Raw genomic sequence first — 144,179 nt, forward strand, 5'->3', positions numbered from 1 at the left:
TGAGGTCTCTGGAAAAGTTTGAATCTTGCTAAAAAAGAAAAAGTAAACGGAAATACCTAATGGGCCAAATTCCAGCGGCGGCAGTGCGCACTGGGCGGGATTTAATGGCGAGGCGCAACTGGGCCGACTAAGCGGCTCGGCCATGTGGGCGACAGGGCGACGTCGAAGGCGTCTTCGCCGAAGTGCGCCTTCGCCTGGGGGAGGTGGATCTTCCGCTGTTCGTCTCCACTTAAGAGGGCGGGTCCCGCCCGGCGGTCGCTGATGCGCGGGACCTAGCGCTCAGGCTTTCGCCTACCTCCTGCTCGAACAGAGCAGATGCAGGGGAGGCAAGGCCAAGTGGGCGTCGGCGCTCTCCCGGGCGGCACGGGCCACCTCCGGCGGCGCCTGTCGCACTGGCGGACTCAGCGTGCCGTGGCGCACCCGTCCATGTGCTGCACGCCCACGGGGGAGCCCGGGAAGAGGAGGAGCTTTGAGTGCGGCGGACCGGGGTGCTGGTGAGGATGATTTGGACACTATGACCATCGGGAATGGGATTTGGAGCATGGGGGAGCTCCATGTCGGTGGTGGAGAGGTTCTGGCATGACGAGGTGGGGAGGAGGGGGCTCAGGCAACACGAATTTAGCCCGAGCTCACTATCGGCAATGGCGGGCGTGGAGGAAGAGGAGGGCGCGGGAGGAGGTGTGGGTTGGTCAGGGGGTTCCTGGGAAGGAGTGAGAGCAAAGGGCTCCAGAGAGAAGCCTGGGGCTGCCCTATATGGCGAGGTCACGGCTCACCGTGGATGTGGCCTGCGGGCACCCGCGGAAATGGCTGTGGTGGCCACGGGAGGAGGCTTGGGGCTATCTGCGGCCCTCGTGAGGGTGGTGTTGGTGTAGGGAAGGGAGAGAGAGTGGGGAGAGCTCCTGGTGGAGCCATAGGATCGCGCACGCATAGGCCGAGCCGGGCGGCTCTGGGCACACGCTGCTGTAGGTGAGAGAGAGGGAGAGAGGAGGGGGACAACAAGGTGGTGTGTTGCAGACGTCGAGGCACCTCGATTGGCGCGAGGGTGAGGCTCGAGGTGGTGGGGAGCGCTGCACCAATGGTCGGGTGCTCTGCCAGGTGCTCCAAAGCGTGCAAATGGCCGGCATCCGCAACTTTTCCGCGCGCACTCGCGCGTCCACTTGTGTCTAGTGGCTGCAGGTGTGAGTAAACAATGTGGCAAGGGCATTGGATGCCTTGGGGAGCCACTAGAGGAGACGCGGGGTTGAGAGAGAGAGAGAGGGAAAACTATTGTCCAGGGAAAAGAAATGGGTCTCTGCACCCCTTAATCATTGCTCCTTGGGCAGAAAAGCATGCAGGGGGTAGAGGAGGACCAGATGAGGCTGTGGGAAAAGTTTTAGCTCATGGAGATTAGTTGAAGGGGTCGAAACATGCATTTCGAAATTCTGGCAGAAGGTGTTTGATGTAGGTTTGGGCAAGAAATTTAATTTCACTTGACATGAAACTTAGCAGGATAAAATGGAACATAGAAGTAGGGTGTTCAACCAAGTTTGAGATCATTTGGGCAAAGTAGCCAATGTAACTTTGGTAAACCCTAGAAATCAACAGAAATGGCTTTTCCCAGATTTATTCATGAAAATCTATTCTCCTTGATGCACCACTTGGTGTAGTGTCATCATTTGAGGATTTGAATATGTCCACAAAAAATCAGATCAAAAGGAGACACTTGGCAATGTAGAGTTGTTCAAATGTGGTTCTGGACAGGATGGGTTTTAGAACACTTTGATCATGATATCCTTCTCTCCAACTTGTGCCATTTGGTCTAGATGCATTATTACACCATTTGAGTATGTGCACCAAGTTTGAGAGCATTTGGACATGTTTGGCAGTGCAAAGTTGTTCAAACTTGGAAAAGGACAGAAATGGTTTTGAGAGGGTTTGGTGGTGCTATGTTGTTCCCCATGACATGAGACTATGTAGGATCCTCAAGTAGGTGATTTATGACATGGTAGAATTTTCTGGGATTTAATGGATAATATTTCCTATGTAAATATTTCAAAAGCTTGAAATGTCCAGGAAGGGTTTCTGAGGGATTTGACCAATATTTTGGTTATGACCATGTGTTGAAACTCATATATATATGGACCATATATGTCCACTAAGTCTCTCCAAATTTTCTCAAATATTTTTGAAATATTAAAATAATTTTAACCTTTTAAAGACCATTTCTGGCCTTAAGAAAAAGCCTTAAAATAAAATAGTAAAACAACTTTTAAAATAATATCTTTGTGTTTTCTGGGAGTCCTATATCTAATAGGATTCAAACATAATTTTTGAAAGATTTTTCACACCCTTAATTAAGTACTTGTAGTTCAAGTCTCAGTTCATGGGATTTTGGAAAAGCTATTTTAGAAAATACTTTTTAGCCAAAACAATTTTGAAAGAAAATACTATTCTGTCCTATACACATGGCATGGTCATTGGGCAAAGGTTTGGATCAAGGAGAAGGAGTATAAGAGTTGGAGGACTTATTTGATCTTTAGAGCACTTGCAACCAACACACAAAAATCAAATCAAGCAAAGACCAAAACACTCAAAAGTTTTTGTCAAACCAAATTTTATCATGATTAATTAGCTTAAGTGTTGTGGCATGAAAATCAGGGTGTGACAGACCTACCCCCTTACAATAATCTCGTCCCCGAGATTCCCAAACTAGGCGCGGAAAGGAATGCAAAAACTTGGATGTGGGGTTGTCTTCATGTCCTCATACTGCCTATGCTCCCGTGTGGTGCTCCATTACACCTTGAAGTACTGGATGGTGCGTATTCGTGTATGACGTTTTGCTTGATCCAGGTTGCTAATGGTCTCTCGGATAGGTCAGGTCAGGATGGAGGTCGGTGGCTCGGTGATCGATGTCCTTGTAGAGATCGGGCTAGTTAGGAAGTTGAAAACACTTCTGGAGTTGTGTCGCGTTGAAAACATTGTCCACAGTGGGTAACTCGGGTGGTAACTCCAGCTGGTAGCCGTCTACTCTTCGTCTTGGAGTGATCTTGGAGAGGCCAATAAATCTTGGTGTGGGTTTCCCTTTGACATGGAAATGCTTGGTTCCTTGAGAGGACTGGCTTGCATACACACATGGTCTTTGACACGGAAGTTTACTTCTTGACGATGGCGGTTGGTTTAGTTCTTCCCCCTTGACATGGCGGTCTTCAGATGTTCCTTAACCAACTGAATGGCTCTTCTTTTGTCTTCGGGTAGACAAGTATGTCATCATATAACGAAGACACCCAAAATGTCCAAGTACTCCGTGATGACTTTGTTCATGAGGTACATAAGGTTGGCTGGGGCATTGGTGGTGGTCACGGTTGATTGTTGGCCAAGGTCTTCTTGACCTAGAGCCAAAGCCCAAGGTCATGATCCGACCATGTTGTGGCTTGGTAAGGCTTAAGGGTTTCAAGGATTCTAGGGTGCGAGTGAACGTTTGTCATCCTATCCTTGATCTCAGTTTCTGAGATGCCAATAGTTCAATCTGGTCCTATAAACAAATCACTTTATACCACCGAAAGCATCATCTCGTATAGGTCAACTCCAATCATCACTCACGCTATTCATATCCTCATGACTCCCAAGAGGAGGTCTAACAAAACTATACATGTCAACTATCCCCAAAATCATATGTATGGCCACCCCTAAGAATCCATGGGTAGAGCATACAAGCTGCTAAGCTTGAATTAAGCATCACAATCTAAGTGCTCAGCCTATTCTTCCAAGGTCCAAGATAGAGCATCTCTATCCTAAGGAAACACGTCGTAAGCCACTCCAAGATCTTGTTTCCTTCCTATGAATCAACTCCACAGCCCATTAACTTCCCTCAGTCACTACATAATCCATTAACTCTACAAATCCAATATCTATGGCATTCCACATGCTCTTCTAATGTCCTATAATCCGCAAATACTTGAAAGGGCTATCTCTACTACAGTAAGTCCACCAATTTCCATTATCATTGTCGAGTAAACTCCAAGGTCAGGCTTATATAGATCCCTAAATCAACTTTGACAATTAATCCAATCTCCTAATTTATTGCCCACCGAGAAACATGGTATCATGATCGAGATCTTCAGCCTAAATCCGATTTACTCCAAACCATGTAGAATTACTCAACATCTATACTCCACTAGGATCACCTATTAATCCAAATCTCATGTCCTACGAGAATCCATACACGTTTCCCCCAAGTCATTTTCGTAATGTCAACAACCTCCTATTGATATCATCTGATCAAGTCAAAATCTTATTCCTCCAAGAATCTCAGCTTGTGATCCTAATTGTCTTACAAAATCCAGTTTACTCCAGGGTGATGAAAGTTACGCTACTCTATTAACGCGATCCCACCAAGTTCATCTACCAATATGAAAGCCTCAGAATCCACCAAAGAGTCTTAGTTAATTCCTCAAGGTCACTGATATAAACTCATCAAGTCATGTGTCCTCAGATTGGTCTTCCCTATGGCATCGTCAGTTCTCGTGCTATCTTAGGATGATAATGTTCTCGTTCACTATGTCCACTAGTTCCATAATGAACCCAGTATTGTGGAGGCTTAACTGGTTCTTTTGCAATTCTGTTGGTTAAGCACATGGTTAAGGATTCGAGCTGGGTATCTCATGAAGTATCAAAGGGTGTAGGGATGGGTTTCTAATCTTGAGGGGTAAACATAACTCCATGGGGTTACACTTTGTTGAGGAGGCTGCAACAAAAGTCTTCAGTGCCAGTTGGTTGCCGAAGTAGAATCCTTGGTGTATCTTGTCTTGTTGGTCATTAGTTGAGGAGAGATATGAGAGGGAGAAGTAGCATAGAGGAGGGGGATGCCTAAAGGGGGTTCTATAGTGCAAGTGCAGACAAATAGGTGCAAAAATGGCCAAACAGAAGAAGAAAGGTAAGGAACGTGATATAGTCGCGTACTTGTTGCTTAGGGCAAAAGTGCGACCTATATCAAAACACAAACAAATAAAATCAAGCAACACACAATCATGGTTCTATTCGAACCACCATATGGACTCGATTGCGCATAGGGGGTACATGACTCATCCTACCCTAGGGGTTCTCGGACTCACTAGTCGTGCTTGCTTCGTGTCCCGTGCAGTCTTCTGGGTTTTCCTCAGGCGTCGCTATGTCTCTTGTAGTTGTTCGATGAAACGATCCGGGTTGAGCCGGAAGAATCTTCAACAATCTCTCGCTTGATGAGCTGACGGGGTGAAGGTGGTTCCTTGTAGCTGGCATTGACTCGGTCTTCTGTTGTCTTCTTAATCATGACGATTCCCTTTTGCCTTCTAAGGCATTAAGGGTTTAACGTAAGCAATCCTTTATGCAAGGACATTAACAAAGCATAGTAGAGGTCCAACATGTCGGTTACGTTGATGACAACTGTCGGATGTGGGGCTCTAGCTAACGCTTAAGGTTCGAACACTTGGGTGCGCGTGAAGTCTTTCCCTCCTACCGATCTACGCTCTAGCTCGCTGAGATCTTGCGGACGAACTCGACGAACTCACAACACAGAAATACACGGGCTTTATACTAGTTCGGGCCACCGTTGTGGTGGTGGTGGATTGCCTCTTGGGCTGATGATGAACCATACAAGGGGAAGAACAGCCTCCTGAGGTTGAGGTGTTCTTGTGCTTTCGTACTTGTGTGTCTCTCTGGGTCTGATGAGGTCTCTGCCTTACTATGGTGGCTAGTCCTATTTATAGAGGCCCTGGTCCTCTTCCCAAATATTGAGAGGGAAGGGAGCCAACAATGGAGGGCTAATACGAAGGGGGACAGCTAGTACAAGCTATCCTGACAAAAGTGGTCTTCGCCTGCACAAAGCTCTGGTGGTGACGCCGTATTGGGCTCCACGATGACCTCCGTCTTGCAGTCCATTGTCTTGGTCTTGTTGCACCGAAATGGCAACCTTTGCCTGAGGCCTCGGTACTCCGCGGCCGCGCTTGCCTCCCTTGCACCAAAGAGGAAACAAGGACGCTGCATGCACTGGCCACCGCCTGGCGCCCGTCTGGTGTCGATCGTCATGGCTCACGTCACGAGAGCCTCATGAGGTTTGCCCCGCCTTGATATCTCCACTCCTTGCGAGCCTGCCTGACTAGGCCTCTCCAGAGGAGGTCTTGCGTCGTCCACCTCACGAGGCTTGGCCGCTCGCGAGGGTCTTGGGTGCCTTATTGATGAAGATGGGCCGTACGGCCTGCTGGCTCAGCCACACCATGGGCCGCAGGTAGGCAAGTCTGGGGACCCCCGTTCCCAGAATGCCGACAGTAGCCCCCGGGCCCAAGGTGCGTGTGGGCTTGGCTTCGCGGCGAAGCCAAGGGTCAAGTTCGGAGCGCCGCGGGCCCCAAAATGCTGCGGCCTCGGTCGACGCGTGGCGGTTGATTGGATGTGGGAGTCTCCGCTTCCCCACGCTGCCTCGACGACTGCATGACTTGACAACTCCCTGTGACATGCAAGGGAAACCATCGTTACCTGCGATCGTGGGAGACGCCGGTTGGCCTTCTCTTGCTATAAACGGGGAGGGGGGCGGAGCCCCCGTTGCCCATCTCTCCCTCGCTTGCTCGCTTCTTCTTTCCTTCATTGCTTGCTCCAATGGCGTCTATCAGAAGGTTCTCCGCCGAAGAGAAGGGGAAAGCCCCCCGGGATGTCCCGGAGCTACTCCCGCCGAAGAAGAGGTCGATCCATCGCTGTGATGAAGCGGCGATGCAGGTGGTGTCGAAGCCTCGGTGCGAGCGGCCTCCACCGGGGTACCCGCTACCCCTGTACGCCCAGGCCGAGGGCTCGGGAGGACGAAGTGACGAGCATCGCCACCCACGCCGCATCCGGGGTCGCCGCACCACGGCGACGCGTGCCGGCCACGCCGCGGACTCCTCGCGCGAGTTGGTGCTGTGGGCGCCGACGCCTCCGAGCTCCTGGATCCGCTTCCTGCGGTTCTTCTCCGACGTGATGCCGCCGAGGGGGCCTCTCAAGCTCTGGCTGCAGCACGCCTACTACAGCGCTCCAGCGACTGGAGTGAAGACCGAAGCGGTCCCCTCTGACAAGATCTTCATGACTTGCGGCTGGGGCGAGGTCGCATGGGTCTGTCATACAAGGGGCGCCTTCGCGATCCATTTTGAGTATGACGGCGCCTCCACACTCTTCTTCAAGGTTTTCGACGCCGAGGGCCGCCGCCTGGAGTGCTGATCCGGAGAGGAGCACGAGGCTGATGCATGCTCCGCTCGCGACCACTCCAGCAGCAGCAGCCCTTGGGAGTCCAGCAGCTCTCCTGAGCTCTACGAGACTCCGGAGACGAGCGACGACAGCTACGTGCCCCCGAGCTCTCGCCGCGCTTAGAGCAAGGCTGCGGCATCCGGCCACCGTCGCCGCTGATCTGGATGGGGTTGGCGCCCACCTCCCGTGTCCCACTATTGATGATGGCTTCCGCCACGGAAGGATGTAGATAGGATTCCCCTTAGCATCAACTTTTGTTTCCTGCGAAGAATCATGAATCACCCCGTGGGGGCATGTAAGGATCTGCAATGCCTTTGTACTTATTTTTCCTTGTTATGAAGATTTGGTGAACGCGTGTCCCGTTAAGGCTCGATCTCCCCTTTCCTTCCTCGCGATAGCTTGTTGCTCTACGCTGACGGTTCCTGGTCCCAAGGCGGCTACAACCGTCGCTGGTATGCCAGGTCCCGATATCGTGGTCAAGGCCAGGAGGTGCGTGGCCCGAGGTCCAGTAAGAGCCCCTGAGGCGGGATGCTCAGGAGGTCCCCCTTAGCACCAAAGCGGCTATGGTAAGGAAAGAAAGGAAGATGACTTGGCCACAACGGGGTTGCGGCATGGTGTGAGCGACTACTAGGCCTAAATATTTAGCTGATCCGAGGGCTAGACTTATCTTGCTAATTTCGCGGTGATTCCTGATGTTGCGCCAGGGCTGTGTGGCGACTTATGCGACATAGCTAGGCTGGTCTGTACGAGTTTTCCTTCTCCCGAGCTCTTCTTAATGCTCTACGTCCTCAGGTCCCGGCCCTCGAGCGAGCTCAGCCGCCACTGGTATGCCAGGTCGCAATGCCGTGGTCAAGGCCAGGGGGTGAGGGCTGGAGAGCCAGTAAGAGCTCCTGAGTCACGATGCTCAAGAGCCCCCCTTTTAACGCACAAGCGAATCGTACGAGAGAAAAGGAGACTCGCGGTGCCGTCTGCTATCCTTCCCGCGGGGTCCCTGTGGACAGGCACAAGAAGAAACATGGTTTGCCGTTACTGTCGCCTGTCTACCGCTAGTTGGTCTGGATGAAGCGAAGGCATTGAGGGCCTGGTGAGGTGACGTGCGCGGCGCGTGCCGCGAGCCAGAGCTCGACCACTCAGATTTGTTGGTCGTGGCAGGGACGGACCCATGCACCAGCGCCGTGCCTGTGTAGAGGCCCCGAGGGAGGCGATGATCGAGCAGGTGATAGCAGTTGGCTGGTTAAGCATGAAGAGCAGATCGACTTGGATAAATGCAGGAAGATACAAGACACTGGGTCTGGCCCGAGGGGCGTGGGGATGATGCAGCCCGAGGGGCGCCCCCAACAAGGTAAGCTAAAGACATAAGCAAAAGGGATACATGCCTCAGGGACGGACCCATGCGGCCTGGGAATAATGCAGCCCGAGGGGCGCTCCCAGCTTAAATGAACTTGGAAGATGTCACCTAGTCCTGTAGATGAAGTAGAGTTGGTGCAGCTGAAGCCACACGTTGAAGGAATGGCTCCTCATGATCCACCGGGCCCCTGAGCCTCGGGAGGCTCTGGGGCTCAGGAGGTTTCCTGAAGACCGCTCCCATCTCCTCCTGAACGGCATGGAACCTGGCCTCGTGAGCCGCCAGGACTTGCCGCACGTTGCGGTGATTGGCCAATGCCACGCTTGGCAAGCCGAAGGGCATGCAGACGTAGCTATGTGGTGGACCCTCACAGTGGCCCGCATGCGAAGGCCAGAAGCACTCCTGAGATGCGGCCCTATTGAGCCCTGGGATGTCGATGCAGTTGCACAGCCCGACATCCTCGCCTGGATGGGGGGGCTGCGCCTTGTGAGCGGCCGTGGTCGCGCATGACCCTTGCTTCTTGCAGTTCCTTGGTGGTCTTGGTGATGAACTCCTGAGCGGTGGGCTCTCCTTGCCCTGTGCTCTCCTGAGGAAAGCGTGCCGTGAAGCACGCTTCCAAGTGGTGCCCAAGCGCCTCCCTCATGAGGTTGGCAAGGTCTAAGGCTCTCCAGGAGAGAGCGCCCGAGTCCTCCCTGAGGAGGGCGCCGGGCGCGCTTTCCTATGCGGTGGAGGGAGGCGCCCCTGGAGCGGGTGCTGGTCCTGGCGAGGCTGCTGACACGACGCCATCTTCTTGGGGTCCTGCGCAGCGCGGTAGCTTCTTCTTGGGGGTGGTCTCCAAAGGGCCTTCACTTCTGTTGTCAGGGTTGTCAATTGCTATGGCTTGGAAGGCGCGCTCAAGGGAGCACACCACATCCCTTTCTTCACATGGGACCATGATGATTCTCCCGCTTCCTGGCATCTTGAGAACGTTGTAGCCATGGTGAGTGACTTCCATGAACTTGGCCAGGGCTGGATACCCGAGGATGGCATTGTACGACAGGTGGATGTGCGCGACGTCGAAGTCGATGAGCTCCGTGCGGTAGTTCTTGCGCTCCCCGAAGGTGACAGGTAGGTGGACTTGCCCTATCGGTGTGGTGGAACCGTCAGTCACTCCTGAGAAAGGCTTGGTTGGCTGGAGCTGCTCATAGGGCATGTGGAGGTTGTCGAACGTGTCGACGAATAGGATGTTGAGCCCTGCGCCGCCATCGATGAGAGTCTTGGTGACTTGCACATTGTTGATGACTGGGGAGCACAGCATAGGGAGTGTGCCAGTGGTGGCTGCGCACTTGAGCTGGTTGGCCGAGTCGAAGGTGATGGTGCATTGGGACCACCTGAGCGGGCACGCGGCCTCGAGCTTGGGAGCGCCGCGTTCACCTCGCGAGCGAACTGTTTGAAGATGCGCTGAGAGGCTGGGGCCTGAGCACCGCCCAAGATGCAGGCAACCCCACGCGGCTCCTGGAAGACCCCAGCCCCCTCGTCCTGGTGGTGGTCTTCGTTCCTTCTCGGTGGCGGCAATGGGGGAAGACCGGCGTTGCCCTGGGGGTGATCCTCACGAGGCAGGTCCCTCCAGGCGCCCTCGCGAGGTTGGTCCTGCCAGCGGTCCTCACGAGGCCGGTCACGCCACTCCTGGCGCGGGCCACGGTCGTCCCAGCATCCACCTCCACGTCCTCCTCCGCGACCGTAACCCCGGTCGTTGCGCTCGAGGCGTCGACCGAAGCGTCCTTCCCGAATAGCTCTGAGCTCTTGACAGTCGCTGGTGTTGTGGGTGTTCAGGTTGTGGAAGGCGCAGAACGGACGGCTGTTCTTGGATGACTCGGGTTGATCTCTGCCTTGCTTGGTGTCGGGCTCCGCTGCGAGCACCACTGCCTCTTTGCGCTTCACGTCCTTGGCCTTGGCCTTCTTCTCCTCCACTCCTGCAGCTGGCAGCTCAAGGAGAGAGAGGCGCCCCTCCTCAGCTCTTCCGCACTTGGTCGCCAGGTTGAACAGCTCCTGAGATGTGCAAAGCTCTCCGTGGATAGTCAGCTCTTCCTTCATCTTGATGTCACAGACGCCGTCTGAGAACGCGGAGATGATGGCTTCATCCGTGACCTTGGGGATCTTGAGGCGGGTGTTTTTGAAGCGTTGGATGTACTTCTGGAGGGTCTCTCCTGGCTGTTGCTTGATGCGGCATAGATTTCCCGCGGCCGGTGGGCGGTCGCGAGTGCCCTGGAAGTTGGCGATGAAGCGGTCGCGCATCTCGTCCCAGGAGGAGATCGAGCCGTGCTGCAGGTTCAGGAGCCAGGAGCGGGCCCCATCCTTGAGAGCCATGGGAAACTAGTTCGCCATGACTTTTTCATCGCCGTTGGCCGCTTCGATGCTCAGCTCATAGAGCTGCAGGAACTCCGTGGGGTCGGCGGTGCCGTCGTATCGAGGAGGTAGATCTGGCTTGAACTTGCCTGGCCAGGCAATGCTACCCAGCTCAGGAGTGAAGGCGCGGCAGTCGGCCGTGGTTGCCGGGGCCCGCTTCGGAGGTGGAGCTAGGTCTTGATGAGGTCCGCGCTGCGCCACTGCAGGAGGCACACGATCTTGACGAGGTGGCGTGGGGAGCGCTAGTGCAGCTTCTCGTGGCCACGGGATTTCTTGGCAGCTTCTTTCTTCACGCGCGGGCACTAGGCGCGGTGGATCACGCCGCAGAGGCGCGCGCCATGGCGCCAAGGCACCATCTTGGGGTCGAGGCGGTGGAGGCACGCCATGAGCCCCGTCGCACGCGGCTGGTTGAGGGGGAGGCAGAGAGTGGGACTGCGCCGGAGAGCCCCCTGTGGCACGGACGACCTCGGCGATGTGGTCGAGCCACTCCTCATAGAGGTCGTTGACGGCGCGGTAACGCAGGAGCTCGTTCACCGCGATGAGCACGGCCCATGCCTCCATGGGAGCGCGGTGCGCGTGGGACGAAGAACCAGCAGGGGTGAGTGACAGAGTAGCGGTGCGGCCGTCCTGCCAGACCGAAGGATGCTGCAAGGACGCCTGCTGCTCGTTCCCCACCAGGCCGATGGAAGCGTTGGTGGTGGGGGACGGAGAATGACGAGGTTGCCCGCCGATTTGAGCTGTCTGAGCGATGCGGGCGGTGAGGGAAGCTTGACGCTCAGCTTGGGCGCGGCGAGCGTCCAACATGGAGACGGCAGAGCGACGACTGACGGAAAGGAAGCTACGGCGCACCCCTACCTAGTGCACCAAATGTCGGATGTGGGGCTCGGGCTAACCCTTAAGGTTTGAACACTGGGGTGCGCGCGAAGTCTTTCCCTCCAACCGATCTACGCTCTAGCTCGCTGAGATCTTGCGGACGAACTCGACGAACTCACAACACAGAAAGACCCGGAGTTTATACTGGTTCAGGCCACCGTTGTGGTGTAATACCGTACTCTAGTGTGGTTGTGGTGGATTGCCTCTTGGGCTGATGATGAACCATACAAGGGGAAGAACAACCTCCTGAGGTTGAGGTGTTCTTGTGCTTTCGGATTTGTGTGTCTCTCTGGGTCTGATGAGGTCTCTGCCTTACTATGGTGGCTAGTCCTATTTATAGAGGCCCTGGTCCTCTTCCCAAATATTAAGCAGGAAGGGAGCCAATAATGGCGGGCTAATTCGAAGGGGGAAAGCTAGTACAAGCTATCCTGACAAAAGTGGTCTTCGCCTACACAAAGCTCTGGTGGTGACGCCGTCTTGGGCTCCACGATGACCTCCCTCTTGCAGTCCATTGTCTTGGTCTTGTTGCACCGAAATGGCAATCTTTGCCTGAGGCCTCGGTACTCCGCGGATGCGCTTGCCTCCCTTGCACCAAAGAGGAAACAAGGATGCTGCGCGCGCTGGCGCCCGCCTGGCGCCCGCCTGGTGTCGATCGTCATGGCTCATGTCACGAGAACCTCATGAGCTTTGCCCCGCCTTGATATCTCCGCTCCTTGCGAGCCTGCCTGACCAGGTCGCTCCAGAGGAGGTCTTGCGTTGTCCGCCTCGTGAGGCTTGGCCCCTCGCGAAGGTCTAGGGTGTCTTGCTGATGAAGATGGGTCATACGACCTGCTCGCTCAGCCACGCCATGGGCCGCAGGTAGGCAAGTCTGGGGACCCCCGTTCCCAGAACGCCGACAACAACATCGACTCCAAGAGCGGGGGATGAAGAGAACCGTTTTCTTGCTCACTATAGTGAGGTGGGCCAAATGGTGAGGTTCTCATCCACTGGTGGTTACTGATACAACAACTGTAAGGACATAGTTGCTCTATTAGCAATATATATCATGACCTTGCATGTCGTATGCTCTCATCATCGTGGGCCAAGGTTGCATCATCCTGGTAGTGTCAAGGGTGTCACCATCTTCGGAGTCTTGGTTTCCTCATTCCTCGAGAAGGTGCCTTCTGTCTTGTCGTGCTGTCGCCAAACTTGTGTTCAGAAGATGTGGGCGAATGTCTGGCAAGGCGTCTTCCTTCTAGGTTATCCACGAGGATTACAAGGAGTCCAGTGGTCAAGGGCATAAGGGTACTAGCGACCATTTGCAAAAGTTTTTGAAGGGGAAGAGATCAATAAGGAAAACATATCCTAGTTTTCGAAAAACTCAGAAGGGAAAAAGTATAGATAGTTTTGGAAATTAGTAGTAGTTTTCAAAATAGCTTTACCCTAACTAATGACCATGCTAAATAAGGATTCCTACAGTCAGGATGGCTCTGATACCAGCTCTGTGGGGACCTCGACTCATAAGTCGTGATCACCGAATGGACATGTACAGTGATCCCAGAGATCAATGCTCACTGAACACACAGAAGCCGAATAACAAGAGTCTTACATCCATACATACCGTCTTACATAAATTATGACCATTATGGTCAAGTCTTGAGTATAACTTCGCAGCGTAAATCTTCGTCAATAAATTGGACCCATGCCATCTGCCTTAACCCTACAGGCATTCTGACTGGGAAGCGTCCTAGCTCGCATGTTCGTCACCAAGGTACTCTTCATTATATCATGTTCTTTCATACCTGGCCAATAAAATAACTAGTGGCAAACCAATGAGTACTTTGAATGTACTCGCAAGCAAACCGTGTTTTGATAACAAGGTACAACAGTGCATGATATAGTACTAAGTAGGTCATTTTGCAGAAAGCTAGTTTTGAGTGCAATGACATGTTCAACAACTTGTAAGACATGCATCAGGAGAATTCAAGTAACCATGAGAACAGGTTACAGAAATCAGCATAAATAGAGTTGGAAACAATCCAACTCAATCATCATGTCAAGTCCTTTGACGGGACCCAGGTAATTCTTACCACTTATCCAAACATCAGGTTTCACAAACATTTGGACGTACCCCAAGAGCGGTTACCCAACTGTCCTTGACCCTGGACACGGCTATTCGAATAATTTGACACTCTGCAGAGGTTGCACACTTTACCCACAAGATCCGGGAAGCCTTCATGTCATCCATGACCCGCGGTACCTAAAGTACCCGGGGTAAGCACCCGATCATTACCTTTCCCTAGCCGCGACTAACAAGGAGTCCACTCGATTGGTAGCAGCGCCCGTGCCAAACATTGTCACACAATAAATTCTTTTTGTGGAGCCACGCTCCCATATTCATCACATATCACAAGCACAAGGCATCAATGGTGTGTCTGGTGTGCTGTGAAAACAGTCATGGTCGCCCTACCTGGCACAACCCCGTCCCGAGAGTGATCACGCCACTCAAGTCACTAGTAATGCGGGCATCCATGTTAGCATGAACTAGGTAATCAATAATGCCCTTTCCCATATAAGGGTAGAGTGGTTGCGCATGTAAGGTTGGAGTAACGATCGCAACTTAAACCAATCCGTTTTTGAAAACAACACACTCACTTGCCTCGGTACACCACTTCTTTATCAAGTGGTTACCTAGATCAACATATCCCTCGGGCATTAGTGGCACCCGACGGGGTTTTCAAAAAGTCTTTGAGAATACTTTTGTCTCCATCACCATGCATATACCCTGCCCCACTTGTGTAGCAACTACTTTCGCATCATATCTACTCCGACCTGCATAACCCTCATAGGAAGGTAGGGTCATGCACAATGCAAGTGTCAACACCGAAGTAATAGAGGCAACCAACCAAAGTGGTTACCATCTCATCATGATTCCGATGCAACAATAATAAAGTGCTATATGAAATGCATAAAAAGGGTTTCATACACATGGTCAAAGGGCTGCTTTCCTGGTTCACCAGAGTCTTCAAATCTTCTGGTCCATCTCCAAGTATTTCGTCTACTTCGTCAACTAATGCCGGAAACAATCATAGTAATCAACACAACAAGGCATAAAATAAAAGTGGTCTAAAAATATGAAGTTGACTTTTCTAGGACTTCTCTGGTTATATGAGAAATAACCAGAGTGGTTTCATTGGGATTGGATCAGTGATTATTTTTGAACATTTCAATATGATGGAGTCAATGGATTTAATGGATCTGCAAGTTGTCCACAGAATTCCTTTTTATGAAAATGAGTAAAAGTACCCATTAAATCAGGCATGATTTTCGAAACATTTAGAAATTGGTTTCACTGGATTTGGAGTTCAAATGAATATTCTATGGATTTTTGAAGATGGTTTAGGAGTATAAATGACCTATTTGTTAGATCCAGGTGAAACTAGGAAGTGTGAAAATGTTCACTACGGCTCATTAAATAGATATTGATTTATGGAGTCACCGAAAATTTGAATCATCAGATTTGGACTTGAAATGAGGTCTCTGGAAAAGTTTGAATCTTGGTGAAAAAGAAAAAGTAAATGGAAATACCTAATGGGCCAAATTCCAGCGGGGGCAGCGTGCACTAGGCGGGATTTAACGGCGTGGCGCAACTAGATCGGCCCAGTGGCTCGGCCAAGCGGGCGACAGGGCGACGTCGAAGGCATCTTCGCTGAAGTGCGCCTTCGCCTGGGGGAGGCGGATCTTCCGATGTCCTTCTCCACTTAAAAGGGTGGGGCCCGCTCGGCGGTCGCTGACGCGCGGGACCCAGCACTCAGGCCTTCGCCTACCACCCGCTCCAACAGAGCAGAGGCAGGGGAGGCGAGGCCGAGCGGTCACCGGTGCTCTCCCGGGCGGCACGAGCCACCTCCGACGGCGCCCGGCACACTGGCAGACTCAGCATGCCGCGGCGCACCCGTCCATGTGCTACACGCCCACGGGGGAGCCCGGGAAGAGGAGGAGCTTCGAGAGCGGTGGACCGGGGTGCCGGTGAGGATGATTTGGACGCTACGACCATCGGGAATGGGATTTGGAGCGCGGGGGAGCTCCATGTTTGTGGTGGAGATGTTCTGGCATGACGAGGTGGGGAGGAGGGGGCTCAGGCAACACGAATTTAGCCCGAGCTCGCCATCAGCAATGGTAGGCGTGGAGGAAGAGGAGGGCACGGGAGGAGGTGCAGGTTGGTAAGGGGGTTGCTGGGAAGGAGAGAAAGCAAAGGGCTCTAGAGAGAAGCCTGGGGCTGCCCAATATGGCGAGGGCACGGCTCACCATGGACGTGGCCTATGGGCACCCGCGGAAATGGCCGTGGTGGCCACGGGAGGAGGCTCGGGGCAGTCTGCGGCGCTCGTGAGGGTGGTGTTGGTGTAGGGAAGGAAGAGAGAGAGAGCAGGGAGCGCTCCTGGTGGAGCCACGGGCTCGCACACACATAGGCCGAGCCAGGCAGCTCTAGGCACGCGCTGCTCGAGGTGAGAGAGAGGGAGAGAGGTGGGGGACAGCACGGTGGCGTGTTGCGGACGTCGAGGCACCTCGACTGGCACGAGGGTGAGGCTCAAGGTGGTGGGGAGTGTGGCGTCAACGGTCGGGTGCTCTGCCAGGCGCTCCAGAGCGCGCAAATGGCCGGCATCCGCGGCTTTTCCGCGCACACTCGCGCGTCCACTTGTGTCTAGTGGCTGCGGGTGGGAGTAAACAATGTGGCAAGGGCATTGGATGCCCTGGGGAGCCACTAGAGGAGACGCGGGGTTGAGAGAGAGAGAGGGAAAACTGGTGTCCAGGGAAGAGAAATGGGTCTCTGCACCCCTTAATCATTGCTCCTTGGGAAGAAAAGCATGCAGGGGGTAGAGGAGGACCAGATGAGGCTGTGGGAAAAGTTTTAGCTCATGGAGATTAGTTGAAGGGGTCGAAACATGCATTTTGAAATTCTGGCAGAAGGTGTTTGATGTAGGTTTGGGCAAGAAATTTAATTTCACTTGACATGAAACTTAACAGGATAAAATGGAACATAGAAGTAGGGTGTTCCACCAAGTTTGAGATCATTTGGGCAAAGTAGCCAATGTAACTTTGGTAAACCCTAGAAATCAACAGAAATGGCTTTTCCCAGATTTATTCATGCAAATCTATTCTCCTTGATGCACCACTTGGTGTAGTGTCATCATTTGAGGATTTGAATATGTCCACAAAAAATCAGATCAAAAGGAGACACTTGGCAATGTAGAGTTGTTCAAATGTGGTTCTGGACAGGAAGGGTTTTAGAACACTTTGATCATGATATCCTTTTGTCCAACTTGTGCCATTTGATCTAGATGCATTATTACACCATTTTAGCACGTGCACCAAGTTTTAGAGCATTTGGACATGTTTGGCAGTGGAAAGTTGTTCAAACTTGGAAAAGGACATAAATGGTTTTGTGAGGGTATGGTGGTGCTATGTTGTTCCCCATGACATGAGACTATGTAGGATCCTCAAGTAGGTCATTTATGACATGGTATAATTTTCTAGGATTTAATGGATAATATTTCCTATGTAAATATTTCAAAAGCTTGAAATGTCCAGGAAGGGTTTCTGAGGGATTTGACCAATATTTTGGTCATGACCATGTGTTGAAACTCATATGTATGGACCATATATGTCCACTGAATCTCTCTAAATTTTCTCAAATATTTTTGAAATATTAAAATAATTTTAACCTACTAAAGACCATTTCTGGCCCTAGGAAAAAGCCTTAAAATAAAATAGTAAAACAACTTTTAGAATAATATCTTTGTGGTTTTTGGGGGTCCTATATCTAATAGGATTCAAACATATTTTTTGAAAGATTGTTCACACCCTTAATTAAGTACTTGTAGTTCAAGTCTCAGTTCAGGGGATTTTGTAAAAGCTATTTTAGAAAATACTTTTTAGTTAAAACATTTTTGTAAGAAAATACTATTCCTTCCTATACACATGGCATGATCATTGGGCAAAGGTTTGGATCAAGGAGAAGGAGTATAAGAGTTGAGGATTTATTTGATTTTTGGAGCACTTGCAACCAACACACAAAAATCAAATCAAGCAAAGACCGAAACACTCAAAAGTTTTTGTGAAACCACATTTTATCATGATTAATTAGCTTAAGTGTTGTGGCATGAAAATCAAGGTGTGACAGTGAAGGAGCTTTACACCTTGCCGGAGAAGTGTGCTCAGATGGAAGAGGGAAGGAAACTCCCTGGAGAAGAGGATTGCATCAATGTCGACTCGGAAGATGACGACAAATCCATCAGTCAGAAGAAGAGCTAGAAGCGTAGCAAGAGGCACAAGGATAAGGCGGTGATGACTGTTGAAGGATCGGGCACGCTCAGTATCGGCAAGAAGACCAGGGTTGAAGCCCCTCGGCAAGGAAGCTGCCATGTGCGTTGACTGCCGGGAGGCTGCGGCTGCCGAGAAAGCTGGGAAAGGCGATGGGCCGTACTGTAAGATTCATCAAACCAAGGGCCATGATCTTCAAGAGTGCCATCGGGTTGAGCAGCTTGTAAGAGGCAGAGAGCAGAATATGAGAAGCGTGATAAGGAAAATGGTGAGACGCGACTGGTTGGAAGGGTCGAGGCGGTGAAGCTAATCACCCCGGCAAACCCTTCCGGAACCAAGGAAAACCTGCCAGGGGTCGATAGAAGGAAACTTGAAATGATGAGAGTGATGGAGGGGATGAAGAGGAAACCGGTGAGGAGGAGTTCCAGAAGGCCACTGACGCCCTGTGCATTGACGGGGGTGCATCCCTGCACTTCTCTCACCGACAACTCAAACGGTAGGCACGTGAGGTCAATGTCGTGGAGCCGACGGCAGAGGCTCAGAAGCCACTCAAGTGGTCACGCACGCCCATCATCTTTGATGAAGAGGACGATCCTGACTGTACCACTACGGTAGGATGTCTGCCATTGTTGGTCTCTCCAACAATTCGCAACCTCAAAGTCACAAAGATGTTGGTTGACGGTGAGGCTGGGTTGAATTTGATTTCCCCAAAGGTCATCAGCAAACTTTAAATAGCAGAGGAAGAACTAAAGAACGCGGGCACATTACAAGGAGTTAATCTCGGCAGGAGTCATCCTAAGGGAAAGATCATGTTGCCCGTGACATTTGGGGGAGAATTGAACTATCGGACTGAGAAGATTGTGTTTGATGTGGTTGACCTCCCCCTTCCGTACAATGGGATCCTTGGACGCCCAACCCTGGCTAAATTCATGGAGGCATCTCACTATGCCTACAACACCCTGAAGATGCCTGGGCCGGTAGGAGTAATTTCCATCCCGTCAGATGAGGAGGACACAATCATTTGCGTGGATAAGATGTACTGGGACGCAGTCATAGCAGAAGCAGCGGCAGCAGCAGTTCCCGCCAAGGAGAATAGAGGAAAGAAGAAGGATATCAGGGACGCCAACAAGGAATCCGGGAAGCATACCTCTTTGGAGTGTACAACGCTTGTTGATGACTTACCAGAGAGTTCCAACAGTAAGAGATCCAAGGTTGCTGCACCACATGTGAATAAGGTCCCGGCAGGGCTAGCTGGCTTTGATGGTACCTTCACTATGAGCGCCCCCCTTGACGACGAATAGGAAAGCACTCTCGTTGCCTTCCTGCGGGCGAATGTCTATGTGTTTGCCTAGCAACCATCTGATATCCCCTGTTTTCCCAGGGAGGTAATCGAGCACCACCTTGCTATCTGCCCACATGCCTGACCTATCAAGCAGAATGTTGGGAAGCAGGCCTTGGAGAGGCAGTAGTTTATTGCAGAAGAGATTAAGAAGCTTGAGGCAGCTGGTTTGGTCAGAGGAGTACTGCATCCAACATGGTTAGCAAATCCGGTGGTCTTTCGCAAGGATAACGGGAAATGGAGGCTTTGCATAGATTTCACAGATCTCAACAAGGCTTGCCCGAAGGACCCATTTCCCTTACCGCGCATTGATCAGATTGTGGATTCCACTTCAGCTTGCGATTTGCTCTCCTTTTTGGATGCTTATTCTGGGTATCACCAAATCTTCATGGCCAAAGAAGACGAAGAGAAGACCTCGTTCATCACCCCATGTGGTACGTACTACTTTGTCCGCATGCCATTCGGATTAAAGAGTGCTGGGTCTACTTTTGCGAGGGCGGTCCAGATTGGTTTTGAGCCACAGCTGCATAGGAACATTGAGGCTTATATGGATGATATTGTGGTCAAGACAAAGGACATAGCCACCCTCATCCAGGATTTGGAGGAGACATTTGCTAATTTACGCAAGATCAACTTGAAGCTCAACCCAGAGAAGTGTGTGTTTGGCGTTCCCTCCGGCAAGCTGCTTGGGTTCTTTGTGTCCCATTGGGGAATCGAAGCTAACCCCAACAAGATCAAGGCTATCGAGCAAATCCAGGCACCCAGGACTGTCAAGGATGTGAGGCGTCTGACAGGGTGCGTTGCCGCTCTAGGCAGATTCATTTCAAGTCCGCCGAGCATGCCCTGCCGTCCTTCAAATTCCTGAAAAAGGCAAAGCCGATGAAGTGGACCCCAAAAGCAGATACGGTTTTGCAAGAGTTGATGGCCTACTTGTCCTTTGTGCCCACCTTGGTTGCCCCCAAACCACAGGAGCCGTTGCTGCTATACTTTGTGGCAACCAATCAAGTGGTTAGTGCAACTTTGGTGGCACAACGGGTAGTGGAAGAAGCGGAGAGTGGGCAAGGCATGACAGAGCCAGATAAGGATCCAAACAGAAGGAAGCATGACAGCGAAGGCGCCCCTAAGGACATGACAAGGAAGAAAGTGGTGCAGCGCCCAGTGTACTTCATCAGCTCCTTGCTACAAGGAGCTAGATCGAGGTACTCTGTTGTGCAAAAGTTGATCTTTGGTCTCATCATGGCATCAAGGAAAACTGCACCACTACTTCCAAGCCCTTGAGATCATGGTTGTCACTCGCTTCCCGTTGCAAAGGATACTCCGAAACCCTGAGGCTACCGATACAATAGTGGAGTGGGCTTTGGAGTTATCTAGTTTTGGCCTGAAGTTTGAGAGCACATCTACAATTCAGAGCAGGGCATTGGCAGAGTTTATTGCAGAATGGACGCCAACCCCTGATGAGGAAATACCGAAAACAGTTATCCCCGTCAAGGAAGCGCCCCAGGAATGGATCATGTATTTCGATGGTGCCTTTTACCTGCAAGGTGCAGGAGCTAGCGTGCTTCTCGTGGCCCCCTCTGGGGAACACTTGAACTACGTCATCCAGATGCACTTTGCCTGAGAAGAGGTGACCAACAATACAGCAGAATATGAAGGGTTGCCGCAGGATTGGTAATCAAGAAGCTGATCATTCGAGGAGATTCACACCTTGTGGTGAGACAAGTCAACAAGGATTACGAAAGTTCATTGATGGAGGCATACGTTGAGGAAGTAAGAAGATTGGAGGAGTGCTTTGACGGATTGCAAATAGAGCATGTACCCTGTGTGGTAAACAACATAGCCGATCATGTGTCAAAGTGTGCTGCGCAAAAGCTTCCTGTGGAACCAAGAACTTTTGTTCTCTATCTTACTCAGCCCTCCGTATCCCCATCAACAATGGCCCAGAAAAAGAGAAGGATGGAATCCGGTAAGCCTCTCCCGATAGAGCCCCCCAGGGCTCTTGGTAGGGACCCTGCCAGAAAGAACTCCCCATCACCTGCCGGACCGCACCCTCCAGCCGGGCCTACGGTCCCCGCAAACAAGGAACGTGCCCCTGTAGTTGAGGAGGTGCCGCTAGTCCTCATTGCCGAGCCCCAGGCTCCAACTTGGGCAAGGCAGATAGTCCACTTTCTCCAAACTGGAGAACTTCCCGGTGACCAAGATGAGGCTGAAAGAGTAGCCCGGAGGGCCAGTATGTATCAGTTTGTCGATGACACTCTGTACAGAAGGAGGCCTAATGGTGTGAAATTGAAGTGCATCTGTAGGGAAGAAGGAAAGGAACTGTTGGCTGAGATACACAAAGGTATGTGCGGCTCCCACATTGGATCAAGGGCATTAGTTGGGAAAGCATTCCAGCAAGGATTATATTGGCCCACAACCCTCCAAGATGCGGTTGAGCTAGTCACCAAGTGTGAATCCTGGCCGTCCCATTCCAAAAACATCCACCTGCCTGCACAAGCTCTTCAGACAATCCTTTGTCATGGTCGTTTTCGGTCTGGGGTCTCGATATCCTCAGCCCTTTCCCCCGAGCTGCCGGGGGCTTTGGATTCTTGTTCGTTGCTATCGACAACTTTACAAAGTGGCCGAAATTAGCTGCCATGAGAAAGGTGCCTACTCGGTCATCTATCAAGTTCTTAAAGGAATTGGTGTGCCATTTTGGAGTCCCGACAAGGATCATTACCGACAATGGCACCCAGTTCTCGAGCTGCGCCTTCATGCAATATGTTCATGCCCTCAGAAGAAAGATCTCATTCGCCTCTGTCGCACATCCCAGAAGAAATCGACAAGCTGAGAGGGCAAACACTAAAGTGCTACGAGGACTCAAAACAAGAACCTTTGATACGCTGCAGAAGCACGGCAGGCGGTGGATCGACGAGTTGCCGGTAGTTCTCTGGTCCCTCAGAATGACACCAAACCAAGCTACCGGGAAGACTCCCTTATCCCTAGTCTATGGGGCAGAAGCAGTTATCCCCACGGAACTCATTTACGGGTCACCTTGAGTGCTTGCCTACGATGAAGTAGCGCAAGATCAGCACCGGCGTGATGACGGTGTGCTACTCGAGGATAACCGTCTTCGGGCTGCTACACGTGCTGCACGCTATCAATAAGCCCCGTGTCGCTATCATAGCCGCAGGGTTCATGCCCGGTGTTTTGAGGAAGACGACCTTGTCCTTAGGCGCGTTCAATCCGCCAAGGGTACAAACAAGTTGGCGCTGAAGCGGGAAGGTCGTTACTGGGTAGTTCGAGTCACCAGACCTGGCGTAGTCCGTCTGGGGACCGGAGATGGCATTCAGTTGCAAAACTCGTGAAATATTGAGCATCTCTGCAAGTTCTACCTGTAAGGTGCGGCCTTCGGGCCCTGCTCGGTAGCCACCCTTTTGTACAAGCCATGCCTTAGTTGCATGTAGCCCCTTGTACAAAGCCAGGCGCAGACCCTGAGCAATAGAGAAATAAACGAAGCATTGGGGCCCCCGACAAGTTGCATGCATGCATAAGCATTTCAAGAGAATTGCACAAGCATTTCATGAGCAATTGCATATGCATATAGGTAAGTTCGCATCTTGCATCATTTCCATCTGCATGAGGTTGCAGGTTCCTGCCGTGAGCTTGTCCTCTCCCGGAAATTGGGAAGATGAACCAGCATTGCGACCTCCGGCAAGCCAAACAGATAAGTTCTATCTCCTGCCCATAAGTGTTCTATAAGCTGAAACTTGTGCATAAGAAAACCTCGCCGCTCTTTGAAACATAGGTGCTCCCATCCTTGGACTCGAACGTTGCTTTGGCCAGGATGATCGCAGTGTCCTTTGGTGAAAAGAGGTTGGTGGGGGTTGGCCCCTTTATTTATGCCTGGTAGGCTCAGTCCTCTGGCAACAAAATAAAAGGGTGCTGGCAGGATAGCCTGCCGGGAAAAACTTGTTTATTTAAATAAAGAGGCATTCCACCTCTGCGTGGGCATATACATGCACGAGTTCCCGACAAGGTTCATCTTTTTCATTAATATGCTAATTATACAAGTGCAAACCTTATAGAACATAGACATGGACTCGAGAGCTTGCATTATTTGCACTAAAATTTGGCTAGTTCCTACAGGTTTAAGGTTGCAAAAAGATAAGTGCCCCGTGATCTCCCTCTTTCCGTTTACTCTCCACCAGGTATTGCGGTGGGAAGAGGAGAAGACGAAAAGGGCGCCCAAGCAGGGGCCCATCCCGATCCCGCCGCGACCTGCCAGGCGCGGCCTGACAAGATTAGTAGTGGCGAGGCTACAAAGGAGGGGCACGGAGAATAGGGCGGCGGTCGCCCGGTCACCTCCTCCAGGACCAGCGAGAAGCCTAGGCTTGGGCACCGGTGGAGTCATCCATCAAAGCCTAGCCGAAAGTTTGCTGGAGGAGAGGCAAACATCCCTCCCCGGCTATTACCCAAAGAGGCTGGTGATGATGGTGCCGGGGAGGGAGGGGAAGATCGGGAAGATGAGGCGGCAGGTCGCCAATCGGAGGCGAAGGCATCCACACCATCATACTCCGACCTAACACCCTGCCACCCGCCTTCTTCATCTTCCCTCGTTTTCTCTCCCTCACCACTACTCCGGAGAAGTGCCAGGACCCCAGCCTGACGCCTTCTTGGAGATACAGCGATCGACCAAGACGGCCAGGGGGCTCGGGGCGCACTACTCCCCACCTTGGCGGGCAGGAAGGGGCGCATCTCGTCAACATCAGCCCCAAGGCCTCCGGGAGGGGCAGTACTGGGATTAGCAATGATCCCAAGCCCTGCCTCCAAGGTAAACACCGAAGGCACCAGAAACCTGGTCACCCAGCCAACAAGCGGCAACATCCCGTGCTGAGTACCACACTACCCGGACGGCAACCGACCGAAGCAGGGAGGCAAGCATTTTCCCACAATGGGAAAGCTTGATATCTCCCGTGCCACGGGAGGTTTGTCTGCTGTCTCTTCTCCAGGCTAGGGCCGAGCTCACTCCCCAAGCATCAGCACAAGCATTTTATGTCACCAACCTCAAGCTGGAGCCTGGGGCCTGGCCCCAGGCTCTTCTCTTCAACATAACCAGCAGGAAGCAGAAGGTGGAGGAGAATAAGTGCAGATATGGATGACTGCACTCTCCCCTCGCCCTTCCTTTTATAGGCGAGCCGAGCAGGTGAGCCGCTCCCTCAACAAGCGGCCGCCACCCTCCTTCACCAATCCGTGAAGGTCGGCCCCCTGTCTTGATGCTCTCCCGCACCACGCGCCTCCGTTACCTACCCCGCGCGATGCATGCCGCATACATGGCTGGGGATAAGGGCGTGGTGGGAAGTGTAAATTGGCAGTTTCCACCCTATGCGTTAAAGTCATTCATGGGCCATTACAAGAGTGGCCCCACCATGATTAGCTTTACACAACGCGCGGAGAAACCGGAAACTGGCCCGGACTCAAGATTAATGAAGAAGCACAGAAGACCTCAAGAGGCCAGCCTCTTCTGCACCCCTGCCTGTGCACTTATTAGGACCTACCCCGACGATGCTCGGCAGCGTGTTCGGAGTAAGCCCGGGGGCTTCCATCGGTGCAACAAACCCTGGGTCCCTTTCCCAGACTGTGCACAGGCACGGGAGCAAGTTTACAACACTAAGGACATGCCGAAGTACAAGAAATTAAGATTCTCAGAAGGCCAACATGCAGATCAAGAGATCCAAGACCAAGCCAGAGGAGTAAGAAACCACCAGGAGGAAAGCCTCCTTTGCCGGGAAGGCGAGCCTAGCAAGGATAGGGTTACTGTAACACCCCGTATGTAACCTGCCATATTTGTATTCCAACTCTTGCCATTTCCGGCACTAAGTTATGATATTTCCTCATTGTCGGGTTTTTGTCGTCATGTGTTTTTGTCTTTGTCATGCATCTCATATCATGTCATCATGTGCATCGCTTTTGCATACGTGTTCGTCTCATGCATCCGAGCATTTTCCCCTTGTCCGTTTTGCATTCCGGCGCTCCTATGTCCTCCGATGTCCCCTTTTACCTCTTTTCGTGTGCGGGTATTAAACGTTCTTGGATTGGACCGAGACTTGCCAAGCGGCCTTGGTTTACTACCAGTAGACCGCCTGTCAAGTTTCGTGCCATTTGGACTTCGTTTGATACTCCAACGGTTAACCGAGGAACCGAAAAGGTCTCGTGTGTGTTGCAGCTCAACACCTCTCCAAAGTGACCCAAAACCAACCTAAACCCTCTCCGTCATCTAGATCGTTCGATCACGATCACGTGGCCGAAAACCGTGCTCAATTTGGAGCCTCCTAGCTCCCTCTACCTATATAAATGCCCTCCCATTCCAAATCTCGGACGAAACCCTAACCTCTCCACCTCCTCACGCCGCCGGACGAAATCCCGCCGGCCGGACACGTACGTTTCCGCCATCCGCCACCACGTGGCATCGTCTGATTCGCCGCCTCGCCCGTGCCGGCCCGCCAGGCCCGCGTCCGGCCCCCGCGGGCCCAGCACCGTCACCCGCTACCCGCTTCACCCCGCCGCAGTGCCGCTTCATCGCCACCGCCACTCCTCTCGCCACCCGGCGCCACCGCCGCCATCGCCGACCGCCGCCGCCGCCGCCGCGCCACAGATGTAGATATGGTTGTGCTCTATCCATCCGTGTGTTTGTTTGCAATTATGGAGCACCCTAGCTTGACCCAATTGTGCTCTACTTTTGCTATAAAATGTTCCTGGCAGAATGTTTACATGTTAAGCATTTTGCTGAGGTTGTTGTAGTTGATCCATGCATGCTATTATGTTTTTCTTGCCATGTTTAGCTTGTCTGCCATGTCTACTTGCTGGGTGTATGCTTAGTTTGTCATGCAATGCCTTGTGCTGAGTGCATCGAGCTCGTAAACATGCCTACTTAATATCTTTTCTGCCATGTTCCAGTTTTCTTCTAAGTCTGAATCTGTTAACGAAAGTTGCTATGTTTAAATGGTTGCCATTGTATGTTCTGATCCCTTTTGCCTTATGGTCAGTAAGGGACTTTTGTTGTATGCTTTGAGTAGCTTCATGCCATGCCTTGCTTTGCCATGATATGTTCATGTAGCATGTAGTTATCTTGCTCTAAACATTGCTTCCTGATGTTAAATTCCTGACATGTTGTTATTTTCACTAAGTCTGTAACCTGATATCTTTTGCACTTTTGCCATGCTTGTTTGAACCTGCTATTGAGTGAATTAGCCGTAGCTCATTGTTCATCTTTTGTCAAGCTTCTTGAGTGGATCACTGCCATGTATTTTTTGTTATGTTAGAGTGCAGTAGCTTGTTCTTGGTGCATTTAGATGGCCTCGTGCTGTTAATCGCAGATCGGTGCCATATTTGTTTTGCTTGCCATTTGCAAACCGTGCATCCGATTCCGGTGATCTTTATATCAGTTTCGACCGAAATAAACTCCTCTTTCCAGTGGCACTCTTGGTTTTCCAAGTTGAGGCCAGGTTCAATCTTTCCTTTCCAAAACATGCATATGCACCGCATATCACATCCCGCATATCATGCCATGTTTTGCATTATGTTGCTTGTGCATTGCACGTGGTTGATTGTGTCTCCCTTTGCTTTTGTTCTTGATTTGGGTAGAGCCGGGTGATGAGTACGTGATCGAGGAGCCCGTTGAGTACGTTTACGAGGATCAAGCTAACGTCAACTCGGAGAACTTTGCAGGCAAGATGACCATACCCTCGAAATTACTTCTATCTTTGCTCGCTAGATGCTCGCTCTTTTGCTATGCCTATGCTACGATACCTACCACTTGCTTATCATGCCTCCCATATTTCCATGTCAACCCACTAACCCACCTTGTCCTAACAAACCGTTGTTTGGCTATGTTACCGCTTTGCTCAGCCCTTCTTATAGCGTTGCTAGTTGCAGGCGAAGATTGGAGTTTGTTCCTTGTTGGAACATGTTTATTGTTGGGATATCATTATTATATCTTGTCTACATTAATGCACCTATATACTTGGTAAAGGGAGGAAGGCTCGGCCTTATGCCTGGTGTTTTGTTCCACCCTTGCTACCCTAGTTTCCGTCATACCGGTGTTATGTTCCTTGATTTTGCGTTCCTTACACGGTTGGGTTATAATGGGAACCCCTTGACAGTTCGCCTTGAATAAAACTCCTCCAGCATGCCCAACATTGGTTTTACCATTTGCCTCCTAGCCTCTTTTTCCCTTGGGTTCCGCGGACTCAAGGGTCATCTTTATTTTAAACCCTCGGGCCAGTGCTCCTCTGAGTGTTGGTCCAACCTGTCAACTGTCGGTGGCCACCAGGGGCAACTCTGGGCTGGCTTACCAGAACCTTGGACAATCCGGTGTGCCCTGAGAACGAGATATGTGCAGCTCCTATCAGGATTTGTCGGCACATTCGGGTGGCTTTGCTGGTTTAGTTTTACCACTGTCGAGGATGTCTTGTAACCTGGATTCCGAGTCTGATCGGGTTGTCTTGGGAGAAGGAATATCCTTCGTTGACCGTGAGAGCTTGTGATGGGCTAAGTTGCGACACCCCTGCAGGGATTTGAAATTTAGAAAGCCGTGCCCGCGGTTATGGGCAGATGGGAATTTGTTAATGTCCGATTGTAGAAAACCTGAAACTTAACTTAATTAAAATGAATCAACAAAGTGTGTGGCCGTGACGGTCTCTTTTCGGCGGAGTCCGGGAAGAGAACACGGTCTTGAGTTATGCTTGAACGTAGGTTGTTCTAGGTTCACTTCTTGATCATAGTTCATCGATCGTGCCTTTGCCTTATCTTCTCGCTCTCATTTGCGTATGTTAGCCACCATATATGCTAGTGCTTGTTGCAGCTCCACCTCATACGTTTTACCCTTCCTATAAGCTTAAATAGTCTTGATCGCGAGCGTGTGAGATTGCTGAGTCCCCGTGACTCACAGGTTACTTCCAAAACTAGATGCAGGGACCGATGATACCGTTCTAGGAGATTTGACTGAGCTCAAGTGGGAGTTCGATGAGGACTCAGGACGATACTATGTTTCTTTTCCAGACGATCAGTAGTGGAGCCCAGTTGGGGCGATCGGGGACTTTGTTGCATTTGGGGTTGTATTTATTTTGGTTTCGTAGTCGGACCTTGATTGTATCTGGATGAATGTAATGTTATTTATGCTATCATGTGACGTGGCGAGTGTAAGCCAACTATGTACCTCTTTTCCTTATTCATTACATGGATTGTGTGAAGATTACCTCACTTGCGACATTGCTTACAGTGCGGTTATGCCTCTAAGTCATGCTTCAACACGTGGGAGATATAGCCGCATCGTGGGCGTTACAAGTTGGTAATCAGAGCCTTCCCCGACTTAGGAGCCCCCTGCTTGATCGAATCGCTGGCGTTGTTGACTCTAGAAAAATGTTTTGAGTCATTTAGGATTATATATATATCGGAGAGTAGGATTCTTTTTACTCCTCAGTCCCTTCATCGCTCTGGTGAGGCACCCTGACGTAGAGTTTTGATTCTTCTCTTCTCAAATTTCACTAAATTTTTTTTATGATCATACGGGTATCTTGGAATCGTTCCGATGGATTTGTGACGAGAACATTGTTCTTGGTGCCTCCTAAAATTTAGGGGTTGCGGCAGTGTCCCAGGGAGTTGAGCTCCGAGGTGTTGTCGTCACAATTTTGTCGTTGCAGTTCTGGAATAACTGAGTTTCGTCGACATCTAAAATCTCTTTTATGCAGTTGTTGGTGAGATAACCTCGACGCTACCCAGTACTGGGGCGGGAGTTCGGGAGTATCTCCATAACTTGTATACCGGATGCTTTTCGAAGGTTGAGGTAAATGATTTCCGAAGGTTTCTTGGTTATGTGTTGAAGGATGGATACAACTGGATGTAGGATTTGCTAGCTTTGGGTGAGATATTATGCTTCCCCTATATCCCCAACACCTGATTGCATAACCGGGAAAGGTTCGGGAGTTTCATACGTGGGAATTCATATAGCTCTAGTATTTCTTCCGCAAATATTTGGTTTGTGATTGGGTAATCCTCACCAAGTATTTGTTCTTGTTTGTACCTTGTTGTTTTATTCATCTACCTCTATCTAAGTGGCTTCTCAATTTATGGACATGTGACCATTTCAATTGGAATTCATTCATTCATTTTGTTCGGATGTTAAGGCTATATGTTGCAATTTCGATCCATTTGATTCAGCTTGAATATATGTCTGTCAAGATGCTAACGGATGTCACCCTCTTCAGGATGGCTCCTCCAACGCGTCAGAATCCAGAACCGACGCCACCACCTCCACCTCCAGAAGCATGGCAAGCTGTGATGGCCGCTACCAATGCCAACACGCTGCTGATCACGCAACTCTTGCAAGAGCGCAACCAAGGGAATCAAGGCCATGGCAACAATCAGAATCAGTTTGCTACACTCAACCAGTTCCTCGCAAACCAGCCAAAGACCTTCAGTAACTGTGTCGAGGCAATAGACGCTGATGATTGGCTCGTGGATGTCTACAAGCATTTCGAGTGCAGCAATGTCAGGCCTGAGGACTTTGTCAAGTTTGCCTCATTCCAACTCAAAGACCAAGCTGCAGAGTGGTATCAGCAATCCAAAGATTCCAGAGGAGGTCGTGCGATTACCTGGGATGAATTCGGTCAAGACTTCAAAGCTCACCACATTCCTCAGAGTGTTGTTGAGAGCAAGCGTGAGGAGTTCCGCAACCTGAAGCAAGGCAGCTTGTCTGTTTACCAGTATAACATCATGTTCCAGAAGCTCGCTCGTTTCTCTAAGCAAGACGTCCCTGACGAGAAGAGCATGATTTATCAGTTCAGAGGTGGCCTCAGAGAAGATCTCCAACTAGCTCTTGTGCTTTTCGAGCCACAGAAGTACGATGAGTTTTACAACTTGGCACTGAAACAAGAGACTGCTCAGCTCAAGTGCGATGCTTCCAAGAAATGAGCCAGGGATGCAGCTCCTTCTTCCTCAACTCAAGTGGCAACTAAGCAGCAAAAGTATTGGTTGCCTCCTCCTCCTCCGTTCCGTCAGCCTTATCAGCAGAAGAGCAAAGGTGGCAATGGATCTTCCCACCCACCCAACCCAGGCTTTCAGAACAAGACTTCATCTCATGCTCCAAGATCAAGTGCTCAGTATCACCATCCGCTTTTAGAGGTCACGTGCAACAAGTGTCAGCAGAAGGGTCACTATGCCAACAAATGCTTCAATCAGAGGCGTCTTCCTCCTCCTCCTGTGAGATCTGCCAGCACCGCAGTGGTCAAGCATAATCCCAAGCATGCCAAGGTCAACTTGTTGAACGCAGCTCAGGCAGAGGACTCGTCAGATGTGATAATGGGTAACCTTCCTGTTAACGATATTCCTGCAAAAGTTCTTTTTGACACTGGTGCATCACATTGTTTCATCTCGAGACTGTTTGCATCTAAGCATGAGTTGGCTTTTCAAGTTTTTCCTAGACCATTAGCACTTGTCTCTCCGGGTAAACGCATGAACACCAACTCCATTATTCAGGATGTTACCATCACGATGGGTGACTACAAGTTTCTGTCTTCTCCTAATGTTCTTGGTGACTCGGATATTGATCTTATTCTCGGAATGGATTGGCTTTCTAAGCACAAGGCTCAGCTTGATTGTGCTGCCAGGCAGATTCAATTGACACATTCGTCTGAGGATGTAATCGTCTTTGCCCCTCGTGATGATACCATTCGAGTGTTTTCTCTCAACGAGAAGGGCGAGTTGGATGCCATATCTCAGATTCCAGTCGTTTGTGAATATCAAGACATCTTTCCAGAAGAGCTTCCAGGAATGCCTCCGCACCGGCCAGTTGAATTCGTCATCGATCTTGAGCCTGGCACGAAACCTGTTTGCAAACGTCCTTACAAGCTTGGACCTGAAGAGTTGAAGGAGCTGAAGAAGCAACTTGATATTCAAGAGCGTATGGGTCTCATCTGACCAAGTTCTTCTCCATGGGGTTGTGGTGTTCTTTTAGTCAAGAAGAAGGATGGAATGGACCGACTTTGTGTCGACTACCGTCCATTGAACAAGAAGACCATAAAGAACAAGTACCCACTTCCCAACATCAATGAGCTTTTCGAGCAACTCAAAGGTGCTCAAGTATTCTCCATGCTTGATCTCCGTATGGGCTATCATCAGATTCGCATTCGTGAAGAAGATATCCCCAAGACAGCATTCAGAAAAAGCTATGGTTCATATGAATACACTGTCATGTCTTTCGGTCTCGTCAATGCTCCGCCAACATTCTCTCGCATGATGAACTTCATCTTCAATGCCTACACAAATGACTTTGTCTTGGTCTACCTCGATGACATTTTGTCTTTTCCAAGAACAAGGAGGATCATGCCAAGCATTTGAGATTGGTGCTGGATAAACTTAGAGAACATCAGTTCTATGCGAAGTTTTCAAAGTGCGAGTTTTGGCTCAATGAGGTTCTCTACCTTGGGCATATCATCTCCGCCAAGGGCATAGTTGTTAATCCTGAGAAGGTGTCTGCAATTGTGAATTGGGAACCGCCTCAGAATGTGAACCAACTCTGCAGCTTCCTTGGGCTCGCAAGCTATTGTCGAAGGTTCGTTGAGAACTTCTCTAAGATCGCGAAGCCTCTTTCCAACCTCCTCCAGAAGCATGTGAAGTATGTCTGGTCGCCTGAATGTGACGTCGCTTTCAACACCCTGAAAGAGAAGTTAGTCACTGCTCCAGTTTTGACTCCTCCTGATGAATCCAAACCGTTCGAAGTTTTCTATGATGCTTCCCTTCAAGGTCTCAGTGCAGTGTTGATGCAAGAGAATAAAGTTGTGGCCTATACCTCTCGCCAGTTTAAGCCCAATGAAAAGAACTACCCCACTCATGACCTTGAGTTGGCGGTAGTTGTTCATGCTCTTTTAACATGGAGACATCTCTTGTTGGGAACAAAAGTGGACATCTTCACTGATCATAAGAGCCTCAAGTATATCTTCACTCAGCCAAACCTCAACCTCAGGCAGACTTGTTGGGTCGAGATGATTCAAGAGTATAATCCAAGTATTGAATATACTCCAGGCAAGGCCAATGTAATTGCTGATGCATTGAGCAGGAAGGCTTACTGCAACAGTCTGATTATCAAGCCTTACCAACCAGAACTTTGTGAAGCTTTCCGCAAACTCAATCTTCAAGTTGTTCCTCAAGGATTCCTTGCCAACCTCCAAGTCTCTCCTACTTTGGAAGATCAGATTCGCGAGGCTCAACTTCTTGATGCTATGGTGAAGGAGGTGAAGATTGGGATTGCCAAGAGTCAACCCAAGTACAAGTGCTATCGCCTTGATGACAAGGATACTCTATTCTTCGAGGATCGCATTGTGGTGCCTAAAGGTGACCTTCGTAAAGTCATTATGAACGAGGCTCACAATTCACTCCTCTCCATTCACCCTGGAAGTACAAAGATGTACCAGGACCTCAAGCAGTCATATTGGTGGACTCGAATGAAGCGCGAGATTGCTCAGTTCGTGAATGAATGTGATGTCTGTAGAAGAGTGAAAGCAGAACACCAACGACCAGCTAGTCTCCTCCAACCTCTTGCCATTCCAGAATGGAAGTTTGACCATATTGAGATGGACTTCGTGACTGGATTTCCAAAGTCCAAGCGTGGCAATGATGCTATCTTCGTTGTCATCGACAAGCTCATTCAAGTGGCTCATTTTCTTCCTATCCAAGAATCTATCACAGCAGCTCAGTTGGCAGAGCCATATACCTCCAGGATTGTCTCTCTGCACGGCATTCTGTAGTTGATATCTTCAGATCGTGGAAGTATCTTCACCTCTAAGTTCTGGGATTCCTTTCAGAAGGCCATGGGCACCAACATTCGCTTCAGCACAGCCTTTTATCTTCAAACTAGTGGCCAAGTCGAGCGAGTCAATCAGATTCTTGAAGATATGCTCAGAGCTTGTGTCATCTCTTTCGATATGAAGTGGGAAGATTTTCTTCCATATGCCGAGTTCTCCTACAACAACAGCTTCCAAGCGAGTTCGGGCAAGGCTCCATTCGAGATTATCTATGGCAGGAAGTGTCGTACTCCCCTTAACTGGTCCGAGACTGGTGAACACCAACTTCTTGGCAATGACTTGATCACAGAGGCTGAAGAAATGTGCAAAGTCATTCGCGAAAATATCAAAGCCGCGTAATCGCGCCAGAAGAGTTCCTATGATAGCAAACACCGTGACTTGGCTTTCGAGATTGGAGACCATGTCTACCTCCGCGTCTCTCCAATGAAAGGTACTCGTCGCTTCGGTATCAAAGGGAAGCTTGCCCCTAGATACGTGGGTCCTTTCCAGATCATTTGCAAAAGAGGCGATCTAGCCTATCAACTTGAGCTTCCCTCCAACTTTGCAAACGTGCATGACGTGTTTCACGTGTCTCAACTCCGGAAGTGTTTCAAGACTCCTGACCGCACCGTCAACTTTGAAGAAATTGATCTCCAAGAAGACATGTCTTATCGTGAGCACCCAGTTGCTATTCTTGAAGAAACTGAGCGCAAGACTCGCAGCAAGTCTATCAAATTCCTGAAATTCAAGTGGTCACATCATTCCGACCATGAAGCCACCTGGGAACGTGAGGACCACCTTCGTTCTGAGTACCCGGAGTTTTTCCAGTCCTAGATCTCGGGACGAGATCCTTTCGTAGTGGTGGAGTGTTGTAACACCCCGTATGTAACCTGCCATATTTGTATTCCAACTCTTGCCATTTCCGGCACTAAGTTATGCTATTTCCTCATTGTCGGGTTTTTGTCGTCGTGTGTTTTTGTCTTTGTCATGCATCTCATATCATGTCATCATGTGCATCGCTTTTTGCATACGTGTTTGTCTCATGCATCCGAGCATTTTCCCCATTGTCCGTTTTGCATTCTCGCGCTCCTATGTCCTCCGGTCTCCCCCTTTACCTCTTTTCGTGTGCGGGTATTAAACGTTCTCAGATTGGACCGAGACTTGCCAAGCGGCCTTGGTTTACAACCGGTAGACCACCTGTCAAGTTTCGTGCCATTTGGACTTCGTTTGATACTCCAACGGTTAATTGAGGAACCGAAAAGGCCTCATGTGTGTTGCAGCTCAACACCTCTCCAAGGTGGCCCAAAACCCACCAAAACCCTCTCCATCATCTAGACCGTTCGATCACGATCGCGTGGCAGAAAGCCGTGCTCAATTTGGAGCCTCCTAGCTCCCTCTACCTATATAAAGTCCATCCCATTCCAAATCTCGGACGAAACCCTAACCTCTCCACCTCCTCGCGCCGTCGGACGAAATCCCGCTGGCCGGACACGTCCGTTTCCTCCGTACGCCGCCACGTGGCATCGTCAGATTCGCCGCCACCCTGCCGCCCCACATCGCTGCCTCGCCCGCGCCGGCCCGCCAGGCCCGCGTTCGGCCCCCGCGGGCCCAGCGCCATCGCCCGCCGCCCGCTTCGCCCCGTAGCTATGCCGCTTCATCGCCGCCGCCACTCCTCTCGCCGCCCGGCGCCGTCGCCGCGATCGCCGACCGACGCCGCCGCTAGCGCCGTTCGTCGCCTCGCGCCACCGTGCCGGATCCGCGCGGGAGGCGCTGCCTCCGCCGTCCGGTGACCTCCACCGACCTCCTCCTCGCCTCCCCCCTCGCCGGAGCAAGCTCCTGCCTCGCCGAAGACCTTGGTTCGCGGGGCCGCGAGGAACCCTAGATCTGGATCGGGTTGACTTTTTGCCTCCATTTCAGTATTTTTGCATAATTTCATCGCATCATAACTCTGCAACCGTGGCTTCGTTTCGGGCATGTAGCATATCAAATTGTTCGTCTTGACGAGTACTTCATTTCATTCCATTGCACCATGTTCTTTTGAGCTCATCTAGATGCCCTAAATGCTGTTGGAAGAGTGCTAGTTTATATTAGTTTCAGATTCTGATCAATAATTGTACATTTGTCATTTTTGCCATGATTAATGTGTGCCTCCTATGAACTTGAGCTCTACATGAGTTTTGAAGTATGCCATGCCATCTTTACACGGGTGTATGCCATGTATTTTTGTGATCTCCGTGGTGACTAGCACAAGCATGCAAAGTAGCCCTTATGATGCTGCTGATTTTAGGGACTTAGAAATCTTCTAAGTCTTTGCTCTGTTAATATTTTTATGCCATGTATTCTTGTTGATACAAAGTGATCCATGCCTCTTTTGAGTATGATCAGTAAGGATGTTTTGTAGATATGGTTGTGCTCTATCCATCCGTGTCTTTGTTTGCAATTATGGAGCACCCTAGCTTGACCCAATTGTGCTCTACTTTTTCTATAAAATGTTCCTGGCAGAATGTTTACATGTTAAGCATTTTTGCCGAGGATGTTGTAGTTGATCCATGCATGCTATGATGTTGTTCTTGCGATGTTTAGCTTGTATGCCATGTCTACTTGCTGGGTGTATGCTTAGTTTGTCGTGCAATGCCTTGTGGTGAGTGCATCGAGCTCGTAAACATGCCTACTTAATATGTGTTCTGCCATGTTCCAGTTCATTTCCAAGTCTGAATCTGTTAACGAAAGTTGCTATGTTCACATGGTTGCCATTGTATTTTCTGATCCCTTTTGGCTTATGGTCAGTAAGGGACTTTTGTTGTATGCTTTGAGTAGCTTCATGCCATGCCTTTCTTTGCCATGATATGTTCCTGTAGCATGTAGTTATCTTGCTCTAAACATTGCTTCCTGATGTTAAATTCCTGACATGTTATTTTCACTAAGTCCGTACCCTGATATCTTTTGCACTTTTGCCATGCTTGTTTGAACCTGCTATTGAGTGAATTAGCCGTAGCTCACTGTTCATCTTTTGTCAAGATTCTTGAGTGGTTCACTGCCATGTATCTTGTTGTTATGTTAGAGTGCAGTAGCTTGTTGTTCTTGATGCATTTAGATGGCCTCGTGCTGTTAATCGCAGATCGGTGCCATATTTGTTTTGCTTGCCATTTGCAAACCGTGCATCCGATTCCGGTGATGCTTATATCGGTTTCGACCGAAATCAACTCCTCTTTCCAGTGGCACTCTTGGTTTTCCAAGTTGAGGCTAGGTTCAATCTTTCCTTTCCGAAACATGCATATGCATTGCATATCACATCCCGCATATCATGCCATGTTTTGCATCATGTTGCTTGTGCATTGCACGTGGTTGACTGTGTCTCCCTTTGCTTGTGTTCTTGCTTTGGGTAGAGCCGGGAGACGAGTACGTGATCGAGGAGCCCGTTGAGTACGTTTACGAGGATCAAGCTAACGTCAACTCGGAGAACTTTGTAGGCAAGAGGACCATACCCTCGAAATCACTTCTATCTTTGCTTGCTAGATGCTCGCTCTTTTGCTATGCCTATGCTATGATACCTACCACTTTCTTATCATGCCTCCCATATTGCCATGTCAAACCACTAAACCACCTTGTCCTAGCAAACCGTTGTTTGGCTATGTTACCGCTTTGCTCAGCCCCTCTTATATCATTGCTAGTTGCAGGTGAAGATTCGAGTTTGTTCCTTGTTGGAACATGTTTATTGTTGGGATATCATTATTATATCTTGTCTACTTTAATGCACCTATATACTTGGTAAAGGGTGGAAGGCTCGGCCTTATGCCTGGTGTTTTGTTTCACTCTTGCCGCCCTAGTTTCCGTCATACCGGTGTTATGTTCCTTACACGGTTGGTTTATAATGGGAAACCCTTCACAGTTCACCTTGAATAAAACTCCTCTAGCATGGCCCAACATTCGTTTTACCATTTGCCACCTAGCCTCTTTTTCCCTTGGGTTCCGCGGACTCAAGGGTCATCTTTATTTTAAATCCTCGGGCCAGTGCTCCTCTGAGTGTTGGTCCAACCTGTCAGCTGCCGGTGGCCACCAGGGGCAACTCTGGGCTGGCCTACCGGAACCTTGGACAATCCGGTGTGCCCTGAGAACGAGATATGTGCAGCTCCTATCGGGATTTGTCGGCACATTCGGGTGGCTTTGCTGGTTTAGTTTTACCATTGTTGAGATGTCTTGTAACCGGGATTCCGAGTCTGATCGGGTTGTCTTGGGAGAAGGAATATCCTTCGTTGACCGTGAGAGCTTGTGATGGGCTAAGTTGGGACACCCATGCAGGGATTTGAACTTTAGAAAGCCGTGCCCACGGTTATGGGCAGATGGGAATTTGTTAATGTCCGGTTGTAGAAAACCTGAAACTTAACTTAATTAAAATGAATCAACATAGTGTGTGGCCGTGATGGTCTCTTTTTGGCGGAGTCCGGGAAGAGAACACGGTCTCGAGTTATGCTTGAACGTAGGTTGTTCTAGGATCACTTCTTGATCATAGTTCATCAATCGTGCATTTGCCTTCTCTTCTCACTCTCATATGCTAGTGCTTGCTGCAGCTCCACCTCATACCTTTTACCCTTCCTATAAGCTTAAATAGTCTTGATTGCGAGGGTGTGAGATTGCTGAGTCCCCGTGACTCACAGATTACTTCCAAAACCAGATGCAGGGACCGATGATACCGCTCCAGGAGATTCGACTGAGCTCAAGTGGGAGTTCGATGAGGACTTAGGACGATACTATGTTTCTTTTCCAGATGATCAGTAGTGGAGCCCAGTTGGGGCGATCGGGGGCTTTGTAGCTTTTGGGGTTGTCTTTATTTTGGTTCCGTAGTCGGACCTTGGTTGTATCTGGATGAATGTAATGTTATTTATGCTATGGTGTGACGTGGCAAGTGTAAGCCAACTATGTACCTCTTTTCCTTATTCATTACATGGATTGTGTGAAGATTACCTCACTTGTGACATTGCTTACAATGCGGTTATGCCTCTAAGTCATGCTTCAACACGTGGGAGATATAGCCGCATCGTGGGCGTTACAAGTTGGTAATCAGAGCCTTCCCCGACTTAGGAGCCCCCTGCTTGATCGAATCGCTGGCGTTGTTGACTCTAGAAAAATGTTTTGAGTCATTTAGGATTATATATATCGGAGAGTAGGATTCTTTTTGCTCCTCAGTCCCTTCGTCGCTCTGGTGAGGCATCATGACGTAGAGTTTTGACTCTTCTCTTCTCAAATTTCACTAAAAAATTTTTAGGATCACGTGGGTATCTTGGAATCTTTCCGATGGATTTGTGACGAGAACATTGTTCTTTGTGCCTCCTGACATTTAGAGGTTGTGGCAGTGTCCCGGGGAGTTGAGATCCGAGGTGTTGTCGTCACAATTTTATCGTTGCAGTTCTGGAATACCTGAGTTTCACCGACATCGAAAATCTCTTTTATGCAGTTGTTGGTGAGATAACCTCGACGCCACCCAGTACTGGGGCGGGAGTTCAGGAGTATCGCCATAACTCGTATAACAGATGCTTTTTGAAGGTTGAGGTAAATGATTTCCGAAGGTTTCTTGGTTATGTGTTGAAGGATGGATACAGCTGGATGTAGGATTTGCTAGCTTTGGGTGAGAATTCATGTAGCTCTAGTGCTTGATGAGCTGGTGAGGTGGTCAGGGTGGAATGGATTCCCTCCTCTCTATTGTGGTGGCTAGGTCCTATTTATAGTGGCCTTGGTCCTCTTCCCAAATGTAAGGCGGGAAGGGATCCCAAAATAGTCAAATTTGAAGGGAGACAACTAGTAAATGCTATCCTGACAAAAATAGTCTTCGCCTACCAAAAGCTCCTGGTCGTGACGTCGTGGTGGGATCAGCGGTGACCTCCATCCTGCCATCCTGGTGGTCTTGGTCTTGTTGCACCGGAATGGAAACCTTTAGCTGTTCCCTCGGGACTCCGCGCCTGCGCTTTCTTCCTTAGCAACAAAGAGGAAGCTTGTACACTGCGCCCACTGGCGCCCGCCTAGCCTTGGTTGTCATGGCTCATGTCATACGAACCTCACGAGGTGCACCTTGCAATGATATCTCCGCTCCTCGGGAGCCAACCTGGTGAGGATGCCCCCAGGGAGGTCTTGGTGTCGCCCGCCTGGCAAGGCTTGGCCCCTCGCGAGGGTCTTGGGTTGTTGTTGCTAAAACTGGACCGTACCAGGCCGTCAATGGAGCCACGTCATGGGCCACAGGCAGGCAAGTCTGGGTACCCCTATTCCCAGAACGCCGATAGTAGCCCCCGGGCACAAGGGGCGCTCGAACTTGGCTTCAAGGCGAACCCAAAGGGCAAGTGCGAAGCGTCGCGGGCCCTAACTGCCTACGGCCTTGGTCGACGCATGGCGACTGATGGGACGTGGGCGCCTTTGCTTCCCCACACTGCCTCGGTAACCATTCGACTTAACGAGACTCAATTGGATGCAGAGAAAAACCATCATTGCGTGGGATCATGGGGGCCGGCGGTTGGCCTCCCTCATATATGAATGAAGGGAGGGGCAGATCCCCCTTTTCTCATCTCCATCTTCTCGCTGCCTGCTTCTTCTTCCTCCTCTCTGCCTTGCCGCCTCGCTTTAGTCCTCATGGCACCGACGAGGAAGTTATCCACTGCCGACAAGGGAAAGGCCCCCAAGGAGGTACCTAGCTCGCCACCTCCCAAGAGAGGGCGAGGCCGCCCCTGCAAGCACGTCGCGACTCCTGCGATGGCTCCTCGGGGGCGCAGGCGCGCCTTGGCCAGCCGTGGTGGCATTTCTTCTCGTGGCAGGAGCCACCAAGGGCGAGGCAATCCCTGTGATGAGGGGAGGCGTGCCATGGTTGCCCGGCCTCCTCGGCCATGCTTCCAGTCGGCCGACGTGCTCTTGGAGTTCGTCGTGTGGTCAGAGAGGCTAGCTGGCACCTGGCTCCCGCTCCCCCGTTCTTCGTGGGTGAGATGCCATCCACAGGGCCTGAGGGCCTCTGGCTGCAGGCTGATGGTTGTTGCAGCAAGGCTTCGTGGGTCAGGGTCAAAGTTTCTGCCGTCGGGAAAGTGTCCTTGGCCCGCGGCTGGCAAGCATTTGCCCGCGCGCGCGGCCTGAGCGGGACGTGCACCCTCCACTTCAAGTATGATGGTGTCGCGACCCTCTACGTGAGGGTGTTTGGGGAAGACGGCCATCGCGCAGGGTGCTGCCTCGAAGACGACTGCAACGACAATGAGCTTGGCCTTGACGACAGCCGCGACAATGCCGAGGGCGAGCTTGCCCTTCGCGGCGACCGCGGCTCATTCAGCAGCGGCGGCTCCTCCAGCGAGAGCACAAGCAGCAGCGGCGAGGACCAGCCGCCATGTTGCCGGGCTCGCTTTGACGAAGGTGGCGGATCATCTCGTTGTCGCGCTCCAATGAAGCTGGAGGAACGCTCAGGCTGAGCCCGGGGGGCCTCCGGAGCCCGGCCTCGGGAGCTTCTATGGTCGCGCGGGCCACTTTTATTTAGCCTTTCCTTTCTCCTGCGTTTTGAAAAAAGTAGAGGGCCCTGCTGGGGCGTGTAATGAACCATGGTATTGATGCAACTATGCTATGCTTATTGTTCTGATGTATGTCGTGATGTTCATGTTCCGGGTAGGTGCGGTAGGATAATTTAGCTTGATACCCTCGCGGTAGCCTCGCACCTCGCGATGGCGCACCCTCCAGCATCTCATGAGGCCCCCTTGCTGCTGACTCAAGGGTCGCTGGCCTCAGGAGACATCGTGAAGCTGCAAAATTGTTAGAAAATTCTGTTGGGTGTCCTATTCTTCCTTGCTCAAGCCCTTAGGCGTGGGCTGGTCATGGCTTAGTCCATCGCGTCACGGTACCCAGGGGGCACGGACTTAAGAAGATGCACAAATCACAAGCTCGTTCGAGAGTGTCTCGTGAGGATAGAAAAAGCCATGGCCCTAGGGGGATAGGGCTGTGGCGAAGTGTATTTGTCGGATTTCGGGTTTCGGCAAAACCCTCAAGGTTCGAACACTAGGGTGCGCACGAAGATCTCTCCCTTCCCTAGCTCACCCACTCCCAACGATCCTAAGGCTTAGCACATCAAACTTGAAGAACAAGGGACACATGGTTTATACTGGTTCGGGCCACCGATGTGGTGTAATACCCTACTCTAGTGTGGTGTGGTGGATTGTGTTGTAGGGTGGAACCCTAAGTGGAGATCTTTCACGAATTGGAGGGGGAATCCCCAAGAACAAGATGAACACAAGAGGGAAAACAAGAGGAACACTCAAGAACGAGTCCAATCACACATCCACTAGACCAACAAACACACAAGGTCCACAAGGTACATGAACAATCAAAGGGAAACACGATACGTGGTAGAGTTCATCCCAAATCCTATGAAGGAGATGAGGAATTGATGATCTAGATAGATCCTTCCCTAGATGGGGGCTTTATTCACTAGGGATCTTCTCCAATGGAGGTCTTGTACTCCAATGGAGTCTTCTCTCTCAAGAGGAATCCCACAAGGGGATGTACATGAGCTAAGCTCTAATATCTAAATCTATTCTTAGCTAACTCTAAATGGAGGAGGAAGGGCGTATATATAGGTCCAAGGGATGAAGGGGTAAGTAGGGACGAGATGGGGATACAAGGGCCAAGCCCAACAGCCACGCAGAGGGGGGCCCATGTGCACGGGGTAAGTGGAGCCAGTGCTCACGGGGTATCCAGAGACTCGATGCATGAGCCCATGCACACGGGGTCCGGGAGGCCCGTGGGCACGGTACACGCCCATGCTTACTGGGTCTTCAGGACCGCCAGCCTGGGAGGCCCGTGGGCACGGGGTCGGAGGGGCCCGTGCGCACGGGGTCGCCTGGGAGCTGCTGCCTTCTTCTTGGCGCTTCCTTCTCCACTTCCAGGCTTCCCTCTTGGATGGTGTAGATATTCTCTTCTTCTTGGACTCCTCCTTGATGAATGTGTAGCTCCGCTCACACCTATGTATGCACACAAGAGAGGGGTCAAGTAGTATACCATCCTCGAAAGGTACAAGTGGACACGTGTAAAGGAGACGATTCACCTTTGTATGTATGAAGTAGATGTGGCACGTGTCACTTGCCAAATGGACTCTTGACATGGTGATGTCCATAGGATGCTCCGCATCATCCCCTCCCCCTTGGGAAAGATCCGACCTCGAATCGAAATCCAAATCACCATGGGAAAGAGATGATGTTGCCGTGTAGAAGTGGACGATCACCAAGCATTCATCATCTTGTAGTTTCAAATGGGCACTCTCCAATGTCGCACTGTCTTGTAATTCCTTCAAAAGGAGCAAAGATAACAAGCACTTGGAAGAACAAATGTGGTTGGCATAAGAGCAAAACCAAGCATTCAAGAGGTGATTCACCCAACAAGTTTTGTCATCTAGCATAGCATATGGTTTGACAAAGAAGTTTTGCATGGCATTTAAGCATATAAGTTGAGCACAATCAAGGACATCATGTAAACAAGCATGCAAATGGGAGGTGAAGATGATAATATGTGTGACAAGTGAACAAGCATCTACCTCACGGTCATAGCAAGCATGCATAAAGCACTCAACAAATGGTCTATGGTGTGCATAGGAATCATTCACAACACCAAAAATAATGAGTTGTCGAAACACATGGGGCAAGTGCAAGACAATCCAAGCATAATGTGCATATGGTAGTGAAGATATCATGGCACTCAACACAAAAGAAGGAGCAATTGTTCAATATGTGTGAGGCAATCAAGTCAATCATGTGCAAAGCATGGAAATGGATGACATCAACCGCAATAAACGAGCATGTATGAGTCATCGGTGATGGAACATAAGCAAGCATATCAATCATGTCATGCAATCTAGTGGAGCAAAGATGCAACACACTAGAGGATTTCATGGCAATCATGTCATGTGAGCGAACAATATGCATAGGCAATGCACATGACATATCGCAAGCACGAACACAAAGCGAGATCAAAGTATCATCATAGGCATGGGGCACAAATGGAACATGGCAATAACAAGCAATATCTCCACCAAGCTTGCAAATACACATACAAGTATGCGAATCAAGAAACATGTGTAATGCAAAGCATGTGTCACAAATGCATGGCAAAGGTATAGGGATGATAATATCATGCAAAGTTAACATGGCAATATGGGCATAAAGTTAGAAGTGGTAAATAACCCGTAACCATGTGAGAGCTGTGTAGAAGAGATGCGCGAAGTCTTTACACGAAGGGAGTGGTGGTAAGGACAATCCACGGGATCCCAAGTCATCATTGCTCTCTAGAGTTCATTTCATCAACTCATGGGATTGTGAGGTTGACGAGTGTTCATGGGTACATACACAAAAGAGACACAAACGAAGTGCATGGTAAATGTACACATCATCCATCATGATGTGTATGTGCACGTGAGAGTTAGTACAAGATAAGCATTGCTTGAAGAAATTGGATGCATGGTATATGAACATGTCATCCATCATGATAGAATAGTTGTTATGTATAACACGATGGGGACACAAATTGAGCAAACAAGTATATGGCACATCAATAGCATTTTTATTCATGGGGAGCATATGGTGCACACAAGTATTGGGATCATGCAATGAATGGGATGAATCAAAATCTCCTAAAATGTATGAGGAAACTATGGGGGTCTCCTCATGAGCAATATTGGAAACATCATATGGAGAAAATGGACAACATCCAAAACAATGCATATCCGAAACTAGGTGGCTATGGCATGGCATATGGGATAAATGATGCAAAGGAAGCATGTCAATATCATCACAGGAGAAACAAATGCCAATAACTATAGGCTTGTCATCTATGCCATGTGTGCAAATTGGGTTTATTTTAATATCATATGCATAGTCACTATGAAGAGATTGCAAATATGACATATGATTGATCTCATGCATAGCATATGACAAGTCAAGCGAATTGGCAAACATGATCTAACCAAGAGAATTATCACAAGTGATCATATGCAACATGGCATCACAACTAATAGACTCCACATGGGAATCATCGAACTCATCATAAATGGGTAAATCATCACATGGGGAAATCATACTAGCATGAATCATAGCAATAGGGGATCAACATCATGCAAGCAATCAATGTCATGATAGTCCACTAGTGGGACTAGAGCATCACCTTCACCTATGTTACCTTGTTCATTCCACTCAAGTGGTGTAGGTGAGGTGGCGAAGACCAAATGGTGGTCATCATCTTCATCTTGATGGAACCATGTGGGGGGTGCATCATAGTCCACCATGGCCATCGTCATGTACAAAGGAAGGACGGAGTCGTCGAGGATCGGCGTGTCATCATATATGGGACCTAGCACCAAAGGAGAAGACACAATAGAGGGAGAGGTTAAGTTGTTAGAAAGAAAAATGGCATCATATGCCTCATCAATTACCTCACTCTCTCTATGTGGTGCCTCACTCACTCCCTCAAAATAGGTGCACTCAAACTCACATATGGTGGAGTCACTCATCTCACCCAAGTGGTGGGGGTTGTGGCTCTCCTCACATGGGAGTTGTGGAAACTCATCATATATATGGGGCTAGTGGTGAAGTCACTCTCACTCTCAATATGGTGGCACAAGTCACTCAAGTCATCATATGTCGCCGTGGTCGAAGGGAAAGTCCCATGTTCAACCATCTCGTAGTCGTCGCCGTGGATGAAGGCCGAAGATGGCACATCATCACTCTCGTCGTGGATGAAGGCTGAAGATGGAACATCATCACTCTCACCGTCTTGTAGCATGGTCGGTGCAAAGTGAGCTCTGGGTCGAGTAGAGTTGGCCTTCATGAGTTCTTGCTCCGCCTTGAGAGCACCGATGTAGTTGTCGTCAAGGGACTTGTAGTTCTCAAGGAATATAGTCTTGGAGATGTCGTTGTTCAATCCCATCATGAACTAGAACTTCATCCAAATGGGGTCGTCCATGCTGGCACGTCGTAAGGCTTCTTTCATGTTCTTAAAGTACTCATCGAGGGACTTGGATCCTTGTATGGTGTTCTCCAATTGGCGTTGAAGATGTTTCGTGTAGGTGGAAGGCACAAATTGTCGCCTCATCTCTTTCTTCATCGTGGGCCACATCATAGTGAAGCTTGTTGAAGGTCTATGAAGCCACCATGTCGATGCATAGTCATGGAAGGTACTTGTGGCGCACTTCACTTGATCGTCGAAGGGTACTTGGTGCAGCTTGAGGTAGTCGTCCATCTTGCACTCCCACTCGAGGTACTCTTCGGGGTAATGAGTCCCAAAGAATGGACACTCATCGTGGTCGGTGAAGTCATAGTATCTCGTGGAGGTAGTGGACTTGAGCCCGTGGAGTAGGCGAAGATGCCGTACGTCCGAAGGCGGAGATGCCTTGAAGTCACTTAGCGAAGATGCCGAATGTGTTGAAGAAGCCGCAGCCTTGTAGTTGATGTCGCGGTTCTGTAGAGCCCGTGTGCACGGGGATGCAGGATGCCGTGTGCACGGGGTCCCGTGTGCATCGGGGTCGAGGGCCCGTGTGCACGGGGTTGGCAGAGCAGCCAACGCATGTCCTAAAGCTCGCTCTTCATGGTCATGTCAATGTCAATGCTTGTGTGTACTAGCCGGAGATGGTAGTTCGGGAGTCTTAGCACTTGAGTGTATTCTCGAAGATGAGGAAGACCACTTGCGTTTCTTGATGAGGGCCGTGAGCTCCTCCATTTTCTTGTCCATCTAGGCGTCGATGAAGTTCTTCATAGCATCGAACTCGTCGTCGTGGTGGTAGACCAGAGATGATGTGCTTTGCCTATCCATCACAAGACTCGAGCAAAGGTGAGTAGGAAATGAGATAAACAATACCAAGCTACGTTTTCCCAACGTTGAGGATGTATCTCGTATCACTCAATGTGAGATGAAAGAATAGTGGAATTGGTACCGGACTTTGTTCACTCACACCTACAAGTAAAAGCTTATCGAGTGGCTTGGTTAGGACAAGTGGCACAAATTTCATGCAAATTGAAGTCCAAGATATTGTAAATGTTGAAATAAATCCAAAGGACTCAAAATGCAAAGCAAGTGATCACAAATATAGAGGAGGGCAACAAAGAAAAACACATGATGGGATAATGGGGCTTGTGCAACTATAGGGATGAGCAATGCAAAATTGCCTAACGAAGACTAAGCTCGTGTTGCACAAACACTAGGAGAGCACTAGCTTGATTGCACACTTGGGGCACGATTCACCACTTGGCACCAACCTATATGTATGTAAGCTAAATGTTTCCTATTCCATGTATCCTCATGCACAAGTATCTCTTTTCATGCTCAACTCTCTTTTGCTTATAAGCTTATGATCATTCTTTTCTTGCTTAAAAGCTTTTTTTGGACTTTCCTCTTCCTTTACACTATGCTTAATGAGCCTCAACCAAACACATGAGATAAGTATCACAAGATATGCACGTGAGCAAGCAATTGACTATATGATATATCCAATCATGCAACAATATGATATCGTATCACTATGGTGCACAAGTTTTCGCGAAGCCCGTCAATACTCGGATAGCTAGTCTCAATAGGTATGAAGGTATTCACAAAGATGGTGGGGCTATCAAGATGTAATGACAAGGAAGGAAGAGTTTTATGACAAAATGGATACCTTCGTCACACTTAACCTTTCACGAAGTCGGGTGTAACTGGCCTTGCTTCCGGTTGAAGATGGTCTCAAAGGATGGATGGTCGTCGTCGATGTGGAAGCTCATGGTGGATGTAGTCGATGGACCGATACAAGTCACCGGTGGTGGATGAAGATGTAACCGTCCCTAAGTAGCCGAAACACCTTAGGAGACTAAAATCACAACTCAAACAACCACAAATGCACTAAGAACCAAAATGGGTTATTTTGCGGAAGTTGTATGTGGTGGTGCAAAAGTTATGGCGTAAGGCCTATGCAGAAGATGTAAAAATGGACAAAATTTTATGGATTCAAAGGGTGGTAAAACCAAGATGAGCAGCTCGGTCACTTCGCTAGCTTTTCAACGAGCCAAAGAAGACCCAAATCAGAGTTCGGGAGTGGAAGTTATGGCCGAAAACGTAAAGTGCACGCGGCTGATTCTAGGAGGGCTGTGCGCACGGGGTCCAAGGCCCGTGGACACGGGGTCCCATGCACACGGTACAAGTATCGAGGGGACGGGTTCACCTGGGACTACGCGGGGGCCTGTGGGCACGGGGTAGGCGGAATTTCACGATTTTCTTGTAAATTCGAAGGGGAAAGAAAAATTTGGGTATGGGGACGCAAGAGGGGGGTAGATCTACTTGCTATACATCAGATCCACAGATCAAAATTAACAAATACTCACAAGAAAGATCAAAATTAACAAATACTCACAAGAAACTTCAAATCACAAAAAATTTGGTAGGGCTCTTTTTGTGGGAATTTTCGAAATTGGGCAAGAACAAGAAAAATTAGGCTAGAAAGCTAAGAAGGGGGGCTCCAATTTCGTGAGAAACCATGGCTCTGCTACCAAGATGTTGTAGGGTGGAACCCTAAGTGGGGATCTTTCATGAATTGGACGGAGAATCAACAAGAATAAGATGAACACAAGAGGGAAAACAAGAGGAACACTCAAGAACAAGTCCAATCACACATCCACTAGACCAACAAACACACAAGATCCACAAGGTACATGAACAATCAAAGGGAAACAAGATACATGGTAGAGTTCATCCCAAATCCTATGAAGGAGATGAGGGCTTGATGATCTAGACAGATCCTTCCCTAGATGGGGGCTTTATCCACTAGGGATCTTTTCCAATGGAGGTCTTGTACTCCAATGGAGTCTTCTCTCTCAAGAGGAATCCCACAAGGGGAGGTACATGATCTAAGCTCTAATATCTAGATCTATTCTTAGCTAACTCTAAATGGAGGAGGAAGGGGCATATATATAGGTCCAAGGGATGAAGGGGTAAGTAGGGACGAGATGGGGACACAAGGGCCAAGCCCAACAGCCACGCATAGGGGGCCCCATGTGCACGTGGTAAGTGGAGCCCGTGCGCACGGGGTATCCAGACACCTCACGCATGAGCCCGTGCGCACGGGGTCTGGGAGGCTTTAGGCACGGGGGTCCCGTGGGCACGATACAGGCCTGTGCTTACGGCGTCTTCAGGACTGCTAGCCTGGGAGGTCCATGGGCACGGGGTCAGAGGGGCCCGTGCGCACGGGGTCGCCTGGGAGCTGCTGCCTACTTCTTGGCGCTTCCTTCTCTGCTTCCAGGCTTCCCTCTTGGATGGTGTAGATGTTCACTTCTTCTTGGACTCCTCCTCGATGAATGGGTGGCTCCGCTCACACCTATGTATGTAGACGAGAGAGGGGTCAAGTACTATACCACCCTCGAAAGGTACAAGTGGACACATGTAAAGGAGATGTGTCGGCGTTCTGGGAACGGGGGTCCCCAGACTTGCGTCCCTGCGGCCTGCGGCGTGGCTCAAAGGGGGGCCCAGCGCGGCCCATCTTCACCAACACAAACTCAAGACCCTCGCGAGGGGCCAAGCCTCGCGGGGCGGATGACGCGGAGCTTCCTCAGGCACGGCCTCGTCAGGATGGCTCACGAGGAGGCGGAGAGATCAAGGCGGGGTACCTCACGAGGTGCCCGTGACGCAAGCCATGACGACCGAGGGCGCCAGGCGGGTGCCAGCCCGCGCAGTGTCCTCCTTTCCTCTTTGGTGCAAAGGGAGCAAGCGCAGCCGCGGAGTACCGAGGCATCAGGCAAAGGTTGCCATTTCGGTGGAACGAGACCAAGACTAGGAGGACTACGAGACGGAGGTCACCGTGGAGCCCACGACGACGTCATCACCAGAGCTTTGCGCAGACAAAGACTACTTTTGTCAGGGTAGCTAGTACTAGCTGTCCCCCTTCAAATTAGCTCGCCATTGTTGGCTCCCTTCCCGCTCGATATTTGGGAAGAGGACCAGGGCCTCTATAAATAGGATCAGCCACCCGCTAGAGAAAGAGAGAGAGAAAGGTGACTGAGCTCCTCCCGGCAGTTCATCGCCCCAGCCAAGAACAAACCCTCGCGAGGCTGTTCCTCCTTGTATTGTTCATCATCGTCAGCCCAGGAGGCAATCCACCACACCACACACTGGAGTAGGGTATTACACCACAACGGTGGCCCGAACCAGTATAAACCCTGTGTCTCTTGTGTTGTTCTTGCCATAGTTTAGATCTTTGCAAGGCGGAGGGGTGCAGGTAGGCAGGAGGCGAAATCTCCGTGCGCACCCCAGTGTTCGAACCTCAAGGGTCTTCCGGAACCCGAAATCCGACATTTGGCGCACGAGGTAGGGGTGCGCCGGGATTCGTCTTCCACCGCCCAGTTCTCCTCCGACCATCACGCCCATGTCTGACGCTCGTCGGGCCCGCGCCGAGCGTCGGGCCGCACTCGCTTCCCGCATCGCCTAGACAGCCCCTGTCGGCGGGCGTCCTCGCCGTTCCCTGTCACCTGCCATCAACGCCGCCACCGGCCCGGCAGGGGACGAGCAGCAAGCATCGTCCCAGCATCTGTCCGTGTGGCAAGACGACCACGCCGCAACTCCCTCGCTCACCCCAGCTGGTTCTTCGTCCCGCGTGCTCCACGCGCCCATGGAGCCCCACAACCTCTTCCCCGCCCATCGCGCTGCACCAACACCCCCGGTCGTCGCGGCCCTCTTAGGCGGCTCGCAGGCGCTGCCTACACGTCACCACGTCAAGCCGTCCATCCGTCGGGTCAGCGCCGCTTCCACGCGGCAGGGGGCTCCCCTGGACCGGGCGGCGCCCGAGACCGGCCTGACCTTCAGCTCGGAGGACCACCCCTCCAACTCGGCCTGCTCGGGTGCGCTCCCCATGCTATGCACCCCCACCATCTGCCAGGTGGCCGTCACCAGAACCCTTATTGATGGCGGCGCGGGCCTCAGCATGCTCTCGGTCGAGGCCTTCAACCTAGTCTGCATACCCCTGGAACGGCTGCAACCCAGCCGGCCCTTCTCAGGCATTGGGGGCAAGTCATCTAGCTCCTTGGGACAAATCCGGCTCCCAGTAACCTTCGGCACCTACGACAACTTCCGCACGGAGCTGGTCGACTTCGACATCGCCCCCATCGGCCTCCCCTACAACGCCATCCTCGGCTACCCAGCGCTGGCCCAGTTCATGGCCGCGACGCATCCGGCGTACAACCTCATGAAGATGTCCGGGAGCAGCGGTGTCCTCACTGTGCATGGGGACACCGGGGACGCGTTGCGGGTGCTCAAGCTCACCTTCAAGATGGCGGCGTCGGCACAACCCGCCGACTTGGAGACCCCCGGGCCCAAGGGGGCTGCACCCGCCAAGAAGAAATAGTTGTTCACCCAAGACAAGGCAGAAACCAAGCAGATACCCGTCGATGAGGACGGGTCCACCAACGCCACTTTCACCATAGGCGCCCACCTCAAAACCGAGCAGGAGAAGGCCCTGGTCGGGTTCCTGCGCGCGAACAGGAAGGTATTCGCTTGGGAGCCTGACCAGTTGACAGGGGTCCCGAGGAGTGTAATCGAGCATCACCTCAACGTGTGCCCCAACGTGCGCCCTGTGAAGCAGAAGGCCAGCCGGCAGTCCACAGAAAAGCAGGCCTTCATTGTCCAAGAGACCCGCAAATTAGAAGCCGCTGGGGTCATTCGCGAGGTCCGATACCCGGATTGGTTGGCCAACCCTGTCGTTGTGCCAAAGAAGGGAGGGAAGGAGCACATGTGTGTCGACTTCACCAACCTCAACAAAGCATGCCTGCAAGATCCGTTCCCGCTCCCCCGCATCGACCAGATCATCGATTCCACTATGGAGTGCGACCTGTTATGCTTCTTGGATGCCTTCTCTGGGTATTACCAGATCAAGATGGCGGTATAAGACGTCGAGAAGACAGCCTTCTTAACCCCGTGTGGGGTGTACTGCTACACATGCATGCCATTCGGGCTGCGTAATGCAGGGGCGACCTTCCAGCGGCTGATGCACATCACCTTGGGCCCGCAGCTCGGGAAGACTGTTGAAGCTTACGTCGATGACATTGTGGTAAAGTCTCGGGAGGCCAGGACCTTGATACAAGACCTGGAGGAAACCTTCGCGAGCCTCAACGCAGTGAACCTACGGCTCAACCCGGAGAAGTGTGTGTTCGGAGTCCCCTCGGGCAAGCTCTTGGGTTTCCTCGTGTCCCACCGAGGCGTAGAGGCTAACCCGGAGAAGGTCAAGGCAGTGGAAGACATGAGCCCGCCAAAGACCCTCAGAGAAATGCAGAAGCTCACGGGGCGCGTGACCGCGCTAGGGCGCTTCATCTCCAAGTTGGGGGAACGAGCACTGCCCTTCTTCCAGCTAATGAAGAAAAAGGGGCCCTTCGAGTGGACTGAAGAGGCCGACAAGGAGTTCCAGGATCTCAAGAGATACCTGACCAGCCCACCGGTCATGGTGGCTCCGTGCCCTCAAGAGCCCCTGGTGCTTTACCTCGCCGCCACTCCCTACTCCGCCAGCGCAGCCTTGGTGGCTGTCAGAGAGGAGCGCCGAATCAAAACCGCGGCAGCAGCCCGGGACAAGGCAGAACAGGGACAAGGAAGGCCTACAGAAACTGCCACCGCGGCTTAGGAGGATCAGCCACCGTAGAGGAGCGCACCAGAGGCGGAAGAGGCCCCTCTTCCAGATGGCCAATCTCAGGAGGCCTCATTACCTCAAGAGGCGCCATGGTCTCCGAAGGGAGCCACCAGCACTGACGCACTCCACCTTGTCAAGCACCCAGCGTACTTCGTCAGCACGGTGTTGCGGGATGCAAGGGCACGGTACCCCATGCCTCAGAAACTCCTCCTCGCGCTACTGGTGGCCTCGCGCAAGCTGCGACACTATTTTCAGGGTCATCCCATCAAGGTCGTCTCGTCATACCCCCTGGAGAGAGTGCTCAGGAGCCCTAATTCAGCTGGAAGGGTCGCTGAGTGGAACATAGAGCTGCAAGCGTTTCAGCTCGAATTCAGCATGACCAGAGTCATCAAGGGAGCAGCGTTGGCGGATTTTGTGGCAGAATGGACGGAGGAGCCAGGCCTCAAGGCCGACGAGGATCGGTCCCTGTCCTCGGGAAGCAAGGCGCCAGAAGGCTGGGTCATGTACTTCGATGGGGCGTTCTCCAGGCATGGCGTTGGGGTTGGGGCGGTGCTTATATCACCCACTCAGGACAAGCTCTATTACGACGTGCAGCTCTGTTTCTAGCAAGGTGAAAAGGTCTCCAACAACATAGCGGAGTATGAAGGTTAATAGCGGGCTTGAAGGCCGCGGCTGCCCTGGGGGTGAAACGCCTCACCATCAAGGGTGATTCGCAGCTCCTTGTCAATTTGTCCAACAAGGTGTACGAGCAGAAGGATGAGCACATGGAAGCCTACCTAGCGGAGGTCCGCAGGATGGAGAAGCAGTTCTGGGGGTTGGAGTTGGAGCATGTGCCCCGTGGCACCAATCAGGAGGCCGACGACATCGCCAAACGGGCGTCCAGGCGGTTACCTCAGGAGCCTGGCGTTTTCGAGGAACGGCTCTTCAAGCCGTCAGCCCTGCCGTCATTATCAAACACGGCTCAGCACCGGGAGGAGCTCCCCCAGCCACCTGCCTCAGGGGCTCCGGCCTGTGGCCCGGCCTCAGGAGCATGCCTGCTCCTGACGATGGAACCTCAGGAGGGATGTTGGATCGCGGAGCTCCGGAGTTACCTAACGCAAGGGACCCTGCCGGAGAAGGAGGAGGAAGCGGAGCGAGTGGCACGCCAGGCCACGGCATACTGCATCAAGGATGGAGAGCTCTACCGGAAGCGGCCAAACGATGTATCCCTGCGCTGCATCTCCAGGGAGCAAGGGAAGGATCTGCTGGAAGATATACACGGCGGAGACTGTGGACATCATTCATCATCGCGGACCCTCGTCGGCAAGCCGTTCCGCAGTGGGTTTTATTAGCCCACCGCGCTCAATGACGCCGTCGAACTAGTGAAAGCTTGTGAGGCCTGCCCGTTCCACGCCAAGCAGATCCATCAGCCGGCAGGAGGCTTATAGACTATACCCCTTTCATGGCCATTCGCAGTCTGGGGGCTGGACATCTTGGGCCCGTTTCCTCGGGGGCCCGGGGGCTACCGCTACCTCTACGTCGCCGTGGACAAGTTCACCAAGTGGGCTGAAGTAGAGGCTGTCCGCACCATTCCCGCGGGGTCCGCGGTCAAGTTCATCAAGGGTATCATGAGCCGGTTCGGGGTGCCGAATCGCATCATCACGGACAACGGTTCACAGTTCACCAGTAACCTCTTCAAAACATACTGTGCTAACCTTGGAACGCAGATATGCTACGCTTCGGTGGCGCACCCCCGAAGCAACGGCCAGGCCGAGCGAGCCAACGCAGAGGTCCCGAGGGGCCTCAAGACCAGGACGTTCAAGAAGAAGCTGGAGGCCTGCGGCAGAGGTTGGTACGACGAGCTTCAGTCCGTGTTGTGGTCCATCCGCACAACCGCGACCAAGCCGACTGGAGAGACCCCGTTCTTCCTGGTCTACGGAGCTGAAGCGGTCCTCCCTCACGAGGTCAGACGTTGCTCCGCGCGGGTCCTGGCGTTCGACGAGGCGCAACAGGACGCCATGCGGGGGATGGACCTCGTGCTGGGGGAGGAACGTCGCCGACAAGCCGCGCTATGAGCGGCGAGGTACCAACAAGCACTGCGGCGATTTCACTGCCGCAACATCCGCCCTAGAACTCTCGAGGTAGGAGACCTCGTGCTCAGGCGGGTTCTCTCCAGGGAGGGGCTGCACAAGCTCTCTCCCATGTGGGAGGGCCCGTTCAAAGTTGTTCATGTTTCCAGGCCCGGCTCCGCGCGCTTGGAGACTCAGGAGGGGGTGCCAGTCCAGAATGCATGGAACATTCAGCACCTCCAGAGGTTCTATCCCTAAAAAGGCCCAGAGCCTGTGAAGAAGGCGAACACCTGTGAAGCTATCGTTTTTTGGAAAAGGCCCAGAGCCTGTGAAGAAGGCGAACGCCTGTGAAGCTATCGCGTTTTGGAAAAGGCCCAGAGCCTGTGAAGAAGGCGAACGCCTGTGAAGCTATCGTGTTTTGGAAAAGGCCCAGAGCCTGTGAAGAAGGCGAATGCCTGTGAAGCTATCGCGTTTTGGAAAAGGCCCAGAGCCTGTGAAGAAGGCGAACGCCTGTGAAGCTATCCCGTTTTGGAAAAGGCCCAGAGTCTGTGAAGAAGGCGAACGCCTGTGAAGCTATCGCGTTTTGGAAAAGGCCCGGAGCCTGTGAAGAAGGCCAACGCCTGTGAAGCTCGCCGCCCATGACACTCTCACGTAATAATGAGTTGGGGCTGTACACGCCCCGGAGTCTCAGGAGCGTTGGCCTCAGGCCCTGGGGCTCCCTCCCACGCCCAGTGGCAGCACTTAGCTCCGCGCTGGTGAGAAGACGTCGAAGACTAGATTAGGTGTCAGACGCGGCTTTTCATTTGCTTTTCGCAGTTGGCTTGTTCCTTCTCATTCGAAGTTTTACTGAAGTTGTTGCTGTCTTTGGCTTGTGATTCTTCGACTTTTCACTCTCCTGCCTCGATTTCTCTTGTGCAAGGCCTCGCGAGGGGGCAGCTGAGCACCCTCGCGAGTGTTCCTATCCTAGTCATTCAAAGAGTTCGCGACCTGGGCCCATTACAGGAGCACCCCTCCAGTCCGTGCCCCACGGGCACCGCGACACAAACAAAGGGCCTGGGTTAGGCGCCCCCCACGGCCGGGGCCGGGAACTATCCACGCTCGGGCACATAGCCGGAAGGTACGATAATGAAAGCAAAACGATGATTAACAGCAATAACCCAAACACGCCCCCGCGGGGCTCCACACTACTGTCTTTGTTATGAAGGAAAAAGGAAAAGAAAGAACAAATCTGGTGCAGCTCGCCTCACACCGGCCCGCAGGGAAGGCCCGAGCTGCCTCCGGAGCTCAGGCGGACTCCCTCTCGCGCTTCACCAGGGCGCGACGGCGGGTGGACACGTTGCCACTGCCCAAGCAGATACGAAGGCGTGGAGGCTGACCGCGGCCACCGCTAGAAGAGTCACCGCCCGAAGAAGAACCGGAGAAGCTTGAGGAACACTGAGCGCCGCCAGCCGCGCGAGCGCTGCCCTCTCCATCATCACTGGAGCTGGGTTCCCAGCCGCGGTCGTCACCCTCGGGGCAACACCCTGCACGGCGACCATCATCCCCAAACACCCTCACATAGAGGGTGGCATCACCGTCGAACTAGAAGTGCAGGGTGCACCGACGGCTCAGGCCACGCGCGCGGGCAAACGTCTGCCAACCGCGGGCCAGGGACAGGCTCCCGGCCGTGGAGACCTCCAGTGAGACCCATGAGGCCCGGCTGCAGCAGCCGTCGGCCTGGAGCCAGAGGCCGCTCGGGGCGCCGGCCGGGAGCTCGCCAAGGAGGAAGCGAGAAACTGGAAACCGGGTGCTAGTCGGCTCCGCCGACCACACGACAAACTCCGGCAGCACTTCAGCAGCGCGAAAGCGCGGCCTAGGGGGACGCGCAGCCGGAGCGCGCCCCCTGGCCGCAGCAAACCACCCGTCGCTGTGCTAAAGATCGCCTCCACGGCCGCGGGGAGCCACCGTGGTGGCCACAGGATGTTTACGAGGGTGCCCTCGACCGCGCTTGGGCAGGGGAGAGGCGGGCTCAACCTGGCGAGCCTTCCCCTTCTCTGCGGCTGAGAACCTCCTCGATGGGGCCATGAAGAAAAAGGAGAAGCAAGGGGGGATGAACCGAAAGGGCGCGCATCGGTCCGTGCTTATAGTTGGCGATGGCCAACCAATGGCCCCCACGATCGCAGGTAATTATGACCCACTTTGCATGCAGGGACTTGTCCAATTCGTGCAGTTGCCGAGGCGCCATGGGGAAGTGGAGACGCCCACGTCCCATCAACCGCCACGCGGCGCCCAAGGCCGTAGGCTTTTAGGGCCCGCGGCGCTTTCCTCTTGCCCTTCCGCCTCCCTGCACGGCCAAGCCCGGGCGCGCCTTGGGCCCGGGGGCTACTGTCGGCGTTCTGGGAACGGGGGTCCCCAGACTTGCCTGCCTGCGGCCTGCGGTGTGGCTCAAAGGGGGGCCCAGCGTGGCCCATCTTCACCAACACAAACCCAAGACCCTCGCGAGGGGCCAAGCCTCGTGGGGCGGACGACGTGGAGCTTCCTCAGGCACGTTCTCGTCAGGCTGGCTCACGAGGAGGCGGAGAGATCAAGGCAGGGTACCTCACGAGGTGCCCGTGACGCAAGCCATGACGACCGAGGGCGCCAGGCGGGTGCCAGCCCGCGCAGTGTCCTCCTTTCCTCTTTGGTGCAAAGGGGGCAAGCACAGCCGCGGAGTACCGAGGCATCAGGCAAAGGTTGCCATTTCGGTGCAGCGAGACCAAGACTAGGAGGACTACGAGACGGAGGTCACCGTGGAGCCCAAAACGACGTCATCACCAAAGCTTTGCGCAGGCAAAGACTACTTTTGTTAGTGTAGCTAGTACTAGCTGTCCCCCTTCAAATTAGCCCGCCATTGTTGGCTCCCTTCCCGCTCGATATTTGGGAAGAGGACCAGGGCCTCTATAAATAGGATCAGCCACCTGCTAGAGAAAGAGAGAGAGAAAGGTGACTAAGCTTCTCCCGGCAGTTCATCGCCCCAGCCAAGAACAGACCCTCGTGAGGCTGTTCTTCCTTGTATTGTTCATCATCGTCAGCCCAGGAGGCAATCCACCACACCACACACTAGGGTAGGGTATTACACCACAACGGTGGCCCGAACCAGTATAAACCCTGTGTCTCTTGTGTTGTTCTTGCCATAGTTTAGATCCTTGCAAGGCGGAGGGGTGCAGGTAGGCAGGAGGCGAAATCTCCGCGCGCACCCCAGTGTTCGAACCTCAAGGGTCTGCCGGAACCCGAAATCCGACAAGATGATTCACCTTTGTATGTATGAAGTAGATGTGGCACGTGTCACTTGCCAAATGGACTCTTGACATGGTGATGTCGATAGGATGCTCCGCATCAGATTGCCTCTTGGGCTGAGGATGAACAAGTACAAGGGAAGAACAGCCTCTTGAGGAGAGGTGTTCTTGGGCTCGATGATCTTGTGTGGTTGAGGATGGAATGGATCCGATCCAAGATGAGTTGCTTCCTACTGTGGTGGCCAGTCCTATTTATAGAGGCCCTGGTCCTCTTCCCAAATGTAGGCGGGAAGGGATCCAACAATGGCCAAATTTGAAGGGAGACAACTAGTACAAGTTATCCAGACATAAGGTGGTCTTCGCCTGCCAAAGGCTCTGGTGGTGACACCGTTCTGGGCTCCACGGTGACTTCCGTCCTACCGTCCTGCTGGTCTTGGTCTTGTTGCACCGATATGGAAATCTTTGCCTGATGCCTCGGGACTCCTCGCCTGCACCCGCCCCTTTAGCACCAAAGAGGAAACGAGGACACTGCGCGCACTGGCGCCCGCCTAGTGCCCTCCTGGCCTTGGTCTTCATGGCTTGCATCACAGGAACCTCGCGAGGTGCCCCTCGCCTTGATATCCCTGCCACTCGTGAGCCAGCCTAGTGAGGCCGCCCCCGAGGAGGTCTTGTGTCATCCGCCTCACGAGGCTTTCCCCCTCGCTAGGGTATTGAGTGTTTGCTGGTGAAGATGGGTTGTACAGGCCCGTTGCTGGAGCCACGCTGTGGGCCGTAGGCAGGCATGTCTGGGGACCCCCATTCCCAGGACGCCGACAGTAGCACCCGGCCCAAGGTGTGCTCAGACGTGGCGTCGAGGCGAAGCCAAGGGGCAAGTGCGGAGCGCCTCGGGCCCCAACAACCTGCGACCTCGGTTGACGCGTGGCGACTGATGGAACATGGGCGTCCCTACTTCCCCATGTAGCCTTGATATCCGCCTGGCTAGGCGGCCACCGCGACCTACACAGCTACTCCCTCGTCACTAGCGACATACTCCCCAAGCTCTTCTGCCTTCCCGCAACGACAACTTCTTCTTCCAATCTGTCCTGGGATCCGTCCTCTCCACCGCCATGGCGCCTAGCCGGACAAGGAAGGAGAAGAAGAAGCCCCAGTCCTCCACCGAACCACCTCCTGCCTTCGAGCCAGCTGTCGGATGGTCGGTGGTGCTCAACCAGGAAGCCATGGACAAGGTCCGCCTTGCGCTCGCCGCCAACTTCACTTAATGGGGGAAGACAGTGGCCTAGCCCGCAGCCCGCACCTCCATTGACAGGACAGTCACTGAGGTCCATACTTTCCTTGATGCCCTATGGGCCGGCCTGATCCCCCCTTTCTCCACATTCTTCAACGCCGTGCTTTCTCATTACCAGATCCATATGCTACACCTAGATCCTCAATCCATCGCCCTCCTTGCTGTCTTCGCCTTTCTCTGCGAGGCCATGGTGGGCATTGCTCCTTCCGTGGCCCAACTTCACCACTTCTTCTTACTGCACCTGACCAACCCTCAGTAGTGCTTGGGATTCCTGAGCTTCCAGGCCGTGGCTGCGACGGCCGGCTCGAGGATTTACTTCGAGCTCCCGCCATTAACAAGCGGGTTCCGGAAGCGGTGGGTATTCGTGGACGTCGGCATGCTTAGCCCCCTGCTCTCGCTTTTGTCGGCACCAGCCGTTCCCAGCTCTGGCTAGGGCCATGAGAGGCTCGCTGACCCATGCCAGGCCTACGTGTGGCTCCGGTTGAAGAGTCTGAAGGATCTTGGCATGTCTGCACCCATGGTAGCGAAGGAGTTCATCCGGCGCCGTGTTGGCCCGCTTCAGTGCCATTCTCGACCAATGTGGACCTTGTCCGACAGCAAGGACCACATGAGGCTTCACGAGTCCGAGCTTCCCCTTGAGGCGCAGCAAACTGTGCTTGAGATCTTGACGGGCGACCCTTCGCCAGCCAACATGCCGGAGGAGGGTTGTCTCTTGTACTCCTGCTCGAACAAGGTCGATTTCGCGAGGAAAATGCCCTCTTTCGATGAGTGGGGATTACGCTCGGCCAGTCTTGAAGGTCCTCGCGAGAACCCGGTCCCTGTGGCTCCTTTGCCCATCACTAGCGCGACGATCTCCCCGGAAGTGGGCGCAGGGGGCGACCACCATCAGCCGCTGGCATCGCGGCTGCTGAGGAATCGACACTGCTCGGGGCTCTCGGAGGGCCGCCCCACGGTCCTCAAGAGAGCGATCTTGAGGAAGCGGCCAGAGGGGCGTCGCAGCCCGATACTCCTGTGGCTACAGCCCCCGAGGCCCCGGAGGATCACCACGAGGCGGAGGATGGCGCCCCCGAGGTCTCCCCCTCAGGAGCTACCCCAGCTGCACCCAGAGCTGGTGACCGTGCTCTGGGCTTCGGCCGGCTCCGACTTAACTTCGATGTGCTCTAGAAGTGGAAGGGGTCTCCAAGCTACAGCAGTGACGCCTTCCGGCCATTGAAACAGAGGAAGTATATCGCCATAGAAGAGTGAGTACCTTATCTTTATAGTTTCTTGAATGTTGCTTCCCCTCTTGACTATGGCTCCTCAGGGTCCCTTCTGCTAGGGCGGGGAAATCTCCCGAGAAGCCACTTCCCCCTGCTTCGAGTCCCCCACTGGTCTTGAGCGCCCCAAGCCAGCGCGCTGCACTTGGCGCAAGGTCGGTCGGAGAGGCAAGCGGGCCCGCCTGGTGCCTCAACCCTGCGTTCTTTTCGTTCCTTCTTCGTGGCCTTGCCTGGGGGGCATGAGGTGTGCCAAGGGCTCCTCCCCTGGTTATTGACGGTGGCCGGATCACCTCGGTCTTGGACTCTTCTTCGAGCAACGAGCCTTTGCCCCTCCGGGCCTCTGCTGAGGCCCGAAGGGCGACCAGGAAGGCACTAGCCTCCAGCCCTCTACTAGGAGGAAGCGAGCCACTTCGGACTCCTTCGACATCCTATGGCGTGGAGGACGGACCCGGTCACGCGCTCAAGCTTGCGCCCAAGCGGGGTGCTGTTCGCCACGAGCTCTTCTGGGAGGCGATGGGTGTGCTGAGCAGGCTTGGGGAGGAACTCGTGGATGTTGACGCTCGTCTTGAAATCGAGGGGCTCCGGCTGGTGGACGAATGGCATCAACTAAAGGTGGCCATCAACCATGGGCGCCTCCAGCATGAGCACGCTAGCGCAGACGCCAAGGCATCCCTCGCAACATCGCGCGAGGCTAGCGCCCGAGCCTTGGAGGAGGCCAGGGAGGCAGACCAATGCCGCGAGGTCGCCGAGGAGTGCCTCCCTGGAGCAGCAAGCGGAGGCGCGTAGAGCTGCCCTAGCATCGATGAAGGGGGCGCCATCCGACGCGGGGGAAATCTTGAGGCACGAGGAAGCGCTGATGCTGGAGGTCAGAAAGCGCTGCCTCGAGCTCGAGCGGTTGGAGACGAGGGAGCGTCAGGTTGCTCAGGCGGAAGATGCTGCCGGCGCGCGCGAGGCCAGGATCCAGGAGGATGTGGACCGCGGGGTGGCGGAGGCCCGCGCTGATCTTGCCAATAGGTATGACATGAAGCCGAAGTTTGTGGAGGCCGAAGCTAAGGGCAGGACCATCGCCCTCAGGTCAAGGTTGGCGGAGGCAGAGCAGCGCGAGAAAGCTGCTGCAGCTGCCCTGATCTCCATGCAGGCCCAGTTGGCCTCCGCCCGCGCTGAGCTACTCCCGCTGCAGCAGCGGGTTACCACTATTGAGTCCCTTGTGCGGCAGAGCAGGGAGGAGGCGATCCGGCAACAGACGCTGCTGCTTGAGCACACCCCCATGCTCTGGGACCTCAGGACGAGGGCCAACCAGGCGCTGGGCGCCATTTGCGATGAACACACCCCTCACCCCCACGCAGATGACTACGCCAGCCACTTTTGCTTTTTCACTGATGTCGTGACGCGCCTGGAGAACCGGGCTAAGAGGGCTCGCGAGCTTGTCGAGCAGAAGAGCCGAGGCCTCCTCGGGTGTGTGTTTTCCCGCGTTTTCAGCCATCTCCAGAACATCAATCCTGATTTTGACTTTGATGCCGCCATCGCCCCGGTGCCCGAGGTCATCCGAGACAACCTAGCATGCTGGGTGGACGATAATGTGGATGCTCTGGTCAGGCTCTTCTCCTCTGAGGACGATGCGGTGGGGTCGTGGCGGACGAGGGCGGCGTGGTTGATGATGGTGAAGACGGTGCCAGCGACACGCGTGATAGCGACCCGTAGGACGCGGCGAGTGACATGTCTGACTGAGCCCGCACTCCTTTGTTTTGAACCTGCATGAAAAAGTTTGTGCACGACCCCTCAGGGCGTAAGAGCATTTTGGGGACGGGGAGCCCGTCATGTAATCAGACTATTGTTTTATTCCTTGAACCAGACTTAAAGCGTGCTTTTGTAAGCTCGCGAGCCCCTTGCGGGCGTGCGGCTGTAATTTACCTTGGCCCAACAGGCTTTACTCTGATTTGGTTTCTGCGGATGTGTATTCTCTCGAGGGGAGTCCTTCACAGGCTCGCGAGGCTTGGGGCTCCCGAGGAGTCTGCTAGTCCGCCTGAGAGGGCCTCGCGAGGAGCGAGCGCCAGTCATGGCGGGGTGCCCGCACAACGCGTGTATGCAACGCCCAGCCCCCGCTCGTGAGGTGCTCGAAAGGGGGGAGGTGGCAGAAGCAAACCTCAAAATAAGGCACAAACACAGAAAACTCACGAAATTAACACGAACGAGAAAAGAAACCCCCCGTGATTGCCAATGAAAATATGACTTCAAATTCAAATCCAAAGGTCGCAAATTGAGCTACATAAAAAGGGGTTGAAAGCAAAAGGCCGCATCCGACACCTAGCTAGTATTCTTGTCTTCTCACCAGCGTGAAGCCTAGTGCCCTTGCCAGCCGTGAGCTTAGTCATTGGGGGATAGTGTCGACGGCCAGCACGGGGCATGGTGCTTCCACTAGGACGTGGGCGGGAGCCCCCGAGGCCCAAGGGCGGCTCTCCGGAGACTCTTGGGCGTGTACAGCCCCACTCATTATTACATGAGAGTGTCATGGGCGGAGACCTTCACAGGCGCAAGCCTTTCTTCATATCGCCAGATGAGGGCCCTGCCTTGCGCCACCCTCAACCACCGTTGGGGCGTTCGGAAACCAGGACGAGGCAAAGGGGCAGAGGGTACGCCAACGGCGCCCTCGGTGACCGCGGGCCCTCTGTCGGGGGAGGGCTCGCCGGCACCTCCCCGGCAGAGGACCTACCTCCAGGTGACGCCTTGCCCCATGTGACATGGGGGTGGGCCTTGCTCCGGACCCCTTCCGCGCAGCCCCTAGTGTGCTGCCACTGGCTGGGGTGGGGCTGCAGCGCTGGGGGCACCGTCCGCCGACACGGCCTGGTCCACCTACGACCCATGGTTAGCGTAAGCCTGCTCCTGAGTTATCAGCGGTACCCTGTGGTGATTGCCGTCGGCGGGGTCGGCGAGGCTCTTGGGTGGCTCGTAGAAGGCCTTGGCTTCCAACATCTCTTCTTCCCAGCCCGGCTCGTGGAACTTGCAGGGGTCGTCCTCTGGCGCGTACTACTGATTCACCAAGTGGGGCACATAGGCTTCCTGGGCTGCCTCGCCGGAGCATCCGCCAAGGCACCCCGCGTCCCATGCCGCCTTGCCCGGCGTGCCTTCCTGGTGGCTGTGGGGTGGCGCTCGATTGGGATCGTGAGGAGCAACGCCCGTGCCCACGCTACCCAGGGGAGGCGAGGGCGCGGCCGGGTGCCCGACACCGCCGGTCGTGCCAGCGCTAGTGAGCCCTCCTGGTGCACCTAGGAGCACGCGGGCGCAACGAGGCCCACCATGTGACCTGGCCACAACTTGAGATGCGAGTAGGGAGTAGAAAGGTGGTGTACCCTGCTACCTCTTGAGCATGCGTTGGTTTTTGCTTGAAGAGGAAAGGGTGATGCAGCAAAGCAGCGTAAGTATTTCCCTCAGTTTTTGAGAACCAAGGTATCAATCCAGTAGGAGACCACACGCGAGTCACCTCGTACCTACACAAACAAATAAGAACCATGCAACCAACACGATAAAGGGGTCATCAATCCCTTCATGGCCGCTTGCAAGAGTGAGATCTGATAGAGATAATGATAATAAGATAAATATTTTTGGTATTTTTATGATATAGATTGAAAGTAAAGATTGCAAAATAAAATAGATTGGAAACTTATAAGATGGAGAATAGACATGCGGCCATAGGTTTCACTAGTGGGTTCACTCAAGATAGTATAAGTATTACGATGGTGAACAAATTACTGTCGAGCAATTGATAGAAAAGGGAATAATTATGAGAATATCTAGGTATGATCATGTATATAGGCATCACGTCCGTGAAAAATAGACCGACTCCCGCCTGCATCTACTACTATTACTCCACACATCGACTGCTATCCAGCATGCATCTAGAGTATTAAGTTCATAAGAAGAGAGTAACGCTTTAAGCAACATGACATGATTTAGAGGGATAAACTCATGCAATATGATATAAACCCCATCTTTTTATCCTCGATGGAAACAATACAATACATGTCGTTCCCTTTCTGTCACTCGGATCGAGCACCGCAAGATTGAACCCAAAGCTAAGCACTTCTCCCATTGCAAGAAAGATCAATCTAGTAGGCCAAACCAAAATGATAATTCGAAGAGACTTGCAAAGATAACCAATCATTCATAAAAGAATTCAGAGAAGATTAAAATATTGTTCATAGATAATCTTGATCATAAACCCACAATTCATCGAATCTCGACAAACACACCACAAAAAGAGTTACATTGAATAGATCTCCAAGACAATCGAGGAGAAATTTGTATTGAGATCCAAAGAGAGAGAAGAAGCCATCTAGCTAATAGCTATGGACCTGAAGGTCTGAGGTAAAGTACTCACACATCATCGGAGGGGCCATGGAGTTGATGTAGAGGCCCTCCGTGATCAATGCCCCCTTCGGCGGAGCTCCGGAAAAGGCCCCAAGATGGGATCTCTTGGGTACATAAGGTTGCGGCGGTGGAAATAGGTTTTCGTGGTGCTCCTGGATGTTTTCAGGGTACGTATGTATATATAGGAGGAAGAAGTAGGTCGGTGGAGCCTCGAGGGGCCCATGAGGGGGAGGGCGTGCCCAGGGGGGTATGCGTGCCCCCTACCTTGTGGCCTCCTCGTTGGTTGCTTGACGTCCACTCCAAGTCCTCTGGATCACGTTTGTTCCAAAAATCACGCTCCCGAAGGTTTCATTCCGTTTGGACTCCGTTTGATATTCTTTTTCTGCGAAACACTAAAATAGGCAAAAAAACAGCAATTTGCACTGGGCCTTGGGTTAATAGGTTAGTCCCAAAAATAATATAAAAGTGTAAAATAAAGCCCATTAACATCCAAAATAGATAATATAATAGCATGGAACAATCAAAAATTATAGATACGTTGGAGACGTATCAGCATCCCCAAGCTTAATTCCTGCTCGTCCTCGAGTAGGTAAATGATAAAAACAGAATTTTTGATGTGGAATGCTTTCTAGAATATTCTTCAATGTATTTTTCTCTATTGTGGCATGAATGTTCAGATCCGAAAGATTCAAGATAAAAGTTTATTGTTGAATTAAAAATAGTAATACTCCAAGTATGCTAATCAAGCAATTATGTCTTATCAAAATACCATAGCCAAAGAAAACATATCCCTATAAAGTCATATAGTGTGGCCATGCTTCATTTTTGTCACACAAAATGCTCTCATCATGCACAACCCTGATGACAAGCCAAGCAATTGTTTCATACTTAGCCTTTCCAAACTCTTTCAACTTTTACGCAATATATGAGCGCGAGCCTCGGACATAGCACTATGGGTGGAATAGAATATGATGATTGAGGTTGTGCGAGAAGACAAAAAAGGAGAAAGTATCACATTGACGCGACTAATCAATGGGCTATAGAGATGCCCACCGATTGATGTCAATGCAAGGAGTAGGGATTGCCATGCAACGGATGCACTAGAGCTGTAAATATATGAAAGCTCATCAAAGAAAATAAGTGGGTGTGCATCCAACTCGCTTGCTCACCAAGACCTAGGGCATTTGAGGAAGCCCATCATTGTAATATACAAGCTAAGTTCTATAATGAAAAATTCCCACTAGTATATGAAAGTGAAAAAATAAGAGACTCTCTATCATGAAGATCATGGTGCTACTTTGAAGCACAAGTGTGGAAAAAGGATAGTAACATTGTCCCTTCTCTCTTTTTCTCTCATCATGAAGATCGTGGTGCTACTTTGAAGCAAAAGTGAGGAAAAAGGATAGTAACATTGTCCCTTCTCTCTTTTTCTCTCACTCTCTCTCTCTCTCTCTCTGTTTTTTTGGTCCTTCTTTTTTTGGCCTCTTTTTTTATTTATTTATTCATCCGGAGTCTCATCCCGACATGTGGGGGAATCATAGTCTCGATCATCTTTTCCTCACATGGGACAATGCTCTAATGATGATCATCACACTTTTATTTTCTTACAACTCAAGAATTACAACTTTATACTTAGAACAAAATATGACTCTATGTGAATGCCTCCGGCGGTGTACCGGGATTGCGATGAATCAAGAGTGACATGTATGAAAAATTAAGCATGGTGGCCTAGCCACAAATATGATGTCAACTACATGGTCATGCAAAGCAATATGACAATGATGATGCGTGTCATAATAAATGGAATGGTGGAAAGTTGCATGGCAGTATATCTCAGAATGGCTATGGAAATGCCATAATAGGTAGGTATGGTGGCTGTTTGGAGGAAGATATATGGAGGCTTATGTGTGACAGAGCGTATCATATCACGGGGTTTGGATGCACCGGCGAAGTTTGCACCAACTCTCAAGGTGAGAAAGGGCAATGCACGGTACCGAAGAGGCTAGCAATGATGGAAGGGTGAGAGTGCATATAATCCATGGACTCAACATTAGTCATAAAGAACTCACATACTTATTGCAAAAATCCACAAGTCATCAAAACCAAGCACTACGCGCATGCTCCTAGGGGGATAGATTGGTAGGAAAAGACCATCGCTCGTCCCCGACCGCCACTCATAAGGAAAGCAATCAAAGAACACCCCCATGCTTCAAATTTTTCACATAACGTTTACCATACGTGCAAGCTACAGGACTTTCCAACTTCAACATAAGTATACATAAATTTCAGAACTCAACTAGCACACCTCTAATATTACCACCTTTATATCTCAAAACAATCTATCAAGCATCCAACTTGTCTTAGCATTTAAAATTCATAACCAAAGTGAATTACCATGCTGTTCTAAAGGACTCTCAAAATGATATAAGTGAAGCATGAGAGATCAATTATTTCTATAAAATAGAACCACCGCCGTGCTCTAAAAGATATAAGCGAAGCACTAGAGCAAAAATTATCCAACTCAAAAGATATAAGTGAAGCACATAGAGTATTCTAATAAATTCCAATTCATGTGTGTATCTCCCAAAAGGTGTGTACAGCAAGGATGATTGTGGTAAACTAAAAATAAAAGACTCAATTCATACAAGACGCTCCAAGCAAAACACATATCATGTGGTGAATAAAAATATAGCTCCAAGTAAAGTTACTGATGTACGAAGACGAAAGAGGGGATGCCTTCTGGGGCATCCCCAAGCTTAGGCTTTTGGTTGTCCTTGTATTTGACCTTGGGTTGCCTTGGGCATCCCCAAGCTTATGCTCTTGCCACTCCTTGTTCCATAATCCATCAAATCTTTACCCAAAACTTGAAAACTTCACAACACAAAACTTAAAAGAAAATCTCCGTGAGCTCCGTTAGTAAAAGAAAACAAACCACCAATTCAAGGTACTGTAATGAACTCATTCTTTATTTTTATTGGTGTTAAACCTACTGTATTCCAACTTTTCTATGGTTCATAAACTCTTTTAGTAGCCATAGATTCATCAAAATAAGCAAACAACACACAAAAAAAAGAATCTGTCAAAAACAGAACAGTCTATAGTAATCTGTAGGTTTCGAATACTTATGGAACCCCAAAAATTCTAAAATAAATTTCTGCACTTGCGTAAATTATCTATTAATCATATGAAAAATAATTAACTAAATATCACTCTCCAGTAAACAATGGCAACAATTCTCGTGAGCGCTAAAGTTTCTGTTTTTTACAGCAAGATCAAAAAGACTTTCCCAAAGTCTTCCCAATGGTTCTACTTGGCACAAACACTAATTAAACACAAAAAACACAATCAAAACAGAGTCTAGATAAATTATTTATTAGTAAACATGAATAAAAATCAAGGAACAAAAATAAAATTGGGTTGCTTCCCAACAAGCGCTATCATTTGACACCCCTAGCTAGGCATAAAGATTTCAATGATGCTCACATGAAAGACAAGAATTGAATCACAAAGGGAGCATCATAAAACACGTGACAAACACATATAAGTCTAACATACTTCCTATGCATAGGCATCTTATAGGCAAACAAATTATCAAGGCAAGAAAAAACTAGCATATCCTAGGAAGCGGAAAGAAACAATAGCAATCTCAACATAACGGAAGGTAATTTAGTGACATGAAAATTTCTACAACCATATTTTCCTCTCTCATAATAATTACATGTGGGATCATAAGAAAATTCAACAATATAGCTATCACAAAACATATTCTTAACACGATCCACATGTATGCAAAGTTGACACTCTTCCAAAATAGTGGGATTAAAATTAACTAAAGTCATGACCTCTCCAAACCCACTTTTATCATAAGATTGAACATGCTCCAAATATGTGGGATCTAAAGTTGACACTCTTCCAAACCCACTTTCAATAATATTGCAAACACTATTATCAATCTCATATTCATCATGGGGCTTAAATAAATTTTCAAATCAAAAGAAGAATCACCCCAATCATGATCATTGCAACAAATAGTAGTCATAGCAAAACTAGCATCCCCAAGCTTGAGGTTTTGCATATCATTAACACAATTTACATTAAGAGAATTTATAATAACATCATTGCAATCATGCTTTTCATCGAAGGAACTATCAAGTATGGATGCAATAGCAACGATCTCATGTTTAACATAAGGAACTATGGAAAATTCATTTTCATAAATATTGGCATCATGGCCACAACAATAGCAAGCATCATGTTCATCAAGGGGTATTTCAATCAAATCATCGGAATCATAATTATCTATAGATTCATGCATATCATTATTTTCTTCCGAAGCAATGGTCATTCTTTCAATAAATTCTTTGACATAGAAATTATGAGCATAATTTTCATAGCAATATTTAAGTATGTCAAAATTTTCAGATTCATAGAGAGTAATATCATACTTTTCAATCAAAGAAGCAACTTCATAAGCACCCTTAAAAGCAACAAATTCTTCAATTTGTTCGATATCGTAGTAACTATAAACACCCTTTGCATAAGAAGATAAGATTTCATTATCATTAAACTCACATAGGTAGGGGAGGTGTTTTTTAGGGTTCTTAGAGCAACAAATAAGATCACAAATTTCACAAAGATTCCAAGGATAACATAGCAATCTATTTATTTGATCCCATAAGAGTCTCCCTTTTTCAGAAAAATGGTGACGTGCAAAATGAGCATGCTCATCTAAAGATTTCCCATCAACTAGGCTAGTTGGGGTTTCAGCACGAGCGCATAAGGATCAAACATAATCCAAGTAGAACACTTTAAGTGGATCCATATCAATAGATTTTTAGCAAGCAAAGATGCAAGAAAATAGAAGGCACATGGAAACACAAATAAAGATACATACGTGAAGAAGGCTAACGAAAAAAGGGCAAATACAACAGCAAGGGTGAAGTGGGGGAGAGGAAAACGAGAGGCAAATGGCAAATAATGTAAAGCGAGGGATAAGAGTTTGTGATGGGTACTTGGTATGTCTTGACTTGTGCGTAGACTCCCCGACACCGGCGCCAGAAATCCTTCTTGCTACCTCTTGAGCTTGCGTTGGTTTTCCCTTGAAGAGGAAAGGGTGATGCAGCAAAGCAGTGTAAGTATTTCCCTCAGTTTTTTAGAACCAAGGTATCAATCCAGTAGGAGACCACGCCTGAGTAACCTCGTACCTACACAAACAAATAAGAACTTCGCAACCAACGCGATAAAGGGGTTGTCAATCCCTTCACGGCCACTTGCAAGAATGAGATCTGATAGAGATAATGATAATAAGACAAATATTTTTGGTATTTTTATGATATAGATTGAAAGTAAAGATTGCAAGATAAAATAGATCGGAAACTTATATGATGGAGAATAGACCCCGGGGCCAGAGGTTTCACTAGTAGCTTCTCTCAAGATAGCATAAGTATTACGGTGGTGAACAAATTACTGTCGAGCAATTTATAGAAAAGCAAATAATTATGAGAATATCTAGGTATGATCATGTATATAGGCATCACGTCCGTGACAAGTACACCAACTCCTGCCTGCATCTACTACTATTACTCCACACATCGACCACTATCCAGCATGCATCTAGAGTATTAAGTTCATAAGAACAAACTAACGCTTTAAGCAAGATGACATGATGTAGAGGGATAAACTCGTGCAATATCATATAAACCCCATCCTTTTATCCTCGATGGCAAAAATACAATACGTGTCGTTTCCCTTTTTGTCACTGGCATCGAGCACCGCAAGATTGAACCCAAAGCTAAGCACTTCTCGCATTGCAAGAAAGATCAATCTAGTAGGCCAAACCAAACTGATAATTCGAAGAGACTTGCAAAGATAACCAATCATACATAAAAGAATTCAGAGAAGATTCAGATATTGTTCATAGATAATCTTGATCATAAACCCACAATTCATTGGATCTCGGCAAACACACCGCAAAAAGAGTTACATCGAATAGATCTCCAAGAGAATAGAGGAGAACTTTGTATTGAGATCCAAAGAGAGAGAAGAAGCCATCTAGCTAATAGCTATGTTCCCGAAGGTCTGAGGTAAACTACTCACACATCATTGGAGGGGCAATGGAGTTGATGTAGAGGCCCTCCGTGATCAATGCCCCCTCCGGCGGAGCTCCAAAAAAGGCCCCAAGATGGGATCTCTTGGGTACAGAAGGTTGCGGTGGTGGAAATAGGTTTTCATGGTTCTCCTGGATGTTTTCAGGGTACGTATGTATATATAGGAGGAAGAAGTAGGTCGGTGGAGCCTCGAGGGGCCCATGAGGGGGAGGGCGCGCCCAGGGGGGTATGCGCGCCCCCTGTCTTGTGGCCTCCTTGTTGGTTTCTTGACGTCCACTCCAAGTCCTCTAGATCACGTTGTTTCCAGAAATCACGCTCTCGAAGGTTCATTCCGTTTGGACTCCGTTTGATATTCTTTTTCTGCGAAACACTAAAATAGGCAAAAAAATAGCAATTGCACTGGGCCTTGGGTTAATAGGTTAGTCCCAAAAATAATATAAAAGTGTAAAATAAAGCCCATTAACATCCAAAACAGATAATATAATAGCATGGAACAATAAAAAATTATAGATACGTTGGAGACGTATCATACCTATGGCCACAGCATCCAATAGCTTGGCGACGCGTTCCAGCAGCGCGTCGCGGCAGCTCTCCATCAGCCGGCACCGCAGCAGCTCCCGCGCCACCACGAGTGTGGCTCGCATGTTGAACTATTCCCATCGGGTTTGTGGCGCCGGCGCTCCTGCGTAGCTCGTGGATCTTGCGGCGGCCCGCGTGCACCGCGGCATGAGGGCGGCGGACGTCGATCCGCGCTGCCTGTGTCCAGGAGCGTTGGGCGGCACGCGGGCCGCCTGGAGTGTGGAGTTGAGGTCTTCTGGAACAGATGGAGGTGCTCGAGCTGGCCAGGCCGCCCAGCGGTCGGCTTGGTCCCTCGGATCGTCACACATCGGAGATGCGCGGTGATGGCGGATCGGTCGATGGGGAAGAAAACCTCAGCGCACCCCTACCCGGTGCGCCAAATGTCGGATTTCGGGTTCCGGCAAAACCCTCAAGGTTCGAACACTAGGGTTCGCACGAAGATCTCTCCCTTCCCTAGCTCACCCACTCCCCACGATCCCAAGGCTCATCACATCGAACTCGAAGAACAAGGGACACATGGTTTATACTGGTTCGGGCCACCGATGTGGTGTAATACCATACTCCAGTGTGGTGTGGTGGATTGCCTCTTGGGCTGAGGATGAACAAGTACAAGGGAAGAACAGCCTCCTGAGGAGAGGTGTTCTTTGGGCTCGATGAGCTTGTGTGGTTGAGGATGGAATGGAATGGATCCGATCCAAGATGAGTTGCCTTCAACTGTGGTGGATAGTCCTATTTATAGAGGCCCTGGTCCTCTTCCCAAATGTAGGCGGGAAGGGATCCAACAACGGCCAAATTTGAAGGGAGACAACTAGTACAAGTTATCCTGACAAAAGGTGGTCTTTGCCTGCCAAAGGCTCTGGTGGTGACGCCGTCCTGGGCTCCACGGTGACCTCCGTCCTGCCGTCCTGCTGGTCTTGGTCTTGTTGCACCAATATGGAAACCTTTCCCTGATGCCTCGGGACTCCTCGCCTACGCCTGCCCCTTTAGCACCATAGAGGAAATGAGGACACTGCGTGCGCTGGCGCCCGCTTGGTGCCCGCCTGGCCTTGGTCGTCACGGCTTGCGTCACACAAACCTCGCAAGGTGCCCCTCGCCTTGATCTCTTCACCCCTCGCGAGCTAGCCTAGTGAGGCCGCCCCTGAGGAGGTCTTGTGTCATCCACCTCGCGAGGCTTGGTCCCTCGCGGGGGTCTTGAGTGTTTGCTGGTGAAGATGGGCCGCTGGTGAAGATGGGCCGTATAGGCCCGCTGGTGGAGCCACGCCGTGGGCCGCGGGCAGGAAAGTCTGGGGAACCCCGTTCCCAGGACGTCGACAGTGTTTGCAGTGCAGGGCGGGCCCGACGCGCACGCACACACCCACCCGGCCCCCGCGCGCGAGACGTGCGATGAAGAGCGACGGGCAACTGCCGCTCCTCCTAGTCCAAGACTGAAGGGCAAGAGGGAAGACGAAGGGGAAATCCAACTTGGCAATCAAAATGCGAGAACTCCAAATTCAATTAAAAGAAAGGGGGCAAACCAACTACAGAAAGCAAGCAAATGAACATCCATGTCCGGCACCTAGACTAGTCTTCTCACCAGTGCGGAGCTAAGTGATGCCACTAGGAAATGGGAGGGAGCCCCCAAGGCCCGAGGGCGGCTCTCCGGAGACTCCGGAGCATGTACAGCCCCACTCATTATTACGTGAGAGTGTCAAGAGCGGAGACCTTCACAGGCACTGGGCCTTGCTTCATGGGTAGAACTTTCGGAGGTGCTGGATGTTGCAGGCGGCTTGGATGGGGATCCTGTCCTGCGTCTCCAGGCCTGGAGACGCGGGCAATCCTAAACGGGCCCTCCCACATGGGTGAGAGCTTATGCAGCCCCTCCCTGGAGAGCACCCACCTCAGGATGAGATCACCACCTCGAGCGTCCTAGAGCGGACATTGCGGCCGTGGGACCGCTGCAGCGCATGCTGGTACCTTGCCACCCAGAGCGAGGCTTGACGGCGATGTTCCCCCTATTACCAGGTCCATCCCCCGCATGGCGTGCTGGCGTGCCTCGTCAAATGGAAAGACCCACGCGGAGCGATGATTGACCTCGTGAGGGAGAACCGCTTCGGCTCCGTAGATGAGGAAGAATGGAGTCTCGCCCATCGGCTTGGTGGCAGTGTTGCGGATGGACCACAACACGGACTCGAGCTCGTCGAGCCAGCCCCTGCAGCATGCCTCGAGCTTCTTCTTGAAGGTTCTTGGCTTGAGGCCTCTCAGGACCTCCGTGTTGGCACACTTAGCTTGGCCGTTGCTCCTGGGGTGTGCCACTGAGGCGTAGCATATCTGCGTTCCAAGGTTAGAACAATATGTTTGGAAGAGGTTGCTAGTGAACTATGAGCCGTTGCAAGTGATGATACGATTAGGGACCCCAAAGCGGCTCACGAGGCCCTTGATGAACTTGACTGCCAAGCCGCCGGGATGGTGCGGACGGCTGCCACCTCCGCCCACTTGGTGAACTTGTTGATGGAGACGTAGAGGTAGCGGTAATCCCCGGGCGCTCGTGGGAATGGTCCCAAGATGTCCAGCCCCCAGACCGCGAACGGCCATGTGAGCAAAATGGTCTGGAGGCCCTAAGCAGGCTGGTGGATCTGCTTGGCGTGGAATTGGTACGCTTCACAAAATCTCACCAGCTCGGTGGCATCATTGAGCGTTGTGGGCCAATAGAACCCGCTACGGAATGCCTTGCCCATGAGGGTGGGTGATGACGAGTGATGCCCATAGTCCCCGCCGTGTATGTCGGCTAGTAGCTCCTTTCCCTGCTCCCTGGAGATGCATCGTAGAGAAACATCATTTCGCCGTTTCCCATAGAGCTCACCGTCCCGGATGCAGTAGGCAGTGGCCTGTCGAGCCACACGCTCCGTGTCCTCCTCCTTCTCCGGCAGGGTCCCCTGAAGCAGATACGCCTTGAACTCTTCGGTCCAACATCCCTCCCGAGGTTCCAGCGTAAGAAGGAGGCGGGCTCCTGAGGTCGGGCCACAAGCTGGGGCGCCCGATGGATGGGCCTGAGTGAGGTCCTCGCGAGGCGGTGCTGGGGCTGCTGCGAGCGGGGTTGCAGACGGCTTGAAGAACTGCTCCTCAAAGACGTCAGGCTCTTAAGGCAGGCGCCAGGACGCCCTCTTGGTGATGTCGTCTGCTTCCTGGTTTGTGCCGCGCGACATATACTGCAGTTCAAGACCCAAGAATTGTTTTTCAATTTTACGTACCTCCGCAAGGTATGCCTCCATGTGCTCGTCCTCTGGCTCATATACTTTGTTGGAGAAATTGATGAGGAGCTGAGAGTCGCCCTTGATGGTCAGGCGCTTCAGTCCAAAGGCCGCCGCAGCCCTGAGACTGGTGATCAAGCATTCGTACTCCACGATGTTGTTGGAGTCCTTCTCGCCCTGCTGAAAGCAGAGCTGCACGGCGTAGCAGAGCTTGTCTTGGGTGGGTGAGATGAGCACGGCTCCAGCCTCCGCGCTCTGATGTGTGAAGGCTTCCTGGTGAGAGTGTGTAGTCCTCGCCTGCTTCGGGACCTGGAGCGTCGGTCGATTCCACCATGAAGTCAGCGAGCGCGACACCCTTGATGACTTTGGTGGTGCTGAACTCCAACTGGAACGCTTGCAGCTCGATGTTCCACCGGGCGTCTCTCCCCATAGCATTGGGGCTCTGGAGCACTCTGTCCAGGGGGTAAGCTGAGACGACCTTGATGGGGTGGCCTTGGAAGTAGTGCTGTAGCTTGCGAGAGGTGACGAGGAGTGCGAGCAAGAGCTTCTGCGACATGGGGTAGTGCGCCCGCGTGTCACGTAGTACCGTGCTGACGAAGTACACCAGGTGCTCGACGAGGGCGGAAGTGTTGGTGGAGTCTTGCACCTCCTGAGGCTGGGGGGCCTCAGGAGCTTGGTCGCTTGTTGGGGCAGTTGCGGCCTCAGTAGCGTCGTCCTGCGGGGCCTAGTCATCCATTGACGTTGTCGAGGCTTTAGCGGTGTTGTCCTGGAGTCACGTGGTCTTGGCGGGCGCACGGTGTCGCTTGGCGGGCCCCCATACTTGCACCCTTCTCGGACAACCACCAGTGCGGTGCTGGCTAAGTGAGGCATGGCGGCCAGGTATAACAGCACGGGCTCCAGAGGACGTGGTGCTACCATCACTTGCGGGCTGGTGAGGTATTTCTTGAGGTGTTGAAATGCGGCGTCAGCCTCCGTAGTCCACTCGAACAGGCCCTTCCTTTTCATTAGCTTGAAGAATGGGAAGGCACGCTCCCCTAGCTTGGAGATGAAGCGCCTCGGCGAGGTTACATAGCTTGCCAGTTTTTGCATCTCCTTGAGAGTCAATGGCAGGCTCATCTCTTCTATGGCATTGACCTTCTCTCGGTTTGCCTCGATTCCCCTGTGTGACACCACAAAACCTAGCAGCTTGTCGGAGGGGATGCCAAACACGCATTTCTCTAGGTTAAGCCATAGATCCATCATGCGTAGACTGGCAAATGTTTCCTCTAGGTCCATGACAAGGGTCCTTGCCTCCCAAGACTTCACTACTATGTCATCGACATATCCCTCGGCGTTCCTCCCGAGCTGCTAGCCTAGGGCAATGTGCATTAGCCGCTGGAAGGTTGCCCCGGTGTTGCGCAAGCCAAATGGCATGCAGGTATAGCAGTACACCCGCATGGGGTCAGGAAGGCCGTCTTCTCAACATCTTGTACCGCCATCTTGATTTGATGATAACCCGAGAAGGCATACAGGAAGCACAACAAGTCACACTCGGCGGTGGATTCGATGATCTGATCGATGCACGGGAGCGGAAAGGGGTCTTGAGGGCAAGCCTTATTGACGTTGGTGAAGTGGACGCACATGCGTTCCTTCCCTCCTTTCTTGGGGACGATGACCGGGTTGGCCAACCATTCCGGGTACTGCACCTCCCGAATGACACCAGCTTCTTGTAGTTTGTGGGTTTCCTGGACGATGAAAGACTGCTTCTCCATGGATTGCCGCCGTGCCTTATGCTTCACTGGTGTCGGTGTGGAACGACACCTATGGGATCACAAGAACCCCTACTACGGTTGCCGGGGCGCGGGGTTGCGAGAAGAGCAGGATTAGTAACCAGCCCGAGGATCGTTTACCAAGGTTCGGGCCGCGAGGATGCATAAAACCCTAGTCCTGCTTTGGTGGGTGTATCTCAGAGAGTTCTTGATCTCTCGAACCAGCAGTGGTGAGTGTGTGGTTCGAAAAGGCAGAATCCCTCTCCAGTATGCCATGAGCCTCCTTTTATAGTCGAAAGGGGCTGCCACAATGGCACACAAGAGGTGGAAAGGTGCACGGTGCTATGAGCTTATCACTCGTATTACAGGACAAGACACATTTAATGCGTAGCTTAGGTGTCCCCTAACTTTATCGGGGATGGGGGCAAGGCCCGTCCCGTCCATCGCCACTCCTCCTTGCTTCGACATGCGCCCTAGCTAGTGACGCATGCGGCGCCACGTAGGCAGTCAGGCAACTGAGGTGGCGCAGTGGCAAAGCCTTCATGAAGATCTGCATGCCGCCATGCAGGCGCTTGCTGAGTTGGCCTGGGAGGTGCATGTTGCCACATAGGTGCCTGCCCAGCTGGTTGGGCTAGTAGCTGCATGCGAACGGCGGCGGAGACTTGGTTGGTGCGGGCCTGGTAGTGGCCCTGCTGGCGTCCTTGGTGACGGCCTTGCCGGGTGGCCCGACAAGGGTCTTGCCGTGGCGCGCTGTCGTCCCTGGCAAGGACCTTGCCGGGGGTCTGGTGGCCTTCCTCGGCATGGATCTTGCCGAGGATCGTCGTCTTCTAATCCTTATCTGATCTTGAGTGTTCCTTGTCTCCATAAAGATCTGCATGCCACTATGGAGGTGCCTCCCGAGCCATGGCCCAACGTGATGTTGGAGACTGCGGGCTCAAGGGTGGCTTGCTCTGTTGGTGTGGGGCGAGCTGCCCCGGCAAGGGTCTTGCCAGGGGAACCTTCTTCGTCCCTCTGCTCTTTGTGGTCTTGGCCTTGGCATTGCTCTGGCTGTCTTGGGCTTCGGTTTTACCTCAGTTCACCTCCCTGCTCTGCTTGGTGTTGCCGCGGGCGCGGCTCCGACTGTCCGTGCACCGGTAAAGGGGTACAAAAGCGCACCCCTTCTTTTGTACACCGACAGGAGCCCCCGGGCCTGGGCCATACATAAGCGCGACACGTTGTTGGGCCAGGCCCAAAACGGTGTGCGGGCAGGGGGGCGGTTTTTACCGCGGTAAAACTTTTCGCACGCTGCGCTTCCCACGACCCGCGCGCGGCGCGGCGTGGCGTGGAGGGGCGCGCGTGACGTGGGCAGCATGTGCGGGGCGGTTCCTGCACGCATGCATCACATTGCAGTAAATTGGCAGCTCGTGCCTTCCCCATGAAATGGAGGGAGGCATGGAGGTGCTGCTTATTTATTGCACGGGGCCAGGTTGCGGTCTTCAAGGTGTCCACACCCCACGATCATGGGGTGGGGAGAGGTCGCTTCACCCATCCCCTCGATTCTGCACGTTTGCCACGCGTCCTCCATGGGCTTGGGGTGGCAAGCGGTGGAGACGGGAAACCGGGCCATCGCTGGTTGGGGCAGCGGGTCGGTCTTGATTCCCCGCGCCTCTGGTGGCTGGATTGGCCCAACGAGGCGGCCGAGCCCCAACCCCGCCCCTTTTTAAGGAGGGGGAAATGGGGGAATGGCATCCCGCACTCTTCTGTCATCTATCTGCTCCTGCTTCCGCTTCTTCCTTTCACTTGCCATGGAGGAAGGGAATCCTGGTCCTTTGTCGGTGGCGGCGAGGGTCGCCGCTCGACAGCGCGTCCCTCCCCCTCCTGAGCCCACGGTGGTGGAACCGGCCGCGAGGGGAAGGGGGAGGGGGCGAGGCCGTGGGCGAGGCCGAGGCATAGGTCGTAGTGCTCGGGGAAGAGGAGGACAGGGCGGCACGCCGGCTTCGCCCCCGCCAATGATGCCTTTTCCGATGGAAGGCCATGTTGGAGACCAGCCCCATGAGTTCTTCATCAGGCTGCACTGGCCTCCGCTTCGCCGTCTTCGTCTTCCCGCTCTGTTTGCTCGGGAGATGGAGCGTGACCCGCCCCAATCCCTCGGATTGCACATGAGGGGCTGTGGGAATGGGGGCACGCGGGCCGACATCAACTTCCCGGCTCCTCGGGTCATGTACCTCCGTCGTGGATGGAAGATGTTTGCTCGCATCCATGGCCTGACGGCGGGGCTCGTCCTCTACATCAAATTAATGGAGGACGGCCTGCTCTCCGTCAAGGTCTTCGAAGACTTCGGGACTTGCCTGAAGTGCTGCGTGGAGAGCTCCTCCGACGGATATTCCGACAATGGAAGCCCTTCCTCGAGTGGAAGTGGTGAGGAGGAGAGCGGGGCAGATGACAGGGACGAGTCCGACTAGGCGTCGGACGCCCCGCGCCTGGGCGGGTGCGGCAACAGTAGCATCTGCACCTGGCCGCTCCTCCGGCAGAGTTTTGCCGGGGGCGTGGCCAGCTCCTTGAACTTCTCGGGGCCGTCTCCTTGGGCGGCTGGCGTTGGGAGGCTGCGGAAGAGGAAGAGGGTGGGCGGCAAGGCCGTGAACTCGGAGTACGCGGGCAACGACTCCTTCATCGCGTATTGACGGTCCTGCCGCCTCATCTTCCAGCTCCTTTCCCAGCACCGTCATCGCCGGCCCACCCGTGGGCGGCCACCGAGGTGTTCTCTTGGTGCTTTCTGCTGCTCATAGCTCGCCTAGGCGCCACTTTTGCCCTTTTGCCTCCTTGACCTGCCTCCTAAGGAGAGGGACAAGAAAGGGATCACAGGCATCTTATCTCTTTTTTAATCTGTAAGCCTTCGGGCCTTGTTAAATTTAAAGCTTGTAATCCCCCTTGTTCATGTTTTTCATTCCGTACGGACTGTACCTGTGTGGGATGCTTTTAATGAAAAAGGGATGTTTGCTGGGTTTTTGTTCATGGGTAGACCCCGCGACAAGGAGCGAATCCTTGTTACAATTTAAGATAAACATTTTCACCCGGCAAAAGGCCTTGCCGTCCCCCCACTTCGCTCGACCATTCTCGCGCCCTTGGTGGAGGCAGGGATGAAGCGGGCTTAGGCTCATCGTTCTACTCCCTTGCCACCGTGACTACAAACAAATCCGGGCCCAAGAGATAATCCTTGGGTATAGAAAAGGGGAGCACGATGGCCTAGAAATAAAATGAGGTTTCACATATCCTAGTTCCGTTCCAAAATGCATGATAGAGGATGTAAGACTTATCTGGATATGCAGCCCCCGGCAACCTTGTCTTGCCGCGGTTGGATCCTTGTGCTTGCAGACCCCGACAACTCTGGTATGCCGGGGTCGGGACGCAGGTCCGTTTCCTTTCTTCCAAGTAGCTCAGCAAAAATGCTCATGTGCCCTGCGAACCAAAGGAGGACAGAAAAGAAACAGATAGACGCGCACTCGACCTCTAGGCTAGGGGTTAGTCGCCGCTAAGCACTACCAACCCTAACCAAGGAAGAGACTCGACCTAGCATGCATGCTATAACTTAGGCGCTAGCGCTTCATTTATTTTGCTTAGGGTCTGCGTCTGGCTTTGTACAAAGGGTTTTATGCCTTGCCGGCAAAGCTTGTACAAAAGGTGGCTTGCCGGGAGGCACAGCAATCCGCGCCTTATGGGTAAAACTTGCGAAGATGCTCGATGTTCCAGGAGTTGCTCACTGGGATAGCGTCTTCATTCTCCAGGCGGACTGCGGCAGGCCTGGTGACTCGTATTACCCAATAAGGGCCTTCCCATTTTGGCGTCAACTTGTTGGAATTCTTGGCCGACTGGAAGCGTCGAAGAACAAGGTTGCCTTCCTCAAAGCTTCGGGCATGAACCTTGCGGCTATGGTAGCGGCGCAGGGCTTGCTGGTAGCGTGCTGCTCTCACAGCCGCCCGAAGATGATCTTCCTCAAGGAGCATTCGTCATCTTGCCGCAACTGTTATTGCTCAAGCTCATCATAAGCGATCACTCTAGGTGACCTTTATATGAGTTCCGTGGGGAGAACTGCCTCCACCCCATATACTAGGGCAACGGGTGTCTGTCCGGTGGCTTGATTTGGCATGGTCCTGGTCGACCAAAGAACCGTCGGCAACTTGTCAATCCAGCGCCTTCCACTCTTGTGCAACTTGTCAAAGGTCTTCGTTCTCAGGCCTCGCAACACTTCAGCATTTGCCCTCTCTGCTTGGCCTTTGCTCCTGGGGTGTGCCATAGAAGCAAAACAAACCTTGCTACCGAGGTCTTGAACGTATTGCATGAAGGTGTGGCTTGTGAACTACATGCCGTTGTCGGTGATGACTCTATTTCGCACACCAAAACGGCAGTCCAGTCCCTTGAAGAACTTGACGGCTGATTGAGCAGTCACCTTTCTCACTCTTCCACTTCCGGCCACTTTGTGAACTTGTCGATTGCAATGTGCAAGTACTCAAGTCCCCCGAAAGTGCGGGGGAAAGGGCCCAGTATATCGAGCCCCCAGACCGAGAATGTCTAGGAGAGTGGGATTATTTGAAGGGCTTGATCTGGTTGATGAAGCTTCTTTAAATGGAACTGACACGCTTCACACTTGGTTACTAGTGCCGTCGCATCCTGGAGGGCGGTGGGCCAGAAGAAACCTTGCTGGAACGCCTTGCCGGCATGGGCCCTTGACCCTATGTGGGAGCCACATATGCCTCCATGTATCTCTGCCAACAGCTCCAGTCCTTCCTCCCGGGGGATGCACTTCAATTTCACACCGTTCGGCCTTCTCCTGTACAGGACATCATCGACGAACTGGTACACGGCGGACCGACGGGCTACTTTCTCCGCTTCTTCCCGCTCCTCAGGAAGCTCCCCTGTTTGGAGGAATTGGACGGTATGCTGCGCCCATGCCGGAGCCTGGGGCTCGACGGCAAGGACCAAAGGCATCTCTTCCGCCATGGGAGCGGCTGTCTCTATGGTCAGGGCTTGACGGCCTGCCGGAGCCAGTTGCTCTTGGGCAGGCTCAGTGTGCACGGCAACATCTTTGCCGGTCGTCCCAGGGGGCTCGGCGGGAAGGTACTTGTAGGGACCTGATTTCATCTGCTTGTTTTGCTCTGTTGATGATTCGACGGATGGCTGAGTTAAACGGAGCAAAAAGGTACCCGGCTCCACAGGTAGCTTGAATGCAACACACTTTGATAGGTAATCGGCGATGTCGTTCTCTGCTCGGGGGACGTGCTCCGCTTGGATGCTATCAAAGCGCTCCTCCAGCTTTCTCACCTCATCTACGTAGGCCTCCATCAATGGGCTCTGGTAATCCTTGTTGACCTACCTAACAACAAGCTACGAGTCACCGCTGACGATGAGCTTCTTAACCCCGAGGTCTGCCGCGATCCTGAGACCGGCGAGCAATCCCTCGTACTCAGCAGTGTTATTGGTGGACATCTCCCTGGGGAAGTGTACCTGGATCACGTACATGAGGTGTTCTCTGGTGGGTGCGACGAGAAGCACACCGGCACCGGCGCCTTGCAGCGAGAAAGCCCCATCAAAGTACATGATCCAGTCGCGGTCTGCTTCCTTGCCGGGTAGAGTGGTCTCCTGGACTTCTTCATCAGGCGTTGAGGTCCATTCTGCAATGAACTCCGCCAAGACTCTACTCTGGATTGTCGAGGTACTTTCAAACTTCAAACCGAAACTTGATAAATCCAAGGCCCATTCCACAATCCTTCCGGTTGCATCTGGGTTATGCAGTATCCGTTGCAACGGGAGGCGGGTGACGACAGTGATCTTGTGGGTTTGGAAGTAATGACGCAGCTTCCTCGAGGCCATAAGGAGGCCGAAGAGCAATTTCTGCACACCGGAGTACCTCGATCTAGCTCCCTGAAGAGGGAGCTGACAAAGTAAACTGGGTACTGCATCATCTTCTTCTTTTGCACCACCTCACTCGACTGCGCGGGCACTGCCTTGGTGGCATCAGACTCTGCCATGGGCCTCGCCTTGCCGGCACCAGGCTCTGCTGGGGGAATCTTTGGCTTGACATCTGCTCGTTCTACCGCTGTCACAGCCTCCTCATCGACCTCCCTTTGTGCCACCAATGCAGCGCTGACCACTTGATTCGTCGCCTCCAGATACAGCAGCAATGACTCTTGTGGTTTAGGCGCAACAAGTATAGGCGTGGAGGAAAGGTATTTCTTTAGATCCTGCAATGCTGCCTCTGCTTCTGGGGTCCACTCCATTGGACCTGCCTTCTTCAAGATTTTGAAGAAAGGAAGGGCGCGCTCGGCGGACTTGGAGATGAATCGGCTCATGGCGGCGATGCAGCCGGTGAGCCGACACACATCCTTGATCCGCTTGGGTGCCTCAATCTGCTCAATAGCCTTGATTTTGTCTGGGTTTTCCTCGATCCTGCGTTGCGACACAAAGAACCCGAGAAGCTTGCCGGACGGAACACCGAAGACACACTTCTCAGGGTTCAGCTTGAGGTTGATCTTGCGCAGGTTTGCAAATGTCTCTTCCAGATCTTGCACAAGAGTTACCCCGTATTTGGTCTTGACCACTATGTCATCCATGTATGCTTCCATATTTCTTTGGAGCTGGGGTTCAAAACCAATTTGGACTGCTCTTGCAAACGTCGAGCCATCACTCTTCAACCCGAAAGGCATCCGCAAAAAGCAATACGTACCACATGGGCTGATGAATGTTGTCTTCTCTTCATCTTCTCTTGTCATGAAGATTTGGTGGTAGCCCGAGTAGGCGTCGAGGAATGACAACAGATCACACCCGGCCATGGAGTCGACAATCTGGTCGATGCACGACAACGGGAAGGGGTCCTTAGGACAAGCCTTATTGATATCTATGTAGTCAATACATAGCCTCCACTTCCCATTTGCCTTGCGCACCACTACCGGATTGGCCAACCACGTCGGGTGGAGCACTCCTCTCACCAAACCTGCCGCTTCCAACTTCTTGATCTCCTCTGTGATGAACTCCTGCCTCTCCAGAGCCTGGTTTCTGACCTTTTGCTTGACGGGCCGCGCATGAGGATAGACAACTAGGTGGTGCTCAATCACCTCCCTGGGAACACCGGGGACGTCGGATGCTTGCCACGCAAACACGTCGACATTCGCCCGCAGGAAGGTGACGAGCACGCCTTCCTATTTGTTGTCGAGGGTGGAGCCTATGGTGAAGGCCCCTCCCGTGCCATCCTCCCTGACGGACACATTCTTGGTCTGCGGCGGCTCAGCTCTGGATTTCTTGTTCTTGCCAGTAGAGCTCTCTGGCACGTCCTCAACGGTAGCACAACGCTCCGGGGAGGTGCGCTTGCCGGAGTGGGTGTGAGAGGTCTTGCCGGGCTTCTTCTTCCCTCCTGGGCCTTCTCCGGCAGGAGCAGGTGCCTTGATGGCAGCTGCTGCAATAGCTTCCCGGTAGAGTTGGTCGGCGCAAATCAGCGCGTCCTTCTTGTCAGAGGGGACAGAGATGATGGCCAACGGCCCGGGAATCTTTAGCATATTGTAGGCGTAGTGTGATGCCGCCATGAACTTGGCTAGTGTCGGGCGGCCGAGGATCCCGTTGTAGGGCAAGGGGATCTCGGCCACGTCGAAGATGATCCTTTTCGTCCTGTATTTCAACTCCCCTCCAAAGGTCACGGGCAGTGTGACCTCCCCATTCGGCTGGCTCCTCCCCAGATTGACCCCTTGAAACGTGCCCGTTTCCTCGAGGTCTCCATCAGGGATTTGCAGTCTTTTGACCACGACAGGCGAGATCAAGTTCAGGCCGGCCCCGTCGTCAACCAACATCTTGTTCACCTTGAGGTTGCGTATCGTTGGTGAGACCAACAATGGCAAACACCCGACCGTGGTTGTGCGGTCATGGTGGTCCTGGACGTCAAAGATGAGGGGCATGCTGGACCACTTCAGCGGCTTTTGAGCGTCGAACGATGGCTCCGCTGCTGTAATCTCACGCGCCCACTGCTTGAGCTGGCGGTGAGAAGTATGCAGCAAGGCGCCGCCATCGACGCACATGGCCTCCTTAGCCTTCTGGAACTCTTGCTCACCGGACTCGTCGTCCTCGTCGTGATCATTGTCTTCTTGTTTCTTGTCACGGCCCCGGGCGGGCCTCTCTTGCTGGTTGTCCTTGCTGCGGCGGCCTCCTCGGCCGCCATGCTTCTTGCCGGATCCCTCGACACCATCCTAGTCCTTCTCCTTGTCCCGCCTCTCGTACTCAGCTTTTTGCTTCTCAGCAAGCAGCTCGACTTGTCGGCAGTTCTGGAGATCGTGGCCCTTGGTGCGGTGGATCTTGCAGTATTGCTTGCCGGAGCTTCCTGGCTTGTCGGTAGCTGCCAAGGCCCGGCAAGCGGTGCACCGGCAATCTCCTTGCCGGGGTCATCTGCCTTGACCTTCTTGGCAGCGCCGGTGTCGTCAGATCCTTCAACGGCAAGCACGGCCTTGCCTTTGTGTATCCTGTTGCGATGCCGACCCTTCTTCGTCTGGGTAGCGGCGTCTTCATTGGTAGAGTCGGTTTCCGCACCGGCGTCTTCGCCGAGGTACTTCCTTCCTTCCTCAGCCCGGGCGCATCTGTCAGCCAGAATGTAGAGCTCGGCCACATCCTTAACCTTGGTCATCGCCAGCTCTTCGCGCATCTTGCGGTTGCGCATGTTCTGATGGAACGCGCTGATCATAACAGCGGGATGAACGTCGGGATGTTGTACTGCACCCGGTTGAATCTCTGGATGTACTTGCGCAGGGTTTACCCTTCCTTCTAGGAAATGATATGCAGATCACTGGCCTGGCCATGAGCTTGGTGGCCTCCTGTGAAGGCGCCAACGAACTCATGGCATAGATCTGACCAAGAAGAAATGGAATCCGCCGGCAAGTGCATCAACCAAGACATAACATTGGGCTTCAGCGCGAGCGGGAAATAATTGGCAAGCACCTTGTCGTCGCGGGCTCCGGCCGCCTGCATCGCGATGGTGTAGATGTTGAGGAACTCTGATGGATGGGCCTTGCCAGTGTACTTCTCGCCGAGGTCGGGCTTGAACATGCGGTGGGACGGCCACTGGAACTGCCACAGCTCACGGGTAAAGGTCGGGCAGCCCACCTTGTAAGGTAGGCCGCCGGAGCCCCCCGGTGCTGGGTGGTCCATAGCAGGCCCCGCCCGCTTGTCCGACTGGTGGCGTGTATCACGCCGTTGCTCAATAGTGGTCCAAGCATCTTCGTGAGCTCGTCCTCGAAGAACTTGGCGCTGGTCGCGGTGGGTCCGTGGGTCGGACGACGCTATAGAGATATTATCACAAGCGTCGTCACGACAGGCAGATGCCCGCGGCGGCTGGCGAGGAGGAGGAGAGTGCACCATGGCCGCATCTCCCCCGGTCCTCCCAGCGCCAGCATGTGGTGGCTCGGTGGAGCGCCGCCCCGAGGGCCCCGCTGGTCGCGGATCATCTTTGTTGGAGACGGCGACGAGGCTCTAGATGGTGGCCCTCCACTCGTCGAGCTTCTCTGCGGCAGGAGGGAAGTCGAGGAGCAGCTGCGCGCACGCCAAAGCTTCCGCTGGCTTGGGTGGCAGCGCTAGCTGCATGGACCGTGGCGTGCTTCGACTTCTAATCATGTTAGAAGGAGTTCCACCACAACCCAACGGCTGCGCACCATTTTCACCAGCACTTCGGCAGGCATGCTGAACTCCTTCATCCTACGAATGACGCACAGGGCTCTTCCCACGGCGGTGCCCAGGGCCGCCAGCGTGGTGAAGCTGTTCGTCGCGCACACCATGGGAAGAGCGCGCATTTGTCGCCGGCATGGGTGTCTTGGAGGTGGCACAACGACACCCCTGGAGGGCCCCGCGTCGCCTGCAGGGGCCCAGCTCCGTCTTTGGATCTGGCAAAGTGCCGCCGGTCGTCGGGCGTGCGAACGACGCCACTCGCCAGGCTCTCACTGCCAGGGTGACGCTGGTGCTCGTGGACCGCGGCCCGGGTCTGGTCCGTGACCGGGTCGCTGCTCTCCTGCAGTGGTACGGGCCGTTCGGCCCCCGACGAGCCGATCACCGTGGCCGTCTTCTTCTTGGGAGCCATGGTGATGAAGAAACGCTAGGCTAGCTACTAGACCAGATTCTCACAATTGCGCCCCCTACCTGGCGCGCCAGAGATATCGGTGTGGAATGACACCTATGGGATCACAAGAACCCCTACTACGGTTGTCAGGGCACGGGGTTGCGAGAAGAGCAGGATTAGTAACTAGCACGAGGATCATTTACCCAAGTTCGGGCCACAAGGATGCGTAAAACCCTAGTCCTGCTTTGGTGGGTGTATCTCAGAGAGTTCTTGAGCTCTTGAACTAGCTGTGGTGAGTGTGTGGTTCGAAAAGGCCAAATCCCTCTCCAGTATGCCATGGGCCTCCTTTTATAGTCGAAAGGGGTTGCCACAGTGGCACACATGAGGTGGAAAGGCGCACAGTGCTATGAGCTTATCGCTCGTATTAAAGGTGTCCCCTCTCTTTATCGGGGACGGGGGCGAGGCCCGTCCCGTCCGTCGCCGCTCCTCCTTCCTTCGACACGCGCCCTGGCTAGTGACGCATGCGGTGCCACATAGGCAGGCAGGGAGCTGAGGTGGCGTGGTGGCAAAGCCTTCACGCAGATCTGCATGCCGCCACGCATGCGCTTGCTGAGTTGGCGTGGGAGCTACATGTTGCCACGCAGGTGCCTGCCCAGCTGGTTCGGCTGGCAGCTGCATGCGAACGGCGGTGGAGACTTGGTTGGTGCTGGCCTGGTAGTGGCCCTGCTGGCGTCCTCAGTGAGGGCCTTTATGGGTGGCCCGGCAAGGGTCTTGCCGTGGCGCGTTGTCATCCCTGGCAAGGACCTCGCAGGGGGTTTGGTGGCCTTCCTCGGCAAGGATCTTACGGAGGATTGTCATCTTCTAATCCTCATCTGATCTTGATTGTTCCTTGTCTCCACAAAGATCTGCATGCCACTATGGAGGTGCCTCTCGAGCCCCGGCCCACCGTGATGTTGGAGACAATGGGCTGAAGGGTGGCTCGCTCTGTTTGTGTGGGGCGAGCTGCCCCGGCAAGGGTCTTGCCGGGGGAACCTGCTTCGTCCCTCTGCTCTTTGTGGTCTTGGCCTTGGCATTGCTCTCGCTGTCTTGGGCTTTGGTTTTACCTCGGTTCACCTCGCCTGCTCTGCTTGCTGTGGCCGTGGGCGCGGCTCCGACTGTCCGTGCACCGGTAAAGGGGTACAAAAGCGTGCCCCTTCTTTTGTACACTGACAACTGGGCGCATGTTGGGGCACATCCTCAGGTGGTGCTCGATTATCCCCCTCGGGATTCCAACCAGATCCTTGGGTTCCTAGGTGAACACCTCATTGTTCTCACGCAAGAAGTCGACCAATGCCCTTTCTTGATCTGGAGGAAGGTTGGCGCCTATGGTGAAGGTGGCGTCGGATGCCCCGTCTTCATCAACCAGCACCTGCTTTGACTCGCCACAATCTTGAGAGAACAACTGCATCTTCTTTGCTGACGCAGCTCCCGGGGCCTCTGAGGCCCCTTCCTCGACCGGGCGCGCTGCCGCTGCGGCCCTAAAGGCGAGTTTGAGGGCTGTCAGGGCTTCTTTGGTGTCACCGGCCACAGTGAGGACACCGTTGCTCCCCGGCATCTACATGAGGTTGTAGGAAGGGTGAGTTGCTGTCATGAATCTGGCCAGGGCTGGGTACCCGAGGATGGCGTTGTACGGGAGGTTGATGCGGGCGATGTCGAAGTCGATGAGCTCGGTGCGGCAGTTGCCGCGCGTGCCGAAGGTGACGGGGAGGCGGATCTGCCCTAGGGGGGCAAGTGGAGTCGTCGACGACTCCGAAGAAGGCCGAAAGCTTCCACAGAGAGCACGTTCAGGCCAGCCTCGTCGTCGCCGAGGGTCTTGGTGACCGCCACATTGCAGATGGTGGGGGTGCATAGCATCGGGAGCGCCGGCACCCGCGGTAGTGACGGGGTGATCTATTGAGTCAAAGGTGAGGTTAGCCTTGGGTGCCGCCCATCCTGGAGGAGCTCCCTGATGCACGTCGGTGGCGCCCACCTGGCAGAAGAATTGCTTGACATGGCGGTCTGAGGGCGGCGCCTGCGAGCCACCGAGGAGAGCTGCAATGGCATGGGGTGCTAGTGCCACGAAGAACGCGGCGAATAGGTCGCATAGCTCCTCCCAAGAGGCCACAGAACATCCTGCTAGGCTGAGCAGCCAGGCACGCGGCGTTCCTGTGAGGGCCATGGGAAACTAGTTGGCCATGACCTTGTCGTCGCCACCGACTTCCCAAACGGCTTGCTCGTACGCCTGAAGGAAGGCCGCCGGGTCCGTCGTGCCGTAGTAGCGGGGCGACATCTCTGGCTTGAACTTGGGCGGCCACTTCACCCGCCGGAGGGCGGGGGTGAAGGCTCGAAGGCCCTCGGCTCCTGCGAGGGCCCGTGTCAGTCCAGTCGATGGAGGAGCGTCCACCATGAGAGCCGAACAGCAGAGCATGGCAGATGGAGTGGCAGACCTCCGATGCACCCCTACTTTGCGTGCCAAATGTAGGATTAGGGGTTCCGCAGACCCTTGAGAGGTTCCAACACTGGGGTGCATGCGAAGAACTCGTCCTTCCTAGTCTGGCCGCTCAACGATCCCATGGCCTAGCTTGACGAACCAAATGGAAAAGAGACACAACAGTTTACCCAGGTTCGGGCCTCCTTGCGGTGTAAAACCCTACTCCTGCTTTGTGGTGGATTGGCCTTGAGGGGCTGTGGATGAACTAGTACAATGGTCGAACAGCCTCAGGAGGTGAGGTGTTCTTGTGCTTGATGAGATGGTGAGCTGGTTAGGGTGGAATGGATTCCCTCCTCTCTATTGTGGTGGCTAGGTCCTATTTATAGTGGCCTTGGTCCTCTTCCCAAATGTAAGGTGGGAAGGGATCCCCCAACGACCAAATTTGAAGGGAGACAACTAGTACATGCTATCCCGACAAAAGTAGTCTTCGCCTGCCAAAAGCACCTGGTCGTGATGCCACGGTGGGCTCCATGATGACCTCCGTCCTGCCGTCCTAGCGGTCTTGGTCTCGTTGCACCAGAATGGAAACCTTTAGCTGATCCCTCAGGACTCCACATCTGCGCTTTCCTCCTTAGCACCAAAGAGGAAACTGGTACACTGCGCCCGCTGGCTCCCGCCTGGCCTTGGTCATCATGGCTCACGTCATACGAACCTCGCGAGGTGCACCTTGCATTGATATCTCCACTCCTCGGGAGCCAACCTGGTGAGGCTGCCCCCCAGGGAGGTCTTGGTGTCGCCCGCCTCGCAAGGCTTGGCCCTCGCAAGGGTCTTGGGTTGTCATTGCTGAAGCTGGGCTGCACTAGGCTGTCGATGGAGCCACGTCATGGGCCGCAGACAGGCAAGTCTCGGTACCCCCGTTCCCAGAGTGCCGCCACTCTGTCAGCCTGCGGAGTTAGGTATGATAGCACTGTTTGCTATCTTATCAGTGCATAATGACTGATTTGCCACTGTGGTGACCCCTTAACCTATAAAATAGGCCCAAGGCAACCTTAGAAAGGGTTGGACACTGGATTAGCAAATCCACCCCCGCATATTCCATACGCACGTAGCCGTTTAGCCCCAGGGCAATCCTGCCAGGCAAGCGCGCTACGACTACCACCACTTTTCCACCATCAGTCCACCAAAGCAGGAGTAGGGTTTTACGCCTCACAGCGGCCCGAAATTGGGTAAAATTGCTCGTGTGATCTCTGCCAGGCTGCCCCACGCTCCTCTGCTCTTGGTGCAATGTGCTATCCCCCGCCGAACCAGCAAGGGACCTTTGGTCCCATAGGTGGCCGTGGTTTCCTGCGATACTCTTACTTCTATGACAAAAAATCATGACAGCAAATTGGCTTTTCGTCCTGGGCGGGCCAAAGACGCAGCTGCATGACATTATTTGGGCCATCCATGACCAAAAAACCGTGGTAGAAGCAAGGGCGAGGAAAATATTGGGGAGTTCCTAGTTATGGTGGGTGGTCGGGGCCGAGCAATGCACGGAGGTGTCCGCCTTTCTCTCGTGTACGCGCGTATGTGTGAGGCGTTGGCTAACTGAACCCGAGGGATCGCAGGTTTCTGAACCTGAGCAATCAATCCCTGGGCTGTTAACTGAACCCGAGCAATTCATTCACTGCTGACTGAACTCGAGCAATTCCTTCGCTGGTGTTGCTAAGTGAACCCGAGCGATCAATCATTGCTACTGCTTATTGAAGTTGATAGAGCCCCCATGCGAGACATAGCCAGCAGGTGTTGGGTAGCCTCTCGATGAACAGTGACCGTTGCTACCTTGTGCGTGGTACGTAGAACGAGTCAACACGTGGTGAGTCGAGCCGGTTGGTTGGCTGTGGATGAACATGACCCTGTGGTAGTAGGCCGTTGTCTCTGGATGAATAGGACCCCGAGGAGGCCGCTGCACCCCAGCCGGTTGGGGGTGGATGAACAGGACCCCGTGGAGGCTCTTTGAATAGCAGCCGGTGGAGGCTGGATGAATAGTAGCCGTGGATGAACAGTAGCCAGGGAGGTTGACGGTGGATGGACAGTAGCCCATGGAGGTTGGAGTGATGCAGTAGACGATGGATGAACAGGACCCCGTTTCGACCTTATGCGCTCCAACACAAGTCTGTTTCCTCCGTTATGCGGTATGCCACACCCCTCCCGATCAACAGGACCCCGTTTCGACCGTAGGCACTCCAACACAAGTCTGTTTCCTCCGTTTTGCGGTACGACAGACCCTTCCCGATGAACAGGACCCCGTTTTGACCGTACACGGTCGAACAGAAGGCCCGTTTTCCTCTGTTCCGCGGTACGACAGACCTTGTTTCGGCTGTTCCGTCCAAGCCGGTTGGCTCCCGATGAACACGACGTCGTTGCTTCCGTCCGCTGCCTCTCCATGTGCACGAGCCCTGGCCGTACGTACGTGCGAGTTGGCATTTGATACCCCGCCCGTATGTACATACGTGGCTGTATTTACTTTCTTGCACCCTGGTTGTACTTACGTGTACACGATATAGACGGGACTACTTGACATGCTACATCCGCGCCTCTACTACGACACATACCCTTCCTTACTCGATCACGGTTCATCATTGTAGCCTGCAGACAGACCGATCGACCATTATGTACGTACATGTTCGCGACAATGCTACGGCTTCGACCGGGTGGATCCCAGCTGTCAGGGAGGATAAGGATGCACTTCCTTGCATGCGAAGATATAGCTGGTGGGTCCCGGCTATCAGGGGGAGGAATCATTTTTATTTTGTGAGTAATAAGGAGGCACTTCCTTGGTTTCAAAGATGTAGCTGGTGGGTCTAGTTGTCAGCCTCACAGCCTAAAGTCCACTTCCAATGGCTATCGTTCGTTGACCACGTTGACCATGAGGCACCGAGAGCTTCAAGGTGGTGGACAACGGCGAGGCCTAGGAAGGGAACGACGAGGAGCTAGAGAAGACGAGGCGGGTGGATGCCCACACGGAGGGGAGTACGAGGGTTCACTGGTTCGGCTGCAGCATAAGTCCACCATCACCGGAGAATAACAGGGGGTGTGGGTGAGTAGAGAGATGGTCTGGCTAGTCGAAGTATGGTCGGTCTGTGAGGCCTATGTGGCAGCACAGCCGGCCACGGGAGGATAGAGCAGGCGGTACATCGGGCCTGGTTTGGGCGGCTGGAGCTAGAAGACCAGAGGTTGAAGATGCAGCACAGCCGTTGATTCAACATCCAACAATGAGTGCAGGTAGAATTGTTTTGACTAAGTTGACAAAGCCCGTACGCGTCAACTTAGTTGGCCCACAAGTCAGCCTCCAAATCTGATAGGTCCCAGCTAGCAGGGGGAACCATTTTTTTGCTCGTAATAAGGTGGCACTTCCTTGCATGCGAACATGTTTTCTAGGTCTTTTAATTTCTTCTTATTCGAGTTGGAATAAAAGGAAACAATTTAGCATCTTTGGTACAATCTATATTTTCGTGAAATGGATCATAATAAAGCTGGTGGGTCCCAGCTATCAGGGAGAGGTAACTTTTTTCCACGTAATAAAGGAAACACTTCGCTGCATGCGAAGATGTAGCTGGTGGCTCAAACCTGTCGCAGGGAGAAAGCATTTGTTTTCGCATAATAAGGAGGGACTTGCTCGCGTGTGGCCATGGGCAATGCGGGTCCCTACTATCAGCCACTCCACGTTCATGCCTCTTTTGATGGTTGTCGATTGTTGACAAAGTTGACCACGCCGTGCCGAGAGAACCAACGCGGTGGACGATGGCGAGGCCTAGGAAGGGAATGACCCGGAGCTGGCGAAGACGCAGTAGTGGATGCGCATGCATAGGGGAGTACGAGGGTTCACTGGTTCGGCTGCAGTCTGAGTCTGTCATTGCCAGAGAATAATAGGAGGTGTTGGTGAGTAGAGGAATGGCCTGGACGGCGATGAGAGTAGGGTGGGCCGGTGAGGCCTGCGCGGTAGCACAGTCGGCTACGGGAGGCGGTAGCAGGCGGTACCGCCGGCGGTGGTTTGGGAGGCTGAAGCATGAATATCCGAGATTGAAGAAGCACCACGGCCGTTAGATGGACATCCAACGGCCACTACTAATAGAATCGTGTGTTGACTATAAGTTGACAAAGTCTTGCGTATGCGTCAACTTAGTAGGCCCACCAACTTAATGGAACACCTGGCCGCCAATTTCTTTGCAAATGTGGAGTATGACAGGGTGACCCCCTATCTCCTCTCATTTTTGTGCTTGCGGCCGATCTCCTCCAAGCGACCATCAATGATGCCTTCCAACAGGATTTGATACAACTACCATTCCACTCACCAAACCAAAAGGAATACCTGGTGATCCAGTACGCCGACGACACAATTTTGATCTTACCGGCATGTACACAACAGGCACTGATCGTCAAGGACATTCTGACTAACTATGCTTCCTCTATTAGGTTAAAAATAAACTTCCACAAATCAACACTCATACCCATAAACCAGGGCACCGAAAAACGAGATGAACTTGCCAACATTTTTGGTTGTGTCGTTGGAAAGATGCCATTTACTTATCTTGGGCTTCCACCTGGCACTACTAGACCCACAGTTCAAGAGCTCATGCCACTGGTCTGTTCGGTCGATAGAAGACTCTTGGCCACACTAAACATGACCTCCTATGGTGGTAAACTATCACTTCTGAACTCAGTGATCACTTCGCTCATCATCTTTGCCCTTTGCACTTTGAGGCTACCAACTAAAATCATTGAGTTACTAGACAAAATAAGAAGGAAATGTTTGTGGATCAAGAAAACTGAACAGGGCGATAAGATTAACTCATTATCCTCATGGGACATGGTGTGCCGCCCCAAAGCTAGTGGTGGTCTGGGAGTGATCAACTTACGTATACAAGGAGATGCCTTGCTACTAAAATATCTACACAAGTTCTACAATGGCTGGGATGTACCTTGAGTGCAACTTATCTGGGAGACTTATTACACAGACCAAATTCCACATGCTTCTGACCCATGTGGATCATTTTGGTGGAGGGTCGTGGCAAAACTAATGCCAACCTACAGAGGAATATCAATGGTAAACGTGGGAAATGGTCAAAATGTCCTATTCTAGAAAGATATGTTGAGAGACAACATTCTAGCTAAGTCATACCCTCGTGCTTTCTCCTACGTAATAAATGAAGATTTCTGTCAAATATTTCTTGGGCATCACGTCACTGCGGGAGGTGTTCCACCTACCCCTCTCCCCACAAGCTCATGCAGAAGTGAGGCAGCTTCAACTTGAAGTAATGGATGTGGGCATCTCCAATGACCCTGATCAATGGACGTATACATGGGGGACTAGTATATTCACTACATAGAAATACTATACATTTTTCTTTAGAGAGATACATGTGCAGCAAGCCTTCAGGTGGATTTGGAAATCAAAGTCGACCATGAAGATCAAAGTTTTTGGCTGGTTTCTCCTTTCTGACCGCCTCAACCATCGAAATATGCTTCAACCAAGACACTACAACATAGGGAAGGTCCGTGATTGCATTCTCTGTGGATTACATATTGAAGAGACACTGGAATACCTTTTCTTTGAGTGCCAGTTCAGTTCTGACTGTTGGTCCCACCTTGTCCTCTCTTGGCCTCATGGCAACTCAAGATTGCAAAACATTTCCAAATCCAAAGAAAATTGGAATCAGCCACTCTTTATGGAGCTCTTTCTACTGGTCTCTTAGGGGGATCCATCCTTCAAGAACCTCCTGGCTGGACAAACTTAAAACTGATTTCTCTCCCCTTACCTATAGGGTTCAGGAAGACCATAAACACTACATTCCCCTTGTACTATCCTCTTTCTAGTTAAACTCCACCCATACCTCCCCCAAAGGGGGATGGACTGTAATTAACATGTACATTATTACTTTCTTATTTTAATATAAACATTGTAGGAGGTACACCTACTGTTCATGGTCAAAAGAAAAACTTAGTAGGCCCACAAGTGACCATCACATCTGTGGCAAAGAAAAACATAGTAGGAGGTATAACCATTTGTGATTTATTATAATGTACAACCCATTTTTAATTCTAATGGAATTTACTCAACCCATTTACCGTTTGTTAAACTCACATCCCATTTTCTAGCGAGGAGTTTGTTAATAATTTCAGCCAACCGCTAAAAAAATTCAACAAAATTTCCAACATTTTAATGGGATCCGAAATATTTTTTAACCCGAAATTTAGAGTTAGATTAAACATAATTGCAAAATAAATTTGTATTAGGTAAAAATCCAACAAAATTTTGTGCGCGCAACAATTAATGGAATTAAAAAATGTACCTTCATTTAAAAGAAGTGAAAAATGTACATGTTCGATGCGTTTTTTTATATTTACAGCCAATTTTTTTAGTTACAAACCATTTATTATTTCTTAAAACCCATTTTCTTGGCAAGTCTAATGCGGCTTGGAGAATAACAAATTGACCTGGGTTGGGTATTCCGCAAATAAAGAATAGCTGGGCTAGCCATTTTCACATTTAAATATTAATATCTGGGCTGGAAATTTGGTCGACATAAAATAATAACCTGGGCGAGACTGGCCATCCTCTCCAATTAAAGTCATCTCCTGATTCCTCATGTTCGTTGACCATGTTGACAACGTGAGATGGCAGCGCCACGGTGAGCGCAACAACTAGAAGGACGACGGAGAGGGCCTCGCGGGCCCTACGAATGGTTCGATACAACACCTGCTGCTCATTCAGGAAGCCAAGATCATAGGGCCACATGTCCGCGGTGGCATTGTCGTTCGCTTGTTCGCCGGTGATTCGTCCTTCCACGAGCCGGTGCTCTTTGAGGAGACTGAGGTTGCAACACAGGTCCTCCTGCGCTAGTAGCTCTTCCGCCATTAGGGCGTCGAAGTGTGGCCGCACCTGCTCTATGGTGAACACGGCATGAACCGACTTGGGTGGAGGCGCCGGGTCCTGGCCGGAAGCCACGCCCATCGTCTGATTGTCGTCGCTCAGCTCGGCGAGCCCGCTCGCGAGCCAGCATGTCCGACTGCTGGACCGGACCGCTGCCACACATGAGTGTGACGGCCCTGGCCCACCCAGATCGCCTCCCTTGGTCGCGCGCTCTTTCTACCCGAAATGGTCAGCGCCACCAGCGCCACTTCCCGGTGTAGGTAATTGGTCCATGTTCAAACAACACAAGTGTCGTCCGTCCGTCCATCTGCCACCCACATTAATGATATGCGGTTGTCGAGGTGGCTACTCCGGCGGCACCCGTCTGTCCCTCTGCCGCCCACCATTGCTATATAAACTGCTGCGCCGGCCATAGCCACAGTCATCCGCCTCCATTCCCTTTCTCCTATCCACACCACTACTTCCCACCATGGCTTCCTTGCGCTCCAGCGCTCTTCGGGACAGGTGGACGACGAACCACTAGGAGATGGCAGCCATTGCTGCCGACTGGATGGCCGGCAGGCAGCCGGAGGACGACGATGTCCCAATGGAGAACATGGTAGTCGACGATCCGGCGCCAACCCCCTCCTCCGCGCCATCTTCGCCGGTGCATTGCACCATGACCATCAGCGAGGCCCATGCACAATAGATGGACACGGTGAGGCAGAAGCGTCAGGAGCAGTTCCAGGAGGCGCAGGCCAATGCCACCTACAACCACCATCTCCTCCAGGAGCACCTACAGGTGGAGAAGCAGATTGCTGTGGAGCGGGCGGAGCAGGAGGCGCTGCTCGAGTCATACCGCTCCGCTCGCGAGAGCCACCTCGCGTGCTGGCGGTACCGCATGCGGGTGGCAGAGGTTGCAGCCACCTACAAAGAGGACGATGAAGTGGGCGAGGCGCTATTTGGCGAGACCGACGACGTGGCGGAGGACAATGCTGGCTCCGCCGAGGCCTCGCCCCACCTTCGCCGGCTTCGGTGAGGCTCTGCTCCGCCTAGGCCCCGCCCCGCCAACAACAAGGCAGAGAACATCGCCGGCTCCACCGAGGCCCCGCCCCGTCGGCATCGAGGCGGAGGACTTCACTCGCTTCGGTGAGGCCCTGATCCGCCGAGGCCCCGCCCCGGCAACAACGAGGAAGAGGACATTGCCAGCTCTGCCGAGGCCCCACCCTGCCGGCAACGAGGGGGAGGATTTTGCCCCACACCGCCGAGGCGCTGCCCCGCCGGCAACAAGACAAAGGACATCGCTGGCTCCGTCGAGGCCCCGCCCCGCCGCCAACAAAGTCGCGCCACACAGAAAACGAGGAAGAGTAGAACACTATGGGTCGCCACCCCTCGGGTCCAAGTAAGGACACCGCTGCTACCCTCCAGTTGAAGCCAAGCTTGGTGGGTTGACCATTGACGGCGGATTAGCTTCTTGGCTGTGACGTGGAGTCAGAGAGCTGTGCTGGAGAAGGACGCTGCTTAAGTGACTTAACTGCAGTGCAGTTGGGTCACTGACATGTGGGCGGGCCCACGTGTCAGCGACCCAACTGCACTGCAGTTAAGTCACTGAAGCTTCTGTTTGGCTGAGCCAGACCCTGGTGGGTAGCTTCGGTTAATTAATTATACTTCCAGCGCACCCCTTTTTAGTTGAAGAATGAATGAAATGTAATGAAATACGGAATGTTTATATGAAATCCGGCCATGTATGAATGAATTTAGTTCGATAGTTCGAATTCTTGCATCACCGGCATTGGATGAACATGCAAAACAATACATACTAGCATTATTCCCAGGGTGATCACCTCGTTTGCAGCAGTTTCACGCGTACTCCCTCCGGCCCTTTTTAGTCTGCATATAAGTTTTGTCTGAAGTCAAAATATCTCTACTTTGACCAATCTTATAGAAAAAAGTATAAACATTCACAATGAAAATCAACTGACTTGAAAGAAATCTAATATGCGAAGTAAAAAGGAACAGAGGGAGCACAAAAGTTTTGAGCAGCTTTTTAGTATTCTTGTACATTGCAATCAAACACACAGGCATGGCAATTCATAGAGAACATTCAAAACAATCGATGATTATGCATCTCAGTGATTCACATGTCAGAGCCAATATTTACTTCACAACTAAGAATAAATAAAAATCGATTGATGCTACTGATAGCAAAGGGCGTCCCATTCGAAAGTATCAAATGCATGTCTTCTTGCTAACATCAATAATCAAAATTTGACAAGGTTGTCCCATTCCAAACTGTCAAATGCATGTTGTTTTGCGTACATCAATGAGTAAACTTTGACAAGGTTTTCCCATTCCAAAATATCAAATGCCTACGATTGTGGAATGGGCAGGGTTTGCCATCAGTTCGGCCATTGACATGGCACCTCATGCTAAATAAACCAGTTGTTCTTTTTGTGCAGCTCCACGAAAATCATCCAAATTCGCACTAGCTTGTATGATTTCACCTTTTACATATTGCAACGCCTTGTACATATCGGCACCTCCTTTCTTGTGGTGGAAATGAATGATTTGAAAACATTTTGTGTAGTTCCCATTGAAATCAAGCTGAGCACCCCTGTTTGCATAAATACAAAAAAGTGATTAGTATAAAGCAAGCTGTACTATGAATTGACAGTTTAAACAGGCAACCTACATGATCCATGCAGAGCACACATTTAGAAAAATGGAACTCACCGGAAAGAATCCTAAAACAACATTGTATTGGCCATCACAACAACAAAGATGGAGATCCGTGAGTCCTTCTAAGCTGAAGTTAGTTTGTTCTTGTGGGCAGTAATGTAACAATTCTTCAACTACTTCCTTCTCATATGAAGAGGATGATCCTCTTGTGCAAACGCAAGAGAACGACTAAATGTTGCATCCCTGTTTGCTTGAAAAAAAGGAAAGGAAATAATTAAAATAGCACAGATGAAGCAGTTCTCAAGGACAATACCACTTTCTCATGATAGTATCAAATAGTAGCACAACACCAATAGAGACGGGAAAGCTCAATCATATGGATGAAATCCGTGGGCTAGTACCAACCTTTGTCAGGAGGCTTATTGTGCAGAGCATGCAAATGAAGCACTACTCCGGAACCATCTGTTGTTATCTACTATGGTTGCCATGCTTACTATATACTCCTCGATTAGTTTAATATTTCCAACATCTTCTTGTGCAGTTCCACTAAAATATATATTATCTTCAAAGAAGATCCCTGTTTGCACAAGTAGAGATAATTACATATTAAATTAAGAGTGACATCAAATCAGTGGCAAAACAATTGCTCGTTCCAGCCCACTGGTACGCGTCAGTGCTATACAAACGGTGTTTAACCCCTTTCCGCAACGACATTTGGGACCGTTGCCAAGTGAGTGTGGGCGATAGGGGTTCCTTCCCACACGACCCAGAAACCTTCGAGGATATGGAGCAATGATCCAGAGGCCTCCCAAAATGTAATCATGTGCAATGCAGCACACACTAAATTCTTTCGCACATGTTGGATCGATGATTGAATGTTTCTAATGATGCAGTGAAACCAAACGGTGTGTCGTAATGAACCATTCGGGAAACAGTATATAAGGCACACATGCCAAAATAGGAACTGTGTGCGATTTTTCCCCATCGCACGCGAGTTTTCTGCGTAACCCGTCTGCTATGCAAGACTCCAGTGCACACATTTCCCAACAGTGACTGCCTGCGATAATGTTCTATCAAAAATGGTTCAGGAGCCCCTTCGCACACATACAAGTGCTGCAGACCGTTTGTGATTTCTTGTGTATCACTGACGGTTGCGACAAGAGTGACATGTGCTTTTCGTTTGGGATCCCACGCGTTTCTTGAAAAAATTACGACAGGGATTGTATTTTACATTGGGCATGGTTTACTCCGAGTTCTCGTGTGCGATAACGCGATATCACAAACGGTTCCGGAGACCCTACGCACATGTAGTAGTGCTGCAAATCATTTGCGATCTACTGTGTATCATCGACGGTTCCGCTACAATTAACGCATGCTTTCCTATGTGTATCGCACACACTCATTTAGTTGAACCGTGTGCGGAGCAATTGCCAAATTAAAACAAAAATATCCCATTTCGAATCGGCATGGAAAAAGCAAATTTTCCACAATATTCAGTTGAACAAATAAACAAAAATATCCCATTTTGAATCGGGGCGCAAAAAGCAAATTCGCCACAATATTCAATTGAGCAAATAAACAAAAATATCCCATTTTGAATCGGCACGCAAAAAGCAAATTCGCCACTGTCGGCGTTCTGGGAACGGGGGTCCCCAGACTTGCCTGCCTGCGGCCTGCGACGTGGCTCAAAAGGGGGCCTAGGGCGGCCCATCTTCACTAACACAAACCCAAGACCCTCGCGAGGGGCCAAGCCTCGCAGGGCGGACGACGCGGAGCTTCCTCAGGCACGGCCTCGTCAGGCTGGCTCACGAGGAGGCGGAGAGATCAAGGCAGGGTTCCTCACGAGGTGCCCGTGACGCAAGCCATGACGACCGAGGGTTCCAGGCGGGTGCCAGCCCATGCAGTGTCCTCCTTTCCTCTTTGGTGCAAAGGGGGTAAGCGCAGCCGCGGAGTACCGAGGCATCAGGCAAAGGTTTCCATTTCGGTGCAACGAGACCAAGACCATGAGGACTACAAGACGGAGGTCATCGTGGAGCCCGAGATGGCGTCATCACCAGAGCTTTGTGCAGGCGAAGACTACTTTTGTCAGGGTAGCTAGTACTAGCTGTCCCCATTCAAATTAGCCCGCCATTGTTGGCTCCATTCCCGCTCGATATTTGGGAAGAGGACCAGGGCCTCTATAAATAGGACCAGCCACCCACAGAGCAAAAGGGGTTCGAAGGCGTTAGAGGGATCAAAGGATAAAAGGATCAGGGAGAGAGAGAGAGAGAGAGAGAGAGAGAAGGGTGACTGAACTCCTCCCAGCAGTTCATCTCCCCAGCCAAGAACAGACCCTCGCGAGGCTATTCTTCCTTGTATTGTTCATCATCATCAGCCCAAGAGGCAATCCACCACACCACACATTGGAGTAGGGTATTACACCACAACGGTGGCCCGAACCAGTATAAACCCTGTGTCTCTTGTGTTGTTCTTTCCATAGTTTAGATCTTAGCGAGGCGGAGGGGTGTAGGTAGGTAGGAGGCGAAATCTCCGCGTGCACCCCAGTGTTCGAACCTCAAGGGTCTGCCGGAACCCGAAATACGACATTTGGTGCGCCAGGTAGGGCTGCGCCGGAATCCACCTTTTACCACTTCGCGCCCCGTCGCATCGTCATCACCATGTCCGGCGACCAGGAGGGCAACCCAGATCCGTGGCCGGCGTGGCCCGCCCACGCAGAGCCGCTCGCCTCGGGCGACCCCATGCCCCAGGCAGCCCACGGTCCGCAGGGCGCTGCGTGCCGCGGGAGACGCGGACAGGCTTCGACAACTCTCACACCGCGGCAGGCGTGGTCGGCAGCAAGGGCCTCCAATCACGCCGCGACCACGACGCCGTACACCCGCAGGGAGCAGGCGAACTCGAGGGCCGCGCTCACAGTGGCCCGAGAACTGCTGCAGTGCAGGCTGCTGGAGGTCGGCCGCGACGTGCTGCTGGAGCGAGTGGCAGAGCTCCTGGGCTTCGCCGCCTTGGGGGCTCACCCCTTCTGCACCCAGCTCCCATCTCAAGCCAAGGGTGGCCCGCGCGGGGGCTCCGCGCGCGCCCGCGGGCTCCAAGGCTACTCCAACGCCAGCGAAGCTGTCAGCACCGGACCGGCGGCGGCGCTGCCCCCACTCCCGTTCCACGAAGAAGGACTCGACGCGACCCGCGGCCCCAGTGGACAGCCGCGCTGCCACCCCATGGTGGGCGTGTCAGGCAGGACCGCGTGGCATGCGGAGCATTACGGCGTGGCATTCGGAATGACGGCGCTGGAGGAATACGTGCCCCTCATGATGGACCAAGGACACCCACACGAGAGAGAATAAGGCTCGCTCCTCAGCCCAAGCTGGGGTTACAAGGCGCCAGAAGCTGAGCCTTTCCGGGAGCCCCGGGACGGTCCCACTGGCCACGCGGGGGGCAACGATTATCGGGTACCGCTAATTCTTCAGGAGCAGGCATACGCTAACCATGGATCGCAGGAGGTGCAGGTCGCTGCAGCGAGCAGCTGCCCCGCTCCCATAGTCTCCTGCCCCTCGGGAGGAGGGCGTAGGGGGCTGCAGGAGAGGTGCCGGGATCCGACATCACCATCGCGGCGTTCGGAGCAATGTGTTCTCAGGAGGTAGGCCCTCCGCTGGGGAGGTGCCTCAGGGCCTGCCCCCGGCGGAGGACCCGTGGTCGTCGGGGGAACCGCTGGCGACCGCTCTACCCCATCGGCGGCGTCCTGGTTTCCGGTCATTGTTGATGGCACTAGAGTGTGGCGCAAGGTGAGGCCCTCATCTGGCGATATGAAGCAAGGCTAGTACCTGTGAAGAAGGCCCAGTGCCTGTGAAGCTCGCCACCCCGTGACACTCTCACGTAATAATGAGTGGGGCTGTACATGCCCCGGAGTCTCAGGGGTGCCGGCCTCAGGCCCTGGGGCTCCCTCCCACGCCCAGTTGCAGCACTTAGCTCCGCGCTGGTAAGAAGACGTCCAAGACTAGACTAGGTGCCGGACACGGCCTTTTGTTTGCTTTCGTTGCTTTTCCCTTTGGTTGTCGCTTTCCCCTGGTGGATTCAAGTTGGATTTGAATTTGAGATTTGCGTGTGTTCGGGGAAGGGGTGCTTAGTCTCATTCGAGCAATTTCTCACGTTTTGGTTACCACTTCGCCTCAGCTGCCTCCCCTCGCGAGCCTCTCGCGAGCCGGGTCAGGCCTAGCTTGCGCGCAGCCCAGACTGCCGCCGACGTGACCTCTCAGGAGGGTGTTTTACTGCAGATCCTATGAACCCAATCAGGGAACACACGAGACATGGGACAAAGGTAAACTAGCCGACCAGCGTGTCGCTTGGGCCAACCACTTGCCGCGGGCGCATGGGCAATGTAGCGTCTACTAATACGATGAACGCAAGTTTTACATGAGGGGCTCCCCCTCCAAAATGCTCTCACTGCAATCAGGCCAAAACCTAAGTTCTATAAATGCAGGGTAAGGAAGTAGGAGCGATGCATGATCAGTCGGACGAATCCCCTAATGTGTTCTCAGGAGCACCACCCGAGCCGTTGCTGGCGTCGCTGAACTCGCCATCGCTGTCCGCGTCGCCGCCAGCGGCGGTAGGGCCATTCACCGCGCCGCCCTCGTCGGCCGGCACGATCACGTCGTCGTTGTCTGAAGCGAAGGCCCTGATAAGTGCATCCACATTGTCTTCCACCCAGTGCGCCAGATCGCCTCGGACGGCCTGGGGGACTGGGGCGATGGCGGCGTCAAAATCAAAGTGGGGATCCATGTTCCGGAGGTGGCTGAAGACGCGAGAAAAGGCGCGCCCAAGCAGGGCGCGGCTCCTCTCCTCCACCAACCTGTCAGCCCTGACCGACCGCGCCTCCAGCTGCGTCACCACGTCAGTGAAGAACTGAAGATTGCCAGCATAGTTGACTGTGTGCGGCTCGCCAACAGCCGCCTCGCAGATGTTGACCAAGGCTGTGTTGGCTCTCTCCCGTTGCGTGGTGAGCATGGGGCCGTGCTCATGCTCCAGGATCCGCCGATGACGTATCTCGTCCGCGTTCTGGCCTGTGACGACCTCAGCCTCCTCCACCCGCTGGCGGAGAAGGAGCACCTCGGCCCGGGAGGCGCATAACTCACCTTGCGCCACCTCAAGAGCGGCCCGGAAAGCGTCGGCCCGCCGCGTTGCCTCCTCCAGCTTGGCCCTCAAGGCGGCAGTCCTGCCTTCAGCTTTGGCCCGGAATAACCCCAGCTTCTCTTTGAACTCGTGCTCGAGGTTCAAATGCGCCATCGCCACTCGACGTCCGACCTCCTCCAGGACGCGGGCTTCCTGTGCGGCAACATCATCCTCCACCTGCATCACCAAGCGCTCCCTCGTCTCCAGACGCTCGTACTCACAGGTACGTTCGGCGGCTTCCAGCGTCAACGCCTCCTCACGCTTCTGGAGCTCTGCTGAGTCACCGGAGGCCACCTTCATCGACGCGAGGGCTGCCTCGCGCAGCTCCACCTGCTCCTCTAGTGAGTGGCACCAGGCCAGGAGCTCCCGAGACCGCTCCTCCGCCGCCGTGCGCCGCCGGTCAGCTTCCCGAGCCTCCTCAGCGGCCCAAGAACGGGCCTCCCGAGAGGCCACCAGCGACGCCTTGGCCTCTGCGTCATCAAGATCAAGCTGACGACGCGCAAGGGCGATGGCGCCCTCCAGCTCGAGCCTCTCTGCAACCAGGCGCAGGCCCTCGGCCTCAAGGCGCGCGTCTTCATCGGCAAGCTCCTCTCCAAGCAGGCTTACCGGGTCAGCCGCCCTTCGAAGGAATCCTTGGCGAAGAGCGCGACGCTACCGAGCGCGATCGAGCACGTCTTCCACACCATCAGCTGCCCCAAGCAAGCGCCGGGGGCTGCGAGTCAGCACTCCCCCTCCGGGCTAGGAGGTGGGGGCTGGCACCCTCGCGACGGCCGGGCACGCCGCGTCAGAAGCCCGGCCTGGGGCCAGCCCATCCCCAGGTGAAGAGAGCAAGAAGCACCTCAGCCAAGCGCAGTCCATGACCAGGCTAGAAGCCCACGGCAGGCTGGCTATGCCACGAGAAGGCCCGCGAAGGATCGCGAGGTGCGCGGGGCCACAATACGCCTCGGGACGGTTCACCTCGTCGATCGCCCTCACCACAAGGGCTCCACTGCTCGGAGCGCTTGAGGACGGTGGAGGGGGCGAAGCCAAGGGGGACGGCTCCTCAGCCGTCTCCCCAAGCTCGGCTGGAAGGGGCCTGCGGAGCAAGGGTCAGTAAGAGCAACAGAAGGATCGGGAGCTGGGAAAGGAGAAGGCTTACTCATCAGTGGCGAAGTACTTCCTACGCTTCAGCAGGCAACAAGGGTAATCGTCGCCCAGGGCCTCCCTTCTCCTCCGGAGGGCCTCAAAGTCCACGCGGAAGCGGCCTAAGAGTCGGGCGCAGGGATCAACCTGCGACGAAGATGGAGCGTCAAGGCGATCCGCGTCAGGGGCGCCTGCCTGATGTGCGCCGCCAATCGCCTCGCCAAGAGAAGCCGCCGGAGCCTCAGTGGCCTCGTTCATAGGCGCAGAGGGCAGCTGCTTGTCAGCCTCAACCTCAGCGGCACGGGCCCCGATAACTGCTTCCTCATGAGCATCGCCCGGCACTGGCGCCTCGCCGGGAGCCCCCTCGGCCTCTGGCGCCACGTGCCTCCCTGCTCCGCCACTTGAGGAAGAGCTGCCTTGGTCGACTGGAAGGGCAGTCACCACCACTGGGTTCTCGCGAGGCCCCTGGAGGCCGGCGGGGCGCGGCCCCCACTCATCGAAGATAGGCATCTGCCTCACAAAATCGCCCCCGCTCTGGCAGAGGTACAGCAAGGCCCCTCCCTGCTGGATGCTGCCAGGGTTGGGGTCCCCCGTCAGGGTCAAGAGAACCGTCCTCAGCACTTCAGGCGTCAGGTCCTCTTCCTGGAGCCTCATATGATCATCGCGCCCGCTGAAGGCCCACATCCGGCGTGAGTGGCACTGGAGAGGAGCAACGCGGTGTAGCAGGAACTCCTTCACCACCTTGGGCGCTGTCGCGCCAAGCGACCTCAAGAACGCGAAGTGGTGCCAGACGAAGACGAGCCGGGGGCTCTCAAGCGTCTCCTGGCCCCAGCCCGAATTGGGGACAGCAGGCGAAGTTGGCTCCGACAGTAGGGGGCTGGGCACCCCGGCATCCACATACAGCCACCGCTCGCGGAACCCAGCCGCGGGCAGAGGAAGCTTGAAGTCAATCCCAGAGGCCGCCGTCTCAGACGCGGCAACGAAGCTCACACACGCGTAGCATTGGGTAGGGTCAACAAGGCGCAGCGAGAAGAAGTGGCACAGCAAGGCGACCGAAGGAAGGATGCCCATCATAGCCTCGCAAACAAAGGCGAAGACCAAAAGGAGAGTAATGGATTCAGGACCCAGATGCATCATGTGGATCTGATAATGGGAAAGCACGGCATTGAAGAAATCAGAAAAGGGAGGAACCAGACCCGCCCACAGGGCGTCGGCAAAATACGGGACCACGGTGGCTATCCTATCGATGGAGAAGTGGGATGCGGGCCAGGCCGTCGTCCTCCCGCATTCATTGAAGATGGTGGCCAGAGCCGAGCTGACCTTTCCCAAGCCCTCGGCGGGGGCCGCCAACGGCGGCGGGCAGGGCGGAGACACGGGTTTCTTCCCTCTTCCCTTTTTCATCGGAGCCATGGCGATGGGAAGGGGGGGGAAGGCTCAAGATTGAGTTGAAAATAGAAACCGGAGTTCGAGCGGAGGAAGGACAGAGGGCCCTCGAGCAACAGAAAGGGGAACGACTGCGTACGACTACGGGTCCGCCTAGCATGGCGCAAAATAAGGAGGGCGTGGGGGAACAGTGCCGCCCACGTCCAATCAACAGCCACGCGGCGCCCAAGGCCGCAGGCTGTTAGGGCCCGTGGCGCTTCGCTCTTGCCCTTCCACCTCCTCGCACGGCCAAGTCCGGGCGCGCCTTGGGCCCGGGGGCTACTGTCGGCGTTCTGGGAACGGGGGTCCCTAGACTTGCCTGCCTGCGGCGTGGCTCAAAAGGGGGCCCAGCGCGTGTCGGCATTCTGGGAACGGGGGTCCCCAGACTTGCCCGTCTGTGGCCTACGGCGTGGCTCAAAAGGGGGCCCAGCGCGGCCCATCTTCACCAACACAAACCCAAGACCCTCGCGAGGGGCCAAGCCTAGCGGGGCGGACGACGCGGAGCTTCCTCAGGCACGGCCTCGTCAGGCTGGCTCACGAGGAGGCGGAGAGATCAAGGCGGGGTACCTCACGAGGTGCCCGTGACGCAAGCCATGACGACCGAGGGCGCCAGGCGGGTGCCAGCCCGTGCAGTGTCCTCCTTTCCTCTTTGGTGCAAAGCGGGCAAGTGCAGCCGCGGAGTACCAAGGCATCAGGCAAAGGTTGCCATTTCGGTGCAACGAGACCAAGACCATGAGGACTACAAGACGGAGGTCATCGTGGAGCTCGAGACGGCGTCATCACCAGAGCATTGTGCAGGCGGAGACTACTTTTGTCAGGGTAGCTAGTACTAGCTGTCCCCCTTCAAATTAGCCTGCCATTGTTGGCTCCCTTCCTGCTCGATATTTGGGAAGAGGACCAGGGCCTCTATAAATAGGACTAGCCACCCACAGAGAAAAAGGAGGTTCGAAGGGGATAGAGGGATCAAAGGATAAAAGGATCAGAGAGAGAGAGAGAAGGGTGACTGAACTCCTCCCAGCAGTTCATCTCCCCAGCCAAGAACAGACCCTCGCGAGGCTATTCTTCCTTGTATTGTTCATCATCATCAGCCCAAGAGGCAATCCACCACACCACACACTGGAGTAGGGTATTACACCACAACGGTGGCCCGAACCAGTATAAACCCCGTGTCTCTTGTGTTGTTCTTTCCATAGTTTAGATCTTAGCGAGGCGGAGGGGTGGAGGTAGGTAGGAGGCGAAATGTCCGTGCGCACCCTAGTGTTCGAACCTCAAGGGTCTGCCGGAACCCGAAATCCGACATTTGGCGCGCCAGGTAGGGGTGCGTCGGGATTTGTCTTCCACCACCCCGTTCTCCTCCGACCATCACGCCCATGTCTGACGGTCGTCAGGCCCGCGCCGAGCGCCGGGCCGCACTCGCTTCCCGCGTCGCCCAGACGGCCCCTGTCGGCGGGCGTCCTCGCCGTTCCCCTTCACCTGCCGTCAACGCCGCCACCGGCCCAGAGGGGGATGAGCAGCAAGCATCGTCCCAGCATCCGTCCGTGCGGCAAGACAGCCGCACCGCAACTCCCTCGCTCACCCCAGCTGGTTCTTCGTCCCGCGCGCTCCAGCTCCTGCGCTACCGTCCCGTCGACAACGTCTACAAAGAATGGCTCGACCGCGTCGCCGAGCTCATCCGCGCCGAAGGGGGCTCTACGGCGCCGTCCGTTCCGCTGCACCGCACCCCGGCCCCGCGCGGGCGATGAAGCTCCGGCGGCGCCCCGGCCGCCTCCTCCTCAAGAAGGTGCCATGGCTCCAAGGCGCGTGGCCCCTCGGCGGAACCCGCTCCGTCAGGTGCGAGCGCGGCAGGAGCAGAGCTGTCAAGAAGTCCCTCACCCGCAAGAAGCTGCCCGGGCGCTCCCTGCTCCAGCACGTCGCGACCATGCTCCTGCTCCCGCGCGTCAAGACCCCGCGCTGCTCCCAGCTGCAACGCGAGGGGATATGCAAGACCTAGCTCCCCGTCATCCAAGGCCTCCCATGGCCACAGTAGGCTGCCGCGCCTTCACCGCCGAGCTACGCAGCGTCGCGTGGCCCGGCAAGTTCAAGCCAGACTTGCCTCCTCGCTACGACGGCACTGCTGACCCTGCGGAGTTCCTCCAGCTCTACGAGCTGGGCATCGAAGCTGCCAACGGAGACGAGAAGGTCATGGCGAACTAGTTCCCCATGGCGCTCAAGGAAGGGGCCCGTACCTGGCTCCTGAACCTCGCTCCAGGCACAATCTCCTCCTGGGACGAGATGCGCGCCCGCTTCATCGCCAACTTCCAAGGCACTCGCGACCGGCCACCCGCCGTGAGTGACATGCGCCGCATCAAGCAACAGCCTGGGGAGACCCTGCAGAAGTACATCCAGCGCTTCAACAACGCACGCCTCCAGATTCCCAAGGTGACTGAGGAGGCCATCATCTCGGCCTTCTCCGACGGCGTGCGCGACGTCAAGATGAAGGAGGAGCTGGCAATGCGTGAAGACCTGTGCACTCCCTTGGAGCTGTTCAACCTGGCAACCAAGTGCGCCAGGGCCGAGGAAGGGCATCTCTCCCTCCTCGGGCTGCCTGCCACAGACCCAGAAGAGAAGAAGCCCAAGGCCAAGGATGTGAAGCGCAAGGGGGCTGCCATGCTCGCAGCAGAACCAGACACCAAGCGGGGCAGAGATCAGCCCGAACCTTCCAAGGGCAGCCGGTACTGTGTGTACCACGACCTCCACACCCACAACACCAACGAATGTCAAGAGCTCCGAGCCGTGCGAGAAGGAAGAATCGGCCGTCGAGGAGGAGGAAGGAACGCAGGACGCTGGGAAGACCGTGGCCCGCGCCAAGGGTGGCGCGATCAACCTCGCGAGGATCGCTGGCGAGACCCGCCTCGCGAGGGAGGCTGGAGGGATCAGCCTCGCGAGGGAGACTGGAGGGATCAGCCTCACGAGGATCGCCCGCAAGGCAAGGCAGGCCTCCCACCGCTGCCGCCGCAGCCAAGGAGAAACGAGGACCGCCACCAGGACGAGGGGGCTGGGGGCTTCCAGGAGCCGCACGCGATCGCCTGCATCCTGGGCGGGGCACAAGCCCCAGCCTCTCAGCACATCTTCAAGCAGTTCGCCTGCGAAGTGAACGCAGTCCTCCCCAGGCTCGAAGCCACGCGCCCTCTCAGGTGGTCGGCGTGCGCCATCACCTTCAGCTCAGCAGATCAGCTCAAGTGTGCGGCTATAGCCGGAGTCCTCCCGATGTTTTGTTCCCCAATCATCAGCAACGTGGTGGTTACCAAGACCCTCATCGATGGCGGGGCAGGCCTCAACGTCCTGTCCGTGGAAACATTCAACAACCTCCAAGTGCCCTACAGCCAGCTTCAGCCAACCAAGCCTTTCTCCAGTATCACCGATGGCTCCACGGTCCCGATTGGGCAGGTCCACCTCCCTGTCACCTTCGGGGCACGCGACAACTACCACACCGAGCTCATTGACTTCGACGTCGCTCACATTCGCCTGCCGTACAAGGCCATCCTTGGGTACCCAGCATTGGCCAAGTTCATGGCCGTAACTCACCACGGCTACAACGTCCTCAAGATGCCAAGAAGCGGCGGAGTCATCACGGTGCCCTGTGAAGAGAAGGACGCGGTGTGTTCCCTGGAACGAGCCTTTCAGGCCGCGTCACTGGAAGACCCGGATCGCGGAAGCAGGAGGCCTCCCAAGACCGCCCCTAAGAAGAAGAAGACATCGTCCAGCCCGACCACTCAGGAGGCAGGCCCCTCTGGGCCCGCGCCTGCCCAGGGGGAACCTCCTTCCATCGCATAGGAAAGCGCGCCCGGCACCCTCCACAGGCAGGGCTCGGGGGCTCTCACCTGGAGGGCCGCCGACCTAGCTCGGGTCACGAGGGAGGCGCTTGGGCACCACATGGAGGCATGTTTGGAAGCATGTTTCCCTCAAGAAGGAGCAAGGCAAGGAGATCCAGACCCGCAGGAGTTCGTCAGCAAGGCCATTCAGGAGCTACAGGAGTCAAGAAGTCATGAAAGGCAGCCGCCGCCTACCAGCAGTGTCTCCCCATCCAGGCGAGGATGGTGGGCTGCGCGTCTGCATCGACATACCAGGGCTCAACCGAGTCGCCTCTCTAGAGCGCCCCTAGCCCTCGCGAGTGGGGCGCTGCGGAGGCCCACCCCACAGCTACGTTCGCATGCCTTACGGCTTGCCAAACGCGGCCGACACGTACCGGCGCCTCATGAGGGGCATCACGGAGGCACGAGAGACCAGGCGTTCCGCAACCCTGGCAAGGATGGAGATGGCCCGCGAGGAGCCGCCAGCGCCTCTGGGGCCTCCCGAGGCCCCTGGGCCTGGGGGCTCATGAGGATCGGCTCCCGCAGCCCACCGATCCTGCTACACCAACGCTCCTTCGTCCTCAACATCATCAGGTGACATCTTTCGAGTTTCATTTCTAGATGGGAGCGCCCCCCAGGGCTGCATTATTCCCAGGCCGCGTGGGTCCGTCCCTGCGGCGTGTATCCCTTTTTTTTACTTTATGTTGTTAGCTTACCTTGTTGGGGGCGCCCCTCGGGCTGCATGACCCCCCAAGTCGCTCGGGCCTGACCCAGTGATGTCCGCCTTCCCAGCATCTATTTGAACGAATCCACTCCTTCGCGGCTAATGTGTTTTACCTAGTTTCCTACTCAGTTGACGCCAACTAACGGAGCTGCTCCCAAACGGCATGACGCTTGCGCATGGGTCCGTCCCTGCAACACCGACAAACCTGGATGGCTGAGCTCTGGCCGCGGCAGCCCCACATAGCGTCACCTCGTCAAGCCTTTAGTGCCTCACTGCCCCTCGGAAGCAACCAATGGCTGACTGTCAATGGTCATGGCAACCCCTTGTTTTTTCTATGATGGACCTGCAGGACCTCCTGAAGGAGCTGCGTTAGGCGAGGCCCTTGCGGTGTCTCCTTCACTCTCGTCCGCGCGAAATGCTTGCACGTTAAAGGGGGGGTGCCTGAGCATCGTGACTCAGGGCTCCTACTGGCTCTCCAGCCCTCACCCTCTGGCCTTGACCACGGCATCGCGACCTGGCATACCAGCGACAGCTGAGACTCGCTCGAGGGCCGGGACCCGAGGACGTAGAGCAGAAAGGGGAGCAAAGGCGAGAGGGGAGAGACACACGAGGACCTCACCGAGCAACGTCGCACCTGCCGATGCACGGACCCGGCGACACACCAGAGAGCGGCCCCAGATTCTCGAGATAAGTCATCACCCGGAAGCGCCAGCTACCGTGGCACCATCCCCGCACCTAATGCTATCCCGTGTTAGCAACGCCGCTCTCCTTTCTCACCAAACGACGGCTGCTTGGGCGCCAAAGGGGACCTCCTGAGCATCGTGACTCAGGGGCTCTTACCGGACTCCGGGTCGCTCACCTCCTGGCCTTGACCACGGCATCGCGACCTGGCATACCAGCGACGGCTGAAGCCGCCTTGGGACTGGGACCTGTCGGCGCAGAGCACCAAGCCCTCGTGAGGTTCGAAAGGGAGGACTGAGCTAAGACGGAATGAGCAACTCGCACAATTCTACGACAAGGGTTATATGAACAAAACAGGATCACAGGCACCTTACAAGCCCCCACGGGACGCGTTTTTGATTCCTCGCAGGGAACAGATCCTAAAGGGACACAAACTACGCGCGTCCCTGCAAAAGACGCCATCATCAACAATGGGCCGTCAAGCACCGACGCCAACCCCATCCAGATCAGAGTCGGCGGCGGCCTGACGAGCCCGCCCTGCTCCAGGAGCGGCGCCGGCTCAGGGGCTCGTAGCTGTCGTCGCTCGTCTCCGGAGTCGCAAAGAGCTCGCCGGAGTCGCTGGAACCTCCGACGCCTCCACCGCCTGAGGAGCCGCCAAGGGAGCGGTTGGCGGGCCCAGTCCTCGTCGCGGCAGGGTCCTGGCCACCTTCCCCAGAGTAGCACTCCAGCCGGCGCCCGCTCGCATCGAAGACCTTGAAGAGCATCACCGAAGCACCGTCGTAATCCAAGTGGACCGCGAAGACGCCCCTTATCCTGAAAACCCGGGTGATCTCTCTCTAGCCCCGAGTCATGAAGACCTCGCCCGGGGCAACGACCGCGACCTCTGCCTCGGTCGTGAGGGTGCTGCAGCCGGCGTGCTGCAGCCAGAGCTCCAGGGGCTTCCCCTGCGGGATGACGGAGGCGAAGAAGGGAGGAAGGCGGATCCAAGACTGAAGAGGAATGGCGACGTGAAGCACGAACTCTCGGGAGGAGCCCTCGGTGTGGACCCCAGGGGGGACGACCCACACCTTCGTGACCCGTCGGTGCCGACGGCGGCGCCGCCCGTGGCGGTCAGCATCAGCTCCTTCAGGGCCCTCGACGTGGGCGTACAATGGAAGCAGGAACCCCGGCAGCGCCCGCTCGCACCAAGGCCTCGACACCACCTGAAGGGCCTCCTCATCCGGGCCACGGGGCGCGAGCCATTTCTTCGGCGGGAGTGGGTCTGGTTCCTCTCGGGGAGCCTTTCCCTTCTCTGCCGTCGCGAACCGGTGGATCAGAGCCATCGCAGCAAGACGAAGCAAGGATCGGGAAGAAGGAGAAGCAAGGAGGGATGGACTGGAAGGGCGCGCGCTGTTCCGTACTTATGACCGGCGAAGGCCAACCGCCTACCTCCACGATTGTAGGTAATCATGACCCACTTTGCATGCAGGGACTTGTCCAGTCTGTGCGGTTGCCGAGGTGCCACGGGGAAGTGGAGGCGCCCACGTCCAATCAACCGCCACGCAGCGCCCAAGGCCGCAGGCTGTTAGGGCCCGCGGTGCTTCGCTCTTGCCCTTCCGCCTCCTCGCACGACCAAGTCCGGGCGCACCTTGGGCCCGGGGGCTACTGTCGGCGTTCTGGGAACGGGGGTCCCCAGACTTGCCGGCCTGCGGCCTGCGGCATGGCTCAAAAGGGGGCCTAGCGCGGCCCATCTTCACCAACACAAACCCAAGACCCTCGCGAGGGGCCAAGCCTCGCGGGGCGGACGACGCGGAGCTTCCTCAGGCACGGCCTCGTCAGGCTGGCTCATGAGGAGGCGGAGAGATCATGGCGGGGTACCTCACGAGGTGCCCGTGACGCAAGCCATGACGACGGAGGACGCCAGGCGGGTGCCAGCCCGTGCAGTGTCCTCCTTTCCTCTTTGGTGCAAAGGGGGCAAGCGCAGCCGCGGAGTTCCGAGGCATCAGGCAAAGGTTGCCATTTCGGTGCAACGAGACCAAGACCATGAGGACTACAAGACGGAGGTCATCGTGGAGCCCGAGACGGCGTCATCACCAGAGCTTTGTGCAGGCGAAGACTACTTTTGTCAGGGTAGCTAGTACTAGCTGTCCCCCTTCAAATTTGCCCGCCACTGTTGGCTCCCTTCCCGCTCGATATTTGGGAAGAGGACCAGGGCCTCTATAAATAGGACCAGCCACCCACAGAGCAAAAGGAGGTTCGAAGGGGATAGAGGGATCAAAGGATAAAAGGATCAGAGAGAGAGAGAGAAGGGTGACTGAACTCCTCCCAGCAGTTCATCTCCCCAGCCAAGAACAGACCCTCGCGAGGCTGTTCTTCCTTGTATTGTTCATCATCATCAGCCCAAGAGGCAATCCACCTCACCACACACTGGAGTAGGGTATTACACCACAACGGTGGCCCGAACCAGTATAAACCCTGTGTCTCTTGTGTTGTTCTTTCCATAGTTTAGATCTTAGCGAGGCGGAGGGGTGCAGGTAGGTAGGAGGCGAAATCTCCGTGCGCACCCCAGTGTTCGAACCTCAAGGGTCTGCCGGAACCCGAAATCTGACAGCGCGGCCCATCTTCACCAACACAAATCCAAGACCCTCGCGAGGGGCCAAGCCTCGCGGGGCGGATGATGCGGAGCTTCCTCAGGCACGGCCTCGTCAGGCTGCCTCACGAGGAGGCAGAGATATCAAGGCGGGGTACCTCACGAGGTGCCCATGACGCAAGCCATGACGACCGAGGGCGCCAGGCGGGTGCCAGCCCGCGCAGTGTCCTCCTTTCCTCTTTGGTGCAAAGGGGGCAAGCGCAGCCGCGGAGTACCGAGGCATCAGGCAAAGGTTGCCATTTCGGTGCAACAAGACCAAGACCATGAGGACTACAAGATGGAGGTCATCGTGGAGCCCGAGACGGCGTCATCACCAGAGCTTTGTGCAGGCGAAGACTACTTTTGTCAGGGTAGCTAGTACTAGCTGTCCCCCTTCAAATTAGCCTGCCATTGTTGGCTCCCTTCCCGCTCGATATTTGGGAAGTGGACCAGGGCCTCTATAAATAGGATCAGCCACCCACAAAGCAAAAGGGGGTTCGAAGGCGATAGAGGGATCAAAGGATAAAAGGATTAGGGGAGAGAGAGAGAAGGGTGACTGAACTCCTCCCAACAGTTCGTCTCCCCAGCCAAGAACAGACCCTCGCGAGGTTGTTCTTCCTTGTATTGTTCATCATCATCAGCCCAAGAGGCAATCCACCACACCACACACTGGAGTAGGGTATTACACCACAACGGTGGCCCGAACCAGTATAAACCCTGTGTCTCTTGTGTTGTTCTTTCCATAGTTTAGATCTTAGCGAGGCGGAGGGGTGCAGGTAGGTAGGAGGAGAAATCTCCGCGCGCACCCCAGTGTTCGAACCTCAAGGGTCTACCGGAACCCGAAATCCGACAGCCACAATATTCAATTGAACAAGTAGTGTCCACAGGAAGAACATTCATCTAATTTCACAACAATTGCAATTGAACATATGGTAGCTAAATTCCAATGATTTGTCCACAGATATATGCATTACAAAATAAATCATAGTGTATGAAATACGAAGGCCTCATTAGATGGAAAATAATGGATCCATGCGTATATGTTTAGTGGCTAACTCTTACTCAATGTTTCAGGAGAACACATGCTGAAATCTTCATTATCACCAGTGGGATTGATGTAGTGATTCAGGAAGAAGTCGCTAATAAATATCCAAACCATCAGCAATTCACTAGCTGGGAGCGGTTCAGGGGTCCTCGGTTTAAGATGAGCTGTAGTATTTTTAAGATCAGAATGTGCCATATGAGTGGAGTAGAATATATTAATTAAGATAGACTTACTGGTACTAATTCACGAGGATCGTCACAACTATCAGCAGGTTTGTAGATGGAGGTCATGTGTCTACAAACATAGTTTCCACAAAGGTTGGTCCCTGCTTCTTGCTGTGGACACTGAATTTTTGTGTACAAAATTAGTCATGTATTTGTCCTGTTAGGAACAACCTAATCGGTATTAGATGTATTATTTTTTCTTTGTACAAAATAGAAACAGGTTTATTTAGAAGCTTGAACATTTGACCACCGTAAGAAAAGGTATTTGCAGTCTGTTGGATGAATTTTCTGAAAATAACAGATTTCGGTGTGTTACCGGAGAAACGATCTCATGCTGCAGAGGTAGTTCCCTCTTGAACAGGTTCCGTGGTTTAGTATTCCATAATGCGAGCACACTGCAAATGAAGATGAATTTCGACAACATCAATTATTGAACTAGATATGAATGCAAATTAATTTCAACATCATAGAATTCAACACCTATCCATGAATTGTCGAAGATGCGTCAAATCCTGAGGGTTTGTTGACTCTCTAAGAGAATCGATGTAGTAAACTGTGTCTTGTTTCGAACAATGAATACCAATATCCAGTGATTGCTACATATTAAGAAAGCCATGAACTTACGAATTATATCGAATTCTAAAAGACAATCAGTGTATGCGTGGTTGCTTACTTGACTTACCGTTCATGATATGGACAGAGAAATGATTATACATGGGACGTGTTTTCGAACAGACGGACGACCGTGTTAATGGCCCAGTCCCGTATGTCCTTACCATGTATTGTTGTGCCATTTGCTAATTCAGGATCTATGAAATACACACTCTTCCTTTTTCTTCTCCGCGCGCTCAATCCCCTGAGAGGAATAAAATACAGTTAGTTGTTTATCATTTACATCATTATATGGAGAAGTTGATCAGAGTTTGTTAAGTACTTACAAAATCAGGCATCTAACAAGAGTGTCATCGAGCTCGTTGAAGTTGAAGAAGATATGTAAGTCCTCGAAACTCACATTGATGGAACCAGCATCGTGTCGGAAACGATCTCTGTTGTAGTGGACTAGCAAACCATGATGACCCGCTGATAGTTGATCCATGCAATATTCATGTAACTCGCGGCAACTAGAGCTGCACTCATCAAAGTATTCGCCAACAAGAAATGGCTGGCCATGGACGTAATTGCGTGCGTGAAGTACGTCCGATTTACTTTTAGCAAGCAACACATGTACTTCTTCATCATCCATGCCCTCAGAAATAATATTACTCCCAGATTCGAACAAGCTGCTGTTAATTTGGTTCTGGGAGATGAGTGCTTTAAGTAAGAGGCAATCGTTCTCTATCCTCTTCACTCGCCCGCCGCGCTTCCTCGTGGGTGTAGCATTTTTGGCCACTTCCTTCTTGGCACTTGAAGCATTTCTAGCAGAACATCTAGTTAGCTATAAGGTGGACTATCGAGCAGACGGTGAAGCTTCGACGGACTGCTTAGCAGACGATTTACCTATGCCGGACTGCCGAGCTGGCTGTGCTGCTGTGATGGACTGCTGGGATGTAGGGGCAGATGCATCGGACTGCTGACCATGCATTGAAGCTATGTCGGTTTTCTGTGCAGGTGGTGCCAACTTGTCAGTGTGCTGAGGAGGCCGTGCCAACGCGTTGGTTTGCTGAGCAGGAAGTGCTGACGCATTGGTATGCTGATCACGTGACTGCGGACCGACGGACTAATGAGCAATCGATTCTGGACCTACAGACTGCTTAGCAGGCGGTTCCAAAGCACTAGATTTCTTAGCAATCTGTTCCACCAGGTTATGCTGAGCATGTGCTGGAGATGGGTCTCCCCCTGCTGCTATAGCGGCTGGCATCTGAACCGGTGGTGCATCTTCAATAGTTGTAGGCCTTGCCACCGGCTGCTTAGGGGTGGAGGATGACATGGCCTGCACGCCACAAATTAAGTTGGGTCGGCTGATCACAGGTTGATGCATCATCCATCGGATTACGAGTATTAGGTTATTTGGGGGAAGCACGCGAGAGCTGCTGTGGCAAGGAGAGCATCACCGGGTGAGGGGCAGCATTGTTTGCTCTTGGCGGGGCTTCAGAGATCTCATCGATGAACTCTATTTCCTTTCGTGGCCACTTGATGTGATGTAACAATGTTTCTCGCAAGGTCCTTTGCTCATCGAAGTCTCTTAGGACATTCTTCAGGGCAAATTCATTGAATCCAGGCTTTACTTCAGTCACGTAGCACTTCACACAGCCCGGCTTGAATGGCACATTGTCCAACAAGAGGCCATCTTCTAAGAAGCATGGGCAAACCAAGCTGTTGCACATTTTAATGTACGTTCATAATGTGTAAGAACACCCTTCGGTCTGTCTTTCATTCCAGATAGATCAGATATAGCATCATCACGAGCAGCTTCAGTCTCAGTGTCACTGGGGTCAGCTGATGCACAGCTACTCTTGTGAAGTGTTGTCGCGCAATAAGCAGCATCCTCCATGCCTGCCTCCCTTCCCATCTGCTGGCTATCTGTCGGTGTTATATTCTTCTGCGTCATCATTGACTCCTCAACATCCTTTCGAACAGCCGAATACATCTCCTTCCTCAACCTTTCACACAATACATTCTGCTTCATTTCACTCCTCGCTTTTTTCATTATGAGCCTCTCTTCTTTGCTAAGTGTGAAAGCCCTCTTGTGCGGGACATTAACACCTATACCTCTTGCACGACTAGGGGCTCTCTTGTTTTCATAGTAATGGGCAGAATGTCACATCGTCCTGAGTTCCTGCAGAACCTTCCAGGGATCTTGGAATCCTGTAACGTCACTTGGTACAGTTCTTCGTCACGTGAGTTTTTAAAGTAATAAGTTCCGTCATGACGCCTCCTTGCACGTGCCCGCAAGTAGTCTCTGGCGCATTGGCCCCTGATTTCATTAAAGGCCGGATTCCCACCCACCGCCATTGCTTCTTTGTCCTCCTGGTCCCATATCAGTTTCATGTCGTAGTATCCTGCCACACCCATACGGTGGGGGTGTATGTTCTTCTTTTGAAGTTCCGATTGCTTGAAACTCTTCTCAGCAAACTCTTTAGTTGCCCTGAACCTTTTGAATTCTGCCTAGTTTGCCTTTGTAATTTGGGGGTATGCGGGGATGCGGTCCTTGCCTTCACTAAAGTACTTCTTGTACAACACGTGCTTCCAGTTTCTCCAAGCATCCCTAGCCTTCTTCAGTGTAGAATGTTCCACTTGTATTCTCCACTACTCTGGAACATTGAAGTGATCCATGATCTCCCAAACTATCCTTCGCCGTGTTTCTGTGTCAGCCTTCCGAAACCCCGATAGATAAATGTTGAGCCTTGCCCTGCCAACAAATCTACACACATTCCTGAACCTTGTGAGTGCTTTATTTGGTTTAGTTGGAGCCCAAGACTTTAAATCAATCTTGGTTACTTCATATACACCTTTAGGCTGGTGTGTGGGCTTCCTTGGAGCCTTACTCCATGTCCTGACCGGAAGGGTAAGTGCTACAATTCTATCACGTTCAAGATTACATGATCCCTCACAATCTGCTGAAGACCTAGGGTTGTCGGAATCAGATGAAGATACATCGCCTGAAGCATGAGTGCCATCGCTGCTACTAGGCATCTACAAAGAACACATGCGAAACTTAGGAAAGGAGGATAATCATAAAACTAACAACTTGGTATCGAGCTTTCTAAACATGTCATGCAATAATTTAGAAAATGTACATCTAATTTTTTAAATTTTTGTGACTCGGTGCCCACGATCTGTAAATAGGCAGTAACTTATTGGAACAAATACAACTTATATGTAGTTAGGAAGGTAGATAATGAACATATATATGCTCTACGTTATTTTATAGCCAATTTGGGAACATACAGAATAAAATAGGAAGAGGGATTGTGAGGAAATATGCCTCACCGTGATGGAGAGCAGTAACTAACAAGCTTCTTAATGCAAACCCAGCCGGACCACAGGACAGGCGAGGGTTACAGCATCAATAGGCTCGAGGGTGGCTGGCGAGAAAACGAAGATGGCGAGGCGCGGGCAGCCACGTGTTCGGAACGACAGTGGAGGTAGGCTTGACGCCGAAGAGTGGGAAACGGCCGGTGTGAGCACGGCGGCGCCGGAGAGGGTTCTGCTGTGGATCTAGGGGAGGGGATAGCTGGCGATGGAGATTGGCGGACTAGTTGAGTGAAACACGGGCGGGCGGTGGGGGGTGTTGGCGGCCAAGGTGAAAAGGGTGAAAAATATCCCCGGTTGCCGCGCGGAAAGGCCTATGCAAACAGTTGCCTCTAAGCGCTCATGTGCAGAAAGAGAATACTTTCGTTTGAAATGAAGACATACTAACTTTGAAATGAAGACGTGAGTTCATTGTTTCACCTCTAAAATTTTCCCACGTTAAGCAATCACCATTATACCACGGGTTTGATTTGCTGGCGCATTTCAGGTCTCGTGTGCTATATGTAAGACATTTTTTGGCATATACCGTGCATTTTGGCATATAAATCAATTCCTAGCTGGACTGCATTTCCTGTCGAAAGGGATGACGATTGCCGTTCGATATGGGAGCATCAAACAGTGTAGACGTACAATCCGTGGGGTTTGGGTTTTGACCAATCAGAACACACGACTCAGATCACGCACCCAGCAAAGGGGGGGCATCGGCCACGGTTTGGTAGGCACATGGCTTTCGTGAGTGAACCGTGTGCTATTTGAAAACATTTTTTGCGAGGGGCTATTTGAAAACATTTACATGAACTAATAGCACATTTTTGTTTGAATGAAAACAAGAGTTCATCGTTTCTCCTCCAAATTGTTTTCCACGGTAAGAAATCACCATTGTACCCTATTGTTCGATTTTCTTGTGCATTTGAGGTATCGTTTGCTATATTTAAGTCGTTTGCTATAGTCACAACTACACGTGGGTGCCAGCTAGCTAGCAAGATCATTTGTGTGTCGCTTTGGGAGTTTTCTTTCATTGTTCGAGAAACGGGAAAAAATTCAAACATTTCGGTCGCAGGGTGCGGCCAGAGGCGTATGCCTTGTTGGTATTCTAATTACAGGAAATGCATATAGAGTCCAAAAATAACGAAAATTGGTGTGTCACCGTGCCGTGTTCTCAGGATCACATGGAATTGTTTTGGTAAAGATGGCACAAGTTTTGATGCTCACACCTTCCAAATCGGACCATCTCACAAGAAGGATCATAGTTTCCAAAAGGAGATGCGACACTTTGGACTCCAATCGTCAGTGACTACATCATTCCGCTTTGAATTATTTTCACAGTAAACAATCATGTATAGACCTAAGGTTTAATTTTCTGGCCCATTACAGGTCTCGTTGCTATATTCAAGTCGTTTTTTGCACTTACCTTGCATTTAGTGCATATACTTCAATTCAAAACCGTTCTACAACTACATCTATGGTGTTAGTTAGCAAAGAAAGTGTACAAATCATTTGTGTGTCACTTTGCGAGTGTTCATCCATTTTATGAGAAACATGGATAAGTTTCAAACATTTCGGCCACGAGGTGCGGCCACTGGCGTAGGCCTAGTTGGTATTTTAGTTACTGGGAATTCAGATGGAGTCCCGACTTCATCAAAATCGGTGTGTGCCTGGCATGCTCTCACGACCCCGGGGAATTTTTTGGTAACGTTTGGCACAGGTTTTGATGATCCTTCCTTCCAAACCGGAGAATTGCACATGAAGGACCATGGTTTCCAAAAGGAGACATGTCAATTCAAACTCTAGTGGTCGGTGACTTCATCGTTTGGCCTCATAAAAATTTCCATGGTACGCATTCACCAGTAAACCATGGGTTTGATTTTCTAACGCATTTCAGGAATCATTTGCTATATTTAAGGCATTTTTTGAATTTAATGTGCAATTTTTGGATATAAATAAAATCACAACCGGAACTGCATGTGCTGTCGAAAGGGATGAGCACTACAAGAAATATGTCAACTTATGACCACCACTATTGGTCACTGAATGGTCACAAATTTCCATTTATGACCTTTTTGTGACCAAAAGCATAAGGTCAAAAGCTGGGCGTCGTAAACTGACTATAGCGACCTTTAACAAAAGGTCGTTGATCCTATGACCTTCTTTTTTGGTCGCTAGCTCTCTCCCCAGGCCATGTCGGATCCGACGTGGCAATCTGACGTGGCAAAATTGCGACCAATTGAAAAGGTCATTGATAAGGTTCAGCCCAGTCCAATTCGGTTTTCTACATGGGCCTAGCCCAACAATTCGGCCTTTTCAATATATATTTTTCTGTTAATTTTCGCTAGCAACATGGGCCTAGCCCATTTTATTTTCTAGGACGTGGCCTTCTATAATTCATTTGTTTTTTGGGCCTCAGCCCTTTTACAGCCCAATTTATTTTGGGCCTCCACAACATACATTTAGAAGCTTGACATCACAAGGGCAGCTATTCCAGCTTGACATATCAGCATGTACGCACGTATCCAAACCATTTTATTTCTTTCAACAGCCACAGCCACAAAGTAGATAGTAGATACATTCAACAGACTAAATTAACATAGGAATGAAGCAACAAAGGGCAGCCCGAGTAGAGGAACTACATGGTACTACAACGACATGGGACTACAGCTACCATTTCTATTTCTACCAGCAACAGTAGGGACAACCAAGGAGCTAAACAAACAGCGACCGAGCTAAACTAACAGCGATCATCCATCATCAATCAGTGACAGTAGCAATGAGTGGCAGCGGCGATGTTCGAGAGAGCCCCTCCCCCTGCTGCTGCTTGGTTGCGTGCTACTGCTTGGTGTGCTGCATCACTAGTCACCCTGCACAGCAAGAATTTTAGCTTTACATAAGGTTTACAAGAACAGGACCCTGATACATGAGATTGACATTCACAAGCTATTTGCATTTATATTTAGAACTGGGTCACACCATTTGCATTACTAGTTATGTATTGACATACTAATCTAAAAGAACATATATAGAAACATATGAATTTTATTTCTGAATACCATTAGAGAAGTACTAAAAAACAAGAGATCATTACACAAGAATCCAGGAAGACCCATCAATTATGTGCCGGAGCGGGAGATGTGCAGGCAGATCAAATAGTAGATTCGAGCAAGAAGGATGTACTACCTGAAATGGGAAACTAGGAGGCCAATCCGACGAGTCCCACCCAAGCTGTGGAAGGAGCAGCGGTAGCAGCTGCAGAAGGACTCGACGGCCCAGACACCGTCATGGACCTGGTAGGTGATGACGACATGGTAGTGGTGGAAGCCGCCGCCGAGGCCGACTGCGCCTACGGCGTCCTCGTCGTCCTGCAAGGCGATGAGGACGGTCGGGTCGGCGTTGAGCCAGTGGTCGTGGTTCCTGTAAAAACTACAGGAAACTTAATTACTTCTCAATACTGTGGGGTCACACTTTCAGAAAACCTGTCTATCTATGTACAAACTTGAAAGATAAGCCATGCAAAGGTTCAGTGGATCCAAATAAACATGCACATCATAAAACTAGAGGAACAGACAGTCAACACGTATATATCTAGTCAATAAAATATGCATGCAAAGTTGTACTGGTGTAGACATGCTTTCACATCAAAATTCAGAAACATCAGAGCCTCGCTGCATCTCAAAATCAAGCCGATCTAACATGTAGGCACTGATTAACAGATCCAATAATACTAATGCAATTGTAATCATACGACAGAACAGAGTATAGGAGGCTCAATCGTTCAACATTTCTAGTGCAAGCATTGTACAAAGCAAAACAAATTAAGACCCAATAAGACACTATTACAGTACAGTACGACGGCGTCTATTGCCTCGATCGTTCAACATTTCCAATGCAAGCATTGTACAAAGCAAAACACCCAATAAGACACTATTACAGTACAGTACGACGGCGTCTATTTCCCATCTAGAAAACAAGGTGACATACTACAGGTTCAAAAATTTCCTACCAATAATGATATGTTTGTACAATGATTGGTGTATGCGGAGCTCGTCATTGTATGATGTATAACAGATGTTGTATAACAGAGAAGAATGGCAAAAAAACATTTGGTGGCATTGCGATGTTGACAGAAGTATGCAAAAAAGCTACTCAGTTGCTAGCAAGATGAATCAACAAGAACTGTGAAGGTTGGAGTCTAGAAAGGTATTCCCTGTTGGAAATCGACTACGACAGCAGTTAAGCTATGCATCATTCTTGGCGATGGATATCATCCCTGTCATTTTTAGCAATCACTGCACGTAAAAGAAGTAAAGCATGTTAGTTGTATTTATTTTCAAACACACAAAAATGAAGGAGCAAAAGGCAGCCAAAATATAACTGCAGGGCCCTCTTAACAAATAATGTTTGTGCTCAGTCTGTTAGTACAAACACTACTATATCTGCCAAATGCACAGGCCAATTAATATGCCTATTTATATAAATGGATGGGTTAAGTGTACAAGAGTGGTAGGCCTAAAATTCCCAAAATTAGACAGGGAAACGAAATGCTTGTTGCATGCCGCATGCTATCTAGAACAGTAGTGGAAAAAGATGAGTCTGTAGGCTGCCCGCCTGCCTGCCTGATATGATGGTGAGAGAGATGGGCGGTAGCAGCGAAAGATAAGCCATATAGCTTTGTTTAATATTACTAAGATATATAGCCATTAGTTCGTTTTAACATGGAACCCAAGAGTATGTGACTCTAGCACCCTGAGAAAGATGTTAATATGCCATCATACTAGCTGATAGACAAACATTCCAGGAAGAATAGATGCTTGTTTAACGGGTACAATCGGTTCTGCTATCTCTAACAGACAAATTTAAAGATATTAAAAGAAGCACCTGATAGAGAATTTTGCCAACAATTGCAGTGCTTCAGTTATGTTTCAGGAAATAACAAACTATGACTTAGAGCAACAGTTTGAATAACAGTGGGTTCTGACATCAAATTGGAATTTTTTATGAGCCTCACGAACTCAAATTACATTCCATATATACTAATATGGTTCACTATCATCACGAGAGCCCCTCAATCATGCATCAATCTTAATATCATCATCAGCATAGCACTTGGAAATAAGACAAAGAATAGAGGAATTACCGAAATCGATGAATCCTGGGGACATGCATGAACTCTGCATACTCCCTGTCTTCATCAATCCTATGGAGTTGCAGAACCAGCGGGCGACGGGTGACAATGCCTGCAGAATCAAACCAAACAAAATAAATCAATGCGTCACAAAAACAAAACAGGACGCCAAAATGGACAAGCTCTTGCTGCTTGAATAACCATACCTGAACCCTGGGTAGGAAATCCTTTCCAACAATGCTCTCCAGCACTGAAGATTTGCCCGAACTCTATAGTGTGCCAAAGGAGTTCAAATGTCAAAACACAGAACCACATCTGGTAATTGTATACCCACTTGTAATGAGATGCGCTTGAACCACTCTTAACAGCGTGAGTTCATGCAGAACTGCTTGCTTGAAACTAGGAGGATTCTCATTACGTGAAACAACATGCCCCCTAGTTGATCCCAAGTGGTAGTAGTACCTAGCTTCCTAGCACTACACAATTACTGGTCACGTAGGAAACTACGTGCAACCAAACTATATAGCAAAAGATTCAAACAAGAAACAACGGCCCAAATCTAGCTGACAACCCCTACAACAACCGCAGATCCAAGCATAGCTAGACCACATCACCGCGGCCAAACCGGGCATCCAAGCTGGGCGGCAAGGTTGCGAGATCCAGTAGACACAGCTGGGGCACCAGATCCGGCGGAGGGGGGAGAAAACGGACGGGGCGCGCACCTGGCCTCCAACGACGGCGATGGACGGCAGCGAGTCCCAGAGGGTGGGGAGGGCGCTCTCCTCGTCGTGGTCGCCAAGTGCCGTGCAAGCACGCTGCAGCTTGTTGACGAGCGAGATCAGGTTCTCCATGGCCGTCGGCGCGGGATCTGGCTGGATCCGATCGGGCGAGCGGGGTTGAGGTGGTGGAGTGGGGAGGGAGGGAGACGAGACGACGCCAACTGCTGAGCCAAGCCGCGTCGGTCGGGCTCGAGCTGTGGATGGTCGGAGCAGCAAGGGCGATGCGGATCGACGGGGGAAGGCGCGCGGCGGCCGACGGGGAAGAAGCTCGTATCCGGCGATGTGGGGGCACCCAGCTTGAACTGGTGGCCGTAGTCGATGCAGAGGGGAGCTGTGGAGCTCGTGGAGACCTTCGCATGTCGCCATGTGGTGGGTGAGGAGGTGCGGATCGAAGGATGCGACGGGGGGATCGATCTGAGCTAGGGTTTGGGCTGCGGGTGGGGGGTATCTCTTTTTGTTTTCTTTTTTTATTTTTTCTATAGAAAGATGGATGGATGGATGTGGGATGCAGAGATGAGTGGATGGATGGATGGACGCCATGTCATCAATCCGTGGGAAGTGTTCTGATTGGTTCGAAAAGTCAATGGTTTAAAATAGTTTTCAAGTACTAAAGATAGAGGGATTTTGTGAAGTAGCTATAAAAATATTTTTCAAAAGAGCACCAGACAAATTTTCACTAGAGTTAGACCACATTTTATGGATAAGGACCAATTTGTATGCATTTCTGATCTTCCTAGCTATTTTTAATCATTTTCCGAGTGGCAAAAATGGGTTTTTTGTGAAGAACCTACCAAATATTTGTTGCAAAATTGGAATCCATCAATTTTCTAAAATACTAGTCCATATTTAATATATAATTGACCAAATGGTTGGGTGTCAAAAGTTTTGATCCACCTCTCGTGAAGAAGACAAATTTCCACCGGTTTAGTTGGAAGCGGGTCAAATTTGAACTACAGCTGCCTCATAGTTTGCTCTTTATTTTTCTCAAAAATTATTTGTAGGTACAAAAGTATCTATTTAATCAGAGAAACACCAAAGGTTTTCCAAAATTCAACCACTAGCTAGGAACGGTCAAGCCCGCTGTTTTGACCGCATTTTGAAACGGGCATAAAAAATTCAAAAAAACTCAAAAAAATTGGAAAACCCTCGCATTGTGTCATTATATGTGGTCAAGTTTCCAGAAAAACTAACAAACTTGTAATACGGCAATTATTTTAAAAAAGTATTCTCAGAAATGAGCTATCATGCGTGAAGATTCATGGCTTTCAAGCGAAATGATCAATCTTATGGTCACATTCATGGCATAGTTTGTTCAAATGATCTCATATTGTGCACAAGGGTGTATCTTGGAATTCCAAACAATGTTGCCTAAGGGAGTGTTCATTTTCTTTGCACGGAAAATTCATTTTCCATTTTCCGAGTGCCCAAAATGAGTTTTTTTGTGAAGGACCTACCAAATAATTGTTGCAAAATTGGACCAGATCAATTTTATAAAATACTAGGCCATATTAAATTCACAATTGACCAAATGTTTGGGTGCCAAAATTTTTGATCCACCTCTGGTGAAAAAGACAAATTCCCGCCGATTCAGCTGGAAGCGGGTCAAATTTGAACTGCAGCTGCCTCATAGTTTGCTATTTATTTTTTCCAAAAATCATTTCTAGGTACATAAGTATCTATTTAATCAGAGAAACATCAAAAGTTTTTCAAGATTCAACCACTAGCTAGGAACGGTCAAGCCCGCCGTTTTGACCGCATTTTCAAACGGGCATAAAAAATTCAAAAAAATCAAAAAATTGGAAAACCTTCGCATTGTGTCATTATATGTGACCAAGTTTCCAGGAAAAATAATAAACTTGTAATACGGTAATTATTTTAAAAAAGTGTTCTCAGAAATGAGCTATCAAGTGTGAAGATTCATGGCTTTCAAGCCAAATGATCAATCTTATGGCCACATTCATGGCATAGTTTGTTCAAATGATCTCATATTATGCACAAGGGTGCATATTGGAATGGCAAACAATGTTGCCTAAGGAAGTTTTCATTTTCTTTGGACGAAAAAACCATTTTCCATTTTTTGAGTGCCTGAAATGAGTTTTTTTGTGAAGGACCTACCATATATTTGTTGCAAAATTGGACCTAATAAATTTTCTAAAATACTAGGCCATATTTAATGCACAATTGACAAAATGGTTGGGTGTCAAAATTTTTGATCCACCTCTGGTGAAAAAGACAAATTCCCGTCGATTCAGCTGGAAGCGGGTCAAATTTGAACTGCAGCTGCCTCATAGTTTGCTCTTTATTTTTTCCAAAAATCATTTCTAGGTAAATAGGTATCTATTTAATCATAGAAACACCAAAAAAATTCCAAGATTTAACCACTAGCTAGGAACTGTCATTCCCGCCGTTTTGACCACATTTTGAAACGGGCATAAAAAATTCAAAAAAAATCAAAAAATTGGGAAACCTTCGCATTGTGTCATTATATGTGACCAAGTTCCCAGGAAAAATAACAAACTTGTAATACGGCAATTATTTTAAAAAAGTGTTCTCAGAAACGAGCTATCACGTGTGGAGATCAATGGCTTTCAAGCCAAATGATCAATCTTATGGCCACATTCATGGCATAGTTTGTTCAAATGATCTCATATTGTGCACAAGGGTTCATATTGGAATGGCAAACAATGTTGCCTAAGGAAGTTTTCATTTTCCTTGGATGAAAAAACCATTTTCCATTTTTCGAGTGCCCGAAAGGAGGTTTTTTTGTGAAGGAACTACCAAATAATTGTTGCAAAATTGGACCAAATCATTTTTATAAAATACTAGGCCATATTTAATGAACAATTGAAAAAATGGTTGGGAGTAAAAAATTTTGATTCACCTCTCGTGGAAAAGACAAATTTCCGCCGATTTAGTTGGACGCGGGTCAAATTTGAACTGCAGCTGCCTCATAGTTTGCTATTTATTTTTTCCAAAAATCATTTCCAGTTACATAAGGACCTATTTAATCATAAATACATGGTTTGGTGGCGATACGTCGAGGTTTGGGCGGTGGCCGAAGGCCCCAACTCTAGAGCGCGTAAACTCGCATGACCGTCGCGTGGTCACCGAGTGACCGTAATGTTGCCATGTGTTCTGGGTGGCCTAGGCATGTCTAGTGGGTTGGGCACTTCCCAGGTTGGTGCTAGGAAGAAAATTAGAACATAAGATTCTCACAAGGAGACCGATCGATGCTCAAACATGAATTAGAAACCAAGTGTTTGATTAGCGGTACGGGAAATGCACATGGCCAATGGGCGTGAGTTTTGGCTGAGGATGATCATCTACTAAGGAGAATGTCTTCACAAATTTTTAGCTCAAAAGGAGGATCCTAGGTGGTACTTGCTTTGCAAAGTACCACGCTGGACAAAAATATGAATGTTGAAGCTGGGCTCAAAATAATGAATGGAGTGAGCTGAAATTTTGTGGAGGATGGTTATTTGGGCATAGGAAAGCATTGCAGAAAATTGATACCATTTGTACATGCCAAAGTAGTACTTCCTTCACAATGCTCTTCTATGGATAGAAACTTGGGAAAACTAGTGAGAGAGATTGGATGAATGAAATGAGCTCAAAATTGGTGTAGGTAAGTTACTTAAGTATGGTCATGCGCTGGTAAATTTTCAGATCATTTGGGTAAGCCTAGCTAGTACTTACTTCACAAAGCTTCTCTCGAGGTAGAAACTTTGGAAATTTCTCGAGAAAGATTTACTAGGAAAATTGAGCTGAATATTATCATGTGGCAATGATTTGGGTATGGAAGAGTGCCCGAAAAGTTTGAGGGTAATAGGAGGGGTCTATATAACACTTGCTTTGCAACGTGCCAATTTGGCCATAAAATATAAATTGAACCTGGGCTCACATAGATGACTTGACTGAGCTGCAATTTGGAGGAGGGTGATAATTTGGGCATATGAAGGAACTGTATAAATTTCATGTCATTTAGAGATATAAAAAAGGTACTTCCTTCACAATGCTTCTAGGTGGACAAAAACTTTGGAAATTTGCCGAGGAAGATTTGCTAGGCAAATGGAGCTGAATTTTGTCATGCCGTAATGATTTGGATAGGAAAGAGTGCCCAAAAATTCCGAGGGCAATCAAGAATATATAAATAGCACTTCCTTAATAAAGTGTTGTTGTGAACAGAATAGGAAAATGAATATTCTTGAATTAGTTTTGAACTAGGCAAGGAAGGATTTTTACATATTTGATGAAGATATGCCCCAAAGAATTTATGAGATTTTTTTGGGAATTTTGGGAATGATAGAAATATAGGTTGCTTCACAACCAAGGGCAAAAACTGCCACATGGACATGACACATAGGCAAAACTGATGAGATGGCGCCTAGTCATCACAACCCACCACAATCTACAAGGCTATGACCATCTATATTGGTCATTAACAACTAGAAATAAGGCAGCGGACTAGCACTGTTTGCTTTGTGACCATTTCGTGTAAGGAAATTACGACCTTTCTGACCAAAATGGTCGCAATGGTTTAGGGTTTCGAGCCCCCTGAACAGCTTTAGACCAATTGGTCTAAAATGGTCATAAATTTATGACCAATTCTTCGAGGGTCACTGACGGAAGGTCATAAGTTGACATATTTCTTGTAGTGGAGGATCGCCGTTCGATCAAGGAGAATCCAACAGTGCAGACATACGATCTGTGTGGTTGGGGTTCTGGCCAATCAGAATGCATGACTCGGATCGCACGTGTGGCAGAGGGGGGGCATCAGCCACAGTTCAGTGGACACACATCTTTTGTGAGTGAACCGTGTGCTAAAAACATTTACATTACCTAACAACATATTTTTGTTTGAATGAAAACATGAGTTCATCATTTCGTCTCCAATTTTTTTCCATGGTAAGAAATCACGATTCTACCCTATGGTTCAATTTTCTAGTACATTTTACTAGGCGGCAGGCCTCGCTAGCAATCTCAAACTTTGAATATGCAAAAAAAGAGATATCGTTTGTATGTTTCAACTACACATGCGTGTTAGCAAGATCTTCTGTGTGTCACTTTGCGAGTTTTCATTCATTGTGCGAGAAACGGGAAAACACTTCAAACTGTTCGGCCGCAGGGTGCGGCCAGAGGCGTAGGCCTTTGGTATTTTAATTTCAGGAAATGCATATAGATTTCGGAAAATAACAAAAATTATTGTGTCACTGTGGCCTACTCTCACGATCGCATGGAAATTTTTTGGTAAAGTTTGGCACAAGTTTTGGTGCTCGCACCTTCCATACTGGAGCATCTCACAAGAAGGATCATAGTTTCCAAAAGGAGACGCGACACTTCGGACTACAAATCATCATTTACTTCCGGCCCATTTCAAGTCGTCTACTATGTTTAAGTCATTCTTTGCACTTACCTCGCATTTTAGTGCATATAATTAAATCAAAAACCCTACTACAACTACATGTGGGTGTTTTAGTTAGGCTATACTTAGGTTACTCATAGTGGAGAGTGTCATATACTAGTATGATGCATGTATATATGATACTAGTGTATGATACTACCTTTAATTATAGCGCATAGTATAATACATAGAGTATAGTATCATAGATCATATTTATTGCCATGCATGACACAAATTAGCATCGCATTTAACATGATACAGTATCTACCTATATGTTACTCTAACCCTCTCTATATTTAATTCTTTGCCACATCAGCATACTTGCTATTTCTGATTGCATGATATCGTCGGCTATGATACCACCACTATGGCCAGCCCTATATAGTGGGGAGTGTCATATACTATAGTATCATGCATATGATACTAGTGTATGATACTACGTATGTACCTTCATAGTGCATATATAGTATCACAGAGTAGTATATATCATAGATGACCGTATTTATGGCCATGCATGACACAAAGTAGTATAGCATTTATTATATATGTTACGGTATCTACCTATGTTACTGCTTCTTTGCCACATCATCATATTTGCTATTCCCGAGTGCATGATACCGGCTATATATGATACCCCCACTATGACCACCCTAAGGCTGGTCGTAATGGGAGTATCAAGCGATATCATGCATGCCAACTAGACTTTTTGGATGATGTGGCATAGAGTTAAATGAGGAAAGAGAGGGTGTGGTATCATATCATGATATCGTATCATATTAAATGTTGTACTACTTTGTGTCATGCATGGCAATTAATAAGGCAACCTAAGATACTAACTTATGATGCTATGCATGCATTACGGAGGTAGTATCGATCATATACTAGTATCATGCATATATATCATACTAGCTAGTCTATGATATACTAGCTACCTCACTAAGAGCGTGGTTAATAATACAACCAACGGTCGGCTATAAGAAGTTGCCATGTCATATACAGCAACCTCTTAGCCGGCATGTACAATAATAAGTTTTAATTATGTACTAGTTTATCAATAGTTGGCCCACCTCACATCCTCACAAAGTGTCTTGGGTCACGTGTTGAAGCTGGCTACTAACCAAGAGCCCGCTTCTCTTACCTCTCCTCTTCTCTTTCCTCCAACTAAGCACATATATATTATTCTATTCCTTATAGCCTACTTATGTCAGTCAATTGTACTTGCTCTAATGCATAGTATCATAAAGTAGTATCATGTAGTACTTTATTTATTGTCATGGATGACAGATAGTAGCATAGCATTTATTATGAAACAATTTCATGATATGATACTTAACCCTCTCTTTCTTCATTTAATTCTATGAGAGCTCATCAAAATTGCCTAGCTGGCATGCATGATACTAGCTATGATACCCCCTTACTATCAGCCTAGCAAAGAAGGTGTACATATCATTTGTGCGTCGCTTTGTGAGTTTTCATTCGTTTGTTCGAGAAGCGGGGAGAAGTTTCAAACATTTCGGCCGCGAGGTGCGGCCACTAGCATAGGCCTAGTTGGTATTTTAATTACAGGAAATTCAGATGGAGTCCGGACATCATCAAAATCGATGTGTGCCCGTGGCGTGCTCTCACAACCCCGTGGAAAAAATTGGTAAAGTCTGGCACAAGTTTTGATGACCACTCCATCCAAACCGGAGCATCTCACATGAAGGATCATGGTTTCCTAAAGGAGACGTGTCAATTCAAACTCATGTGGCCGGTGACTTCGTCGTTTGGCCTCATAAAAATTTCCACAGTACGCAATCACCATTGTACCACGAGTTCGATTTTCTGGCGCATTTCAGGTATCGTTAGCTATATTTAAGACATTTTTGAGTTTAACGTGCATTTTGTGCATAAAAATAAAATTACAACCGGAACTGCATGTGTTGTCGAAAGGGATGAGGATCGTCGTTCGATCTGGGAGCATCCAACGGTGCAGACATACGATCCGTGGGGTTTGGGTTCTGGCCAATCAGAAAGCACAACTCAGATCATGGGCGGGGTTTGGTCGACACACAGCTTTCATCAACGAACCGTGTGCTATTCGCAAACCAGATTGCATATTTTTGTTCACACATACTATAGTGAGATCAATTGAGTGTGCTACCTCTTTGATATAATAATGAAAATAAGAAAAAATAGTTCATATTCATTGCCTAAGCTGACATCATATCATGGTCAACATATTAACGGTTCTTACAGGAACATAAAACCTAGCATAACTCAGAAATTCAGTACACGCGACAGTTCTAAATTGAAAGAATTAAGTTGCAGGGTAGGCATAAAGACTAGTCTTACGGCTTAATTCCCATGTACATGGGGGAACTAGGATCATTACGTTGACCCTCAATGAACTTGGGTTTTTTTTGATCATTTTACGCTACTCTGTTACCCGGGTGCGTGATCCCTTGGCTAACAACTCAACAAGTTAATCGTACTCGTCCTCATCGGCAAGATCCTCGACACCCAGTACCCTCCTCTTCCCATGCATCACTACATGGCAGTTCTTATGCAAGGGGTCTTCCGCAAAGAAAATCTAGGTAGCATCGCTGGGAAGAATGAACGGGTCCGCGTGATATGACATCGTTGTCCTGTTAACACAGGTCTTCCTGTAATCATCAACCTTTACATGACCAAGGGGGATCCATGCGCACCTGAATAATGCCACCTTACCTTTCACATAGTGAAGCTCCCAAATCTCTTTGATGGTTCCATAGTATACCCTTTTATCAGCTTCATCTATAGTCATGCATTCTATTCGAATAGAGCTATTCTAATATGAGGTCTTCTCATCACGTTCCTCGGTGTAGAACGTGTATTCATTTGTGTCATATGCTGGGTACATCAACACCGTAGGTGATGGATTTTGTGCCAACCACGTAGCAATGTCGTTGATGGATCCTTGTGCCAAACGATTCTTCAACCATTCGGTGTAGTTCTTAGTGTGTTCCTTCATCTCCACATCCGATGAAGGCACCATTGGTAAGAAGCTTTGGCGTATCTCCACCAAGTGTTCTTCGGCATAAGCATTGAGAACTGAGCTATTAAGCAATACCGTCAAATGGGCTTTCTCTGCCAATTCTCCGGGTGCAGCCATTTGCGTGCCAGCAAGGATCGGCTAACCTTTTAGCCTTCCCTCGTGGCGAGAGAGGGGAAAACCTATAGGTCTTTGCTTCATGTATTCTATGCAAAACTCAACCACCTCCTCCGTTGTATAACCTTGTAGGATGCTTGCCTCTGGATGGTTTCAGTTCTGACAAAAGTGCTTCAGTATTCCCATGAACCGCTCAAAGGATACATGTTGCGAAGAAACACAGGACCACAATAGTTTATCTCGTCGACAAGGTGCACAGAGAGATGGACCATGACATCAAAGAATGAAGATGGGAAAAACATCTCTAGGTTGGACAATATTCTTGCAATATCATCTTGCATATGATCCAACTCTTCAGGATCTACAACTGTCGGATTACGGGTTCCGGCAAACCCTTGAGGTTCGAACACTAGGGTGCGCACGAAGATCTCTCTCCCCCTAGCTCACGCTCTCGCAACGATCTCAAAGCCTAGCTTGCTGAACCCAAGGAACAAGGGACACAAGATTTTATACTGGTTCGGGCCACCGTTTTGGTGTAATACCCTACTCTAGTGTGATGTGGTGGATTTCCTTGTAGGCTGAGGATGAACAAGTACAAGGGATGAACAGCCTCCTGAGGAGAGGTGTTCTTGAGCTCGTTGAGCTTGTATGGTGGCCTTGGTGGAATGGATCCAGTCCCGTATCAGATGCCTCCCTACGGTGGTGGCTAGTCCTATATATAGAGGCTCGGATCCTCTCCCCAAATATTAGGCGGGAAGGGATCCCACAATGGCCAATTTGAAGGGGGAACAACTAGTAAAAGTTATCCTGACAAAAGGTGGTCTTCGCCTGCCAAAGGCTCTGGTGGTGACGCCGTCGTGGGCTCCGTGGTGACCTCCATCCTGTCGTCCTGCTGGTCTTGGTCTCATTGCACCGATATGGAAACCTTTGTCTGATGCCTCGGGACTCCTCGCATGCGCTTGCCCCTTTAGCACCAAAAAGGCAACAAGTACTCTATGCTCACTGGCGCCTGCCTGGCCTTGGTCGTCCTGCCTCACGTCACGCGCTCCTCACGAGGTGCCCCTTGCATAGATATCTCTGCCCCTCGGGAGCCAGCCTAGGGAGGCCGCCCCTGAGGAGGTCTTATGTCGTCCGCCTCGCGAGGCTTGGCCGCTCGCGAGGGTCTTGAGTGGTTGTTGATGAAGATGGGTCGTACCAGGCCACTGGTGAAGCCACGCCCTGGGCCGCAGGCAGGCAAGTTTGGGTACCCCTGTTCCCAGGACGCCGATAGTAGCCCCAGGGCCCAAGGTGCGCTCGTACTTGGCATCGCGGCGAAGCCAAGGGACAATTACAGAGCGCCACGGGCCCCAATAGCCTGCGGCCTTGATTGGCGCGTGGCGATTGACCGGTCGTGGGCGTCTCCGCTTCCCCATGCTACCTCGGCAACTGCCCGACTTGACAAGAGGCTGGCGCATGCCGCAGTGCCCTCATTGCATCCCTTCGACTTGCTCCAGATCCCCTTTCTTTCTCCTCTCACCCCAAGAGACCTCCTACCTGATAGGGATTCTCCCTAGGATCGCATCTGATGGCGCCCGACAAGGCCAAGGCCTCGCGCGCCTCAACCGCCTGGTACGAGCCAGCCTTGAGCGCTCCCATCGTCTCACAGGAGAAGCTCGCTGCCGCGCGCCAGATGACAGTGGGTGACGATGACGAGGGAAGAGTAGTGGCGCTGCGGGCTGGCTCCGCCAAGCCTGAGGCTCCGGGTAGCACCTTTCGTCCTTCTTCCTAAACAGCGTGTTCGCGGGGCTGGTTCCTCCCTTTTCCGATTTCTTCTACGTCGTGCTCAGCCACTACAGCCTCCATGCTCTTCACCTCCATACCAACTCCGTTCTCCTCCTGTCAATTTTTGCCTTCTACTGCGAGGCATTTGTGGGCGTGATGCCATCTATGGAGCTGTTGCGCTATCTCTTCTACCTTCAGATCAAGGACGGCCACTGCTCGGGATGTGCCAATTTCGTTGCAGCCAACGGGACCAACGCAATCTCGAAGGTGGGGAAGAAGGCTGAGGCCTTCAGGAATAAATGGGTCCTTATGGATGCCAAGTGCTCCTGCCCCCGGCTGTCGCTGCCGACCGGGATGCCTTCTACTGACGAGAGCTGGCTTAGCACGAAGCTCTCCGACCCCCGGGCGAAGCATGTGCTGGAGAAGATGCCTGCTGACCTGAAGCCTGACGATCAGAGGGCGCAGAAGCTGATTGAGGCCATGATACTCAAGGAGTTTCTGGCACAGCCCTGGCCCCGCTTCAGGCGCATTCGCGCCCCCTTTGGAAGCTCGAGGATGAGGGGGATGACCTCCGCCTGCGCCCTGACTCTCTGTCCGATGAGGAGCTGGATGCTGCCCTACGACTCTTGGTCAGGGAGGACCAGGGATTCCCGCTGGACTCACATCTTCCGGTGTACCACCGCGCTGATGGGGCAGAGATCGCTGCCGCCTTGCCTGTCTCTAATGAATACGGGCTTGTGCCTCCGGCGCCCTCCTAGGTCCTGGTGGCGATGACTCTGGTGGGGTGTCTTCCAGTGCCTCTTATGAGGAGGTGGAGCGGGACTCGGAGGAGACCCGGGAGGGGGTAGGGAGACTTCCCCTCCGCGCAAGGCCGACCTCCTCCGTGCCCTGCCTAACAACGACGACACTGACGACCATCCGGTGAAGGAGGTCCTGCCCTCCGCTGGGGTCTCCACGAGATCTTGGGTTACCCCCTCGAAGTAACCGTCGGTTGGGGTCATGACGAAGAGCCGGTCAGCGCTGATCTCCCGAGGCGACGCTCCTGAGATCCGCGCTTCGGCGCCCCAGGCTGCGAAGCCTATGGGCTTCATGGTCCTAAAGAGGCCGAGGGACTACACCGTTGTGGATCAATAAGTTCCTCATCCTGATTTCGTTCTTGCTCTTGCTGTTGTTTTTGACGCCCTTCCTTGCTCCGCCAGGCCAACGTCGGTGGCGAAGAAGAAGAAAGAAGGGGCGCCCATGCCTTCTGTGACCCAGCAGCCTGCCATGGCCGCGCCTCCTCCTGCGCGGAAGGGTGGTGATGGCGCCCATGCCTCTCCAGCTCGGTCCTCTTCGCGAGGCCTGGTGGACCGGCCTCACGAGAAGGAGATCTCCACCGCCAATCCGGCTCCAGAGGTACCTACCCCCAGCTCATCTGCTGATGTTTCAATGGCTCAAGAGCCCCTGGTTCCTTCTTCCGCTAGTGCCAGCGCGCAAGCCGCGATGGTAACGTTGCCTCCTCCTCCCCCCGTTATGCCGCTAGCCCTTGATCCTTCCGACGCACCTGATGTTCTGGGGGAGGCTCTTTCCGCGCTAACCCGGCTGCGGGATGATCTTCAAGGCGCCGACCGTCGCTTGGTGGCGGAGCGCCTGGAGCTGATCTCGGGTTGGTTGCACTCCAACGCGTTTGTCAGGGCAGCGTTGGGCTAGGTCATGGCAGCTTCCGAGGAGGACAAGTGAGCCGCTGACTAAGCCGCGGCCGCTCGTGAGGTGGTGCTGAAGGACGCCAAGGCTGCCAAGGAGCGCTGCCGGTCGATGGAAGCCGAGCTGGAGACCATGCGCAATGAGTGAGCTGCCGAGGCCTGCGGTCGCAGGGCGAAGGAGGGGAAGATGAAGGCCCAAGAAGACGTCGTCACCGGTCATGACACCGAGCTGGAGCAGTCAGCGAGGGCTCAGGCCGCAGAACGCAGCCTCCTGGAGGAGTTGGAGAAGAAGGTGGCGGTGGAGAAGGCCTAGCTGGAGGCCAAGGCGAAGGTTCTTGCCGAGGACCGCGCGGCCTTCAAATCTCTTGAGAGTTCCCATGCGGTGTTGTAGGGTTTCTATGGAAGGGCTTGGAGAAGCCGATGCTGACCGATGATGAAGGCCCTGCCAAGCTGCTCCCTCATCTTGTCGTGGCGCTCGAGGGTGTTGCCGACGGAATCAGTCTGAAATCTCTAGAAAGAAAAATACTCCGTAGTATATTTAAGAACGAAGGGAGTAGTGCACAACTACATGGGAGACTCAGCATGGTCGTTACGCCACACTAATAGTGAGTAATGAGCAGTCAAATCATAAGCCCCACCTTTCCCACTGTAAATTGCTCGGAAGAAGCAACCATCAATACGCTCTTCTTTGAATCCGCTCATACTACTCCCTCCATCACTGTTTATAGAGTGCACTTCAAAAAACAATCTCTAGGACCAAGGCGACTAGCGATCAGCCTGAAAAATAGCATTGGTAGTTATAGCACGGTGTCTATTACTAGAGGAAATAATGCGTACATGCATGCATGCAGTGCTTCCACCCCTGGTACACACATGCATGCACTTACTCCACTCTGTGTACAAGCGTAGTACATCGAGAGAAAATTATGGACTTGATTGCGGTTACCACGCCCTAATAAATTGAGCATTAAACCAAACGCATCTAAAGTCCCTCTGGTTGTGGAAATGCATGGAGAGAAATCCATCAGAATGAAGCACGCCCTGTAAACTGTGACGGAGGGAGGAGTAGTATGAAGGTGCAAAACCAAGTACGCGTATGTGTAACACCCCGGATGTAACTTTCCCTATTTGTACTCCAACTCTTGCTGTTTCCGGCATTAAGCTATATTTATTTCTCGGATTCGGGTCTTTGTCTCCGTGTGTTGTTTTCTTTGTCATGCATCTCATATCATGTCATCATGTGCATTGCATTTGCATACGTGTTCATCTCATGCATTCGAGCTTTTTCCCCGTTGTCCGTTTTGCATTCCGACGCTTCGCTCTCCTCCGGTGGCCATTTCTAGCTTTCTTTCGTGTGTGGGGATTAAACATTTCTGGATTGGACCGAGACTTGCCAAGCGGCCTTGGTTTACTACCGGTAGACCGCCTGTCAAGTTTCGTATCATTTGGACTTCGTTTGATACTCCAACGGTTAACCGAGGGACCGAAAAGGCCTCGTGTGTGTTGCAGCCCAACACCCCTCCAATTTGGCCCAAAACCCACCAAACTCTGCTCCATGTCCTAGAGCGTTCGATCACGATCACGTGGCCGAAAACCGCACCTCATTTGGACTCTCCTAGCTCCACTTATGACTATAATTAGCCCCCTTTTCCAAATCTCGGATCTCTCCCCGTCCAACCCTAGAAAAAAAAACAGATCTCCAGCCGCCGGACATGTCCGGAGCCTAGCCGAACACGACCGCCGCCGCCGCCCCAGCGAACCACCGCTCGCCACGTGGCAGAGCCACCTCGCCGCCAGCGCCGGGCCCGAGGCCCAGATCTGGCCCCCGAGAGCCCGCGCGATCCGCCGCCCGCGCCGCCGTTCCCCGCCGCCGTCCTCCACCGCCTGCAGCGCCGTGCTCCATCGCCGCCGCTCGCGAAGACCGCCGCCGCCTCGCCATTTCCGGCCGGGGCAAGCGCCGCCCCGGGCCGCCTCGTCGCCGGCCGCCGCCCCTCGCCACCTCGTCGCCGGCGCCGCCTTCCCCGCCACTCCGGCCGCCGCGTCCCACCTCGAGCTCTGGCGAGCCTCGGAATCCGTGCCGGTGAACAGTGCCATATCTGAGATCTACTCCTCACGGTTGACTTTTGCCTCCCCGAACCCTAATTTTTTGTGCATACTTTGACCAGTGTTATCTCCACATCCGTAGCTCCGATTTGGACATATAGTATATCAGAATGTTCGTCTCGACGAGAACATCATTTCATTCCATTGCATCTTTTTCATTTGAGCTCATCTTGATGCCCAAAATGCTGTTAGAAGGAGGCTTCATGAGTTAATTGTCAGATCTGCTAGTTCATCTTAGACTTTTGTCATTTTTGCCATGATTATTGTGTGCATGCTATGCCTGTGAGTCCTTCATATGTTTTGTTAAGGATTTTGTCTTCTTTCCATAGGTGCAACCCATGCATTTTTAGGATGTGTGTGGTGACTTGTGCAAGCTTGCAAAGTGAGGCACCCGCGAAATCTGTTTTCAGAGACTTAGTTGTTTTCACCAAGTCTGGGATTATTTAGTTGATGATGCCATATGTTCAGCTTGTTTCCTAGTGATCCGTGCCTCTTTTGAGGATGATCAGTAAAGGAGTTTTGTTAATCATGTTATGCTCTATCCATCCATTTATTTTTTTGCAATTATGGAGCAACCTAGCTTGAGTCAATCGAGCTCTACTTTTGCTTCATGGTGAATCTGGGCAGATCGTCAACTCGTTTGCGATTTTGCCGGCGTTGTTGTAGTTGATCCGTGCATGCTATTCCATTGTTTTTGCCATGTCTAGCTTGTATTTGGTGCCTTCTTAATGGATGTATGCTTGCCTGGCCATGATTTGCACCGTAATGAGTGCATCGAGCTCGTTTACATGCCTTCGTGAGTTATATTTCAGCATGTCTCAGTTTTCACTAAGTCTGAAAACTGATTATGTTTTTGCTATGTTCGTGTGCCCGTTAGTATATTTTGTGATCCCTTTTGGCCCCAGGTCACTTAGGGACTTTTGTTAAGCTTGTTGAGTAGCTCCATGCCATGTTCTTATTTGTCTTAATCAGGTCATGTATCATGTTGTTTTGCTGCTCCAAAGAGGGCTTCGTGATCTGAAATTTCAGACAAGTGTTAATTTCACTAAGTCTGGAATCTGTTTTGCATTTGCGTTATTGCCATGCTTGTTTGAACCTCATAATGGATGAATTGGCCGTGGATCAGTGCTAGTCTTTTGTTAAGAATCTTGTGCGCATCCCTGCCATGTATTTTGTTGTCATGTTTGCTGGCTGTAGCATGTTCATTTTGTTCCATTTAGATGCCTACTTGCTGTAAATCGCAGACCGTTGTCATTTTTGAAATGCTCGCCATTTCCAAACCGTAACTCCGATTCCGGCGTTCTTTATATCGTTTTCAAGAGATTTCATCTCATATTTCCAGTGGCACCCTTGGAATTCCAAGTTGAGGCCAGGTTCATGCATTTCCCGTCATATCTTGCATTTTGCATCCCGCATCGCATCCCGCATAGCATATCATCATTTCATCTTATTGTTTGGTCTTGCACATGGTTGATTGCATCCTTTTTGCTTGTTTGTCTTGTTGGGTAGATCCGGGAGACAAGTTCGCTACCGAGGAGCCCGTTGAGTTTGCTTTTGAGGATCCAGTCAACTCTGACAACTGTGCAGGCAAGATGATCATACCCTCGAAATCACTACTATCTTTGCTATGCTAGTTTGCTCGCTCTTTGCTATGCCAATGCAACAATGCCTACCTTTTGCTTGTCAGCCTCCCAATTGCCATGTCAAACCTCTAACCCACCTTGTCCTAGCAAACCGTTGATTGGCTATGTTACCGCTTTGCTTAGCCCCTCTTATAGCGTTGCTAGTTGCAGGTGAAGATTGGAGGCCGTTCCTTGTTGGAACATCTTTTATTTACTTGTTGGGATATCATTATATTGCTATGTTATCTTAATGCAACTATATACTTGGTAAAGGGTGGAAGGCTCGGCCTCTCGCCTAGTGTTTTGTTCCACTCTTGCCGCCCTAGTTTCCGTCATATCGGTGTTATGTTCCCGGATTTTGCGTTCCTTACGCGGTTGGGTGATAATGGGAACCCCTTGATAGTTCGCCTTGATTAAAGCTTTTCCAGCAATACCCAACATTGGTTTTACCATTCGCCACCTAGCCTCTTTTCCCTTGGGTTACTAGAGCCCGAGGGTCATCTTATTTTAAACCCCCCCCCCCCGGGCTAGTGCTCCTCTGAGTGTTCGTCCGACCGAGTAGACTGCGGGGCCACCTCGGGGCAACTTGAGGGTTGGTTTTACTCGTAGGATGTCTCATCTGAGTGTACCCTGAGAAAGAGATATGTGCAGCTCCTATCGGGATTTGTCGGCACATTCGGGCGGTGTTGCTGGTCTTGTTTTAACCTGTCGAAGTGTCTTGAGTTATCGAGATACCGAGTCTGATCAGAATGTCTTGGGAGGAGGTTTATTCCTTCGTTGACCGTGAGAGCTTGTCATGGGCTAAGTTGGGACTCCCCTGCAGGGATTGAACTTTCGAAAGCCGTGCCCGCGGTTATGGGTAGATGGGAATTTGTTAATGTCCAGTTGTAGACAACTTGAACCTTAATTAATTAAAATGAATCAACTGAGTGTGTTACCGTGATGGCCCCTTCTCGGCGGAGTCCGGGAAGTGGACACGGTGTTGGAGTAATGCTTGCGCAGGTTGTTCTTCTAGATTCTCGCTCGCGCTTTGCCTCCTCTTCTCGCTCTCTTTTGCGTATAAGTTAGCCACCATATATGCTAGTCGCTTGCTGCAGCTCCACATATTTTTGCCTTACCCTTCCTATAAGCTTAAATAGTCTTGATCGCGAGGGTGCGAGATTGCTGAGTCCCTGTGGCTCACAGATTACTATAACTCCAGATGCAGGTCCAGGTGATTCCGCTCCAGGTGACGAGTACGAACTCAAGTGGGAGTTCGATGAGGACTCTCAGCGTTACTACGTGTCTTTTCCTGATGATCAGTAGTGGTGCCTAGTTGGGGTTCGATTCAGGGCCGTGTCGCATGTTGGGTTCTCTTTTATTTTGGCGCCATAGTCGGGCCATGAGTGTTTTGGATGATGTAATGTTATTTATGTTCTTGATTGACGTAGCGAGTGTAAGCCAACTATGTTCTCCCCTTTATTATTCATATTACATGGGATGTTCTGAAGATTGCCTAACTTGCGACATATGCCTTCAATGCGATTATGTCTCTAAGTCGTGCCTCGACACGTGGGAGCTATAGTCGCATCGAGGGTGTTATAGTATGGTCAGTCGATCAACGCACGTCCTCTTGGCATATCACTGACATGTGCGACCGGAGTGAGCAAACCGATCTGAATTGATGGCCAAATGGCCAACCTGCCATTCCTTGAGAGAGACGAGGAGCGAGAACACACAGACGGGCTCGCACAGAGGCCAAGATATATTCGAGCATGGTTGATCGATATCATCATTACATGTTCGATGTTTTTAATACTACTATTGGGCTGCCATTTTCCGCCCTTCTCCCGAATAAATGTATACTTTATCAGAGATTAAAACAAAACAAGAGTACAAACACTCCACCATGCGGTTCTAGTAGTAGTACTACTCGTACTACTAAACCTTGCGCTTGGCTCTTTGCCTCTTCCTGAAGTCGAACAATGATGGTACTCTACATGTAGGGTACTACAATGTATGCCTCTGGCAATCTGACATCGAATGAACTGCTGCATGTCCACTGCCTGGGCGATGGTAGGTTACATTAGTCAAAAGCTTCTCCTCGTCCTGCGAGCCACCAGGCTTGAGGTGGACAGAGTGGGTGTAAGCGAGCTTCACCTTGTCCTGCAAGCTTCTCCTCGTTCTGCGAGTTGACAGGACACACCAAAAAGTAGTGCTAGTCCATACTCCCTCCTTTCCGGTTAATATGGCTTAATATTTTTTGCGGGTAAATGAGAGAGCTTTATTCATATATAAGCATTCTTAGAACGATCAGCCAAGAGACTGGTCACTAGGAAGCGAGGTACCCCGCAAAAAAGAAGAAGGAAGCGAGGTGTTTCATCAAGCCAGCTCTTGGTCACATTCAAAGTGCAGCAAGCACGGTTCGCACAAAGATGCGCCGCAAGGTTTGCTGACCTGTTTACATGCTGAATAACAAAAAAAAGAAAATATTACCGAGCGCTCTTATTTGTAACAGGATATGAGCCAGAATTAAGCGAGAATTGTGGCGAGTGTTCGATGCAATCAACTTCCATTATCACATGTGAGAACCCTCGAAGAGAACCAAATGTATTGAAGATTGCTTTATCACATTTTAAAATAAAATAGAAGTGCAGACGCTCCTCCATCCGGTTCCTAGTAGTAGTACATACCTCTATAGTGGTAGTACTAGTACTAGTAAACTTTGCGCTTGGTTGTTCGCCTCTTCGGGAAGTCAAACAATAATGGTACTAGTACAGCATATGCTTCTGGCAATCTGACAGCGAATTAACTGTTGCACGTCCACCGCCTGAGCGAGGGAGAGCTTGTATTAGTCAAAAGTTTCTCCTTACCCTACGAGTGACCGCGCTAAAGCTTCTCCCGTCCTGCAAGCTTCTCCTCGTTCAGCAAGTTGACCGGACACAACAAAGTAATGCTAGTCCATACTGCCTCCTTTCCGGTTAATATGGCTTAATGTCAAACGAGATAAATACACTATCTGTAACTTTGTATTTGTAAAAATACGGTCAGTGGACTTCATAATATGCTCATTGCGCTCAATATATACATTTTCCGGTGTTTATACGGTCACTAGCTCACCCTGGCTGAGTATGTGTGTGCATGCACGTGTAGGTTGAGCACTTGAGCGTGACCATGTGTGTTCCGTCATGTGCTCGGGCATGCATGCATTAGGGTGTCATGTGCATTTTGCGTCCATGTGTACGTGTGACTGTTGCATGCATGCACGAGGTTGTAGTCCCTCACATTCACATGTTCATAAGTTAATGCTTTGTCAAAACATTGCATGCAAGGTTTAATCATTCGTTGTTCACGCATGCATTCCCGATATTAATACGTTGGTAAAGACAAATGCTTGAGGAAAACGAGCCCATGAATTGAGTACAAAGGGGACCAATAAGCCAGGACGGAGGGAGTACCATTAGTGAACCAGAAGGAGGGAGTAGGTACTAGTAGTACTATGTAAAAACGTGTAGTAACAAAATTCCTCTATGCGCATCATGTCTATGTGTCATGCAAGAAAGTAGAGATAAGTACAAGTGAGACTCAGGAATGGTCATACACGTAGGGGGAGTACATGTAGGGGCCACTAAGGAGCAGTCAAATCACACAGTAAGTTAGTCGGAAGAAGCAACCATCATTTCACTCTTCAATGACACGTACATAATATAAAATGGTTGATATGGAGAGAAAAAAGAAAACCACTATATATACACTAGCATGAGCCTAAGCTACAAGCCTGCTTGCTTAGGTTGCTATCTTCACAAGTATAGAACGACGGTGGGCACACCGCTGGTCACAGATCCGGCCTGATCCCGCCGCTGGGGGAAGGGAACGATTTTCTGTGTAGACATGGTCGACATCGGCGAGGGAGAAAGCCCACTGTCGGTGCGTCCCAATCGGGGGTCCCCGTGGTATGGGCTGATAC

Source organism: Triticum urartu, chromosome 1 (genome assembly GCF_003073215.2).
Source record: "Triticum urartu cultivar G1812 chromosome 1, Tu2.1, whole genome shotgun sequence".
NCBI lineage: Eukaryota > Viridiplantae > Streptophyta > Magnoliopsida > Poales > Poaceae > Triticum > Triticum urartu.